We start from the raw sequence: 144,179 nt of genomic DNA, 5'->3' as shown, positions 1-144,179 counted from the left end.
CAATAGATAAGATCTACTGTATTTCATAATTATTGTTGCATAATCATACTAATAGAGCTATCAGGCAGTACCGTATAATCATACCATTCAGTAATAAAGGTTATAAAAACAAATCTTATTACAGATTGTATAAACACCACAACTATAAATGGGAATATTAGATTTCTTCATGTAATGAGATTTCCTTTGTTCAATATTTTGCCCCTTTATACATTTTAATCATAATGAGCAATTATCCTGCTAACAAGGATTGGCAGAGAAACCAGCTAACTGACAATTAACATATCCTCTGTTTAACCACCAGACACACCGACGCTTTTCATCTCAAGGTGATGAGTAAGACCTCTGCCAGAGTTGAAATGCCAGTGTGCCAATAGGGGTTTTCATATACAATGGGGAGTGCAAATTGTTCCGTGTGAAGCCTACAATAACGGCACCATTCCAAGTGAGAGTTGTTTGCTATTTGTGGATGCTTCTTACCTATAACCATCTGGTGGGGACCTCTTTTTCACTGACATTGTGTATAATGCTGTTCGTTTTTATTATGAATTTTGTAATGTGAGTATATTAACTTCCTGCTTCTGAACAGGACAGATGTGTCCTGCCTGCTCTACGTTGGAGCCCAGCTTGGATCTTCTTGGACCCGCATTTCACCTATGGATATTCCTGCTTCTGCTGCTGATACTTGCTGCTAATGGCTTGTGAACTCGGCCACCCCTCATGGGGGTGCTTCCTCCTGCTGACCCAATCCCCAGAGGCTGCCTCTATTTTAGGCCGTGGCTTGGGTCCCCCTCTCCGGTCTCCCCTATTTCTACTGCCAGCCCTGCAGACTCTGGATCCCTTCCTGTTCCCTGTTGTTGGATGCCTGCTGATGTCTGATTCCTGCTCCTGTCGACTGCCTGCTGTTCCATCCCCGACCGCCAGCTACCCCAGACCGCGGCTTGCACACTTTTCACCCTCATGCCTCCTGGTCCTGTCTCCAGCTCCTGGTCCTGCCACCTACTCGCTGACCCAACTCTCAGTCTTTTAAGGCTGCTGCTTGGACTTCCTGCTCCTCTGCCCCAGTGACTCTTGGAACCCCTAAACTCTCCGCTTGTCTTCCCCACCCTGGCCTCCATTACCAGATCCATCGCCTTCTAAGTGCCTCCGGACCCCTGCTTTGCTTCTCGTCGCCTCCTGCTTGACCCCTGTTCTGCTCCTCATTGCCCATGGACCACTGCTCTACACCTCGCTGCCTCTGGACCCCTGCTCTGCACCTTGCTGCCTCTGGACCCCTGTTGTGCCTCTGGACCCCTGCTCTGCACCTCGTTTCCTTCTGCTGTGCCTCTGGACCTCTGCTCTGCACCTCCTTGCCTCCTGTTGTGCCTCTGGACACTTGCTCTGCACCTCCTTGCCTCCTGTTGTGCTTCCAGACCCCTGCTCTGCTGTCCTGACCTCATCTGACCTCAGTTGGTTCAAACTGGTCTATTTGCATTAAACACACAATATCATTCTGATAATTTATTCCCTATAACCCATATCTTGCATACGCAAGGTGCGTTCTTTTAAGCGATTGAACCGGAGGTCTGGGGATTAGAAGGATACTAGACATGATATGTTTCCTGTATCCTAAACCTTAGATCTCACTAAAGTGTATTTAACATTATAATATTTAACTATAAACTCTGCTACATTTCATTATAAATGAGTATGTGTTGGAACTATTTTTAAGGTGAACTAATTACAAGTGAATGTGTAAGTGTATATGTGTGTGTGTGTGTGTGTGTATCTTATTTTTCATGCGATTGCGTCATAACACACGGCGTACTGATCGCAATCGCACGGTAAAATAATATTAGTCAATTTGATTTACTTCATCCAATTATTTGACTTCAACATGCCTCACTAGGAACTTCTCAGACAGCTCCCTCGTTGACCCTCTCCAATCTGGCTTCCATCCCCTCCATTCCACTGAACCCGCCTGGCCAAAGTTACTAATGACCTCATTTCGGCTAAATCTAAGTGCCAATTCTCCCTGCTCATTCTCCTGGACCTAACGGCCTTCGACACTGTCGACCACCCCCTCTTGCTGCAATCCCTTCAATCTCTTGGCTTTTCTGGCTCTGTCCTTGCCTGCTTCACTTCTTATCTCACCAATCGCTCCTTCTCCGTATCCATTTCTGGTTCTTTCCCACCCTGCTCCCACTTCCCACAGCTCTGCTTGAAAAGGGAGAGGTGCGTGTAACTAACAGTAGTGCATGCAGCATTGCCCATGTATATTATGGGATGCGAAGAGTTAGAGAGCAGCCAAGCACTGTATAAAATTATAGCCACGCCGCCATGCATGCTGACCACGCCCACTGGTGGCGCGGTGTGGAAACCCCCCTCTACAAAATCCTGCGTTTGCCCCTGCTTATATGAGTGTTCACAGCAAAGTGATATTAGTTTTAATCCATATTCTGATGAGATTATTAAAGCAGTATTTTTACTTATTATAAATATTAGTAATTTCCAGATTAAATACTGTTACAAGAGCAAAGGTAGCTGCTTTAGTTAGTAGCAATTACTATAAATTGAGATTACATGATCGTATTTTGTGGAAATAAATACTCAATTTAGTTGCCATTCATTCAACCCAACTGTCTCACTCGGCAGCATAATTATAGTTATATCAGTCATTGCTACAAGCCCACAAGAGCACTTGGCTCCTGCCATGTCACATCCCCTAGCAACCAATGGAATAGAACTTAATTGTCATCATTTACAGTAATCAGTTCATCACTGCAATCAGCATAATACCTGAATCACATAGACTCCACTGTGTCAGAAAAGTCCTAGGTGAAAATTAGTTTTCTATTTTGCACATAAGTTAAATACTGACTGTTTTTTCATGTAGCACACAAATACTTGATAGCTTATTTGTGCACTAAAATTTAATGTTGATATTTGTGTGCTACATGAAAAAAACAGACAGTATTTAACTAATGTGCAAAATAGAAAACTAATTTTCACCCCTTACATTTTAACATGGTTTTGTCCAGGAGACTTAAGTAAGAAATGTCTTGCTTAGGTTCCTTAATGAATCAGGCCCGATATGTATATCTATGTATTTTATCATTTTGTATGGCTGACAGGCTGGCGTTGTACCACCCACTCTCCGCCTAGGACCGTGATGGCTAACCTATGACACACGTGTCACTGGGGACACGCTGAGGCAATTGGGCTGACTTGCAGGGCCGGCGCTTCTGGATGTGCTAGATTGGCAGCTCCCGACTTCCTCCTGCCCCCGATGCTTCCGGCTCCTCTCAGCTGTGACTGGCGCTTCCCCTCCCGCCCAGCGCTCCCGGCGCTTCCGATGTGACGTGATGACGTCACGCACATCCGCATAGTCAGCTGCGCAGTCTTTCTTCCTGAGGCGGCAAGCAAATAGCAGGTAAGGAAATACCTGCGGGGGGGTTTCAATGACTAAAAAATTACAAAAAAATACTGGGCAACGACTGCAGGAGAGACAAGGAAATAACTGTGGGGGGACAACTAAAACTGTCTGTGGGGGGGGGGGAAGAAATACCTGCAGGGGGTACAATGACTGTAGAAGGGGGTAATGCAAATATCTGCAGGGGAGAGTAAGGAAAAATGGCTAAATGCAGGGGGGGTAATGAAAATATCAGCAGGGTGAAGTAAGGAAAAATGGCTACAGGGGGGGTGTCAATGGCTACAGGGGAGGTAATGAAAATACATGCAGAGGGGGTAATGAAAATATCTGCAGGGTGAAGTAAGGAAAAATAGCTGCAGGGGGTGGGGGCAATGGCTGTCGGAGGGAGAAATGAAAATGGCCAAAGGTGGGTAATGAAATGAATTTTACTATTAGTTAAGATTTTTTATATATATATACATATATTTTTAGAGATATTATCAATTATTTAAATTTTTATACACTTTACTACCCACAGCGCTGTTTTTCTTATGTTTAGATGCGTGGTTAAGTAAGAGGGAGTGCAATAGTCCCTTTTAACAGCCATCATCTTGACTTTTATCTTTCTCCAGGGTTCTTCTTCTGGAGGCTGTGTTTTTCCTGGAGTCTCTTCTACTGTTCCAAGCCCAGTCTAGTTCCTGCTCCACAGACTTGCTGAGTTCTGCCAAAAGTGCTGCAGGTACGTGCCTGCCTACTGCTAGTTACAGAAGGGAGTACGTAGTGTAGTGCTTTAAATGATTTTGTACAGGAGTCTGTCCAACAACACCGTTACAGAGGTAATAAAGCAGTCAATAGGTTTTTAATTACCTCTGTAACAGTGTTGTTGTACTGACTCCTGGTACAAAATAATATAAGTTAATTTATGAATTAACCTTATAGAAAATGCCCTGATTTTTATTTATGTATTGTTGCAGCCCTGAGATGGAGAATCCAAAACATAAAAAAGCAAGATTGAATGATAAAGAGAGTGGTAGTAGCAGTAGCAGACCCTTTCAAGACATATGGACAGAGATGTATGGCATTATAGACAGAAAAAACAGATCATTGTGCATACTATGTAATGAGACAGTAGTAAGCAGAACGTGGAACATAAATAGACATTTTGAAACTAATCATCGCCAGCTCTTGGAAAAAAGTCTGGATGAAAGGAAGGAATACATTTCTAGGCAGTTACACCTCTATAAGAGCCAATCAAATTACCTTCTTAAATTTGTAAGAGGCTCTACAAATTTAACATCAGCAAGTTTATGCGTTGCTCACTCCATAGCTCAGCATGGAAAAGCCCTCAGTGAAGGAAAATTTATTAAAGAAACTCTTCTAAGGTGTGCACCAATTTTATTTCACAATATGCCAAATAAAAATGCTATTATTAAGCGAATTAAAGACAGAATAATGAGATTGAACACAAACATACAGCATCAATTAAAAAGAGACTTAGATAATTGTAAATATTTTTCAATTTCTCTTGATGAAACTACTGATGTCACATCAAATGCTCGGTTGGCCATTATTGCTAGATATTCAGATGGTCTCACAATGAGAGAAGAGTTGATAAAGTTAGAATCAGTGCCAATAAGTACATCAGGGAAGGAAATATGTAAGGTTGTTATACAAACATTCCGTGACCTAAGCATTGATATGTGTAAAGTTGTGTCAGTGACGACAGATGGGGCACCCAATATGGTGGGAAAAAGTGTAGGATTTGTGAAGTTTTTTATGGAAGCTATTGGACGTCCACTTGTGCCTTTTCATTGTATTATCCATCAGGAGGTGTTGTGTGCCAAGGCAGGATTCACAGAATTAAATGATTTAATGTCAGGTGTAACAAAAATAGTGCATTTCATAGCTGCTCGACCACTTCACAAGCGAGAATTTACTGCACTTTTACAGGAAGTTGATTCAACCTACAGTGGACTGTTGATGTTAAATAATGTGAGGTGGCTAAGCCAACTCATTGATGTTTTTCACAGATATCTCTGTTCATATGAATGAGCTAAACTTACAATTACAAGGTTTTTGAAAAAGTATTGATGTTATGTTTGGATACATCAAAGCCTTTCAAAGTAAACTTCAAATCTTTAAGCGAGACATAGAAAGTAAAACTTATATGTATTTTCCTCGAGTAAAAAAGTATTTTGAGAACAACAGCACAACTGTACAAAATGAAATAGAGCTCATGCACATGAAGTACCAGCATATTGTGAACTCGTTACTTGACCAGTTTGGTGAAAGATTTAATCAATTTCGAAACCTGGAACAGACCATCAAAATAATTAAGTATCCGGATTTAGTAGTCTACAGTACTTTAGAATTAAATAGTTTCGAAGGGATGCAAATTGATGATTTGGAGATGCAACTTGCTGAATTTCAAGCCAGCATCTGGATTCAAGTGTTTGTCGATTTGAGGTCCAGACTTGAGAATCTGGAAAGAAATCGTTTGGAGAATGAAGAAGACTGCTACTACGAACAGGAAATTTGGAGTGCTTGTAACAGATTACCAGACACTTTTAGCACCCTGAAAAATCTAGGAATGGCTTTACTCCCAATTTTTCCCTCAACATACTTTTGTGAGACTTTATTCTCAGCATTAAATAATATTAAAACAAATAAAAGAAACAGACTGACAGATGAAGTTAGCAGCGCTTGCTTGGCCCTGAAGTGCACAAAATACAAACCTGCAATTGAAGATCTATCAAATGCAATTCAGTCACTAAGGTAAATCATTATTTGTTTTTGCTTTTCGAACTAATAAATAGTACAAATATATTAAAAATATAACTCTTGGCATCTTAACGGAGCTCCGCACAGAAAGAGCCAAAAATACATTTTAGCGGCGGATTGTGGTTGCCCCAATCACACAAATCAGCCCTGAGTCCTGTGAGAGGAAAAGCGCCCACCTGCAAAGCGCTCAAGCGCTCCAGCGACTGAGACTGAGACAGGGCAGAGGAGACTACCCAGAGAGGAGGCACGGCTGAGACGGACTGACGGCCAGGGGGGGAAATCTCAGAGGAGAGAGCCTGGTCCCTCATGTAAGGTGCACAGACACAGAGATCCCCGCCTGAAAGCCTTCCCTGTAACTCGTGGTGCTGGTGGAGTGAAACCGGAAGTGGCAGAACGCCATCACTGCCTTCTCTTCCGGTGAATCAGACCCCGTGGTGCCTGCTGGGAGCCATCCTGGGACGTTGTGGAGGAAAAAAAAAAAACATAGAGAGGTATACAGCGGAGGTAAGGAGGAACTAACCCCTTCAATTTCCACCTGAACAGCCCCCACACATTATTGCTGCATAACAAACAGAGACAGTGAACATCAACACTGCTAAATGTTTTACCCAATAATTTTGGGGATGATGCACCAACGCTGATTCAGTGTAGATGATACACACTGTGGATACTGATAATTCCCATGCGTTCAGCTGCACTGTAACGAAGATTCTATCTTACAGCGGTGCAGAATAGTTGTGGAAATACCAATGGATTACCTGCTTGTGATAATAACATTGCAGTTTCAGTCACTTAACAAAGGGGCCAAATGTTATGGATGCATGACAACACTTCAATCCTAACCCAATAAACACAGCAGATCTGTCATACCTCTCTACATGAAAGCTCTACAATACAGCTACTTTCTGTCTGTAGCAGTCTACAACCAACGATTTATGCCACTTAGTGGTCATCTATAGTACTGCTGCAAAGATCATCTTTGATTTCACAACAAATCTGACTCAGTACAAGCTACGTCACTACCACTGAATAAATTATATATAACAGAGTGGTTCTCTCCATGGCTGATAACAACTAAAAGCTTCGAAACTCGCCCTGCCTAAATGACTGATTAAATATCTAACAACAGGAACTTCCGGTGGGCGGTACACCTAATTGACCGCGTTTTAACAAATCTCTTCATTCTCTCCCCGGAGTTCGGTCACGTAAGCGGACCTATAGAACACAGATGACCATTACAACATTCCTGAAATTAGATACGTATAATTACATATGTTGAGTTGCTTACTACTAAATATTGCTTATTAGAGTTGAAATATTGATGTGAACGTCTAAATCAATAGTTCATATAAATATCCTTACGCTGTGGTATAGTATCGACACTACAGGATCAAAAAGTAATTTTGATGCTTTTGTTCTTTAATACTTCTTTTATTTTAATTTTCTTTCATCCACTAATATGTGATTAGCTTAATGTAAAAAGAGAGAGTTTACAACATAACCTTAGTCGCATATTGTTGAATTTCTAATATAACAACCTCTGTCAGAATCTTAGATTAGTGCCTTATAATTGTACTTGGTCTGCTTAGAAATGGAAAAATATTGTAACAAAAATTCATCCAAGCGTGGAAACAGCAAGCTGGATCAGAGTAAAACAGGCAAAAACAAGCCTGGAGCGAGCAAAGATGCTTCCTCTCCTTCCTCGCCCCTCTCAACGAGGGACGTGGAAGAAGGGAACCAAACTCCTCTTACTAAATGCATTGATACTACAAGTACAGACACGGCTCAGACTATTCTAGACATTCTCCTTCCTATTATAGACAAAAAATTCGAAGCTATTCAGGATACCTTTGATGCAGCTGTTGCCAAAATAGCAGAAAATACGGCTAGAATTAACACGCTGGAACAACGTACCAGCGATGTGGAGGATAATGTTCTAGCCTTGCAAAACGGATCTGAACAAGATTCGCGCAGATGGTCACAAATGCAAGAAAAATTTGATGGTCTAGAAAACCGCAGTCGAAGAAATAACCTAAGGTTTATAGGTATTCCAGAATCGGTGAAAGGGCCTGATTTATCCTCTTACCTTAGCCAAGATCTAGTGGTTGCTCTCAATTTACATGACGAACTAGATAATTTACAAATAGAACGAGCCCACCGTCTGGGCTCAATTAGAGAGGGTAACTCTACTAGATCTCGACCTGTTTTGGCTCGGTTCTTAAACTTCAAAGACAAGGAGAAAATATTGATAGCATTCAGGAGGAAGAAACAATTAGAGATTGAGGGTAATAGGATACTGATATTTCAAGACTATTCAGCTATGCTGTCACAGAAGAGAAAAGAGTTTGCACCAGTTTGCAAATTCTTGGCTGGTAATAACAAAAGTTTCGCTCTTCTATACCCAGCTAAGCTCAGAGTAGTGGAGAATGGCCGTACACTAATTTTTGAAAATCCGGAGATGGCAAAGAGTCATTTTCAAGTGCCTACTCCGCACTCAAGGTCACCAGCTGGAGCTCGCTCCCCTTCTAATGCACTGACTTGAATGATATAGCATTCTAGACCTAGATAACATGGCGTTAGAAGGTTGATGAAACACATAGTGACTATATGATACCTGATTATGTTGATAATATGAACTCTCTCTATATGTATACACATGTATGTGCGTATGTATTTAGTTATGTTACAAATGTTCATTGTTGAAGGTTCTGTGATCTCTGGTAATACTTCCAGGGATCACACGCAAAATTTGGTTAGGAAAATGTTAAGAAAAAGTTTGAGGTATAGAAAATGTAATGCATTATATACTTTGCTTTCATATTTCACAAAAAGGTTAAATATCCAATGTCTCATTTTACAAATGTGGGGTGGTGAATCCCATGGTTTGGATCAAGTTTACTTATTGATGGTTTTGGTGGGGTTTGTTTGCAACCTCTCCCTACACACCTTTGGTTTGACTAATTGCCCCATTGTGGGTATTGGTTAGGAATGCAACCTACGCAGCTGGATTCCCAGGATCCTAATACTCTACAGACCCTTAATTTGTCATCTTGGAATGTGGGTGGGCTTAATTCTCCTATTAAACGTAAAAAAGTCCTTACCCACCTCAAAAGAGCTCATATAGATATAGCGTTTCTACAAGAAACACATTGGAGAAAGGATGATGGTTTTATCTTGCGGGGAGGCTGGGTTGGGGATTGTATTTTGGCCTCATATAAAACAAAAACCAGAGGCGTAGCCATAATAATAGCTAGACACCTCCAATATAGTTTTAGATACAGTCAAAGACCCTGAGGGCCGATATCTACTAATTTCTTTACAAATTAATGATGAAAAATATACCTTCTTGAATATTTATGCCCCCAATGGATCACAACGTGACTTCTACCAGTCTCTAATTCAACTTGTCCTACAACGTGACACCCCTAACCTTGTGATAGCAGGTGACTTCAATTCCTTTATTGATCCAAAATATGATAGGTCAAACACATCTTCTACAACTAACCCAAGGGCCTCGGAATGCTTTTTTGGTCTGATGTCCAGGTGTGGCATGGTTGATCCGTGGCGCCTCTCAAACCCAACAGACAGATCCTATTCATTCTATTCTAGTGTACATGGATCTTTTTCGAGGATAGACTATTTATTAGTCACGGACACCCTAATGCCGTGGGTTCATAGGGCAGACATTGCTGATATAGTTATCTCGGACCATGCAATGATCTCTCTTACAATCCAAAATCCGAACTCAAGACGGAGGTCTAGGCACTGGAGATTTCCTACTTACCTATACAATTCAGATCATTTTCAACAATTTCTAAGACACAGATGGGCTGAATATCTAGATGATAACATTGACCAATGGGATGACAAAATTCTATTCTGGGACGCTTCAAAGGCAGTTATGAGGGGACACATAATTGCGTATGTATCTAGGCATCGTAAGAAGGCTAAGGAAATTTATGATAATTTGAGCAAATTATCGGCTGAGGCATATGCCAGGTTTGCTTCCAACCAGTCGGATATGTCATGGTCTACTTATCGTGAGGCGAGACAACTCTTAGAGAGTTTCTTGACTTCCCAAGCAAAACAACAAATTGATTTTTCAAAAAATAAATTTTTCAGATGGGGAAATAAAGCTGGCAAATTACTTGCAAATATAACCAAACCTCAGAAACGTAAAAGTCACATAATTGCTCTTAAAGCCCATAATTCTTCTAAGATTCTTACCAAATCGGAAGATATATTAGAAACCTTCCAGGCTTACTATTCGGCCTTATACAAGGGCTCTACACCAAATCCCCAGCTAATGTCCAAAGTTTTGACTGAGGTCAAATTGCCTTCATTAACGTCAGAACAGAGAGAAGTTATGGCAAAAGATATCACTTCCCGAGATGTAGAGATTGCAATCAAGCATTTGAAACTCAATAAAACACCAGGCCCAGATGGCTTTACGGCAGAGTATTATAAGATCCTTGAAGGAGATCTGGCTCATGTTTTAGCAGATTTCTTTTCAATGATACATAGGGAACGTCCTGTATACCCATTGTTTAATGTAGCCCATACAGTCCTTATCCCTAAACCAGGTAAGGACCCTATAATTGAAGGATCTTATCGCCCTATTACTCTTTTAAACACAGATTACAAACTTTTAGCAAAGATCATGGTGGACCGTTTACAAGGTATCTTTCCTGGGTTGTTAACATCCCATCAGCTGGGATTTGTAGCAGGACGCCACTCGGTCAAAGGTATTAGGACAGCCATATCAGCGATTGTGGCCTCAAGTGTAAGTTCCACCTCAAACATGATCCTTAGTTTAGATGCTCAAAAGGCTTTCGATTCTGTTGCATGGCCTTTTCTAAACGAAATTCTTTCATGCAGGCGCTTTGACACTGATTTTAGAGCACTTGTAGCCTTTCTCTACACCTCCCCTAAAACATCTCTATTGGTCAATGGTATCACGGGTTCCCCACTGGAAATGTATAGAGGCACTCGCCAGGGATGTCCACTCTCTCCATTACTGTTTAATTTGGTATTGGACCCTATGATTAGAGTCTTGCAAAACTGGACGCAACTGGAGGAAATAAGGATTGGAGATCAGGAAATCAAAATTACAGCTTTTGCTGATGATGTAAGGATCTACATATCTAATCCTGAAGTCTCACTTAGATCCCTAATGGACCGAATAGTGGAGTTTGGTTCTGTCTCTGGGTTCTCTGTCAATTTTGAAAAATCTACTGCTATGTATCTGGGAAAGGATGTCATAGTCCCAACATGGGCAAGGGATAATCCCATTACATGGGCAAAGTCGGCCATGCCATACCTGGGCATCCAACTACCAAAAGATATTCACTCTCTATATAACCTTAATATCTCTAGGGTGATAAATGTAGTGGAACATGAGATGAAAGGTTGGAAACATCTATGCCTCTCCTATGGAGGTAGAATAAACATAATTAAAATGATCATATTTCCTAAACTATTGTATCCATTACAAGTTTTACCCTTATTATTGACCAGATCAGATGCAATGAAATTGGATACAGAATTTAGACGTTTTATCTGGAATTCCAAAAAACCACGTATTGGGTTGATCAAATTACAACAGTCAAAAAATAGAGGAGGGCTGAATTTACCAAATGCTACCAAATATAACCAAGCGGCCCAATTGCGACACCTTAAAGACTGGTTGCATAACACGAATACTTATACTAATACTACATTAGATCAGAATTTCATTCCTAACCTTAGCTTATTAGCCTTTATTCATCTACATGAAAAAGAACTTCCAATTCAAACTATAAATAACCCAATCTTGTATACTGTGCGTAAACTTTGGCATAGGCTTTGCCACATATACCATTTAAGCCCTTATATTTCAATGAACCTCCCATTATTAAACAACCCTAACTTTCAGGACGGATCAGCTTCCTTCCCATTTACTAACTGGGCGAAATTAGGAATTACTAAGATAAGATCATTAATTGATGCAAATACGCGAAAACCTATGACCTATACTCAAATAAGCTCTACTTATCCACAACTAGACCCTTATCATCTAGCAATATTTCAATGCCAACATTATATTAATACAGTACTAAGTAAAATCTCTCCGGAGGATTGGGATAATCCCTTGGAGGCTATGCTTTCGAGACCTCCCCTGACCCGTCAAGCCATCTCACAGCATTATTCCCTATTACGTACCCAATTTGACTATAATCATTCTAAAACTGGCCTTTCATTGTGGCAGGAACAATTCCCTCACCTGACACCAGAGGTTCTTTTAAAGGCACTGACCAATTCCATTAAAATATTACCGGCCATGACCTACACAGAAATGTTCCTAAATATCTATCATAGGGCATATCTGTCTCCATCTCGTCGATTTCAGATAGGTCTATCAGAATCACACTGTTGTCCGAAATGTGGGTATCCGAGAGCGGATTTGACACACTGTTTTTGGGAGTGTCCCCCAATTAAACGATTCTGGACCCAGATTTGGAGATTCTCTAATACACACCTGGTAAATTATGCGCCTCTATCTCCGGAATGGGCGATATTCGGAATACTTCCAAATACTTGCAAAGTTAGTAAAGGATGCAATAAACTACTATTAGCAGTTTCTGCTGCGGCCAGGAAGAGCATACTCCAGGTCTGGGCCCAGGATTCCCCTCCTATGTTTTCCCTTTTTAAAGAAAAGCTCTATCACATATTCCAAATGGATTGGATAGAGACGTCTTTGCAGAAAGAGGTTAGAGTAAAGCAGTTCTTTGACGCATGGGAGAGCTTTATAACTATCTTACCCCGTATCATACGTACACAACTTTGGAATAGCTTCCACAATACTGAGTGGTACGGGTTAAGAATGGTCTCAGCGGACCCTCCGATTGACTTATCTCCACCTTCTAATGGTTAAGTCCTAGACAAGATGGATTATTTGAGAATGGGAGATGGGGCATGTTAATGACTTATTAAATTGTTTGAAAAAAATGTGAAAATATGTATTTATTTCATAATGCATTCAATTGTATATGTGATATTGTATACCTCAATAAAAACTGTTTAAAAAAAAATAAAAAAATAACTCTTTCTTTATTAGGGCTGTAAATATCACCAAATTATGAAAATTTCTTGAAGTGACACACGACCCAAGGATGGCAACACTTTTTTCCGATTTTCGACACACCAAGCTGAGAAGGTTAGCTAGCCTAGGAGGACAACGTGGAGATCCCACCACATAACCCAAGGAAGTTGTTAAATTTTGAATTATACTCATTTTTATAGAGGGTAATTTTTAGATACATACTGTGAAGTTATCATTTTTATTAAGTGCATTAAAATTAATGCTGCTCAGTAAGAAGATATATTAAGCTTCCTATTTTTAGTAAGTCTCTCTTCATGTCTCCCCTTCCTCTTTCTAGGGATTTCGTCACCATGCGAGAGGTTGTGAAGAGATTTTTTGGGGGTCACAGTTATGTTTGCTAAGAAAGTGTCTTACGAGAGTATTATAATGATCAATCATTATTATGTACTGTATATCTAAGTGTATACAGTAATATGTCTGAGTCTGTGTGTGTCTATATTAGGGAGTTTAGACTGTAAGCCCCAATGGGGCAGGGACTGATGTGAATGAGTTCTCTGTACAGCGCTGCGGAATTAGTGGCGCTATATAAATAAATGATGATGATGATGATGATGATGATGATGTAAGATATATATCATAGATATATATGAGATATATATCTATAATATACAAAAGGTCTACATAATCTTTTTGTATCATCACAATGTTAGAATTATGCCATCCTCTTCCCACCCAGGGGGGCAGCATGACAATCCTGTCACAAGACCCAGTGGCGCACACATGGGGGGTTTCTGAGTCTCTAGAAACCCCCCCCCCTGCGCTAACTAAGTGGCCACTGTCCTATACAGCAGCCACGGCGCTGTCAAAAAAGCGTCCGCGGCGGTGCTGTAGTGTATACAGCACCGCCGCAGACGCTTCTTAGACAGCGCCGCGGCTGCTGCATAGGACAGAGCTGACAAAACGGAGCTGCTGCGCATGCGCCCGCAGCAGCTCTCTCTCGGGTTGTTTTTTTGTTTTTTTTGGGTCGGGGGAACCCCCCCCCCCCCCCCCCGACAATCCTCCGTGCACCCCTGAGACCCAGGGTAAGCTATTGATTTTAAGTATAGAGGTTTCTATAAGAAGCAATCCCCAGATAAATACTGTAAAGTTATTTTTTTATTTCAGTCCTTTGAGACTACTGGTGTCCAGTAATAGTACATATTTAACTTCTTTTTTTAATAATTCTCATTTCATGCCTCCCTCTCTTCTGCCTAGGGATAGTTTTTTCCAAAACGCTGTAAGGAATTTGTGGTTACAATTATTCTTGTTGAGATTTTATCTTGCGATATTAGTTAGTGGCTTCATTCTGATAACATCTGTTCTTGTGTTTAGGATGTTTTTGGACATGTTCCAACAGTCTCTGTTTAAAAGGTCTGTTGATCATGTCAACATATTTGAGATTACATGTACAAGTTCAGCAATCTATAACACCTGGAGTATTGCAATTCATGAAGGTTCTTATATTATGTTTCCTCAGGTGTCTGTCTCTAAAAGATTTAATTTTGCTAATATATTTGCATGCTTTACATTCTCCGCTTCTTACTAATAAATTTTTGAGATTCTTTGACCTTTTCCAGATAATAGGATTTTATCCCCAATTACATGTTTTAGATCAGGATCTAGTTGCAAAATATGTTTGTGTTTGTGTAAGATTGCATTGTTTGCAATTGGTTAGTAAAGGTACCAATGAATCTAATTTGTCTAACATCCAAGTTTACTTTATGGTTTGAAAAAAGTAATTTATCCCTGTCCACTTTCTTATTTCTATTATACAGTCAAGTCCATAAATATTGGGACATCGACACAATTCTCATATTTTGGGCTCTATACACCACCACAATGGATTTGAAATGAAACTAACAAGATATGCTTTAACTGCAGACTTTCAGCTTTAATTTGAGGGTATTTACATCCAAATCAGGTTAACAGTGTAGGAAGTACAACAGTTTCTATATGTGCCTCACACTTTTTAAGGGACCAAAAGTAATGGGACAATCGACTCAAAAGCTATTTCATGGACATGTGTGGGCTATTTCCTCGTTATTTCATCTTTAATTAAGCAGGTAAAAGTTCTGGAGTTGATTCTAGGTGTGACATTTGCATTTGGAATCTGTTGCTGTCGACTCTCAATATGAGATCCAAAGATCTCATATTGAGAGTCGACAGATCTCATATTGCTGTCACTATCAGTGAAGCGAGCCATCATTGGGCTGAAAATCAAAACAAACCCATCAGAGAGTTAGCAAAAACATTAGGTGTGGCCAAATCAACTGTTTGGAAGATTCTTAAAAAGAAAGAACGCACCGGAGTGCTCGGCAACACCAAAAGACCCGGAAGACCACTGAAAACATCTGTGATGGATGACAGAAGAATTTTTTCCCTGGTGAAGAAAAACCCCTTCACAACAGTTGGCCAAATCAAGAACACTCTCCAGGAGGTAGGTGTATATGTGTCAAAGTCAACAATCAAGAGAAGGCTTCACAAGAGTGAATATTGAGGGTACATCACAAGATGTAAACCATTTGTGAGCCACAAAAACAGGAAGACCAGATTAGAGTTTGCAAACAACATCTAAAAAAGCCATTACAGTTCTGGAACAACATCCTATGGACAGATGAGACAAAGATCAACTTGTACCAGAGTGATGGGAAGCGAAGAGTATGGTGAAGGAAAGGAACTGCTCATGATCCAAAACATATCACCTCATCAGGGAAGCATGGTGGTCGTAGTGTCGTGGCGTAGGCATGTATGGCTGCCAATGGAACTGGTTCCCTTGTATTTATTGATGATGTGACTGTTGACAAAAGCAGCAGGATGAATTCTGAAGTCTTTCGGGCAATATTATCTGCTCATATTCAGTCAAATGCTTCAGAACTCATTGCACGGCGCTTCACAGTGCAGATGGACAATGACCCGCATACTGCAAAAGCAACCAAAGAGTTTTTTAAGGCTAACAAGTGGAATGTTATGCAATGGCAAAGTCAATCACCTGACCTGAATCCGATTGAGCATGCATTTCACTTGATGAAGACAAAACTGAAGGGAAACTGCCCAAAGAACAAGTAGAAACGGAAGACATTTGCAGTAGAGGCCTGGCAGAGCATCGCCAGGTATGAAACCCAGCGTCTGGTGATGTCTATGCTTTCCAGACTTCAGGCTGTAATTGACTGCAAAGGATTTGCAACAAAGTACTAAAAGGTGAAAGTTTGATGTAGGATTATTTAGTTTGTCCCATTATTTTTGGTCCCTTAAAAATTGGGAGGCACATATAGAAACCATTGTACTTCCTACACTGTACACCTGATTTGGATGTAAATACCCTCAAATTAAAGCTGAAAGTCTGCAGTTAAAGTACATGTTGTTAGTTTCATGTCAAATCGATTGTGGTGGTGTATAGAGCCCAAAATATGAAAATTGTGTCGGTGTCCCAATATTTATGGACTTGACTGTAAGTCTGCTTTATCAGTTAATAACTGTAGCCTCTTTTAACTAATCTTGTTTCTAGTTCCTTGGTTGTTTTTTATCCCTGCAGTTTAGTGTGTCTAGTGTAGAGAAACTCTCCCTTTGGCACTCCTCTTATCGTTGAAGGTAAGTGGGAGCTTGTGTGATGTAAGATACTATTTGTTGCCATCATTTTTCAGTGTATATCAGTAGTTAACTGTTCATTATCTGTCATTGATATCACTAGGGCTAGAAATGTTATTTGCTTAGAATCAATTTCTGATGTGTAAATTGATGATGTTACTATTCAATTCTGTTATAAATTCAATGAATACGTTTTTCTACTTTCCCAGATAATTAGGATATCATCTATGAATTTAAGCCAAATGATGACATTCTTGGTATACATTTTATTGCCTGGGGTAAAGACAATTTCGCACTCCAACCACACTAAGTAGATCTTCGCTTATGTAGGGGAACAGTTTGTCCCCATTGCTGTGCCTCTTATTTGTAAATAGAAATGTTCATTAAATGTAAAGTCATTCTTAGTTAACACAAATTTCAGTAGTTCTGGAATGAAGCCTTTATTGTCACTATTAGTTTTCATCTGTAAAAAATCTATAAACTATTTCACCGTATCCAGTCCTATATGATGTTTTATACTGGTATAAAGTGACTCTACATGACATGTACTTAGCCAAACATCTGTATCTATATGGATATTTTGCAATTTGTCCAAAAACGTCCAGTGTATCTCGGATGTAGGGTGGTAATGTTACTACAAATTCTCTTAAACAGTTATCAACATAAATACTTCCTTTATCGGTTAGATATTCAATACCCAACACAATTGGTCCGCTGGGAGTTTTTTTTCTCAGTTTTGTGTATCTTCAGTAATACGTAAAAAGGTCGCAACCTTTGGGTTCTCAACCCTGAGAAATTTGTAATCTCTTATATTTAGCAATCCACTGTCATAGGCATTTTGTATTAAGCTCTGATATGACTGTAAAATATTAACAGATGGATTAAATATAAATTTTTATAGCAAGTTATATCACCTAATTGTTTCGTTCTCTCTGCTAGATAGTCCTTTATATTCACTTTTAATAGATCAACATGACGAGCATGTCTCACATCTCTGAAAGCTTATCATTCTAATCTGGCCTCTACTAATCTCCATTATTATAGCCAGGGCTGGCGGAACACAGTAAGCACAGCAGCTTTTTTAATTTCATTTTTCACACAGAGATGCACAGACTATAGAAATGTAACACTTTATATCATACCTATTCCTTGGTGACCTGTGTTATACTCCAAGCCTTCAACCTTGGCTAATTACCAGAATGCCAACTGGCAAAGTGTTTCTGGTGCTACCTGCTGCTACTTCTCATTGATGCAACACATTTCAGGCTATGTTACAGTCTTTTCCACTTGGATCCAGTAGTGCTATGAGAATAGTTTAAACCTAGGCAACTATCTGTGATAAAAAGGTAAATTAATTGCTAACAACCACCATGAAAGGTTAGAATTATTTTAGTAAATAAAACATTAAAACCAAACTGTGTTCGTGTAGTGATCACCAGGGGAGAAACACATACTGAACATAAAGATCCAACCATGGGGACTTTAGCACAGATGCCACTAATTGTACACGGGGTACCAGATTATCCTGACATACTGCTTTTCAATTGATTGGCTCATATCACAACCAATCTGTCCCTAACACATCCAGCTGTGACAGTCCAGCAGGAACATTAACCCCTAGTCAGTGCCATCCTTGGTCTCTTTTCACCCGCTGGGCATCAGTTCATATACCTCACCCAGTTCCCATACTCCAGTGTTTAGGGCAGTGGTTCCCAAACTTTTGCAGTTTGCTGCACCCATAGAGTCTCCAAAATTTTTCCAAGGCACCCCTCCAAAATAATTACCGAGCAGTCCCGTTTTATAAGTAGTCAAAAAAAAGTAATAAGCATTTAGGTCAGGACAGACATACTTATTTAGTTGTATGCAAAAATAATACACATAAATCCAAGGGAAAAGAATATTTTTATATATTTTTTACAATTATATTTCTGTCAAAGAATAATTTACAGCTAACACACACTGTGCCCCCCCCCCCCGCATCCACACACTCTGTGCCCTCTGCATCCACACACTCTGTGCCCTCTGCATCCACACACTCTGTACCGCCTGCATCCACACACACTGTGCCCCCTGCATCCACACACACTGTGCCCCCTGCATCCACACACACTGTGCCCCCTGCATCCACAAACTCTGTGCCCCCTGCATTCCAGGGCCGGATATACCGCTAGGCAACCTAGGCACCTGCCTAGGGCCTAGCGGCTCTCTGGGGGCCCAGATGGGGGAGACAAGGGAGGGAAAAGAAATTCAGCCCGGGGGGGGGGGGACGACGACACGGGGGAAGGGCTGGTGTTAGAGCTAGGAGTAGAGGCTGTAGGGGCTAAATCCCCTTCAGCTTAGGTACCTTCCCACGTTACAGGGTCACAGGGTCATGTGACCACAACGGTGTCAAAGTCGTTTAATTGGATGAACGAAAGTGTATTGGTTTAATATTGTTTTGCCGTGCAATTGCGATCCGTATGGTAAAATACGCACGCACACACTCGCATTACAACATTTAGTTATTTATATAATTCATATTCATATTGGTTTCGTCACACTGTAATTTATGAGCAGATAATATTTGGTTTATTAGTAGTATATATATAAATATATATATATATATATATATATATATATATATATATAATGATTATACGTACACTTCAGTGATATATATGGTTCAGGTTGTGGGAAAGGTGGCATGTCTGGTATCATACTGAAACCCTGTTCGTCAGCAGCTGTCCGGTGCAGTCGGCGTAGAGATCGCACATTGCATACTTTAGTTATTGATATTAGGGAATAAACCTTCTGTATGATGCTGGCTATGAAAAGAGCAGACCCCCTGGAGAGACGACCCCCACCTTTGGATTCCTTAGATTGAATCAGCCTATGACCTGTTTACCCTGGACCCACCCAACGTTTGGACCTATAGAAACAATCTACGTCATCTCTATTGTTCACTGTGTAACACTGTACTGTATATAATCATAGCTGCACACCCCCTGGCCCTCAGTCAACTCTGACACAGTATTCTAACAGATATACTGTCCACCAGGTCCCGTGGGTGCGCAGCGAGCGCATGCGATAGCATTGGTATGTATTTATCTTTTTGTATTGGCTGTACTGTACTGTATCATAATATAATAATGTATTGAATTGTTGACTATTTACATCTGCTAAAATAAATCACTTTGTGCTTTGGAAACACATACAATTGATTGGGCAATGCTTATTTTAAAACAATAAAATTACTTTAATAACGGTCACATGGTACACAGTGAAGGCGGGCTAATGGAACTGTATGGATGTCAGTGCAAGAGCTGCTGCAATTCTGTCTGTTCCTGGAGTCACTTGTCTAGAAAAAGGTAAGAGGAGGGGTAATGTGTCAGGGAGCTAGTGTGTGTGTGTGTGTGTGTGTGTGAGATGGAAGCTGCAGTTTAAGAGGGGGGCATGTGTGACTCTGCAGGGCAGAGAGGGGGCATGTGTGACACTGCAGGGCAGAGAGGGGGCATGTGTGACACTGCAGGGCTGAGAGGGGGCATGTGTGACACTGCAGGGCAGAGAGGGGGCATGTGTGACACTACAGGGCAGAGAGGTGGCATTTGTGATGCAGCAGGGCAGAGAGGGGTACATGTGTGATGCTGCAGGGCAGAGAGGTGGCATGTGTGATGCTGCAGGGCAGAGAGGGGTACATGTGTGATGCTGCAGGGCAGAGAGGTGGCATGTGTGATGCTACAGGGCAGAGAGGGGGCATGTGTGATGCTGCAGGGCAAAGAGGAGGGCTTGTGTGACGCTGCAGGGCAGAGAGGGAGCATGTGTGATGCTGCAGGGCAGAGAGGGGGGCTTGTGTGATGCTGCAGGGCAGAGAGGGGGGCATGTGTATGTGTGTGTGTGTGTGTGTGTGTGTGCGTGTGTGTGTGTGTGTGTGTGTGTGTGTGAAGCTGCAGGGCACAGGGGGGGCATGTGTGTGTGTGAAGCTGCAGTGAACGGGGGGGCATGTGTGTGTGTGTGTGTGAAGCTGCAGGCCACAGGGATGGCATGTGTGTGTGTGTGAAGCTGCAAGGCACAGGGGGGGCATGTATTATGGAAGCTGCAAGGCATAAGGGGGCATGTGTGGTTAAAGGTGCTGGGCAGAAGGGGCATGTGTGAAGGTGCTGGGCAGAGGGGGGGCATGTAAGTTAGAAGTCTGTTCCCCACACGGCCCCTCCTCAGCCAACAATACCCTTACAGCACTCACTATCTTTTCTTTGATATTCCCCATGATACGTGCTCATTATCTATTCCCTCACATGACCCGCTGCCTCAATCCTGACACCTCTTACCTCAAAATGAAAAGAGGCACCCTTTATATTAATATAATATGTGTGTGTGAGGGGCCAGTGTATGTATAATATGTGTGTGTGAGGGGCCAGTGTATGTATATTATGTGTGTGTGAGGAGCCAGTGTATGTATATTATGTGTGTGTATGAGGGGCTGTTTGTTGGAGGGAAATAGGTTTATTTTGTACCCATTTTTTTTCCAAATAGGGCCTCCAACATTCCAGGATCTAGACAAGCAGCAGATGATCTAAAGACACCAGCAGCCACAAACCGTGAAAGTGACGAGAACAGGTAGGAGAGAGCAGGGCAGTCTGCCAACTATCCTGAATCTGGTGGGATTTATATTATGAGGAGGTCTGACTTGTTTAAATGTTGCACTATGGGATTCATGCAGAAGACTGACATATTAACATAATTATTGCATAGCGCTTTTTCATGTTTCTGGGGGGAGGGGGAGGGCCTGTGGGGGGCTGGGGGGGCAAAACCAATATCTTGCCTAGGGCATCATGAGGTCAAAATTCGACTCTGCTGCATTCACACACTTTGTGCCCCCTGCATCCACACCCTCTGTGCCCCTGCATCCACACATCTGTGCCCCCTCTGCATCTACGCTCTGCCCCCTCGGCATCCGCGCTCTGTCCCCTCTGCCTCCGCGCTCTGCCCCCTCTGCATTCGCGCTCTGCCCCCTCTGCATCCGCGCTCTGCCCCCTTTGCATCCGCGCTGTGCCCCCTCTGCATCCGCGCTGTGCCCTCGCTGCATCTGCGATCTGCCCCCTCTGCATCCGCACTCTGCCCCCTTTGCATCCACGCTGTGTCCCCTCTGCATCTGCGCTGTGCCCCCTCTGCATCCTCGCTCTGCCCCCTCTGCATCTAAGCTGTGCCCCCTCTGTTTCCTGCCGTGGACAGGAAGAAGAAAAAAAAGAAAAAAAAAAGAAAAAAACTTACCAATCCTGTGGCGCCAGGGACCCAGCATCATTTCTCCTGCCGCTTCTCACTGAATATGTTGGGCATGATGATGTCACGTCCGGCATTCAGTGAGAAGCGAGGAGGGAGGAGGATGCTGGGTCCCGGGCACCGCCGGATTGGTAAGTTTTTTGTTTTTTTGTTTCTTCCTTCTTCCTGTCCTCGGCACCCCTGTAACAGCGCCGCGGCACACACTTTGGGAACCTAGGACCTAACCAGACCCAGATTAACGCCGCTGATGCCTGTAGGCATACAACCTTTGATACGCTAAGCCCCACCCTATCCACTAGCCACACCACTTTTACATAGGGCGTTTTTAAGCCTTGCTGGTCCTGCTAGAGAACAGAATATAGTGGTACACTGAATGTTCCCTGGTTAAATCTGCTCCGAACACATTAAGATTAGAAGGAAGCAAACGGGTACTTTCATGTACAATGATTATTTGCATTGCGTTCCATATAAAAAAACATAAAAATCTACTTTGAAGCATTCAGCCACCACATACTCTTCAAAGTTTTTTGCCACGTATGTGGCACGTATTATTTGGTACCAGCATTTACAGAGACAAAAGTATAATTTGCCTCACTGTGCCCCCATCTAGAGGCCCCCACTCTGCAGACAGCAAAGTGGAGGATTTGGAAAGTAGAATGGCACACGCCAGCCCGTTTGTGTCTGAAAATTATATTTTCTTGGCACATTAGAACTGGCAAAGCGCTCCTAAAGTGTGGCGCCACGGCTTAATGAGCTTATCATGTTTAGCCACCCCTACTCCCATGCACAGCATTCTATAAGTTCCTAAGTTACTTACAAGAGAGGAAGTTACTGGTTTGCAGAACAGATGGATGGATGGATCCCCCTGGCCTATCACACTGGCTAAAGCTGCTGGGTAGCGGCAGAGCAGTGGTACTGGAGAGCTGGGTCCAAACCTCAGAAACAGCCGAAGGATGGATTAGGTTTAGGGTCTAATCTATAGGTCATAGGATTACAGCAATATTGTAGAGGTTGTCAAGCAGGGTCTTGAAGCAAAGATTGATGTTTATTTTGCTCAAGTGTCCTGACAAGGACAGATCCACTGATTAAAGGTATCAGTGGTCAAGTCAGAATGATACCTTTCCGTGTAGAAGGCAGTGCTTTTTATACAGATCTGGACACAGCCTTACAGGCTTTTTGTAGTATCAGGGTGCAATTTGTTTGCCCAAACATGGATTTATATGCAATGCAAAGCTAACAATATTTGCACCTCTGTTATGTGCTAAAAATTGCTGTGATTTCCTGCACCTTACAGAGCATAATTATACACTTCTAATATTGCTATATACAAAGGAAAACAGATGAATTTCAATTTCATGATCTATAGTCATTGATGTGGACATGGATGTTTTCGATATTATATTGAGGATATTGCGATATGATCGGATTTTTATTCTACACATGCTTTTCCAGTGACTCAGTTATATTTATATTTTACTTTTACATTTTATTTTTATTGGCCAATCATATGATTTTTTGTCAATACAAATGGTCACATTTCTTCTGAGCTCCATCACCGCTAAGAGCTAGGTGTGTGTGTGTGTGTATATGTACAGTCATATATCCGATCGGAGTTTATTGCAATCATTTTTTTATACTGTTTTGAATTTGTTTATAAAGTCATTTCTATGTGTGTTTTTTGTTTTTATTATGGTATGATGACATTAATAAATGCTAGATTTTATATGGTGATTTGTGACTATCACATTGATTTATTTCTTTTTTATTAGCTGGTTGGGTCTTTAGCGCTGCAGTTTGTTTTAGTTTACTTGAGGAGAGCTGATCTGCTGCACAAGCACAACAGTTCAGCTCTTCTCCAGCTGTCATTTATTCCTTTCCCGACACTGGACTGCTGCGCATGCGCAGCAGTGTCGGGAAAGGAATCCTTGAAATCTGGAATCTTTGAAATCTGGACCCGTCCCACAATGCAGTTTCTCTTTCTAGAATGGGCTGACTAGTGGCATTCATACACAAAGAGGGTCATAGTATGAGAAAGTATCATAGCTACTGTTCTGAGACATGCAAAATACGAGTTCAGAAATTACTTTGGAAATGCAACTTGTTATCTAGAGAGCCAATTAACAGACGTGTGCTGAAAAAAACTGAAACAGCAAGGGAATATGACAGTAAAGCTTTTTACCTGATTTGATACCCCCTAGTTATGCAACAGCATCTGTACACAAGAATCAGACACTCTGATATCTACAGGAAGCAGAGATATAAAATCACCTGATTTTCAGGTGTCTTTTTTCAACCTCATCAACTATGTTACAATTGTAATTTCTCCACTATAGCTGATAGGGATAGTGTTATATTCCCTCTTACCACTCTATCTATCTCTGCTGTTATAACTTGTGTCCAACATGTGGCTATATTGTTACATGCTCTCAATCTTTTTCCATTCACACAGTGTACACACACAACTCTGATTACGTAAGGATTTTGTCTCTTATTTACTCAGAGACTTGTATTATATTTTGTTGGAGAGCTATAAATAATATATAATGAAAGTAGGAGTAAACGGATTCAGCGTGGCTGTACGCCGACACGCGTTTCGCTAATGTGCTTTTTCAGGGCAAACAGTAGAGATGCTCTGATAGGTCTTTTATAGTGAAAGAGCAGTCCCTATTGTGACGTCCGTCACAATCATTGTCATCATACTAGCCCTGTTCAGCCTATCAGATTCAGGTCCATATTGAGAACATCCCTTCTACTACTCCTATTGGTCAGCTGTCAGAGGAGAAGTTTGTATGTAAACAAACTCTCTGATCGTGCATGTCAGATCACAGACAATGTGCAGATAAAGTCCCTCCAGTAAACACAAATTCCTAACAAATAATTAGATGGAACTGAGTATAACTAATAAAAGACCCAAGCATATCTTATGGTGAACATCATTATAATAATGTTACAGTAAAACATTAACGAAGTGTATATATATATATATATATATATATATATATACACTTCGTTAATGTTTTACTGTAACATTATTATAATGATGTTCACCATAAAATATATATATATATATATATATATATATATATATATATATATATATATACTGGCAAAACCATTCTCAACACTAAAACATGAACACGTTAGAACCAAAACCACATCCAAGACAAAAACACGGGGATCAGTGCACATCTCTACTACTAAGATCCACTTTTAGAAATAAGAATAACAATCTGTCAATTGAGCATTTAGGAAAACGATGTCTTATTTAGCGCAATGTGTATATTGGCATTGTGCCTGGTTGATACAGGTAGAAACATATTTGCATTTGCATACTTTTCTCAGGTCACATTGCAGTCAGGGTAACTTAGCTTGATAGCGTGTCGCTATATCAAAGGACAAAAAGCCCTGTTTCTGGGGGAAAATAGGTGTTATCGCTGGAGAAATGGCTTGCTTTTACATTGCCCTGTATATTAAATGGGGTAACGACTGACAATAACACCGGAAGGGGGAACCATTGAGGCCATACATCCTGTTCTGATAAAGCCATCTTCAGATCGTGTTATGCTTTTTTTTAAAAAATAAAAGTTATACTGTACTGTTTTTAAATTATCTTTTTTTTTATTTAAAGAAAAGAAAGCTACTTGTTAATTATATGGGCACTACTCTAGCTCACCAGCTCTGCGCTGCTTCTTTCACTTGAACCACTGTTTTTTAATCCCCAGCTGCCAACCTCATGTCTGTAAATAGGTCAACAATTCAGCCAGGCTGCGGAATATTTAAAAACAATGGCTCAAGAAGATGTAGCGGAGTAGCACTGGCGAGCTTCAGTGGTGTCTGTATAATAAACACGTTACAAAAGGAAAACATAAACGTTATTCATTTAAATAAGTTTAATTTGAGTTAAAAAAAATATTTTATATAATAGAAGTTATATATTATCCATATTTTATGCATTTTAAGCTCTGTTTTGGCTTCACTGTGCTTGCTTTGTAATTTTAATAGGCAGTGGTGGAATTACCACCGTGCCACATATGTGGTGGCTACGGGTTCCCCCTCACCTCTGTTGCCCCATGCACTTACCTAGATCAAAGTTAATGTAATCTCTTCTTTCTTTCCCTCATTCTTCTGTCTTCCCTTTTTTGTTTGCTCCAGTGCGGCGGTGGGCCCGGCCGGGTAGTATTGATTGGCGACGTCATTCGCTATAACAACATTGGTCCTTTGGGACTCCCATATTAATTTGATGCAATTACAAGTTTCGAGGTCCTAACAACGCGTGGGTTAGAGTTACTAAATTGCGGGTTTGAAAAAGTGGAGATGTTGCCTATAGCAACCAATCAGATTCTAGTTATCATTTATATAGTACATTCTACAAAATGACAGCTAGAATATGATTGGTTGCTATAGGCAACTTTCTCAACTTTTTCAAATCCGCAGTTTAATGAATATATGAATAATATCCTTTTTCTTCACACTAATAGCAAACACTCAAGGATCATTAAGAACACCTGGCATTCCTGAGAACAATAACCAGAGGAATTCACCAATGCCACATTGAGCATTTGAGAGTGCAACACCCTTCAACCAATGAATGAAGACTTTACAAATATATCTGTGTGTCACTGTGATGTCATTGCATTGACAACTGTACTGTGTATAAATGTGAGCTCTGCTTTTTGGAGACCAGCGCATTCTGATTTAAACTTGAGTTGGTGCCAACTGTCGCTTGCATATGTATTGGTTATACTTTGTAACATTTTTATTGTAATTTGCTGCGTAGTGCTATTAAATCTCTTTTGTGCTTTGGAACCACACTGATCGTATTGGACAATATTTATTGGTGACATAGTAACAGACACAACAAAAGCATCAACTCTAATATTGCCCATTAACTTGTCAGCATTGCTAGTGCCCACTAATAAAGTGTAGTTACAGTAATGCCCATTAAGAGGCCAGCAGAAATAGCAGTGCCCGGTAATATGACAGACATTTACCAGCAATAACTGCAATGCCCATTGATAATCTACCAATATAAGTAATGCCTAGCAATGTGTCAGCAGTAGGGTACTAGTTTCCAGTAAGGCCAGCAGTAATAGTGCCCTGTAATGTACCAATAGTTGAGTAGTGCACAGTAATGTGCCAACAACAGTACTCAGTAATATGCCAGCAGTAGCAATAGTGCCCAGCAGTGATAGTAGACACAGGACCCAATAATATCCTGGCAGTGGTAGTAGTTCCCAGTTATATGGCAGCAGTACTAGTGCCCAGTAATGTGGCAATCCATACTCTGCAGGCCACTTCTGCCGCTAAAACTACCTCCTTTTTCTCAGGTCCAGTCCAGTGTCTCTTGTAGCCCAGTCTCTGCCCAATGTCTAACATCACTTGGTGTGAAAGATGCACCTCAGGAAACATAGGTAGCACTTCCACCATTTTTCACCCACTCTCCGTCCGCCCACTCATAAATTAGCAGCTCTGTCATTAGACAAAAGAAAAATAAAAATGCAGTGAGTACTAAGAAAAAAACTATATATCTAACGCGACTCCCAGAACACTTTCTGCAGAGGGAAATAAGAGAAATGTATGCTACCCACGGGCCACCAGATAGGCAGCAAAGGGAAAAATGACATGCCTGGTAATGTGCCTCATTGTTCGGGTCCTGTACCTTGTCGCAATATGTCGTTGATGCTCCAAGATCCAATAGTTTTCCATCTTGAGTGTTTGAAAGCCCTGTAATGTTGTGAATATTATGAAGCTGTGTTACGCTGACGGTCTGTTCACAAACTCACAGAACTAGTTGGAGAAGGTCTGCACTTTTAGCAGCCGCCTTTCCCATAGAGATTTATACGCTCACCGGTACTCAGATGCCTCCAGGACTTAACTCCAGACGTAGTGCAAGTTTGTAATACAGAACCGTAGCGGCAGGCCAGGAGACAGAGTAGATGACAGCGGATGGTCAGACATAAGCCGAGGTCAGAGGTCACTAGCAAGCAGAATGGTCAGATAACACGCCAAAGGGTCAGGGTCACAGGCAAGCAGGCAGAGTCTGAGGTACAGGCAGGGGTCAAACGCAGAAGTCAATCCAAAGGCTGTCACCAGACACAGCACAGGAGCAGGTTAGCTAACAGCAAAACTGGACGCTATAACCGTTAGGGAGGCTAAGCCCTCCCTGCCTTAAAGACCAATGTTGGCCAATCAGGGCTTTGCCCTTTAACAACCTCCAGGGGCAGACTAGTGGAAGCATAATTAGTTAATTAGCCCGCAGGCTGACTACTGCACGCATTCGCCCGGCTGCCCTGTATTGCTGGGGCGTGCTTATCTAAGTACTCGACGTTTGGCTGGCAACGGTCGGGCTGAGAACAGGAAGTGGCGTCCCGGTCGTCGAAGAGACGGCCGGGACCAGAGAGCAGTGAGCCTGCGGCGGTGCCCGCGGCCGCCACGACTCCTGACAAGCTGAGGGTGGAACTTGCTATCTGTACCCTCGTTGTTCAGATTGCCCCCATTTCCTCTGGAAACAATCATTAGATACACTCTAATGGAGAGAATATATAACCAACCCAGTAAATCGTTATTTTATTTAACTGACTTAAAGTTATAGGCATATGTGTATTTTTAGGTGTAATTACATGTTAAGGAAGCTATTGTGTTTGGACGTCACATACATGGTGTATTTTCGTTCAATAGTTAATGGGGTTATTGTTGCCTTTGTTAGTGTCATTTTTGAGCAACAACTGAGCCATTGTATTAATATAACAGGTGAGACAGAATCACAATATTTATTGTGAAATAATTAGCGATAATTATACCACAATATTAAAAAGTTTATGTTTTATATAACTGTAGGATGCTTGTTTGAAGTGTTTGTGTGGTAAAGCCAAGCAAGAATTCTATTATGTTCTACAGTATAACGACTTGGACAGGGCCTGATCAACCACTAGGCTGACCAGGCTGCAGCCTGGGGCGCTGGGTCCCGGGGGGCGCTGCACTGTGGGTATTTTTTTTTTTTTTTTAAAAATTATTATTTTTTACATTTTTTTTTTTTTAATTTTTTTTTTTTTCTTCATTCATTTTTTTTTTCGGGGTGGGGGAGGGGGGTGGTCACCGCTGGGGATCGCCGTGGGGGGGGGGATCACCGCAGGGGGGTGGAGGGCTCGACGATCAAAAGCATTGGTGGTCAGTGGTTAGCAACACACAGCCAATCGCCAGGCTGCCTGTTGCTGTGCAGCAGACAGGAAGCAGGACGTCTTCACTTCCTATCTGCTGATCTGAGGAGAGGAGCGATGCTGGCACAACTACAGGTAAGTGAAGGGGGGAACTGCCCTGCATATCTATAGGGAGGGGGGGAACTGCCCTGCATATCTATAGGGAGGGGGGGAACTGCCCTGCATATTTATAGGGAGGGGGAGAACTGCCCTGCATATCTATAGGGAGGGGGAACTGCCCTGCATATCTATAGGAAGGGGGGGGAACTACCCTGCATATCTATAGGGAGGGGGGGAACTACCCTGCATATCTATAGGGAGGGGGGGGAACTACCCTGCATATCTATAGGGAGGGGGGGAACTATCCTGCGTATCTATAGGGAGGGAGAGGGGGGACCGTCATGCATATGTATAGGAAGGGAGAGGGGGACTGTCATACAAATCTATAGGGTGGGAGGGGGGGCTGCCATGAAAATCTATAGGGAGGTAGAGAGGTTGATATGTATGAAGGAGGGCAGAGGAGGGGGGCTGATATATGTGACTGGGGAAGTTTTGATGTGACGGGGGGGGATAGCTAGCTAGCAGAGTGGAGGTAAGGAAAATAGCTGCAAGGGGGATGGATGCAGGGTGGGAGGTAAAGAAAATGGCTGCAGCAGGGGTTAAGGAAAATGGCTGTGCGGGGGGGTTGTGGTTAAGGAAAATGGCTGCAGGGGCTTTTTAAAAAATAGAGCAGCTTTGGGGGGCAGAATCTCATGATTGTGTGGTGGTCACATGGGTGGTCTCAGCAATCACTTAGAATACTAAATATTAGTGAGATGGGGCTGGTAGAGGTTTGTATTTGATTGACAACAAATATTCAGATATTGCTTATATATGCCTGTCCAATGGGGTACTTTTAGCTGGCCATAATGGAGTGTTTTGTTTTAACTAAAGGGCCTAATCATTCAGGGTTTGCATTATAATACATTTTTGCATTTTCAAAAAAGGACGCCAACTTTCCAGAAGCCAACTAGAGGATAACAAAGTTGCAAGAGAGAAGAGCAAGGACAGGTAAGAGACAATGGCACAATCTGTCTAAATTTGAATGCTGGAGAATACACCTCAACATTCATATTGAGGAGTGTTCCTATACACCTATATATTCGGAGGAGGGGGAGGGGGGGGGGGCGCGCTGCGGCCGTATTAGCCTAGGGCGGCCAGAACCCTTAATCAGGCCCTGGACTTGGACACACAGTGACTGATTCATTAGCCGACACAACCTGTATGTAAACTGCGCTTTAAAAAACAGAGCATGGAACTTGTACAGAGTTCCAACCGTATTCAAATCCAAGCGTATCTCTAGATGTGATTCCATTTGAATCTGGGTGTAAGTACGCTCTGCCTAAACATTACTTGCCATATGTAGACAGGCAGACAGACTGCATAATACACACAAGCGTATGTGCAATATAGGGTCACATCTGCCCACATACAAAAAAGTTATATTACAAATGAAATGAATGACTCTTAACAGTATAACCATTAGAGATGTGCACAGACTCCTGTGTTTTTTTTTTGGTTGTGGTTCTAAAACCATCTTTGTGTTTTGGCTTTGCCCAAAAATCCTTATGTGTTTTGGTATGGTTTTGGATCTTGAAAAATAGGTAAAATGATGTTATTTTGAGCTGTTTGTGCTGCCACATTACTATTTTACAGCAGTAGCATTTATTTACAGTCATATACGGTATTTTCTAATGATCTCTTCACAACTGTTAAAATTTTCACCAATTTTGGCCAAAGGCTGCAGCAAGCTGGCTGGTTAAAATTAGCGAAAGAATAGTGGCACAAATGCATAGCAGTTTCAAAAAATATACAATCCCTATGAAACATAGTGGCACAGCAGTGGCTGATAAGATGCTCATTTTAGGCAAGGAGATAGAAGAAGGTGAGCTGCACCCAGAAGAAAAATGGTGACTACACACACTATATTTTTAACGTTAGACAGCATGCATCATGAACGTAAAGAAGCAGCTAACAGAGTTCATTAGACGGACAGTGTCATCAGTAGACATTTAGATAAGTAGATAGACAAAGGTGAAGAAGAAAATGTCCCAGAAGAAAAATGTCGAGAGAAAGACCATGCACACTATATTTTCAACGTTATATTTTTAACATTAGACAACATGTATCATGGAAAGTGAAGAGGCAGTAGATATTTAACAGATGATGATGGACCAAGGCCATAATGTTAAATAGTGCAAGATGGAATTGTCCCAAAATTCAAAGGAACTGTCTGAGATGCTAATTTCTACATTTTCATTAAACTAATCCTCCACAATTCTACTAATACAAGGTGTATCAGATTGAGACATGGTTGAGGTATATTTGGGCAGTTCCTTTAAGTCTGACCAGATGTCATAATAACCGTTCACATTGGTGTGCTGTGTTGAATCAATATCGGTGTGGCTCTTAAAAAAAGGGAAGTTTTTTCTGGCAGTATCATTTGTGGGAGAAGCTGAACCAGAGGATGTGTCATGTGCAACTTGAGCCAACAGCTTGCTCACAAGGAGCTGTATGTATCTGTGAAGATTTGTGTCAGTTAATTAAAAAGAAAGACATTACATATGACTTAAACCTTGGATCAAGCATGGTTGACAAAATGTAGTGATTCAATTTAAAGATGCTGCAAACCCTTGGGTCCTAACGAAGTGAATAAGAACTTGATCTACGCGACTTAGAATCTCTAAGTTTCATCTCCTCCTTCAGCTTCTCTAGCCACTTTTCCATTAATTTGATTAGGGGTATGACTTGCCTGGATGGCAGTGTTTGAATTTACTTCATTTGTTACAATTTCAAATGGTTTCAGTAGCTTGCATAAAACCATAAGGATTCTCCAATGTGCTGGAGTAAGCTTGATGTGTAGGTCTTGATGGCTTTGTTGCTCGTCCTCTAGTCACTGAAACATAAAGACTGTGAGATTCCACCTTGGTATTCTTACCTCTTACGTCAGTTGGTGGCATGGCAGATGATATTTTTTTGCAGCTGCTACAGTGTTCTAAATGTCCCTGAATGTGGAAAATGCCCAGAAATTTTACTGGCCATGAACAGCATCTCCTGCAATGACCTCTCATGTTTTAAGACTTTCCGCACCAACAAGTTTAATGTGTATACACAGTATGGTGGGTGTTGAAATTCACACAGTCATAATGCACACATGATGTTTGCTCCATTGAGGAATCCTTGGGAGAGTCAGTATATGTTGCTTAGTTTTTCCAAAAGATTGACACCGGTATGTTTCTTTGTGAAACCAGCAAAACAAAGAGTAGCTTGTCTGTGAATGGCCAGGCATTGTGTGATAACACTACTATGCTGAAAGATGATGGTGAAGCTACCGGGACTGCTGCCGCCATACTCCCCACTCATATTTGTTCTCTGCATAGAGGCTTTGGTGAGAGCTATCAAAGCCAACAAGGACAACAGTGGAGTGTGAGTTGGGGGGGAAGAGCATAAAATCTCTATGTTTGTAAATTACCTCCTTATTGTAGTAGCTAATCCGGTGGTCTCCCTCCCAAATTTGATGATAGAATTTCAGAAACTCACCTATCTAACTTTAAGATCAACTTTGCCAAGTCAGTCGCATTAAATCTTTCCACTCCATTGGTCTCTGTTAAAGGGCTTCAGTCTGCTTTTCAATGTAAATGGAATCTCACAGATATCCGTTATCTGAGGATCACCTTAACCAGAAATAACTCTAACTTGTTCTCTCTTAACTTCTTGCCTCTTTTGAATAAATTTAAATTGACCTTTCAGAAGTAACTGCCCTGAAACTATCCTGGCTGGGGAGAATGAACACTATTATGATGCACATCTTGCACAAAGTCCTATATTTTTTCAGACAGTCCCCACACACATCTCAAATATCTTCTTCAGTGAGCTTCAGAGATTTGTTGGGGGATTTGTTTGGGGGGCCAGGAGGCTAAGACTTAAGCAAGAGGTTTTGGTGAGGAGCAGAGTAGAAGGTGGTTTCTAGTTACCACATTTTATAAGTTATTACCATGCTGCCCATTTAATACGAGTTTTGGAGCTGTCCCAGGAGAAATCTTTTAAACAACTGATTGAGGGACAGTCTCTACTGACTCAGACCTACGTTCGCTCCGGCTCTCTAAAATAGCCAGGATTCAACATCCCACATTTCAGCCCACATTACAATGCTGAAAAAGATTTAGGTCCTTCTTGTAATTTGCTCCTGGGGTGTCTCCACTCACCCCATTAACACTCAAGCTGGAGTTTCCCTCAGGACTGTCACCCAAACTACTAACAGCATGGTTACCGGGGGGCTTTAAGACTGGGCCAGGTGATAGATTCCAGAGGAGTGGAATCCTTTCTTGATCTTAAAACTGCTCTTAATTTACCAAACCAAGCTCAATTGAGAAGAATTAATCCTTATATGGATATGGAAGATTTAACATCCTTAGCCAGTGACAGATAAACTAAATTCATAGCTGCATGGTATGGTTGGATAGACTATAAATAATCTGATAGCTATAACTTGTAACCAATGTAAACCTATACTGTTGTTTCTGATGACAGTGCTCAAAGCTGCTGTTAGAGCACAGTGCAGCCGCTTTAATAAATGTTAAGGTTGAAGTGAGATTGAGGTGAAGGCGCTGGGTCTGTGTCTACCAGTCTACATTGAACCAGTTTTGCTCACTTTTAATTTTAAGGCTGAAAGAGATTTTCTTCTCTCTTTTTTATTGCAAAAGCTGATATAGATTAGCTGCAGGGAAAATAGATGTTGAGGTGGCAAGGAGAAGAGATTACTGGCTAAAGCAATTGTTTTCAGACTTCTCATTTCCTGCCATTGGCTCTGCACAAACCCTGGGGCAGGAGGTTAAGACCACTCATGAGTGAGGCTGCCCTGTGCCAACAGGGAAGGCATTTGACTTCATTTAATGTGAAGAAACCACACCACTTCATGAGACTAACCAAAGAACACAAGACCGATTTACGGATCTGTAGTAGAGATGAGCGAAACTTAGCAGAAATTGAGTTTTGCGGCACAAAAGTTTCTTTTTGTTTCTGTTTGCTTTGGTATTTCGCACAATGCTATTAACCTCTGTACTTGTAAATAAGAGGTTTTCCCTCACTTTATTATTTTGATGTCTCAGTAAGTATCCATGACAAATGGCAACGGCTTTCATTTGAGCAGATAATATAATATTTTGAACATATTATGCAGTAGTAAAGTAAAAACACAAATGCCAGTGAATTTCAACAAGTCAGTTTTCATTATATCTGGGAAACTGAAAACAACCGGATACAGAACATGATATAAAAACTGCAGACAATGTACATACAAAACATATCAACAACTTTCTAATGTAACAGATACAATTTCCAGATGTTGTCCTGCTGGACTCCTGCGTTCTGGACCATTACTTTTTATCCTTTTTTTTTTTTCCTCCCTGTGAATTATACAGAAAGATGGACAGTTTCAGGAAGACAGCAAATAAAAAAATATTGCTAAAGCATATAATCTGGACAAGCTGGATTAATCCTTGTTGCATCTCTATTGATTTTTGTGTGATAAGATAAAAAGTCTATTGTGATTGATTTGTCTAGATAACCTGCTGCAGCAACATTTAGTGTAATGATCTGATTAACTCATTAGCAACTGGTTGTCTCGCAAAGTATTTATCCAATGAAATCCATTTCACTGAAGCACGGTGCCTAAATTTAAAGTGAGATATACTGTATTTATTCAGTGACCTATGTGTTGTGGTGATTTATGTTTGCATATTGCTGATATTGTTGAACCCAGATTCCTAAAATGTTACTTATTTTGTGACATATTGAAAAACATTGCAGATTGATGGTATCGTGGTATTACTTCCCTACTGTACAGCTACTTATCTGCCACTGTGGCTACCCTATGACACAAGTGAAAAGAATAAACCCACAAATTAATGCAGTTTTAGCCGTGTGTTACTTGTTTTATGCCAATACTACTGGGGAACCCTTTATCTCTCTACCATACCACTGGGACTGTAGAATCCTTCCTTACACTGCTTCTGTAGTGCCAGCCATCCACCCCATCACACCCAAAGCTGCATCTTTTCTCTGGGACTATCCCCCTCACACCACTAAGTGTCCCTTGTTTCTCAACCTTCAAGCGATCTCTCAAAACTCCCCATTTAAAAAAGGCTTTGTTGACTCCCAAAGACACTCAACTGCCTTGGCGATACAGGCCCAGAGCAGTAAGGGTTAACTTACTGCATTGCAGAGCTAGTATCAGAAGATATGCCATTCTGTGACCCAGCTAGCTGGTTGACCCTTTTACAGTGGAACTGAAAACTCAGTTTCGCTATCACTAATAAAAAAGTAATAAAAAATAAAATATTGTGAAAAAATAGATACAATTTAAAAAAACAACAAAAAGCCTTAAAAACCATTACTTAATAATAAAGCATTTTTTCAATAATTTTCCTCTGTTATCGCCATCCTGAGTTGGCGATATAAGAACAATTATTGCTGCGGTAACTGGTATTGTGGCCATAGCTCCTTGATGTATATGATGAAGCCATAGGACTTTTCACCCCTTGATAAATATGTACCTCTGTTTGAATGAGATAGGCATTTTTCCCTTTAAAGGGATGGGTCCTTGACTACTTCCCTGAATGCACCTATTAATATCCACCACTGAATGTAACTTATATATACAGGTATAGCACTCAATGGCTGGGACGCATGGCAAAATTTGGGAGCAAGGGCGGTGCATACTCATTGAAGCCCCATTTGGACTTTTAATTATCTCATCTCTAGTAGTTCCTACATCAGTGAAGTCATCATCATTCACATGTTCCTCTCTCATCACTAGTATTGAAAGGTGAACTAATAAAAAGGATAATTTTTACTTTGTGCTGTAAAATTAAATATACCAAAATTTTCCAATTAAGCAATTAACAATGATATTCTTTGGTTGTGTTTTTGTATTGTCTCCTATTTGCAATGCTAGGATTAGTAATGGCAGCATACAGGCACAGTTGTTATCACAAACTATAATTGAGATGATTACTGAAACTTTTCGACAGATAATAAGCAACACTGGCATCTGCAGGTAACTATACGGTACTACACTCAAACAAAAAACATTTATGACTTTTAAAAAGTCCCTCTCCAATCAGTGATTGCACCTGTTATTTTCAACAGTAATAAGGTCTACAAAATAATTGGTTGAAAATTCTTTAATTAGGACCGTAAATCGTGGATTTTGTTTTGCTGTCTTATGTACACACTATTCAATGGCTCCAAATTGAGTAGAAATGTTTCTTTCTTAAATATACACTATCATCAATACTTAAAAGAAGAGGAGACAAAAAACCACAGACAGATCCAGATGCTCAACCTGAGCTCTGAGCGGCTATGTCCAGCAGATCTGGCCGTTTGGTGCATGGTGAGGTAGCGGTCATCGACCAGCCGCATTTTGCCTCAGTCCAGATCAGCATTTTACAACTCACGATCTGATATTCATGGCCCAGTTTGTGACCCACACAGTGTGCTATTTACACTTAATTGGGTAATAAACTGCCTAATTGGCTATCAAAATTGTAGTGTGTACAAACTCTGAAGGAACAATTGACCTAGATATTAAGTCACGTGCACCCCTGTAGTAATATTTTTAGGAATATGTCCTTGTAACAGACAATGAGGGCCAGAGTAAGGCTACCCACACATGCACATATTTCAAAAAAAAATAAAAATTGTAGTTGGTCCAAACTGACCCTAAATTGTGATTAATATGATCAAATGTTGATTGGAACTGTCTAAAAATCTGGTCAGCAGTTGACCCCTATTTGTCAGTGTGTGCAATCATCAGCTAACTAAACTGGATCCAGTCTCTCTCCCTGAACACTCTATCAATCAGATCCATCCAATTTGCTCACCCACTTGGTTCACAAGGTTCACAGATACAGTTGTTTGGTCTCGTGGCCCATGTAGATGCAGCTTCTGGGTTCTAAAGCTGAACGTTTCTTTGCATGCAGAATGTTGGAGATTGCAGTGTGAATAAATATGCCTTAATGGAGAATAACGTTCCTTCTAAGTTATCAGTCTGGATTTGAAAGAGTTAAAAATGCAATATAAAAATCTAATAAGAATGGGAGTTACATTGAGAATCTGTGGCGTAACACAAGCCTGGACAATGGATTTTATTCTTAACAAGTTTACATTTTAAGACTGTCATTTCCAGACTGCTCAGCGTAAAACAAAAACTGATGGGCCTGTTTGTGTTTCATATCCATGTATAAATGTCTTGGTAAACACTGTTATATCTGACTCATGAGAGGCCCAGTTTAAAGTTCGCCTACTCACATGAACAGCATCAGTGCTACCACCTAATTCACATTAAAATCAAAACCATTAAAACGGACAAGGGGGTAGGTGGAATAATGTTAGCGGCAGATACATTAAACATTATCACTATTTGCAGCGCCCTCTTACATCAGAATCGCTGTCAGAACTGGAACTGCTGTCTGATTTATCGCCTTCCTGTGGAGGAAACATACAAGTAGGTCAGTAGACATATAACTACATACTGAAGAGCAGAACATGATTTTCAGTTTTCCTACTGTTTTTTGGATTTCTGTAACATACTCTAAAAGGTTTTCTTTGGGCAGAGCTTCTATCTTGCATGTCTGAAATGGGGTGGTTAGTACGGAGGAAGTGCACAAATCCTAAAGTGACATTATTTTTACTTAATTCACTTGCAGTCTCCTAAGTAACAGACATGGGGGTAAATGTATCAAGCTGAGAGTTTTCCGGCGGGTTTGAAAAACCAATCAGATTCTAGCTATCATTTATTTAGTACATTCTACAAAATAATAGCTAGAATCTGATTGGTTGCTATAGGCAACATCTCCACTTTTCAAACCCGCCGGAAAACTCTCAGCTTGATACATTTACCCCATGATCTCTTTGGATTGCTGGATTAAAACACAAGGGGCACGAACAATGTTGCTGCACAGATAAAGGAGTTTTGTTGTCCTTGAGTTTCTTCAGCTGTTTAATCATATATTTCAGACCAAGGGGTATATATATAAGGAAAAAAGTGAGCAAGAACAGACAACCATTCAGACCATGGGATATATATGAATTTCTGATATTTTATTGTGATGAAGGGGGAGTAAATAAACCAACTGTCACAACACTGGGCAGTGAAGGTAAGCATGACTGTTATATGTTTAACCCATACTTGCCCACTTTTTTCACCTCCCCTCAGAGTGATCCCTTAGGGAATGTGAAGTGTGAGGACGGAGGGGACAGGAAGCAGCGAATCCCGTCATTTTGGCCCGGCGACACTATGGCGCGAAATCAACATTTTTATACAGGGGGCGAGATTCATCGCAAAACGCATCATGGACGCTCCCATCCTGCCCACTTTACTAGGAAGTGATAGGATCCGGGAGAATGGCGTGCTCTCCCAGGAGTCCAGGAGACCTACATGGAATTTCAGGAGTCTCCCAGAAATTCCGAGAGAGTGGGCAAGTATGGTTTAACCTCACGCCTCAAATATAGAACATTGTACATTGTGCTGTTAGTTGTCTTTGAAGTTCCTAAGTCACAGGTAGTGTACAGCAGACACAGCAATCATGCAGGCAGCTTCCAGGTATCACAGCTTATAGTAAGTCATTGAACTGGTTTGACTGTTATCGGTATTTTCTCATTATTTCTCAATGCTACTCCTTGCTCTCTATGAAGTCAGAGTATAGCCTGGTCAGTGATTTATGGGACTGACTGAGAATGGTGACTTACTGGAGACCACTGTTTGTCTCCCTCTAAGGCTGGACAGGGGAACTGCCTGACAAATTAGAATTAAGACATGTGAGTAGGCTGTTGGAAGGTATATTTATAATGTACAGCCCCATTCAGCTGCTGGAAACATTATGTACATGAATGACACGACAACTTCAGAGGATTGAGAAGCCAAAGGTGGACCCATTATATGACAGTTATAGAAGAATTCATTACAGACCTTTTTCTCTTTCTTATCCTTTTTGTCCTTTTTATTCTTTTTCTCTTTTTTCTCATCTCCTTTCTTATCATCTCCTTTCTTATCCTTGTCCTTATCTTTATCCTTGTCGTCGTCTTTTCCGAAAACTGAAATATTAATCAGAAGCAGAGAGTGATTAATACCTAGGGGTATATTTACTAAACTGTGGGTTTGAAAAGGTGGAGATGTTGCCTATAGCAACCAATCAGATTCTAGCTCTCATTTTGTACAATGCACTAAATAAATGAAAGCCGTAATCTGATTGGTTGCTATAGGCAACATCTCCACTTTTTCAAACCCGCAGTTTAGTAAATATACCCCTCTGTGGGGTTCTAGGCAACATACTGGTTTGGGGCCTCCTTCCAACCCTCCTTTTGTCAAAAAAAAAGAACAAATAAAAAATAGGTTTGAATAATCCGGGTCTTTCCGTACCCACTGGGCCCAAGGCCGAAGCTTGGGTTGCCTAATGTATGCACCGGCTCTGATCAGAGGCTGATTAACATCATTAACATTCATTATGATCAAACGTCTATATATTTTATATAAGGTGATAAGACAGTTCCTGCCCTCATGGCTGCAAACAAGTAGAGGGAAACTGAATCCTAAAAAGTACTTGCACACACTGTAGTACAGAAGGATTGTATTGTCTTGTATGCCACCATTACCGTTTACTTGGAAAAGGTCCATCATGTGTCAGTAATCACTGGGGATAATTTACTAGAACTTTTGCAGTAACCCATAGATATCAGTCAGTCAGTGGTGGAACTACCACCGTTGCACAGGGTATAGTGGCTACAATGCCTGGAGGTGAGGAGGGCCCATAGCCACTGTGACCTATTAAATTTACAGAACTAGTGCAGTGAAGGGGCTCAATTGCGCATGTGCAGGGCAAGTGCATGCTCGGAAGAGGAGAGCGGAGGCTGGAAGAGGACGAACTGCTTCATTGGGCCTCCAGAAAAGTTTTGCTATTGGGGCTGGTGATATAGTGTTCTCCCCTGGAATTGGCTTTTATCGATCTAGTGCAAGGTAGACAAAGAAATCTAACATCTGATTGCCATGTGTGACTGAGGGCTGCCACCAGACTGTCTGGGTTTTTGAGGTCCTGTCTGGTTTCTTGTTCACTGTCTGGATCTCTATGAAGTAGGGAACCAGGTAGTGAACTACTAACAGTCATGCAGCAAGGTCCTACCTATTAGAGTAATGATCTCTACTGTACAGAGTCTTATCTCATTCCTCTGACTGTGGTTAGTGCACTGCACGGCTGTGACATCAGAAGCTACCACGTACTGGGGAACTCGCCATGTACCTGGGACCAGGTAGAGGGTAGCAAGGGGGAAGTTGTATATACGGTTTGCATTGTTCTGGGGGGCAGCCTCTACTGAGGGTGCACAGTAGTCAGCGGAGGGTAGAGGGAATAACCAGAATAAGCTGTGCATTGTAGTGTGTGTGTGGTGGGAGGGGGTCATCATACCATCTGCATTGAAGGAGGATATGGTGGATTCCCCAAAATAAGCTTTGCATGGCATCACTTGAATAGGCTCTGTTTTGTATTGGAGTAAGTAGGACCAGTTCCACATAGCCATTGCAGTCACCAAGCTGGGGTTCTGCAACGTATGGAGGGCACCATATTTTTTGTAATAGTTCTTACACTAGTACTTACATTTTTGGTAAACTGGATTGTACACTAAATATAGCCTTTGTCACACAGCATGACACAATAATTTAAGCTACCATTAATGGATGCTGCTGTATACTTATAAAATATAAAATCATATTTTTATGCAGAACAAGAGCAAACCTATGTATATCCATATACACTATATATATATATATATATATATATATATATATATATATATAATTTCGATAATTATTACAATACATACATATACAATTACATTGTATATGTATGTATACTTTGTAGCTTTGTGACACATTTTAGAATTTTTGCTATGTGCTGTGTAAATGACAATACCGTTTTTATTTGTTGGGGTATCACTGGGAATTTTATATTGCTTTCTTGTGGCAGATAGGGCCTCCTTTTGAATTGTTAATTTCATTTATTTTTTAGAGTAAATTGCTAAATTAGACAAAATAGTAAACACAATACACTTTTCATGATTATGCTAATAATTATTTTCAACCAATTACTGCAGCCTTAAAAATATGTATTTGACTGTTACCCTTATTCTGTTACATTTATTTTGAAACTTATATGTGTAAATGTTTTGTAAATATTATAAGTGCGATAACTTTTAGATAAAGTTATCTCAGCTAGAAATGAGTGTGTGTATTTTTTTTTCTTTTCTTGCAAATTTTTTTATTATTTTTTTTATTTTGGCTAGTTTTTTTTATTAGACTGCCCTTCAGTGGGTCAGAATAATCCATGAAGGGGTGGGGAGGGGCATTAAAAACACCTCCCAACCGTCCAGACTTAGGTGGGACAGTCCCGATTTGAGGGCTCTGTTCCACCTAAATCTGGCAAGTACGTCTCATTCATTGCTGCTCTGCATGGCAATGCAGCAGTGAACAAATGCTACACACACTTATGCACATGGCAGTGGAGGTGTTTGTATGGGAGGGGAAGGGAGTACAGGGCAGTCTAGCACTTCAGAAGCACTGGACACACCCCCAGGGGTGGGCACTCCCCCTTCATGACATGGTCACTCCCCCTTCATGACATGGCCACTCCCACTGTCCTAATGCCAGATATCCACATTTTGAGAGGTAAACTTAAAATATATTTTCATTTTTTTAGCAACTGTTTGCTGTAACTGGAGATGACATGATGACTTCCAGTTAGATCCGAGACAAGCATTTAATTTTGTATTTATTTTTTTACTAAGAGAGCTAAAATGGATTTTCATAGACCCTGTCATTTTCTCCTGCAGGGGAACCCAAGTGATCATGTGATCATGCAAGCATGTGATCAGAACTAAGTCCTGTATACACTGCACAGAATTCTATTGAACCCTGGGCAAGTCCTGGTTTGCTAAAGTTAACCCCTTGTCTACCACATACGTTTTAGGAAGGCCAGGGAGGTTCGGTAAATTCAACTGTGCTAATAAATATGGGATGTTTAAGCCAATGGCAACATTGGTTTGAGTGCAAATAATACAGTGTTTGACTATTTTACTATTAGTTTTATTTAACATGGATAAGTCTACAAACATGTACTTACATTTCATAATACCAGACATTCTGATTTTGTGCTGAAGATTTTAATATGAAAGTCTTGTTCTACACCTGTAAGGAAAAAATGAATTATAGCATATTGTGCTTTACAACAATACAACAACTGTTCTTTCTTCTCGCATGGTTAGGATTCAAGTGGCTTCATCTTAAAAGTCCAAGATTAGACACACTCATGACACTTTTGGATTGGGATGAAATCGGCATGTGAGTGGCCTCCAAAGTGACAATCTGACTCTGATTGGATGGGATTTGATCAGACAAGACAGAAATCTCAATTTGCCAAAGACAGCATCAGCCCAATATGTTGTCAATGACTGTCACAAAACATAACGCAGTTGCAATCCCATGCGCCCAATGACCAGCTCTGTCCACCTTTTCACAGATCTGGGGGTATATTTACTAAACTCTGAGTTTGAAAAAGTGGAGATGTTGCCTGTAGCAACCAATCAGATTCTAGCTGTCATTTTGTAGAATGTACTAAATAAGTGACAGCTAGAATCTGATTGGTTGCTATAGCCAACATCTCCACTTTTTCAAACCCGCGGTTTAGTAAATAACAACCTGATTACAATTTGTGTGGTCATATTTGGACTAGTGTAGTTAAAGTTACAGGTGGGTTCTGGGGTTCCTTTTTCATTCATACTAGTGAACCTATTTAATACTCTCCATCTCCACAGAGTGGGGGTCACACAGCTGAATAACACTGGATAGCACTATACAATGTGCCACACATGTGAATGAAAAGTGGAGTCTCTCCTACAGTACCCGAAACCCATTATAAGTCCCTTACATAGAGACAAAATGTTATTGCTTTCTCCCAAATGAATTTTGGAGGCGCAGTCAAGATCTGGGCACCACTGCCAACATCTGATGAATATGATCCAAAATAATTCCATCAATAATCACAAGGGTATTATAGGAGGGGAGGTGCTGTTTGACTCTGGGTTCTGGTTCTTTAATCTCACAAGTAAACATTCATCCCAGCCAGCTTTAACATCAACCACTAGGAGGCACCCCAATGCTTGGGTTGCCCTGCCTGGAACCTTCAGGCGCCTGCCTGGTTCACCCAGCAGTGCCGAGAAGGGGGGGAGCAGGCACAAAGTACCAGTGCATGGGCCAGCCTGTGCAGTGGGAGGAGTCACCAACGTAGTGTGGCCCCACCCCCTTGGCTGCTTGTGCGCTTTACCTCAAGAAGTCGCTGTACCAGGCCCAAAAATTTCTTTTGGTGGTCCTCGGTTCACCTATGCCTGAGTCTGGCCCTGCTAAGGCCACTCTTAGGTAGTCCATGATAGAACTTGCCTGAGGGCCGTATGCGACCCTGCCCCCCGACCCAGCCCAACTCTGGGCATTACTGTTCTGGAACCTGGCCCCAGATTGTCCGAGTTTGCTTTGTCCTCTGTGTAATAAGCACCAATAACTCCACAGAGAGATTCTTGGGGAAAACAGAAGAGTACAAAAGGAGCTGCTATAGGTGAACAGTAACGTGGTCTCGATTATTGGTGTTTATGAAAGGGTTTGAGAGGCTGACATTACAGGTGCTTTGTGTTTAAATTTTAGGATTGGTTTAAAGGTTTTCAACATTAGATCACTTTAAATAATTACTTTGTACAAGTCCGATGGTGATGCTGATGTTATTACTGTCTATGACACATGCAATCTTCACTGTCCTGATCTGTATCCAGTATAGCAGTTCCCATAGTACATACGTAGGTTCTATGGGTCTAATTAATTAACGCGCGTACATCACATGTCCGTTTTCGACAAGGAGCAGAAGATACATTTGTTAATAAATACTGGTCTATGTCTTCTCTGTTCTAACAGACAATACACTGCAGGATACGTCCGATACATATGTAGAATATAAAGTCCCAAAAGAACGCACATATTCCATACAATACATTTATTTGGATGTTATTGATGTCTACTACACATAAAATGCATTTTTACAGTTGCTTGTGATTGCAAACACATTTTTAGCATGTATACATGAACGTTATCACTAGTTAGCGGCACTCACACCCGACCTGTAACTGATACAAGTGATACAACTGAAAGCCTCGTACCTTTGAGATGTCCAAAGCCTGAGTGTTATTTTATGCAAAATACGGTATCTGGATTAATGTGCCTTAATGAATCAGGCCCTATGTATACATCTAAATGTGCACAAGAGACAACTTCTCCGTTTGTAATTACATTTGTTGGTTAGTCTAGCTGTCTGTGTAACAGAAAATTCCCATCATGTTGAATATCTTTAAACATTCACTTTAAAGTTTATCTAAATAGTCTGGTAAATATTTTCGATATTTATAGAATTATTTATTTGAAATGTATCTAATTTCCCTTACCCAGATCCCTCCCTCACAAACAAAACCCATTTGGCTGTTACCTGTCAGAGGTGTCAGCCACAACGTTCTTGTCTCTTCGCAGTGACTGCAGATGGAACATCAGTGATACTGAATAAGATGGAAGAGGCGGGTGCTGTAGAACAGCCAACACCCAGCAGAACCTGTAATACCTGTAGACCAAGGAGTTTCCCCCGAATGTGTGCATCTGTCTCTGAATCACAATGGGTTATCATGGGTTTGCACACAGAACTTAATTTCTAAGCACATGCAGGTTAAAAAAGGAAACCCCATTCAGTAGAGCTATAAAATGAGATTATTGAGAGATTTTTTTGTGTGGATGCAGAGTACCTTGTATAAACATTGTGTGGCCTCACTATACAATCAGCTGAAATGTTACACACTATACAACATACACTCCAGTCTAAATAAATCAACTGCAAGTCTCTAAATCTCAAGATTCCTAGCGACCCGTGTGGCAAAACGGATGTATTGACGATGAGAGGTGTGACTGCTTTTCATATTCCCATTAGTTTGGTCCTTTAAATATATGAAGAATGTAAAGGACGTGTACTTTACAAATCTATAGTCACAGGCAGGGGCGGATCTAGACTTTTCTTTTGGGTGGATGGGGGGGTGGGGGGCTTTTTATTGAATAATCCTTACTCCTCCCCCTCTCCGGTCCCTACTCCCTGTGCCCTACAACACCATGGGGCAGTTTCAATTTTGTGCGTTAGCTTTTGCATATATTTTCAGTCATTTTTCCTTGCTTCCCATAGAGGTGCGCAGACAAATGAGCGAAGGTTTCTTATCGTAAATGTCGGCAATAAGCATATCTGAAAATCACCCTGTCCCCCTTCATCACACAGTTCCCCTCCTTCATCACACTGTGTCCTCATATCACACTGTGCCCCCTTCATCACACGGTTTCCCTCCATCATCAAACTGTGCCCCCTTCATCACACTGTGCCTCCTTCATCACGCTAGGCCCACATATCACTTTGTCCCCTTTATCACACTGTGCCCCCTTCATCACACGGTTCCCCTTCATCATCACACTGTGCCCCCTTCATCACACAGTTCCCCTCCATCATCACACTGTGGCCCCTTCATCACACGGTTCCCCTCCATCATCACACTGTGCCCCCTTCATCACACGGTTCCCCTCCATCATCACACTGTGCCCCCTTCATCACGCTAGGCCCTCATTTTACTTTGTCCCCTTCATCACACTGTGACCCCTTCATCACACCATTCTTCGCTTACCTGTCAGCTGCTCCTCTCAGCGCATCTCCTTACTGAGATTGTCGGGACATGATGATGACGTCACTCACAACAGTCAGTGAGGAGGGCGCAGGTAGCAAGGCACTGGAGACAGCAGTGTGCCAGGAGGGCACAATCGCCTCCCTCTGGGCCTGCCCCTAGTCATAGGAAAGTCTTCTTCAGAGCTTCCATGTGGAATGTAGCAGGGTATTTGAGGTAGAACTTAAGAGTATAACAAATTTAATTGTCTCGTTATTAGAAAGTCCCCTATGGTTGTTAGTGGCCATCTGCGGTTACCAGAGGCCAAATAAAATATAATTATAGTCTCCAGTATAAGGATAATGGAAATTGGAATCTTACACAGGGTGGGGGGGGGGGGGTTATAGGTTTTTTGTAGATTCTGTTTCATTTATGCTTTCTCACAATCACATTCTTTTTGATGGACAACACTATTTGCAGATGACGGGAATGGCCATGGGTACACACTTTGCCCCGAGCTATGCCAACCCATACGTGGGTAACTTTGAGGAAGACCGCGTGTGGGGAGGCAAGTTTAAGGCAGACTTTGTCCTCTATGGCCATTATATAGATGATTTGTTTATTATATGGAAAGGTGGGGAAGCACTGGAATTTGTTAATTTTTTAAATGACAATGATTATAATTTGAAATTCACTTCTAAGTATCATACTATGCATATTGAGTTTCTGAATGTCTCCCTGGCTGTCACTGGGCAATACCATATCCACTTCAACTTATTTTGAAAAAGTTGATTGCAGTAATTATCTACATTTTTCAAGTGCTCATTATTCTAAGTGGAAGAAAGGGATCCCAAAGGGGCAGTTTATGAGGCTCTGACGGAATTGCTCAAATGAGGATGTATTCTTGGAACAGGCCAAGTTAATGAGAAAAAATGTTCTTGATCGGGGGAACCCAAATAAATTGGTAGATCAAGCACTTAAGGAGCTTAAATTAATGAATAGAAGTACTTTACTGACACCTAAGATAGCGACTATGAATCAGAAGGAGATTGAAAAGAGCATCACTTACAAATCAGCAAATACCACTGAAGAAAACAATGATGTTATTACTAATTCAGAATGGGCTTTTGTTTCAAAATATAGTAAAGCCTCAATGAATGTTAAGAGAATTATTGCCTCTAATTATATCATTTTCAAACAAGGCCTATTGTTAAAAACCTTGTTACCTGAAAAATCAATGGTGATTTTTAAAATTTAATAATTTGTTGTACCTTAGAAGATGCCTTATTATATTTGGAAATAAATGCCCATTCTAACCTTGTGCTGTAATTCTTTTTTCCACCTTTCGTATATTGAGTTTTCTCTTTGTAAGGACAACTGGTGTCCACATTATGTGGATCTAACCTATCTTTATGAGAAGTCAACAGGGTCATTCTGTCTAATTTGGTCACCTCTTCAAGGGCTTAACTAATTAAAGATGGTGGGTAACCACGTTCTAAGAAGTTTTTAGACAAATCACTGGCCTGTTGAAGAAAAATTATATCATCTGAACAATTGCATCGTAAACGTATAAACTGACCCTTGGGTATATTATTCTTCCATTTATTATAGTGAGCACTCGAATAGTGTAGGTAATTGTTACAATCCACTTGCTTAAAATATGTAGAAGTAGATATCCTACCATTGTTAGCCTCCAGGGCCAAATCTAGAAACTCCATCCTAGTTGCATGATACTTATAAGTGAATTTCAAGTTATAATCATTCTGATTTAAATAAACGACAAAAGCCTGTGCCCGTGATAAACCCCCTTTCCAAATAAAAAATAAATCGTCGCTATAACGGCCATAGAGGACGAGGTCCGCCCCGAACTCGCCAGCCCACACGTGGGACTCTTCAAAGTCACCCAAGTACAGGTTGGCGTAGCTCGGGGCGAAGCGCGCCCCCATGGCCGTCCCCATAACCTGTAAATAATGTTTCCCTTCAAATAAAAAGCGATTATGTGACAAAATAAATGTTATGGAATCAGTCAAAAAATCCTGCTGTCCAATAGATAATTCTCTCCTTTCTGCCAATATCTTTCTAATCACCTCAACCCCTTTGGTATGTGGAATATTAGTATATAAGGACTCTACGTCCAGCGTAAGAAAAGCCAAATTCTCATTCCAAGTGATATTATGAAGGAGATTCAAAAGATATGTGGAATCTCTAATATAGGACTTTAACTGCACTACTAAAGGTTGTAAATGGAAGTCCACATAACTTGATAAATTTGCAGTAAGTGATCCTATACCCGAGATAATCGGGCGTCCGGGGGGGGATCTAAATTCTTGTGAATTTTTGGTAGATGTTAGTATACCGGTGTTATTGGATGTGTGCTACTCAAAAAATTAAACTCATCCTTTGAAATAACTCCCTCACTGTAAGCCCCAGTGAGAAGATCTTTAAGCTCTATTTTATATCCTTCACTGGGATTAGTATCAAGTTTAAGATAAAATTCACAATTATTCAGTTGCCTGTATGCCTCTCTTTGGTAATCCCTTAGATCTTGGATCACCACACCCCCACCTTTATCTGCACTTTTAATAATTATAGTGGTATCAAGTTGTAGTGCTTTCATGGCTTCCTTTTCTAAGCGTGTTAAATTCAAATGTCCAGAGCCAGTTTTGTTTTTGTTTTTATTGGCTCTCAAGCATATTTTCCTAAACTGTTCCATTGTAACTTTATAGAAACAATCTATTTGCGCACTCTTCATTTGTACTGGGAAAAATTCAGATTTTATCTTAAAATGTGATCTCATAACAGTATCCTGATGATTGATGTCAAATATCGTAACCGGAGAATCTTCATTATGATTATTTTCTGACCATAATTCTTCTAAATCTGATAGTGCTTGAAGATCCTTATTGGTATCAAGAATAATGGGTTGAACTAATAAATCCGGTTCTTTTTTTCTTATTGTTTTGCTTGCAAAGTATTTCTTACGGCACAATAGTCTTATGTACCTATTCAGCTCTATAAATAATTCAAAAAGATTTGGGTCTGCGGACGGAGCAAATTTTAACCCTTTCTCTAGCAATGTAATCTGTGCCATGGTTAATTTTTTCCTTAGACAGATTAAAAATACCTCTGTTTGACTGGGAATTCAGTTTGGCTTTGGCTGTATTTTCATTTGTATTATGACTCTTGTCTTTATTTGCATCTCTATTATCACTTTTGTTTATATATGTAGTTTCAATCTTATTTTTATATTTATCTTTATGTTTATTATTATTTTTACTTTTATTTTCACTCATATATTTATTAAATTTCTTACACTTACATTGTGGTCTTAATTGGCATGCTAGAACCATATATATTACTACCCGAATGACACTTGAAATTATCTCTGAGGAAGTTGCTTGTTGCAATGAAACACGTAAGGTGTGACTCTGGGTTTTAGTGCCACACATTGTTTTTATACGCTATCACAGGCTCATTCACTCAGCTCTAACTAACTGCAAGATTTCGTCCAGGCTACGTGTCATGAACACGATCGTTGTAGGAGATTCTCATTACACACTGTGAAACCCACAATATCGATAAGGTGTGTGAAGGAGGAATTCTCACTAACCACGCTCCGGAACAATTCAACAGGCAAATCATTCTGGGAGGAAGTTTTTTTCATTAGCACCCTACATCGTGGTGCATACGAGGACGGAGAGGACACATACCGGGTAATTGATCATACATTCCAGGTATCTGGTAAGGAATTTATCTATCTGTTTCAATAACCCGATGAACATTTATAATTTTTGGATATATTTATACCTTTAATAATATCCATACCTCCGTACCATACCTCCAACTTATTGCCTATATCATCATTTTGTGGGACATATATTTATATATACTTAATCATAGTGGTTTTCACACGGAGATTCACAAGGATCAAGAACTGATGTGTGTTTTTTGATCTCCTGTATGAGTATATCTGGCTGGATAACGGATATGAGCCTGATGTAGTTCACACCATTTATATTTCTCTTTGAGGAATTCATTTCAGTTTTATCAGGATTATTATAGATGCACCTATACTGTTGTTAATATCCTCAAGAGATGGTGTTTAAAGATTATGTATTTGTTTTAATAAACTATTTTTAATATTCACATTACAGTGCTAGTGTTTTTATGATCAGAGGGCGTACTGCAATTTGTTTATTTTATATATTTTTCACTTACGGGTTTGCAGATCCCGTGCAGTTGGTCCTTCTAATCATATCCATAATCTTGTGCCAATATATTTGTTGTTGTTTTTGTCTTTTAAATATTGCTTTTTATATATTTTATGGACTTACATATGAATAAATGTTACCGCAGTCTATTTACTTGATTATTGATTGGTACACTTCACACTGTTGCAAACCTTTTGAGTCCCATTTTTGGTGCTAGCAGACCCCCTGTAAATCAATGTGTCGATTGTACTAGCCTATTAAACACCAGAGGGGACCTGCCACTTTCATCTCTCTCTTATTGCCCTCCTCATATCTCTCCTAATGCCACCCTCATTATTAAGCCCTCTTACATACTTACCTTTTAACAAGCATTTTTCTGCCACTCTGCACCCTACTCCATTGCTGCTCAGAAAGGAAACAGACACAATTCCAGTCTGCGCACAGGATTGTGGGGCACGCTGCACCTACAGGATGCACTGTGATGGATATTGGTTTAGACCACACAATGGCTGCCTCTATGAGTATGTTATATATGATAGAGGTAAATTGTGGTGTTCAGGCATAAGTCTGAAGGACACTGGTTAAACCCCCACATTTAAAACCTGCAATATGTAAACAGCCTTCTCATGGTTTCCAAACCAGTTGAATGGCAGGGAAAAGTGATCTATGATTTGACACCCAGTGAGATCACTTTACATATATTACTAGGATGTGACACACCCAGTTCCAATAGCTTTCCCAATTTCAAGTTGCATATATACTGTGAAGTATGAATATAAATTGGAAATGCAACATTTTCCTGGTCTCATATTAGGCTTTAGAACTATTGCTCTTTACTGCAGCCAAGAAGTAGTTAACGTTTAAAAGATTTCACCATTCCACTAGTAATTGAGGGGGAGGTGCAATATTTATGGTTTTATAGGAGTAAAAATGATTTAAAGTAAGTACATTTAAAGATTTTTTTTTTAAAAAAAAATAAAATAAAATACAAGCTTGCGGGGGCAGGCTGGGCTGGGGGGGGCATCTGCCCCCCAGGCTGGTCCCCTAGTGGGCTACTCTGGGTCGGGTCACCTGCATTTTTTAAATATTCCTAAAAGGCTGCTGAGTCGAAATCTTGCCAGCCCTCCCCTGCAAACTTGGCTGTACCAAGCAAAACCTTTGGAACAAAGAATTTATCAACTATTGAAGACAAAACAAAAATATTTTATAAGATCAGATAACTAACATATTAGACTTCTACTCTCCTGAAAGTTACTAAATGCGTGGCGGTCACTTTCTACCTTCCATTTGTGCTTTTCAACCGTTACAGTGAGAGAACAGACCGGCTGGACTTTTGCCGGATAGCTACGGATGGGAGGGGGGTACTATGTACTGCCCACTGGTTCTTCAATGTGGGTCAAAACATTACCCCTGCATTTTAAAGTTCTGGGATCTGAGTCATTAAGGAGAGCAAAGCATAAAAAAGGAGTAACATTTGCACCTGGGCAAAACCATGTTGCATTGGAGGGGAAGGTAAATTTAAAATGTTGGGACAGATTTATACTTGGGGTAGGACCAGGGCCAGATTAACCCTAGGGCTAACTGGGCTACAGCCCAGGGGCCTCGGGCATCCAGGGGGCCCTTGAAAGTGCTCAGCAGCATTATTGATCGGATGGGGGCGGGGGCGCATCCGCGCGATCAATGCTGCTGAGCACTTTCACTGCGGTCCTTCCCCGGCGCACTGTAGTCTCCTTACACACATACACAGTTCTACCAAATGTCCCATCACTCACGTTCACATCTTTTGAAGTACATGCTATTCGCATTTTTAATCCATTCTCCCTACGTGTTGCGGTGATCTATCGTCCCCCTGGAGCACACCAACAATTTATTGAGGATTTCTCTGCATGGCTCCCTCACTTCTTATCTTCAGACATCCCCACCATCATCATGGGTGACTTCAACATCCCCATTGATAACCCACCTTCCAAAGCTGCTTCCAAACTACTCTCTCTAACATCCTCACTTGACCTCTCCCAGTGGATTGAATCATCTACTCATAAGGATGGCCACTGCCTTGATCTTGTTTTCTCTAGACTATGCTCAGTTTCTAATTTTATTAATACACCCTTCCCCCTCTCGGATCATCACCTTATCAGCTACACTCTCACCCCCACTGCTCTAACCTCTCTACTGTCTGACTCAACCAAGCCTCCTCATACTCGTAGAAATCTTAATTCTATTAATCTTCAACAATTTTCCACCTCTCTCCAACACCTTCTCTCCCCTATCTCTACATTCTCATCCCCTGAGATGGCAGTACCTCATTTTCACCTAACCTTAGCAACGGCCCTTGATCAAGTGGCTCCAGCGACACTTCATACTACACGTCGACTTCGATGTCAACCGTGGCACACCAAAGCAACACGAAATCTTCAAAAACTGTCCCGTAAAGCAGAACGTCACTGGCGTAAATCTCGAAGCTCTAATGACTTCTTCACATATACTTCTGTCTACCACTCCTATCGAAATGCTCTGGACACTGCAAAACAAACATACTTTCAATCTCTTATCTATGCTCAGGCTTCTAACCCCAAACGCCTTTTCAATACATTTAATCATCTTCTCAATCCTCCCACCCCGAACCCTCCATCTACTATCAGTGCTCAGGATCTTGCTTCCTACTTCAAGGACAAGATTGACAAGATCAGACTAGAAATGGTATCCTCTTCCTCAACAAGCCATCAGCTCATTTCCTTCCCACTACCCTCTGACACCCTTTCTTCATTTGACCCCACAAATGAAGAGGAAATTTCTACGCTCTTCTTATCTTCCTACTCTACCTCCTGTCCTCTTGATCCTATTCCCTCGCAAATTGGTAGATCCCTGTCTTCTGTGCTCATTTCACCTCTAACTCAAATCTGTAATCTCTCACTCTCTACTGGCATCTTTCCATCACTATACAAGCATGCAGTGATTACTCCTATTCTAAAAAAACAAAACTCCGACCCAAACTCTCTCTCAAATTACCGTCCCATCTCTCAGCTCCCTTGCCCCTCCAAGCTTCTAGAGAGACTTGCCTACACTCGCCTCACACGCTTTCTTTCCGCAAACAACCTGTTGGATCCTCTTCAGTCTGGCTTTCGCTCTCAACACTCCACAGAGACTGCGCTGACCAAGGTTGTTAATGATCTGATCACTGCTAAGACTGAACGCCATTACTCTCTCCTAATTCTCCTTGATCTCTCGGCTGCATTTGACACCGTTGACCACTCTCTTCTCATACAAACACTGCAATCCCTAGGTCTTCAAGACACAGTTCTATCCTGGTTCTCATCTTACCTCTCTAATCGCTCTTTCACTGTTAATTTCTCTGGAGCCACCTCTGCTCCGCTTCCCCTATCAGTTGGAGTACCACAAGGCTCGGTGCTAGGTCCTCTGCTGTTCTCTATCTATACCGCTTCTCTTGGAAATCTAATAAGTTCCTTTGGCTTTCAGTATCATCTCTATGCGGATGATACCCAAATCTATCTATCCTCTCCTGATATCTCGACATCTGTGTTGTCCCGTGTAACTGACTGTCTTTCTGCCATTTCATCTTGGATGGCCTCTCGTCAACTCAAACTTAATCTTTCTAAAACAGAGTTAATAATATTCCCACCCGCCAACAAGAGCATACCTGACATTTCTATCTCTGTTGATAACATGACCATAAATCCCACCCCACAAGCTCGCTGCCTAGGTGTAATCCTTGATTCACGCCTATCCTTTGTTCCCCACATTGACTCTATATCTAAATCATGTTACATACATCTAAAGAACATTTCCAGAATCCGCACATATCTCACACAAGACACTGCTAAAACCTTAATTCATGCACTAATCATCTCCCGCATTGACTATTGCAATTCCCTCCTTACTGGTCTTCCCAAAAACAGACTCAAACCCCTAAAATCTATTTTACATGCTTCGGCAAGACTGATTTTCCTTGCAAATAGCTATTCCTCTGTTGAATCACTCTGTATGTCTCTACACTGGCTGCCTGTCTTCTACCGAATCCAATATAAAATACTTTTACTAACCTACAAGGCCATCAACAAAGCTGCACCAACATACATCTCCTCTCTTGTCTCAAAATATCTCCCAACTCGGCAACTCCGTTCTGCAAAAGATCTGCGTCTCTCATCCACCCTCATTACATCCTCCCATTCCCGGTTACAGGACTTTTTTCGGGCTGCACCCACTCTATGGAACTCTCTCCCTCGCACAATAAGACTCTCCTCTGTTCTACAAACTTTCAAGCGTTCTCTGAAAACCTACCTATTCAGACAAGCTTATAATATTCCTCAACCACCATCTTAACCTCACTACCTTTAGCCTGTTACACAATTTCACACAAGACAACTACCCCCGGAATAACATTGTTGTGTGACAGGATCATTTGCTTATGCGTCACCCTACCTTTGCAGTCTGGCTGGGCCAAGATGCAAAATGTATACTTAACCTCATGTGTCAATCTCCCATTGTCCCATAGATTGTAAGCTTGCGAGCAGGGCCTTCTCACCTCTTTGTCTGTTTTACCCAGTTTGTTTATTAGTTTATTACGTTTGTCCCCAATTGTAAAGCGCTACGGAATATGTTGGCGCTATATAAATAAATGATGATGATGATGATGATGATGAGATCTTGTGAGTCTCACTCTCACGAGATCTCCTCAGTAAAGACCGTACAGCGCGCCGGGGAAGGACTGCAATGTCTCCCCCCTCTACCTATCCCTTCATTGGCTCCCCTTCCCCCTACAGAATCCTCTTCAAGCTCCTCACTCTTACATACAAGGCCCTCGCCAACTCCACTGCACCCTACATCTCCACCCTCCTCTCTATTCATGCTCCATCCCGCCCTCTCCGATCTGCCAATGACCGTCGCCTCTCTTCCCCCCTGATCACCTCCTCCCATGCGCGTATCCAAGACTTCGCCCGCGCTGCCCCCCTCCACTGGAACAAGCACCCTCCTTCTATTAGAACTTCCCCTAATCTTTCCAGTTTCAAACGGGCTCTAAAAACCCACCTTTTTCTTAAAGCCTTCCAGTCTCCCACTTAATTTCCTACCTTTTCTTCTACCTCTTCCCCTTCATTCCCCTTTCCTTATCCTTATCTCTCCCTCTCTCCCCTGTGTCTCTCTGTCTGTCTACCCCACCCCTTAGATTGTACGCTCCTCTGAGCAGGGTCATCTCTCCTCCTGTCCTCACCACTCTTAACTCGGCTCTCCAGCTACCTAGCCCTCCTCCTCGAGGACCCTCTTCTCCCCTCTCGCTCCTTCCTCTCCCCTCTGGGGGTTTCCCTGTCATCCGGGCCCTCCCTCTCGGGCTCACCCGTATGCAGGACCTTCCCCTCTCCCGCCCCTCTAGCTGTGCTTCGAGCTCACCGAGTTACTGTGCTTATTGTTTACTGTACTGTGCTGTCTCACCTTGTATTGTAACTTTGTCTGTCCCTGTACGGCGCTACGGACACCTAGTGGCACCTTATAAATAAAAATTATTAATAATAATAATAATAATAATAATAAAAGGAGGTCAGTGCCTTGGGGGCGGCTCGGATCACAGGGGGGGGGAGGGGGGGGTGGGGGAGGATCCCTCATGGGGGAAAGGAGGCCCCCTTAGCCCAGGGGTCTCCATTCCCTTAATCCGGCCCTGGGTAGGACATGTCCTAGATCAAGTTTAAATTTCAGTGTAATAATAAAGCTAGCAAATATTTGTGTGCTAGATGAAAAAACAGCCAGTATTTAACTTATGTGCAAAATAATAAACTAATTTGCACCCCTTAAATTGCAACATGGTTTGTCCCAGAGAACATTTACTGCTTTTTTGCCTGAATGACTCAGGCCCCTGGGGTTTAACCCACATTAATTGATGCATAACATTGTTTTGGAGTCTGTTTTCAGATAAAAGAGTCGAAAACTCTGGAACAATAGTAAATATCACAATGTCAAACCAGTGTAAAAAGAAATAGCATTAGCTGAATAAGCAGAATTTCAAGTCCAGAATGAATTATTACCCGAGGAAAAGGATTTGCAGCATGTTTGTGTGGCTGCTCCATATTTAAAGCTTGTCTGGAGTTTTGTTCTTTTTTTTTTTTCATTTTAAACAACATATTTTGTCCTATTTTTACACCATTTGCAAATATACCATAGAGAGTCTTACAATGGTAGTTTCCTTATTTTAATGAAGCACGTGCACTGCTAACAGAGGCATCCTAAAGAGGGCTATGTAAGTCTGATGGAAAGACAATGATTGTTTCCCCATGTTATACAGCATAGTACATCTATTCACAAGCAGGAAGCTGCCATTCATCATATATTCATCACATTAGCATTTAGTATTTAAAACTCCAAGACAACTCTTTAAACAAATTTATTAAAGGTTTTGTATCCATACAAGTAACCGATATACATACATAAATATACAGATTTTACTCCTGAGCTATTGATAGGACTAAGTTCCTAGAAAATATGAAAGTAGGATTGAGGTTAGACAGTGCTGTAGTGAGACCCTGTACTGACAACATAGGGAAACTTATACGGTTTCCTTGGTAACACGTTACATGAACATGTAGGGCAGTGACTCGCTTTGTGTGTAAGATTGGCTAGATGATGCTGTAACATGGTTCCGTCATGCAGGCTGCACGCCAGGAGTCCTGCCCACACATGTTTAGTCTGACAAGTTTTGTTGTGGGTGTTGTTCTGTCTGCCAAGCTCAACAACTCATCTTCCCACACTCTCAGTTATTGAGACATCTGAACCTGCAACCAAACCTTGGTCCTGAGTGGTACTAGCTTTTTCCATCCACTATTGCTAGTAGAATGCATGGAAAAAATGGCTAAAAATAAAACCCATCCTTTGTAATGATCCAGTAATGTTAGTCCTAGTATTCAGGTGCATCGCGTTATTTGGAAAGATTCGTGTCCCATTCACTTGTGTTTATCACAAGAAAAACACATTAGGGAAGTCTATGTGATCTAAAAAACACTACTAAACCTGCTAGTAACAAACATATGCAAATGCAATGTCAGTGGGTACAAGGCTTTAAAATAACTAAACTGCTGTCTACTCACAGTGTAAGCAGACAGTGCTCATGCTGAACCAATCAACTCGCTAGGAACTAGTGACATCACAAGCCCTGGTGAATAAATAGGCAGAAATTGAATATTGATGTTACTGGCTCATATTGGACCTACAGGATAAACAGTGATGGATATTGGTTAAGACCACACAATGGCTGCCTCTATGTCCCAGTGATGTTACTGGCTCATATTGGACCTACAGGATGCACTGTGATGGATATTGGTTCAGACCACACAATGGCTGCCTCTGTGTCCCAGTGATGTTACTGGCTCCTAATGGACCTACAGGATGCACTGTGATGGATATTAGTTTAGACCACACAATGGCTGCCTAAGCTCGGTGGACACTTTACTGGCACATAAATGACACCTTATGGTATGAAGTGTTACTTACAACTAACGATAACTTTATTACTTAAACGTCATTTTGTACTATAATCCCTTCATGCTTGAGTCGGCAGCCCCACCTTGTCAGAGTGTTTACCAGATTATGATAAACCATTGTCTAACTGTTTTTATGACTTTGAAGAACAATAATGATGTTTAATGCAGATTATTGCCTTTGTAAAGGTAACATTGACAAAGCAAAAGCTTTACACAAGTTCCCACACAATCCTAATTTGTTTCTCAGCACTTAGAAGCTCATGAGACATTTAGGACTAGACTCATCCACTGTTGTTAGTTACAAAGGAACGTCAATCAAAGGATGGTGAAAGGCTAAATATCACAGTGCTGGAAATACCATTCACTTAAACAACGCATAAAAGGCCAGTAAACAGTAATAAACAGTCAAGAGTAAAAGTATGTTTATGAATCTAAATAACCTATAAATCTAGATATAGCTATGAATAGCCTTTTATAACGTTGGCAATCTCTGTTTTGGATAATGTAAAGTACATAATAGAAACTATTACTGTAATTTGCAACATTTGTTATATTTAGCGAAATAAAATAAATGATTTTAAGGTGCACCCGTCACTTACATACAATGGAGCAGCCTATTTGTGGGCTGAATCAATTCATTTTGATGGTAATGTTAGGGACCAGCGACACTGGCTTGCAGTGAATTGATAGGCTGACGTCTCACCAGTATTGGTCCAGCCCACGCAATGGTTAAAAAGACCAGTATACATACATTTATATTTATTTAAATTTCCCCTTTCCAAAATGACATCCATAGAGAAACAGTTTCTCCACCTCCAGTCTGCCCCATCTTCAGCTCATCCGCATTCACACTTGTAGCAGAGTCTGAGGACCAGAGAGGGTGCTGAGGAGCCGTGGGAGAGTTTAACAGTACTGACTACCCCGACACAGAAGAGGACATGAGGACTCTGAATACGTAGTACAGTGACTTGCAAAAAAAATACTACTTACCAGGATGCAGAGCTGATGGGACGATTCGCTCTGTTGCCGACTCTGCAAAATTACGCCATCAGAAACCGCAATTCCTGTTAAAGGGGTGATGGACGGACCCAACTGTCATTGATGTAATATAAGTATTATTTAAGTGTTAGAATTAGGGTTGACCCTAACCCTAATACCCCTCACCCCTAAAATAATACTTTACATCAATGACAGTAGGTCACTGTACTACGTATTCAGAGTCCTCATGTCGCCCTCTTCTATGTCGGGGTAGTCAGTACCGTTAATAGGTACTACACCCCCGAGGAGCAAGGACTACTCTCATTGTGGGGTATAATAGCAGCCACACGGTTAGTATAATGTATATTATATCACCATAAAGAAGGGGGGACGGGATCCCTGTAAGGCTGAGACCTTCCTCCCAGACACCCACTATCTAGTCTTTAGATGGGCGGAGGTGCAGGTAGTGTAGACTGCTACTGTTTTTATAATCTAACACATAAATACATTTGGTTTTATGAGATATGTGCAATGATTTTGTGAAGCCTAGGACCAACACCTGATTTCACTCTCACAACCTTTGTCTGTTGCCAGTATAAGGTATTGAAGAGATATTGGAAGATATTTACTGATGCAAGACTGTAACCCATCACACCAAACTGCATTTGCTTTAAAAAACTGAAACTTGCAATATAAAATTGGATGCCGTGTATGATATCATCTTTTTTGCAGCTACATGTAGACTATTTTTCTTAACTGTCCCCTGCAAAATCTTTTGATTGGATCCGTTTCTGTTGTCCGGTTTGGTCATGTAATTGTAACATCTGTCTTTTGTACACAATTGTATACCCTTTCTACCGCCTAAGATGAGTATATTAATTCACTCATTTCAATGAAATCACTAAAATTAAATAATGCAGAATAAATGGATATCACCACCCATTAGAAGAATAATTGATCAAATTATTGCTAGATTTGAAATGTTTATATGTTCAGAAATCCCGCCCTGTGTTTCACAATCATCCTTTTACCATTGACCTCCACGTTATATGGAACAAACTGCGTTGATCACCAAGTAAGCAAAGATTTGTCGCATTGGGAGAACGTGGCTCTACAAACATCATCTTTATTGATGTTTTGGCTAGATTGTAATATTTCAATTCACATATGTCATTTTTCCCTGTAGAAATTAACTGGTGGACCAAATCATTACTTTAGACAAAACTGGCAAAGAAAATGCCATATAAATAATTGATATGTACATATAGAAGATATATGGCTGGCATTAGACATGATCGATTATGGCATTTTGTCTGTTAAAATATTATCACTTTCAATTATGTGCATAACCTTTCTCTGACCACAGGGAGATATATCATGATTGATCAAGTATTAAACCCTTTATGTAGGGTAATCTCCACTCACTAGTATGAGGAGTCAGAATGATCAAATCCACAAGAGGCACTATCTGTATAACCGGTGAGTTCCGAGTATTCAGTGGCCATTACACAGGCCTGCGTATAATATGGAATAACTCACCCCTTACTGTAAATTATCACATATATCAGAGGTCACCTTGGAGTTCTATAACTTGTATAAAAGCACTATGTAACCGTGTGTCTTAATATGGCCATGGGACTTCTCAGTGACTTCTAATAGTCTTAATTATTCTCAATTATAAATAATTTAGCAGTTTTTAGTGTATAAGTGGGTGAAACCTCTATCACCTAAAAAAATGACTGTTTGTCCTACACAACTCAAAGCCCAGTTCAGGGGCAATTCAAACCCTATAAAACTGGGTATAAGACCAGAAATATCACCACAAATCTGTTCTATGCCAGTAAAGGAAGAAAGAGCTAAAAAGAAAACACCAAAAAAACACGGCTCTCGGGCAGCCTTGTAGGCAGGTAACGGAGTCAGAGAACAGCTCCCTAGGATCCGGGCATTAGAGGTAGGCAAACTGTGGCTCTCCAAACTACAAGTCCCAGCATGCAGCTCCAGCCTTGGCCAGAATGGTATGCTAGGACTTACAGTTCCACAACACCTGGAGAGCCACTGGATGCCTATGCCTGCTCTAAACGCTATACCAATGGCAGCATTGATTGTAGATTTGGCAACAAAGATCCTGCATCACCCTGGCTGAAGATTTATGTTATAATTTACTCAATAAAAGCAGAGTGCTGAAGAGCGTAACCAAAGATCGGTCAACCCCACCTGACCTTGTACAATACCTATGTATCTTTTCATCCCTTGAAATATCGATACATGACCGTGGCAAATCACCTATGGATGATTTGTTGGGGGTATAAAAAAAAAAAAAAAAAGTCTAAATAAAAATGAGCTGTGACTTTACTCTGGGGTTTGGCTCTTGCACTTTTGTTTTAAAAACTACTTCAGGTCAAAATACGTTTCACAGACCAAAGGGATTCATCTGTTTGGAGCATCAGGGACACTGGGTTAAAGCATGATAACACAGCCGAGAAGGATATGTTGCCCAATATACTACAAGATTACGTCCTGTTCTGGATGTGGGAGATTTCGAGCACTGGAAGCAGAAGCTGGAAGGCGTCTTGTATATAGGAGGCGCTGTTCGATGCCTGGACAGGAGAGAAACACACGAGGAAGGAATGGATCAGAGACGTTCTTTATTAAAAACATTCTACAAGGGTAAGTTATCCTGGCATCTTACACACAGAGGAGGAAGCCATTGTGTGGGCTTGACCAATATTCATGTAGCAGCCCATGACATCACGGAGGAACTTTATGATGAGATCAGTCGCAACCCCTACAGTTTCAAGGATATTGGTTCAGCCCACAAAATGGCTGCCTCCAGTGCTGTCATGATTTACAAGTCTTACACATATACTTCTTACTAAAAAAGATGCCTATCAGTCTCCGTTTATTCAGTATATTTGATACAGAGGTCTATTAAAGTAGTTTGCTCTCCAAATAAGTTATGTCTCTGATTACCAAGCCGATCCCATAGTGGGCTACCTTGGACTGGGTCACCTGCAATTTTTTTCCTTTAAAATGTTCCTAATAGGCTGCTGAGTCGAGTTTTGCCCCCGGGCTAAAATCTGCCAGCCCTCCCCTGCTGCTTATGAAATCCCTTCATAACACATTGCCCCTGATAGCTGCAGTAGTGACAAACAAGTCTGGAATTATTATTCATTCAGAGAAATGAGACTTACCTCTAAAAACACTCCCGTAATCAGAGGGTTCAGGATGTCGGACTTCTCTGATGCCTGTAAACAACACACATATTAGAGAACGGCTATCACCGTCCATAGGTAATTGGCACATGCGGCTGCATTATTCAAACATAACTTTTCACTAGATGACCTTTACCTCGGCCTGTAAATGCCCCTTTTATCCCCCTCAGTGTACACACACATCCTCCTCACCCTTATTATTCATCTCAATATTCATCTCTAAGCAGCCAAACACAACCCCAGGCTTAAACGCCAATCTGTGGGGTAGTACTGCCAGAAAGGAGATGTAATACGTACAGTGGGTAGGAAGCCTTGCTATATCTGTTACAGTTAGCTATTACAAAATTAACTTTAAAGAGCTGTTGTATTATTTTTCCTTACAGACTGCTTCTATCATACTACTGAAGAAAAAAAAACCAAAACAACAGTCCGTAGTATGCATCAAATAAAATAAAGGCAATCCATGACCACGACACAATGACAAAGAGCAGGCAATGTTTAGAGTGTGTATACATAGAGCATAATAAATATGTCTAAAATATGAAATCCCTGGTACTAGCTGGGTATAATTAACAAAGGAACAATATTTTGGGTTCTGATGTTAGAGCGCCTTTAAGCAATGAATAGAATTCATGGCAACACCTCCCGCTACTTACCCCTGTGGTTGTCAGGAGGGTTGTCATCTGCTTTGAAAGATGTGACAGCTCTTTGCACAGTGCAATAGTCATTCTATAGAGAAAGATAGAGAACAATGTACAAATCTTCAGTCAGTGTTATTAAAAGTTAGGACACCATTTTGAGCCTAAATTGTAGTTAAAAACACCCAACCCCTTCCCCACCTACACTACACAGATGCCTCTGTAATGGCTCATTCTGTTAAAACTGGCAGGAGAATTTTGGCCCATCTGCATCCTCGTCACGAGTGCATGTTGTAGAAGCTGTCCAATCTGCATCCTCGTCACGAGTGCATGTTGTAGCAGCTGTCCAATCTGCATCCTCGTCACGAGTGCATGTTGTAGCAGCTGTCCAATCTGCATCCTCGTCACGAGTGCATGTTGTAGCAGCTGTCCAATCTGCATCCTCGTCACGAGTGCATGTTGTAGCAGCTGTCCAATCTGCATCCTCGTCACAAGTGGAGTCTCTTCCAGCACCAGAATTGGCCATTACAGAGATGCTGGTGGAGAGAGTATCTGACAATATGTTGGGGTACTGGACCCCACTACTTGTCCAGGTGTCTGTGTATGGAGGGTGTACTTGTCCAGGTGTCTGTGTATGGAGGGTGTACTTGTCCAGGTGTCTGTGTATGGAGGGTGTACTTGTCCAGGTGTCTGTGTATGGAGGGTGTACTTGACCAGGTGTCTGTGTATGGAGGGTGTACTTGACCAGGTGTCTGTGTATGGAGGGTGTATTTGTCCAGGTGTCTGTGTATGGAGGGTGTACTTGTCCAGGTGTCTGTGTATGGAGGGTGTACTTGTCCAGGTGTCTGTGTATGGAGGGTGTACTTGTCCAGGTGTCTGTGTATGGAGGGTGTACTTGTCCAGGTGTCTGTGTATGGAGGGTGTACTTGTCCAGGTGTATATTCAGGATCAGGGTGGAGTTCTTCTTGACCTACATTTATTACTTTACAGAAATACAGTTATCGTGGCACCAATATCTGAACACACACACTGACAATATAGAATTAGTGGAGCCAGTTTTGTACAGAATGTCTGTAGTTCAGTATCCGTGGTGTAAAACATTTCTGTGCTGCTGACATCAGTATAACAACTAAAGCCCAATAGGTTACAGGTGTATTTTTGCTTGTCACCCATAATGTATTCATCAGGCCACACCCACTTGAGTCACATGTATGGGTTTCATGATGGAAAAACACAACTAGATAGGAGGCTCCACTCATACGTCTAACTAGTGATTTATGTGTGTGTGAGATACAAGCCCAACTGTGTAGTAACTGTCCTTCTCTAGATCTGCCTGTATTTTATTATCTCCCCCCCTGGCCCCTCCACACAAACGGTCTTTACTATTCCTATGACTAGAGGATACACAATGCTCACAACAGGAAGAGAAGCAATGGATCCACTCACTGGGAGGCAAACGTTGCTTTTAGACCATTGTGCAGAAGTAAATGACAGTGAGACATAGAATGCATTGCACTTACTGTGAAAGTGTTTTGCCCCTTGACACAGCCGGCATCTGTGTGTCCCCGTGCAGGATTAACGTGGCCGTTTTGTGGAACACCTCCATAGAACAGGCTGTCAGCTCTGCCAGGCTGCGGATGGCAAACTCGTGGATATCCTGACACCAGAGAAGAAATATAATTGTATATTCTCCATATGAAACATGTATTGTAAAAGAAACACATCATGTAACAAATACACACAGTTTGTGGTGCTGTAATTTACACTTCAGTGAAGGAGCTGCACAAACATATTTAATATATCTGTAATTTGTAGCTGTTTTACAGGACAGAGTTGCCAACATATATTATTTACTGTTTAAAGAACTTTTCAGAACGGAAGGTAGTCACTGCGCACTAATAAGGGAAGTCGTACAAAAGACCTTTACCTTACGTCACTAGTTCCTAGTAAATGTATAAGCTGATTATTGTTTAGCTGACTCCATTGGGTGTAGCAGACACTTTAAATAAAACATAAAACAAAATTATTTTCTCACAACACATTGTAACTAATCACTGTGGTACTAGGAGACAAGGCTTCTACTTGTAATATAACCCTATCAACTAAAATATACCTGCACCAGTCTTGGTTGCAACATTTATTTATATAGTGCCAGCATACTCAGCAGCATTTTCGATTAGGAATAAACACAGTAATAAAACATTAACAGACAGAGAGATAAGAGTGTTCGCTATCTTATAATTGAAAGGGAAATAGGAGTTTGATACAGGACGTTAAATGTCATATATTGCATAATGGTCAAGCCTGATAAGAATGGGAAAAAGAACATAGTAGGGTTATATGAACTAGTCACATAGCAAAGTCGGTTTTGGGGTCCGGGGGTTTTTAAGTATGGAAGGAGAACACGTATAAGTGTATAGGGATGGTAATGGGGTAGAATAGATTATGGAGGTTAAGCAGATGGCTCACAATTTTGGTAAGCTTGCCTGAAGAGGCGAGTTTTCCGGAACTTTTTTTTTCTTTTAAACGAATGTTTATTAATAGTCAGATAACATACACAGCGAGGATCAAAACCATTTCACATCATCTAGAGAGCGAAAGTTGAAGAAATCAGATAATTTTACAGATATGGGAAAAAGGAAGACCGGTAGTTTTCTTGAATTAAGAAAGAGAAAGAGAAAGAGAAAGAGAAAGAGAAAGAGAAAGAGAAAGAGAAAGAGAAAGAGAAAGAGAAAGAGAAAGAGAAAGAGAAAGAGAAAGAGAAAGAGAAAGAGAAAGAGAAAGAGGAGAAAAAAGAGAAAGAGAAAGAGAAAGAGAAAGAAAAAGAGAAAGAAGAGAAAAAAGAGAAAGAGAAAGAGAAAGAAGAAAAAGAGAAAGAAAAAGAGAAGGAAGAAAAAGAGAAAGAAGAAAAAGAGAAAGAAGAAAAAGAAAAAGAAGAAAAAGAGAAAGAAAGAAAAAGAGAAAGAAAGAAAAAGAGAAAGAAAGAAAAAGAGAAAGAAAGAAAAAGAGAAAGAAAAAGAAAGAGAAAGAAAAAGAGAAAGAAAAAGAAAGAGAAAGAAAAAGAGAAAGAAAAAGAGAAAGAAAAAGAAAGAAAAAGAGAAAGAAAAAGAAAAAGAGAAAGAAAAAGAAGAGAAAAAGAAGAGAAAAAGAAAAAGAAGAGAAAAAGAAAAAGAAAGAGAAAAAGAAAAAGAAAGAGAAAAAGAAAGAGAAAGAATAAAAGGAAAAAAAAAAAAAAAAAGATATCAGACCAGAATCCTATGCTAAGAGAAGGGTAAAAAAGAGAGAGAGAGAGAGAGGTGTAAAGAAGTAGGGAATAGAAGAAGATAGGAGGGTGGTCTGGCAGGAACCACCCCAGGGGTAAGAGGGCTAGGAAGTGGGATTGGAAGGGGGGGGGATGAGAGGAGGGTGTGAACTAAGTAAAGGGGGAGGTAGTGGAAATAGAACGCCCAGGGATCCTAGACATCATTAAAGGTTTTGGAGGAGTTACGTATAATTCTGGTCATGTGGTGAGTTTGTCATATCCTGTTGTAGTCACAATGGTGAGAGGGGTCAAATTGGAAATATTGTGAGACAAGAAGTGTATGTTGATGCACCTCTGTTATTGGCTTTGTATACCTGTATTTATTTACTAGATCAACTACTGACAATTACTTTTACCTCCACATTGGACTTCTTCTGCCTGTTCTCATCCTGTGGCTCAGTCTTGTCCTCCTCTCCCGTCACTTTCTCCTCCTCCTCCACTTTGATCATCCAGCCGTAAGCCGCTTTCTGTGCCTGAAACGTCATAAGATTGTGGAAAGTGAAATTAATTAGAAGCAGAAATCAGTCAAGAGGTTACCTCAGGAAACTGGGCTGAGAGTCAGTACTGAAAGACATTAACAATGTACGGCCACCACAAAGCCCCTGTGTGGCTTCTAATTGTGTCTACAGCGCACAAAAAGAAACGCAGTAATGGAAAAAGCACTGAACCCTTCGTTGCAGATTCATCAAAATCTATTGCAAGGTAAAATAGTTGTTTATTTTCTATTGTTTTATCAAAGGGAAGCTACAGTAAATAAGAAAATATTTCTGTTATGGGGGGCGGGAAGGGGGTTCACATTTTTATTTTGCCTTTCCCTGACTGCAAAAAGGGCAGCAGAACCATCTGACAGAACAACAATCAGAGCTCTACCCTCTCACAAAGCTCAACTCCAGACTCTTGCAGCAGATTCTACACTCATGGGGCACAAATACCCAAGAATGTGTGTACATGTCTTAAAATAACCAATCAACACGTCACATAATCTAATGGTAGAACATATAACCTGGTTCATAAACTCATTAGCAAAAAATGCAGCTTTTATTAGTTTTTACCTTTACAAATGAATGAACTATTCCCAAAAGTTTAACTCAATCTGCTATGATGTGACTGACATATTAAAAAATATCTCTTAAAAATCAGACATGATAATGACACCAGAAAACCAGAGGGCAGTATCTGTAAACCCGTCTAATTAAAGACATAATAAAACATGTATGACATTAGGAATAAACATGTGGATGCATGTACATGATACTAGTATACACCAGTCAACATCCACAGAGTATTAAGCTGTGTGCAAAGCTAACTAATTGAAAATCTATTAATACCATGCCAATATACATTGGATGGATATTATCTAATATACATTAATAACGAATGTACAATATTGCTATGTGTAGACATTAAGGAACATCCAGAAATGAATGTTAAGCATGTAAGGAATAAAACATTATTTAGAGCTTTCTTTATATGAATACTTAGACACCTTTTGTGACTTTGGGTTATTTCTCTCCACTTATGGTGTCATATAAACATTTGTGATAATAAAACGATATACAATTGCTTAATTAATTCAAGATTTTAGAAAAATGAACTTTGTCTGACAGGAAGTTCATAGATAGTTCAGTAGCCTGAACACAAGATTCCAGGTAAATAATCATTGGGGACCTGGTATTCAGGTTTGGGTGAAATTTTTCTTTAATTTTGAATTTCAAAATAGTATTTAAAACTCTGTAAAAAGTATAAATGAGTACTGCATTCCTTAATGAAAAATGTTTGTTTTTGGTCTGTGGTTATTTTGATTCTTGTTAATGTAAGAATGGATAACTGCGAAAATCTCAATAAAAACATCTTTCTGATTAATAAAAAAATCCCCAAAAACTGTGTAAAAAATGGTAATTTCCAGTCAGTAAACAGCATGCTATAAATTATTGAACAGTACATTTGTTCTATGAAACCAGAATAAAGCTGTGCTCAGCGAAACGGTCTAATAATCCAATTCCTGTTATACACGTAAAGGGGCAATTACGTCATTTCAGTTACTGGAAACGCCAGCTTGGTGGCGTTAGGCAGGACGCATACTCACATTAGTCAGTTTATCAGGCCTCACAGAGATGTGTAACTCCTGAAACAGAGCAGATACTTCCTGAATGAAATCATCTTCTCCTGTGAAGAAGAAAGGTCAGGGGTAAATCTAGGCCTAGTACCAAATCTCCACAAGGCAAAACATAAACAATTAAACCTACTTCCCAGCTGCCATTATATTTTACCACATCCAGGGAAAGTTACCACACAGTAGTCTAGCAGTATCTATGGGGTAGAGCAGCTTGTAGCAGGAGAGCCGCGTCAATAAGGTCTGGCAGACAATTTGATTTTATGAACCACAGTATAGATTTGATATTCTGAGGAAAAAATGTCAGCTTCTTTATAAAACTGCACTGTTGTTCTCACCCCAACCATGCCCGTAACATGTAAGCCACCCGTTTAGGGTCCACTATACTGTATATCTGTCAAAAAGCTTAGAATTCCCATGGGTGGGATAGGAATGAACACAATGGGGGGCTGTGATTCAATTAGCCGTGAAGTTTCTCCGTAACGTCCATAAAAGACAATTTGACAGAAATCCTCTATGGGGTACGAGGAAAAATGAGTGGAGATTTCTACCGTGATTGGCGGCAATGTGTCGCGTGACACATTGCCGACACTTGAATTCCCCCCAGTGAATTTAGCGGATTAGCACACTGGTATACAAAGATCAATGAGGTGAATAATAGGATAAGCAGTGACAACTGGCAAATGGCCACTAACAGACTGAGTCTTTGGTCTGCGGCTCTGATCCACTGAACCTGAAAATAATCAGATTTTCTATTGGTTGATAATGAACGTCAATGGCCACATTCCAGTCAACCATTCAAACAATGGCTGGTGTACTGCCATTTTTTGGGGCAAACGCATGCTGGATGCTGTTAGGACAGAGAAGAGTGAGGTGGCCTCGATCACACACCAGGGATTTTGTAGGGCCAAATCTAAAACCAAAATGCTGCTGATACCGTAAAGCAGAACGCCTCGACAACCACACAGGCCCAGAAGAAGTGAAAAAAATATGTCTTTACTATAACCCTCCCCATGTGTTGCCAAGTAAGACAAAGGGAAAACCTTTGTTGATCTAGCAGGGCTATAATACAAACTATACAGAATCTTGTAGGTTCTGTATTAATTCATGTGTCATCAACCCGGTTCCCCAGCCACGGCCTGTGACAGACATGTGAATAGTTTCATTTTTCCTTATCGCTTATGGATACATTTACTAATGACAATTGCAGATTTTTGCATAATTTTAGGATCTTTCAGAATTTGGTACAACGTTACTGCTCTCCCCTTGCGCACTTTGTATGAGGAAAATCCTATAATGGAATATAAAGCTGTCACAACACAATCATTACATACTATAGCACCAACAAAGCTGAAATCTATAAAACAGGAGCGGTGGCACTTTAGACGTGCTGGGTTGATGGAATAGATGGATGATAATGAAAACTGAAGCAAGAGGTGGCCACGTCCAACTGAGCAGCTCCTTCTGTGATGTATTAATACACATCTGTAGAAGCCTCACTCAGATATACAGCTACATAAATCCCAGAGCACAGGACGGACGTCTGATCCTTTCAGGCAGTCACCAGGTCATACTCACCAGGGACTAGAGAACACATTTTCCACATCTCTGATGTGTAAAGAGAACTCAGGATAACACAAAATATTTCCTTTTAGATGTAGTGTATGATTTACACCAAACAAGACATTCTACTTTTTATATTCAGTAAAGAACATAACTGTCATTTGCACAATGTTATCAAGAGTGGTATGATCCGTATGCAACCTTTTTCTATGTGTTTTTTAATATTAAATATACTTTACCTATGCAAAAGCACATTTGCCTTGATGATGCTTGGCAAGAATTTTAACAGCATGCAGTCCCCTGTCTTTAGCCTGCAGATGTCACTGTTCCAACTAGCGCCCACAGAGAGAATTTGGTTGCTAACCAAACCTCTATTTGTACCGTAACAGAAACAATGATGTTTGTAGGGAATTATTTTACAATGTATTGATAAAAAATTATATAATGTTACCTTTCTCAACCTCTTCTTCATCATCAAACTCTTCCAACGAGAACACTTCCTTCAGCGCTTCCAAATCGAGCTTGAGTTCTTCCAGTTCTTCTCCTGATACTGCGCTGAGAATGGACTTCACCTGTGGAAGCAGAGCAAAAAGATGGAATCTCATAGGGCATTATACTGAAACATTACTTCTTCTAAACCAGTACGGTTTGTGGAACCCTTCTAGCTAAATAAAAACAAGAATACTCCCATTATGCAGAGATGCTTTAAATCAACAGATGTTAGTCGGTAAAGGCTAAAAGTTAGTGTACAGTTTTCAGCAAGTGTTTATGACTCTATTCCACAGTAGTCTGTCAGTGTTTGTCCACGGCTTAGCGTGACAAGATGGCGGCTATTGCAGGGATATAAGATGCTTCTCCTGATGGAAGGAGCCGGGGTGATTTTGGAGTTCCTTGCTTAGAAGGAAAAAAAAAAAAGACTAGCTATGCTTTCAAATGCAAAAATGAGGTATTATGCTGCAAGACATTTAACCACTTAATAGCAAAGCGTGGGATGTTCTCTACACATTTTAATTTCGCAGATGGCAACCCCAATCAAGAACATAGGGTTCAAAATAAAGGTTATGTGCTGCTTATTCTTTTGAGGGTTTCCTCCAGCAGTAAGCAGTCACTGGGCAGTGTACCCGTATTAGCAATACTGAAATAATGTATGCAGCTCAGCTTCCACTGAACCCCTTAACGCTAGCAAAATGGGGAAGCCCATCAACCAAACCGAGGTCTATAAGTCAAAAAAACTCAAAATAAAAACACATTTTAAAACTATTTGAAAAAATGCAAAAAATAACAAAAATACAGCTGGCAATCTTGCATTTACAGCTCTATTAGTCCTTTGGTATCACTCTGGGAGAAAAAATAATGTTTTGAAAAACTGTATTTTCCCCATAACTTTGCCTATTTTTCCCCACATACAAGGAGAATAAAATTATATTTATTACAACATGCTAACTAAAGAAAGCCCTATCTCTACGAAGAAAAACTAAATAAAATTCCACACTCCAACCAAACCTGAAAACATGATTTGCTCATGAAAGGGGTGGGACGAGCCGTCCAGTCACAGACTGGTTTATGAGCTTTGAGGGGTGGAGACCACACATTTAGGGTGCATCTAGTTTAACGGACGGACAGGAAAAAAAACCCCACTTCCTCCAGCAAAATTGCCTCATTTTTACACATCTTTGGAGGATCCAGCATTAATAGGCTTTATTATCATGAATAACAGTACTGCTCACAAAATGGCTGCCTCCACCGTGTAAAGACAACAGGTCCATGTTCTGTCATGTATTCCTTCCAGATAGAAGGTTTACATGTAATATCTGACAGCAGGATGAACTTACTTTCCCTTCACTCTCTTTGGACAGCAGTTCTAGTGCCTCCAGATGAGCCAGACCTTGGTATTCATCAAACAACAGACCGTAGTGTGCCCGTCGCTCAGTCTCTGGGTTACTCTCACTGCTGACTCGCTGCTCCTCTTTCTCCTTTGCTTCTCGCAAAACCTGTGAAGGAGAAATCAATACTGTTTTCTATCAATCACATCTGCTTACAGATTTTTCTCAAATAATCATTATTCTTAAAAAAATTTAAAAGCTAGTGAGTGGAAACCATTATATTCTGCTAGTTGTAATAACAAACCCTAATAGTGCCATCTAGTGTTTATACTGACTAATGTTGGCTTGTTTCAGTTGTATGGTGCAATAGTAATTTAGCATAAAAACCAAACAGCAAAATCCAGGAAGAAGAAATGGTAAATTCAACTTTCGTTGTGCATGTGTCCATTTGTGCACAAAGCACAGGAACCACTAGGGTAGTATCACTTCCTGTAAACCTAACAAGACATAACATTGTAACTGACAAAACCATAAGATGGCATCTCAGGAGTTAACCGGCCCGATAGAGAAGACATTAGGAATTAATGTTCTGAGTGTAAAACCTCATATTTATACACAGAGACAGATTGGCTCTGCAGGTTAATGGATACTGAACACTGTGTACTATCCCTAAGTGATGTTTCTTTACAAGTGAATTGGAGAAATAGATAATAGTGGAAACTTATCACCAAGTATCTAATATACTATTGTTGTGTATACATGTGATTTTCTCTCCAATATTGGGGTTTGCTTATGAGGTTATGTATTCGAAGTAACATCTGCAAGGTTAGGAGTCATAGGGGTATATTTACTAAACTGCGGGTTTGAGAAAGTGGAGATGTTGCCTATAGCAACCAATCAGATTCTAGCTGTCATTTTGTAGAATGTACTAAATAAATCACAGCCAGCTGCTACCCTGGCTGCAATGAGGAAATAACTCAGCATTATATTACACATGAAACACGTGGTACTAATACGCTTTAAGGTACATTTTCTCATTAAAGAACATAACAGAAATAGTGAAGGGAAATAATTACAGCGGCAAAGCTGCACCACCTACATGTGACAGCGTAGAGTTCCTGTTCATTAGTCCTTTGGTCTTCTTGAAACCCGGGTCTCCCTCTGCAATCACGTCCATGGTCTTCTTCCCAATAAACTCCAAGGCATCCAGACCTCCGGTAAGAACAGTCTTCCCCTAAGGAAGAAATCACAGATCACATTTGTGGGGTAAGTCAATTTCTATCTGTGGTATTTAAAGGGACAATACAAGAAAGAAAACTTTGTAAAATAAGGGTATATTCTGTAGATACCGCTAGGATGAGTAAAACAAGGGTACTCCTAAAGCTGGGTACTCTTATCTATTCATAATAATTTGCCCACTAGGTGGCACTTTTCTGTTGTCCTCTATGGATGATACATAATGTACTACAATAATGTCTCTCTCACGTAGAGATCTTTGTATTCAATGGCAAGAGAAGTAGACAACTCTATCTAATGTTACACTCAAAGGGGGAGAATTCAATTGGGCGCGTTACTTGAAAAAGTAATGCAGCTTGTGCACTATTAGCGTTATTACCGTAATAGTGCGCAGAAATACCGTTATTACGGTAGTTTTAGCGCTGGCTTTTTGCTCGCAGCTCCCTGACCTGCGAGCAGAAAGCCGGGTTAATATTACCATAATAACGGTAATACCTTTAACGCTGCATTACTTTTCAAGTAACGCGGCCAATTGAATTCCCCCCAATGGATGAGCCTAGTCGCTTAACTTCAAGTAAAGTCACTGTATGAAATTAACATATATTAAAAGCTGTGTATAACGAGATAAACATGAAATCACTGGAATGATTATACCTAACTAAAATATGTCTATCATGCTTTCTTTCCCCCCCACTGCAGTAGGTTGACATTTCAACAGCAAAGAGTTCTCTCAAAGCAGACACTGAGTGACTGACAACGTTACAAACTTGGGGTCCTGTAGAATTGCAGTGTATGGACTGGCATACTCAAACACATAGGTAGGGCCAGTGATGTCACAAAAGCGAATATAGTTGCTCATCTGAGCTTTAGTACCCGTTGGATCCCATCGGGCTGGAGCCCGAAACATTTGGAAGGACCTTCACATGTGTGTAATGGAATCTTACTTTTACTGTTTCAGGTTGACAATAAATAATGCATCTTACTTTCTGGCTACTGAGCTATATGTTGAAATAACCATTTTGGAGTTTTGTGTGGCCATTTTGAATTTTACAGAAGTTCTATGGATTGATTTAAACCAGCTATACATCCCGGATCTCTGGTGGTCTGAATGGGCCGTGACCTAATGGGAAAGGGGTGTGGCATCACAATGAATGGGCAAGATTGGCTTGAACCAGGGAGTGGCCTAATTTGGTCTGATTTTTCAATCAGGACTATTGGGGAGCATGCGGCTGTAGTTGCCATGAATATTTGACAAGATATGGGGGGGGCACATCCATAAAATCTTCTTTATAAACTAAGGCTTTTCTCTTCATCTGTGTATTCCCCTCGCGGGTAATTGTTGAAATGTCAAAATAAAATCTTTTAAAAGCTCCACAAAACATATCAAACACTGTCGAATAAGCCATCAGATATTAATTCTCCCCCGATGACCTGTCCGTTTCTTGTAGTATACAATACGGCTGTACTTACTGTACTCTGCACTGCTGTGGAGATACTGGAGAGGAACCCTAGTGCTCCGGTAATCGAGGACGAGCCCTCTCCCTCTCTGGATTCACCACTCTCCCCAGCTCCGGCATCTGACGAGAGAAGTGTGAGACACTAATCTTATTACTGCACAAACAATCACATCCAACGTGTGAGCACTGGAGGCCGCTGGGTGCACCTACAGCTGACACTGTGCAATGTTGCTGCATTACAGATAACAGTAATAGTGTAATTATAATAACAGCCTCAGGGGCAGAAGATCTGCAGAACTCAACAGTGATGATTATTGTTATAGTTTATATTATGCAGAGCTGTACAGAGAATGTGTCATGATTCCCATCAAGGCCCTGCCCCATAGGACAACAGTGATGGTGCATTAACATAACAGACCTGCAGCGTATGCGGCGTGCTAGGACTGCGCTAAGTGCATGAATAGGGCCGACACCGGCATCACTGATCCCGATTTTCATTCACACTAGCACTCAGTGAAACCACAGCCTCTATACAGCGCACTTCAAAAGTGATAGGTGAGTGTGAAGTAAACGATCAGTGTCAATTATGAATGGCCTTTGGGGACATATTGAATGCTATAACTTCTCCACATAGGTAGTGTCCGATGGGTGTTCTGAACGCAAGAGAACACAGTTAGACAAGCCCTACCATTCATGGCACTCAATAATTTTGTGGTGACAGGTTCCAGAGAAAGGGGAATGGTACTGCCCTGTCCCATGGGGGTGATAACAGTCAGCCAATGCTGCCTGCAACGTCTTCAGAGCATAAACGCCCCAGTGTGACAGGAATGGAACATTACCCCTTTGTTCTAATGTGTCAGCACAGGAGCAATTGTGCGCTATCAACTCTGCATTTCTGGTACATTCAAATTCTAATCCTGATCTCTTCAAATTGTGCTTCCTGTGCAACATTATTACAGTACAGGTGAAATGAAGCGTTGTCACATGATCCCCAGAGCCGGATGATGGGCAAGATCTTGGTAAAGTACAATCACTAGTGTGACATAGAGAGAAAGGAAACGCTGCACAATCAGTGGGAGAAAATGAGAAAACACTACTAATAACAACCACTTAAACACAATAAATGGTACTTGCCTTCTGTGGCCTCCGCTCGATCCCTAAATGACAGTTCTACAGGGCTTGGAACTCCCAATGTGCTCTCAGCCTTCTCAATAGCAGAAGAGATTCCGTGCCCTGTGTGAGTAAACGCCTCATTTCATCAGCCAAGTAATTATTATTATTATCGTTTATTTGTAAGGTGCCACAAGGTTTCCGCAGCACCGTACACAGTACAAACAGTAGACTATACAGGGTGAAAGAGTACAGAACAATAAACCAATACTTCAGAAACTCCAGGCTGACTAATGCAATAAACACGGAGCAGAAGAACAGGTAGGGAGACAGGAGGGAAGGGGGCCCTGCTCATGTGAGCTTACATCCTAAGGGAGGGTGAACAGAACAGGCAAAAGGGGAGCCAGCTGAGGCAAGGAGGAGAGAAGGGAGAGCAAGCGGAGGAGATGAGGGGGCTAAGTGGATGGTCATGGAGGCATGGAGTCATCACACTCCAAGCCTTTCAGTATTACTGTGATTAACAAACTTGCTTATTTCTTAGTTATCATTACACATAGGCTCCTTTGCTGGCTGATATATAATCACGTAGGCACCTCATCACCATCATCATCAATATAATTTGTGCGACACTACTGGTATAACATGGGAGAGCACTAAGAGGATTGGATGTGCAGATTTCAAAGCTACCACCCTGTCTTGATCTCTATTTGCTGTTAATGCAACTCTCCTCCTGGGAACAATGTGTTGTGAACTAATTGCCGGGCATGAGATAGGCCCGAGAGATATAATAACTACAATAATTCAAACAGCTAATACACTTATATTTTTCACAGTAAGCCCTGAGATGCAAATGTTTCCCTTACAAAATAAGTAACTTGGAACTTTTGGCTCTGATATTTTGAAGTCATTTAAACCAATTCCCAAAGATCCAGAAACATCACTTGAGCAGAGTTTCTGAGCTTCTGTTGCACAATGTTGTGTCTCAGTGACACAAAGACTGTATTCTGAAATAGGGCTGCCCACACTGTGTATGGGCGAGAGGTCTAATTAGAAAGAATAGCCACAGGCGCCAATGGAACAATTCTTTAATCATCACCACTTATCACAGCCAGCAGCAACTAAAGGACAACTTATAATGTATGACCTAAAGCTGGGGGACAGGAACTTTCAATTGACTATAAATACTCACCGACTGTCGCCACCGTGGCTGAAGCTGTAGAAATCAAGGACTTTCCCCAGCTCCCCCAATAGTCCCATGATGATGGAGATTTGGCCACATTATCCTGTATGAAAAGTACATAAGAGAGAGAACAGGTCACATGGCAGATAAGGTCACACTGGACTTATGTCCTATACATAAATCCTAAGGCATACCATACCCTCTATGAGCAGGATTACTGGTAGAGGCATCTAAAAAGGCTCCTAAATGATAGTTTACATCTGTTATACAATCTTATGCCGCCGATAGTGAACTACCACAGCCAAATCTCGCACACTAATCGATATCGTGTTATATGTAGAGACAGTGGATAAAACTGCATGGCAATGAAAGGGTTTGTACCAACTTTCTACTTTTTATTCATATTAATATCTATTTTAAAGGTCCAATAACAAAAATAAAAATACACGAGACAACAATCCCACTGCAGGGGGATAAACCCCCTAGACTTGTAACAAAGTCGAAAATAAACAGGCGACTTGTGACTTCATCTTAGAGGGACAAAAAAATTAACCACATGTGAATAATTCACACATTTTATATTTCACCTTGTGTGGTTCAATTCATATATTTTTCATGCTTTTGTTAACTGAATTACCCCCTTAATATAAGTAACAGAACATGCAGACATACATCAGAAGATGTGGAAACCTTAAGCTTTTGGTTTCCTACTGATAAATCCAATGGATTACTACGAAACGGCTGTTCTGTCAGAAATGAGCAGAGTCGGACGTTGTAGTGATGTCCACTGGCTTATGGTGAATCCCCCCCTTAGACTACTGTCTACTTGGGTGTAGTACTTATTAACGGTACCGACTACCCCGACAGAAAAGACAATGACATGAGGAGTCTGATTCAACTGTACACCGACCTGCCAAAAAAAGTACTTACCGGAATGCAGATTACTTCATTGCTTCAGAGTACTATTTTAGGGGTTAGGGGTATTAGGGTTAGGAGTTAGGATTAACCCTAATCCTAACCTTAACCCCTAAAATAATACTTACATGACATAAATGACAGCTGGGTCCGTCCATCGCCGCTTTAAACCAAGTTGCGGGTGGTGATGCCGTCATTTTCTCCAACAGAACGAGTCGCGATATGAAGTTATCTGCATTCCGGTAAGTACTATTTTCAGCTGGTCGGTGTACTATTAAATCGGACTCCTCATGTCGTTGCCTTCTCTGACGGGGTAGTCAGTACCGTGAGACCCACTACCACCGGTGTACTTGAGAGTCTTTATTTAATCTATCTTTCGTTCAAATTATATTCACTTAATAAATGCATTTTGCTATTAATTATTGGGGGAAGTCATCGGGGTTTTTAGGAACTGTTTTAAAAATAAACTATATTTGGTTAGATTACATTTTCTGCTGTGGTAAACATTGCAACCCACAGGGCAGTTCACACCCTCAACATAAGTTTGTGACCTTGGACGTGGAACATCGAGCCGTTTTGAAATCCAACAGAAGGATTTAATGTTCCCTCTTCTGCAATATATTTAAAGCAGTTTCCCCTAAGTGCAACAAATGTGATCACTTTTCCAGTAACTAAAAGTGAATATTGTTTATGACATTTATTACTAAGCAATGCTAATCACTAAGGTTCTAGTGACCTTTACTCTGTGCCTCTATGTGACATTTGTACGATTATCAATATCAATAGGCCGGTTACAAAACTCAGCAACTAAAATGGTTTGTCAGCAGAATTCAGGATTTTCTTGAAATTCTACAACAAACAACATTGAATAAAGGTTAAAAAAAAAACATAGACATAAATAGTGATATTTTTTCCTTTATTTTACACATGTTCATGAAAACATGAGCTGAATGATAAGACCATACATGCTGTCATTATGGGGATGTAGACAACCTGTCGACAGCCACACTGTTGACACCAAAATGTCGACAGTCAGCGCTGAGGTCTGGTAGCCGACAGGTTCAGCGTTAACAGATTGTACCCCACTTGTCAGGACATCTTTTACATAATTGCCCACAAATCACAGCATGTCTGACCTCCAATCCTGATCAACATCTGACCTGGATGTATCATATGGCCATCAGACTGAACAGTAAACCCAGTGAGAAGATGATATTTCACCAGGAATCAGGTCATCGTCTGAGTGCGCTAAAGATGTCCTGTCACATCTACTGTATGGTCAGATGTGTATGTGCAAGGTCAAATCTGACAGAGAAGCGGCCTGTATCTGACAGTCATACAAATTGTCTCTGCTATGTGACATCCTCCCCCTCTGCCATCACATGACACGCTGAGCTGTGACAGTCATTCTGCATGAAGTATAGACTTTATTTACTAGAAAATAAAGCTAGAGCTGCCATATTATATTTTATGCTGAGGTATAATAAAGTACATAGATACCAATAGAACTGTAACCATACTGGCTAAGTTTCAGGAATGCATGCCCTTATAAATAAATAGGTGGGAATTGAATTAGCCGCGGAGCGTCTCACAGTCGTTCCAGAAACATTTCTGCGGTGGAGATTTTGACAGAAATCTCCGTTCATTACCCCATAGAGGTGAGGAAAAATGAGCGGAGATTTCTACCGTTATTGCCGGGAATGTGCGCCGGCAATTGAATTCCCCCATAATGTTCTCTTCCTTAGCACTCCACAAGCAGCGTCCTGCTACGGAATACCTAGGAATGGCGACTTTATTTGTGTACTTTAAACAGAAGCAAAGTCTAATTCTCCCTTTCCTTATCCTCACCTGATCTGTCCTGTCCGCTGCCTCATTCTCCTCCCCCTCAGTTGACACGCTGTTTGATTTGGACTCTGGGCGCTTGCGTGTTATGGCCACTGGTTCCGTGACAGCTTGTCTATCCTCTCTGGCGCTGGTCTCCTTAGGACTGGAGTCTTCCTGCTGCTCCTGGGGCTGGCCGGTGTCCCCGGTGTTTACATTACTGTCTTTTTCAGACATGCTTAAAACATCTGGGGGGAAAAACAATAAACTAAAACTAAATAAATAAATTGATGACACATGCATTGATTTTTAAAAGAAGGATTTACAATATATTTGTATTTTTTCAGAATATTTAAATTATTGTAAAGAAATGTTTCATAAAGGCCCCAATATTCCTAGGAATGCTATCAACAAACAAAAGAATCCAAAACAACAGATTCTAGCAGCACAAACAACAACACAAAAGTCATCTACCCACAATGGAGTCAGGCGTTTTGTGATGTAAACCAGAATTCGAGTCTGCAGCCTATTCCATCACTAGGCCTTAATGCCTCCATGATGTCACTGGTTCCCAGCGAAATAAAAGCATTCTCATGAACAGTGTTTCACATGGCTGCCCCCACTATGTAAAACTGACAATGCAATACCTCATCTTTCTTATTCTTATTAGGGGTATCTTTACTAATGTGCGGGTTTGAAAAAGTGGAGATGTTGCCTATTGCAACCAATCAGATTCTAGTTATCATTTATTTACTACATTCTACAAAATAAAAGCTAGAATCTGATTGGTTGCTATAGGCGACATCTCCACTTTTTCAAACCCGCAGTTTGAAATTCCTACTATGTCACAGAGCTGTATACATGATGGTAGGAACTGTACATTCCCTTTTCTCCATCCAAATAAAAAAAAGGGTGAAAAGGGTACACATGTATGTCACAGATATGTAACTTATTTCAACTATATAGAAATAAGACAACTACTTAACTAAACCTTTGCCTTTACTTAGATATCAGGACAGATTGGTTTACTCTTACATTCATTTAGAGATTGCTCACTGAAGGCTGCCATTTATTTGTTAATGTCTGTTCAAATCTCGGTCACTAATCAGATCGATGTAAAATGCCATGTTAGCAGTAATGTATGTTACAAGCTCAGTATTACTTTTATAATTCTTAGCCCTAACAAAATGAATGCTTTCCTTATATAAATGGATTCATTGTTAATTACTGTGTAAATAGCAAGGAAAAATATCCGTAGAATATATCCCTCTCTGTCTCGATATATCTCCTTCATTTACGGTCGTATATAATTCCTTCAAATGTACATGTTACGCTCAAGAGACCAAGCTGATTACATGCTTAGATAAATGAATGGGCCACACTAACTTTGTATTATTTTCCCTATAAAATAGAAGCATAAAGAATATATAAAAAATATATATACCCACCCCCGAATCCGCCACGGTCTTCTAGTTGCACTTTAAATGGGAATGTGCAATTTTAGGTGCACCTCAACCAATGCAATAAAAACATTCAAATGTATAATGACACTTTATCAATAAAAACAGTCCCAATGCCCCCTCACTCCCATGATTAATCAAAGACATTTAATAAAGCAAAAATGAGCAGGTTCTTAAATGGCCACTAACATGTGGAAACTGAAATCCACAGAATGATTAGTAAGGGTGTGTGTGGTACCTTACACTGTATTCATCTTTGTGTTCATTTTGTATTGTTAAAAGTTACTATTAAGTGGGCTAATTACTGATCTGCCTCACTCACACTTTATGTCTGAATTTAACTTAACAAATGCAATAATATGTCCCAATTTAGCTGATTAAAGTTAAATAAACAGCTTTGCCAGCCTCCAGTTAATGATTTATTGATTAACCTTTATTTATATAGCACCAACACACTAACTAGGCAGAGGATTACAGAGGATGCTCATCCTCATCATTTAATTCAGCTTAGTTTATTGCAATTTGAAAGAAGAAAACAAATAAAATAAAATAAGGATTAATCCTCTCTGGAAGAGAGTCTGGACTAGTTATACATTTATAACAATGTTATCTTGTCTATCTCAACTACAATATTTATATTAATATTAACACATTCTGATATCCATCGGGCACTCTTCATACTGCTGCACTCCTACACGTTGTATATCAGGGTGTTATCCTGCACATCACAGTGTAACACACTGCAGGTCAATGAAACAAAATGTTACAATTATATACGTGTTATCTGCATGTAACACATGCCGGCACTGTAGGAGAACTACAAGTCCCAGCATGCCAGCAGCGCTCAGTGTGACGTTACCTGGATGTGCAGCTCGGGGTCCCTCCGTGCTGATGACGGATCTCACCCGCCGCCACGTCACTGACAGCTCCAGTGCACCCGGAAGTGATCTGTCACCCTGCCGAGCACTTCCGGGAGGAGGTCACCGGCCGGGCGGAGAGGGTGGCTGCATATGTCGGTGCAGGCAGAGGAGAGGTGACCTGGGATGGAGAGGTGAGGGCCCGGGTGCCTGTATGTAGGGTGTACCACACATTCCTGATCGGCACTGTGCTGGTCCATGTATATGTATGTATGTATGTATGTATGTATGTATGTATGTATGTATGTATGTATGGTGTCTGTACCACACATCCCTGACCGGCACTGTGCTGGTCCATGTATATGTATGTATGTATGTATGTATGTATGTATGTAACACACATCCCTGATCGGCACTGTGCTGGTCTATGTATGTATGTATGTATGTATGTATGTATGTATGTATGTATGTATGTATGTGGGGTGTCTGTACCACACATCCCTGACCGGCACTGTGCTGGTGTATGTATGTATGTATGTATGTATGTATGTATGTAACACACATCCCTGATCGGCACTGTGCTGGTCCATGTATATGTATGTATGTATGTATGTATGTATGTATGTATGTATGGTGTCTGTATGTATGGTGTCTGTACCACACATCCCTGATTGGCACTGTGCTGGTCCATGTGTATGTATGTATGTATGTATGTATGGTGTCTGTACCACACATCCCTGACCGGCACTGTGCTGGTGTATGTATGTATGTAACACACATCCCTGATCGGCACTGTGCTGGTCCATGTATATGTATGTATGTATGTATGTATGTATGGTGTCTGTATGTATGGTGTCTGTACCACACATCCCTGATTGGCACTGTGCTGGTCCATGTGTATGTATGTATGTATGTATGTATGTATGTATGGTGTCTGTACCACACATCCCTGACCGGCACTGTGCTGGTGTATGTATGTATGTAACACACATCCCTGATCGGCACTGTGCTGGTCCATGTATATGTATGTATGTATGTATGTATGTATGTATGTATGGTGTCTGTATGTATGGTGTCTGTACCACACATCCCTGATTGGCACTGTGCTGGTCCATGTGTATGTATGTATGTATGTATGTATGGTGTCTGTACCACACATCCCTGACCGGCACTGTGCTGGTCCATGTATGTATGTATGTAACACACATCCCTGATCGGCACTGTGCTGGTCTATGTATGTATGTATGTATGTATGTATGTATGTATGTGGGGTGTCTGTACCACACATCCCTGACCGGCACTGTGCTGGTCCATGTATGTATGTGGGGTGTCTGTACCACACATCCCTGACCGGCACTGTGCTGGTGTATGTATGTATGTATGTATGTATGTAACACACATCCCTGATCGGCACTGTGCTGGTCTATGTATGTATGTATGTATGTACCACACATCCCTGACCGGCACTGTGCTGGTCCATGTATGTAACACACATCCCTGATCGGCACTGTGCTGGTCTATGTATGTATGTATGTACCACACATCCCTGACCGGCACTGTGCTGGTCCATGTATGTATGTATGGTGTCTGTACCACACATCCCTGACTCAGCTGTCAGTAGGGATATAAGTGCTGTTATCTGCTCAGCTTCTAGGTGCAGGGGAAGGGGCACTTATCTGCCAAGCCACTGGCTGTGGGGTGGGCTTTTATCTACCCAGCCACTGGCTGCGGGAAGGATGGGGCTCTTATCTACCTGGCCACTTGCTGCGGGAAGGATGGGGCTCTTATCTACCTGGCCACTTGCTGCGGGAAGGATGGAGCTCTTATCTACCTGGCCACTTGCTGCGGGAAGGATGGGGCTCTTATCTACCTGGCCACTTGCTGTGGGAAGGATGGGGCTCTTATCTACCTGGACACTTGCTGCGGGAAGGATGGGGCTCTTATCTACCTGGCCACTTGCTGCGGGAAGGATGGGGCTCTTATCTACCTGGCCACTTGCTGCGGGAAGGATGGGGCTCTTATCAACCTGGCCACTTGCTGCGGGAAGGATGGGGCTCTTATCTACCTGGCCACTTGCTGCGGGAAGGATGGGGCTCTTATCAACCTGGCCACTTGCTGCGGGAAGGATGGGGCTCTTATCTACCTGGCCACTTGCTGCGGGAAGGGTGGGGCTCTTATCTACACAGCCACTGCCTGCAGGGAGGGTAGGGGCTTTTATCTGCTTAGCTAATATGGGTAACTTCACCTGTACAGAACAGATAAGAGCTCCTTCACATGTGCTGAGTCAGTAAAACACTGTCACCTTGATGGACAGGAAACTAAAAAAAAAAAAAAAAAAAGAGCAGAGTGTGCTGAATCATTACTGTTAAATCAGTATAACAATATTTATTAAAACCTATATGATAAAATCACACAATAAACCAATTATCCCTATATTAAGGCAACTAACTTTCAGGTGTTCTAATGTGTTAGCCATGATAAGTATTCTGTTCAATCTGGAATGAAGTGCATAGAAATCAATATCAAAATAGATGAAAGTCCATATGAGAGAGAGCAAACACAAACTAGTCCAGGAAAGAAAACGTGATCCAAGACAATTCTAGTGATAGTTTGGATCTTGGTTACTCCTGCTTGTAGTGCAATGTCCAGGCAGCAGGTGTAAGAGCCTTCCTTTTTTTTTTTCAATAATGGTTTTTATTAAGGCTTTTAATTACATGGTACATACAATTTTTTTTTACATTTTTTTTTTGTCATTTCTTTAGTTATTGCAAAGGTTTAGGTACAAATTCTGAACCCCTCTTACTTTCTAGTAATATCCTCCATCGTTGTGAATGAGACAGATACAAGTTACTCTAATGTTTGTTTACATAGATAATAAATGTTGCTATTCAGATCATTCCTATTATATTTATCACCATCATTTATTACTCAGTTGGAGACTGAGAGTAACTGTGATACCAAAATACCGAACTAGTTAACATTTAGTTAATCTGCATCAAACTTCATTTTCATTGCGTTGACTCGCATATGTGTGTCTTTAATTCATTCCCTGAAGTATTGGCACCCCAATGAATCAGTCACGTGGTATACTCGTTAAACCATTGGTGGGATCTGTAATCATACAAGTGGTTTATTCACATGTTTAAATGATACATGGGTATGTGTTTGCACATTGTGTGTTAATAACTTTATTAGGGACGTGTATTTAAAGCGGTAGTTAATTCCTTAAAAATGACAGCACCCCAATGACTTTACTGCATTGTGTGCTCGCTGACCCGGCTGTGTCTGCATGCAAACCAGTCATTCAGTTCACCTGACAATGCTACAGAGCCAGTGCCTCAGTTTATTGCAATGTTCGTGCACAGAATCATTCCAAGTGATTGATTGGCTGTATTCTTATGAATATTGGTTCTGTCCACAAAATATCTGCCTTTCACATGTATTGACATTAAACTATATTATTATTAACATTTATTTATATCGTGCAAAGAATCATTACTTAGTAACAACCGTAGTAACAAGTGACATCACTAATACATAACATGCCTTAGTGATGTCTGTCATTGGTTATATCCAAATATTGCTTTGGCCAACAAGATGGCTGCCTCCATTTGTGCTTCGTTTATATGGCTGTGCCATGGGAGTTGATAGGCTTCTCTGCAATATTGGCTCCGGTGTGTAAGGTTAGTTGTTAGTGCAGTTTGGGAAATTGTGTAGGATGGAGCTGAGCAGGTCGTAATCATAAAGAGACTATTTGTTTTATCCTCCATGGGTCAGGTGAAAAATGTTGTCCAATGTTGGTGGCACATGCTGACATCTGCAGCAATATCGAGAAACTGACCAGCTGTCAAATTGTGTGTGATCCCAAAGAGACCCCCTTTCCCCCCAGGGCTGATAATAAGCTAGTTGAAATCTATTAGATCTTTATTGGGCATGTTGAGATATGTGGTGACTTGATGACTTTGGTCTTGTTGCCGCACTTCCAGACTCCACTGATGCCATAAGATATTCTGTTTGGTTTGATCTAGAGATGCTCGGGCTGGGTTTTCTGAAAACCGAGCCCACCCGATCTTAGGGGATCCGAGTAGGCTCGTGAGCCGGCTCAGTACTTTCGTTCGTCCTCAGATCTGAATCGAGGCAAAGCATCATCGTTGCGTTGACGGACCTCGCGGGTTTTGGATTCCATAAGTACCTCCCTCCCCAGGAGATCCAGCGCCATTGCTCACACAGAAACAGGGGTAGCAGTGTTCTTGTCACTCTCCAGTCTCCAGTGCCATTGCTCACACAGAAACAGGAGGGGTAGCAGGGTTCTTGTCACTTGACAAAAATAGACTGTAAATTAAAGTTATTGAGGTTAATAATAATGTAGGAACAAAAAAAGAGCCACATTATGTGATTTTAGCAAAGAAAATAGTGATTTAAAAAAAAAAAAAATAGGGGTCTAAAACCAAAACACGCGAGGGCAGTTTTACCAAAACACAAAGTTGATCCAGATCCAAAACCAAAACACGGGGGTCAGTGAACATCTCTAGTTTGATCTTGTCCAAATGACCACCAAATGCTACTCTAAACTTGTGTCTCGGCACTTAGAACTGTACCATGTGGCTTATTTTACAGCCTGTGGGCCAGATATAAGGTTTTTATTGGTGACCCATTATCAATTTGTGATTGTCCAGAGACCCCACGAACATAACTTATGCACCATTTCCCACTAATACTATAAATGTAACGTTTTACCTGCAAGATAACATTGGTTTGTCTAACACCCATTTAATTGCATTAATCTACAGTGGATGAAAGTTCATTTCTGTTCATTATTTCCAGAGGTGTGAGAGCAGATTGCATGCGGTAACTAGACAATTGCAATAAAACTGCTGATATGTAATCTAGTGGCATCTGGCAGGATCTAGTTTTAGCTGTAACCTCTGTGTAACTTGTTTTTCACAGTGCATATTGCCTTCTTAAAATATTCATGACCTTTTAAGGTAGTTATTGTTAGTTGCTTGACTTAAAACAAGATAGTTGTCTTTGTTTAAATCTGTTTTGTTTTTTCTCTGTTTTCATTCTGGTCAGGAAAGAAGCTACAGGAAGATGTTGGAGAAGAGTAGGCATCAGTATATTGGCAGAGAATAAGATATCTTTCTAGGGATTCTGACATTTAATGTTTTTGGCTTGGAATATTTCTCTCTATTTTTATGATCAAATGGAGAGGTGGTGTCCTCGCCTCTCTTCCCTGCCTCTTGTCGTCCTGCTATGGACTGGTATAGGTGGAGTCCCTTCCAATGCACAGATCTTTCAGCAAGAAAATAAGACGCATTTACTCCACCTGCACAATGCTTCCTTTTACGCTCCGTTGCGGCTCAACGCCAACACTCCTGCGCACCGAGACCAGATCGCCAAAGAGGGGAGCAGTACGGTGATAGAGTGCAACCTTACTGCCACTCAAAATGGGGATGTTGTGTGGTTTAATTCCAAAGGACGCCCACTTGGCCAGGTGGAAGGAGGTAAGCTTATGCATTGTTTTAGTACCTTAACTGTAACTTAATACCTTTATTTTAACTACAGATACACTAGTTCCTTAAAGGGAGTTTTTTTGTACTTACATATACCCTCCTGCAGCTTTTACTAAGCACATTGCCTTTTGTGCTTTTCTACTCTGTCATTATGTGAGCTCTTTGTATTGAGAGACCAGCTTTGTGCCAGAGCTCAGGTGAACGAAATACAAAACTTTGATGTTACATACAAGGTTAATTGGCTTATGAGAAAGCTAGTAAGAAAAATCAATGAAATAGAAATTGGTGTAAGTTAAAGCAAATACATACAAGTAATCTGAAGGTGGACAGCCCCTTTAATTCAGGAAGGTTAAATTGATAACTATTATAATTGTTCCTGCCACAAAAGCAGAGCTGCATGTCCAAAGAGGCAAAGTAAGAATCTCTTCGCAGGCACCACAGTTGTAGAGACGAGGTTCATGCCTCCCAACCCCAAAGCCAACTCCTGTGGCCTTCCGTTGTTACTTTCCTCCTGAATCACTGATTGGAGGACCAGTCACTTGTGCATCCCCATTTCCTCGCAGTAAGCGCAGTAGTAGGGCAGTGACTGAGAGGGTGAGTCAGCCAATCAGTGCTTCAGCATGACCGTGTCTGATAGACAGAAGGGGGAGAAAGGGTCGGGCTGTGAACGTCACACCCAGCTTCAGAAGAGATGCATAGAAGTCAGGATGCGTTGGTTTGATTTTTTTGTTTTGTTTTTTTCTTTCACTGCAGCATTTTATAACGGGCCACTTATTAACCCCTGTATAAAGGGGTTACATTAATATTGGGCTGCAAATGTGCAATAACCCCCAGCAACCCAACCCCTTGGTAGAGCAAGTGCAAACATTTCAATTGTAATAATTTAATAGCAGTTTTGTACTCCGATTAGGGGGTTCTTAGTATAAACACACTTTATAGGGGGTACTTGGAAAAGATTTCCAACAATATTTCCAAGACTTTTTATAACACAATAATATTTGACTTCGTAGCATTGGCGGATCCAGGGGGGGCTTGCGGCTGCACACGATGTGCAGGTCCATTCGAAAGAGACAGGCAGGGAGAGTGTGCTGCCCGGCTGCTCTGATTGTGAGCATAGTGTGCAGCCGCCGGCAGCCTTAGCTGTCAAAATCGCCCCCCTGTAAAATAAACTTCTAGATCCGCCCATGCTTCAAAGATGATATAATTGTATTTCTTCGAATACATTATTGATTTGAGTACTGGAATGGTCACCTTTTCATTAAGTCTCTCTTATTTTTCCTTTAAATAATACAGGAGGGAAATGGCAGATCTCTTCCAGTGGAGCCCTTAACATTACCAGTGTGACCTTCGCTGATCGGGGAAGGTACACGTGTATGTGTCCAACTGGGAACGACACCTCCTTCTACACAGTTACTCTACGGGTGACTTTCACTTCTGGAGACATGGGCATTTACTACGTGATTGTCTGCCTGGTGACCTTCACTATCACCCTAATTATGAATATCACCCGGCTCTGCATGATGAGCAGCCACCTGCGGAAGACTGAGAAAGCCATTAACGATTTCTTCCGCACAGAAGGGGCCGAGAAGCTCCAAAAAGCTTTCGAGATCGCCAAACGCATCCCAATCATCACCTCTGCCAAGACTCTGGAGCTGGCCAAGGTGACTCAGTTTAAGACCATGGAGTTTGCTCGTTACATAGAAGAGCTGGCCAGAAGTATTCCCCTGCCCCCACTTATCTTTAACTGCAGAGCGTTTATGGAAGAAATGTTTGAGGCTGTGAGGTTAGATGACCCGGACCAGGTGGAGAAGGATCACGCCGCGGGAATCTACACGATCAGCCCAAATATGACTCGAAGTGGATCTCCTGCTGGTGACTCTGAAGATAGCTCAGTCCACGGGCAGGAGATAGCGGTCAATGTGTCTGTCCATCCTCATTTTGAGACTCAGAGCATCCACACCAACAATTCTCAGGAGTGTGGTCACATAGCGTACCTGGAGGAGGTTATTTCCACAGTGGATCAGGACAGGGCACCAGAACCCACCGCGTGACTACCCGAACTCTGCTGTGAACCCTAAACTTGTTACAAAAGTGTGATTCATTTCCTTATTTTCAATCAAACTCCTCATTGATTCAATCTTGTGCCATGTCACTTTGTTGTAGATTTCTCTATTTTATTACAGTATGATCTAGGAGGTCATTCTTTGTAGCATCTCGGATATGGTAAATGGTACATAAACTAGTATATCAGGTTTTCTATTTATAGAAAGGTTTTGCTCTCCAGTTAGTGTTAAAAGTTTTTGCACCTTCGGCTGACTAATTTATTGTCTGTGTCCAATTGGAATCTTTTACTTTGCATTTTATACATTTTTTTTTTCTTCCTTCAGTGCTTTTTATTAATGATTTATGGCATTAGTTGTTCATCAGTTGCCCTTGGATATGGCACAAAGCTGCTCTCTTGAGCAACTGTACCCAATGAAGGGATCCCTGTAGAGCTGTGTCCTATTTAAGAGCAACACCTATAAAATAAAAATGAATCCCTGTATGATTATTTAGAACTCATCGCTGAAAAGCTCAGAATGAAAGCAGATAAATAAGACAGAAATTAAAGCAATTTGAAGGTAGACAACACAGCAGCACCAGTTTTCACAAATGTTCCCTAAACTATCGGCAGAAGTAAAAGAATGTGGTTTGTATGGACCAATTTTTATAAAAATTGCAGCGCATACCTCTGACATTTTGCGTCATGCAGCTATTATCAGTCTGATCAGACTTTTTGTGTTTGCGTGGGTTTCCTCCGGGTGGTCCGGTTTCCTCCCACACTCCAAAAACATACTGGTAGGTTAATTGGCTGCTATCTAGTTTCTCTCTCTCTCTCTCTCTGTCTGTGTATGTTAGGGAATTTAGACTGTAAGCTCCAATGGGCAGGGACTGATGTAAGTGAGTTCTCTGTACAGCGCTGCGGAATCAGTGGCGCTATATAAATTGATGATGATAACTTTCCCTTCAAAATAATGAGCAAGCATTACAATATAATGTAACATACTCTTCGGTCCATGTGCGACAATGTCCTTTCCCCTGGGATTTAATGCTCACATCACCCTAGACACCACTGCTTCAGGTAAAAGTTGCATTGAATTGAAAAACTTGTAGCTTAGTTTCTAGCACAGATGGATATGCAAATAAGGACTCGCAGAATGCATGCTGTTAGTTTGAGGTTACAGAAGTAATTTTGTTAGCGGTTTATTCGTATTGTGTATCTGACACCTGTGAACGCTGTATTTGTCAGAACAAGACACCATTACATTCCTATCTGTGAGACCAGAATTTATCTATATTCCGTTTATTTATTCCAGTATGACAGAAGAAGGGGGGGGGACACTTTGTAACTGCAGCAACTGTTTATGGCTGGTGATGGTTATCCAGACCTCCTCCCTGTCTTTCCAGTGTATGTGTGTCTGCTCTGAACATTTGAAATGATCATGTCCTGTAGTTCTCATTTCCATCAGTACCAGCATGCTACTGGCAAGTTTGTGCTCTGACTGCTTAAGTCATGCAGACACCCAGCAGTGTGCAAATGAAAAATACAATGTGAGCAACGGTCTGTCCTGTCTGTCTGTACCTTTATACATTCCAATGTATCTAATCTATTTAAAACCCCAATTCCCAAGCAATCTGTGTGCTCCCCAGCACCTATTTCCCGGGTGCTTCACCCGGCTGTTTTTACTTACCACCCGGCTCTTGGAGCCCAACAGAGTCCTATTATAATCGAATAAACCATTGTTTCTCCTACTAGAACAGACACTATGTGAGCACTACAGCCAGCAGTGTGTGTTAGACCGCTGACCACCAGTCTGACCAGTCCTGGCAGGTGTGGGCAATAACCGCCAACACTTTTCAATCCTATTGCACAGTATTACAACTGCCCCGACCCGGCTGCTTCTTAATGCCACCTGGCTGGCAACATTTTCTGGGGAGAACACTGAATCTGGATAAACTATCTCATACGTGTACTTTAAAATTAATTTAAAATAAATAGGAACTCAAGATTCCCCTGTGGATGAAATAAAAAGCAGGGCAAGAGAAGGTTCAGTATAAAATATATATATATATAAAAATTTCTAGTGTTCTCTACTAACGCCTTCCTGCACTATTGTCAGATTTGTTTGTTATAGCTTGTAATACTTGTTTGAAATAGATTGGTGTCTCTTTAAAAGAAAATTGTTTAACTTATTACCGAGATTAAAGGTAATGTGCGACCCTTTTGATGGCCACAGGGGGCACCCATACAGCATCAGAAGTTTATGGGGTTTCCCATCAGTAGTCCAGTGCCACCTGTAGTGCAATGCAAAAAGCACCTTCACATTATGTAAGTAATAATGCTGTGTAGGTCATTGGTACGGCCTCATCTAGAATACCGTGTTCAGTTCTGGAGGCCATATCCCCAGAAGGCTATAAATACAGACTGTACAAAGAAGGGCAACTAAAATGGTGCATGGCCTACAGCACAAAACTTACCTGGAAAGACTCAAAGATCTTAATATATATAGTTTTGAGCAGAGAAGGGAACGGGGGACATGATAGAAACTTTCAAATATATCAAGGTATTAAGAAGGTACAAGAGGGAAACATTCTACAAAGGAAGAGAAGTATTAGGACATCACTGACACTGGGGAGAAGTAGGTTCAGAGGAAATCTGAGGGAAAACTACTTCACAGAAAGGGTAGTGGATAAGTGGAATAACCTCCCATCAGAGGTGGTAGAGGCTAATACAGTAGAGCAATTTAAACATACGTGGGATAGATATAAGGATGTCCTTATAAAGAATAAAGGATCAAATAGGGTTTGAGGTTACTATAGGTTATAAAATGGGCAGACTCGATGGGCCAAGCGGTTCTTATCTGCCATCAGACTCTAAGTTTCTATTATTTGTTCATCCATAATTGGAATTGCTATTTTAATACATCGGCTGGCATGATTACATTTTGCTATAAAGGTCATCTTGCCATGTAAAACATTTCTACCTGGCAGTATGAAGGAACCATTATTACAGTATTACATTGTATTTTCTCCATTAATTCGCATTATGTTTTTGTTGTACGTCAAGACAATCATGTACTGCATTCATAATGAATCCTGTATTATCTTGGTTGGGTAGATTTGTTCTTGTGTTTTTATTGGTTCATGTGGAAAATGTTTGGACTTTAATGAAGTGATTTATTAGAGCTGAATAAAAAAAACAATTCATTGGATCCTTTCATTCAATGTTGCATAAGAAGTCAATACAAATTTTTAAAGGTAAATATCTAACTTTCATTTTTTTTTTTAACTAGAACCATTAAATATCAGCCATATATTCCAACTGGACCCCTCCCTTCCTGTTGATGGCCAAATAAACATGAAATATAGCAGAATAGCAAAAACAACCACAGCAACTTGCCTAAAAAGTAGCCCCAAAGCAGCTGATTGGTACCTAGCTCTTCACCGGCCAGTCTTGGGTCCAGTCTTGGCTAGCTTGTTTGGACTTGAACTTTCAGTTCCACTTACGGGAAAAATATTATTTAACAAATGATAACATTAGATGAATAATAGTTTAGATATAGCAGACTGTTTGGCTTTGTTCAGAGAAAAGTCGCACATTAAACATATATTTATAGATTTTGAGAAAAGAATCATGATGATCATTTACAACATATGTAATAAATTGACAAAGACAGCTGTCTGGTCCATATAATAACAATAATTACCTCAAAAATATTTGTACACTAAAAATAATCTAGCATAATATTTGTCTAAACCGTAAGCATAGCATAATAATTTTAACCTCAACAAATAAAAAACACACCATAACAAAACATATTAAGATGCCAAACTGCAGTACTGAAAATGAAATGCTAATAAACACAGTGCTGACATTTAAAGTCCGTGATAAACGTCCCAAAATGTAATATCTCCTGCATGTATGATGAAAGTAATGAACAAATATCCCAGCCTTGTGCAATTATAATGAAATCAGCTACTGAATCTGAAATATTAGAAGACTTAATAAACTAATGCTTGATGTTGAATTAACTCAGTCCACAATCTTATTATTTTAAGTCAGCCACTGATGTTTATAATCCTATTACAGCCCTAATAGTCACATGGAGAATCGTTGCACCAAGCGGTTGTTCACGCATTCCGTCGCTATGGTAACGACTAATTCAGAAGAATTTCATCCACATATAAGCACTGAAACTATAGATCTCCACAGATTTAACAATGGTGTCTTTATAGTTAGCGACTTTTGTAACCATATTTTATGCAATCAGATATTTTAACATTATTGAGTAATTTATCTTATTTTCATAATACGCTACAGCATTCAAGTACAATAAATCCTTTAAACAACATGTAAAATTATTTATTCCATATTGATAGGAGCCAGCAACTTTGTATTATAAAATGAGCAAGTTGAGTACAGTTAGGGTGAAGCTAGGCATATTACAGGTATGATTCTGGAATATACATCCATAATCTCCCATATAACAGGGATCTGTCCTGACCGTCGGCCACCTTGTCTCAACTGCCTCAATGGGGCAGCACGGTGGCTTAATGGTTAGCACTTCTGCCTCACAGCACTGGGGTCATGAGTTCAATTCCCGACCATGGCCTTATCTGTGAGGAGTTTGTCTGTTCTCCCTCTGTTTGCGTGGGTTTCCTCCGGGTGCTCCTGTTTCCTCCCACACTCCAAAAACATACTAATAGGTTAATTGTCTGCTATCAAATTGACCCTAGTCTGTGTCTGTGTGTGTATGTATGTGTATGTTAGGAAATTTAGACTGTAAGCTACAATGGGGCAGGGACTGATGTGAATGAATTTTCTGTTCAGCACTGCGGAATTAGTGGCACTATATAAATAAATGGTAATGATGATGATGATGAACTGTCCAAATGTTGGGCGGTATGACCCGTTCGCCGCAGCTCTGCCACTGGTACGCACAGAAGTGCATGTGAGTTTTTAGGGTGTATTGCCTCTGTGCCCAACCTCCCACTTAACCAAAAAGTTAAACATTTATGAAGGTAGTGGGATATTACCTGGCAGTTCTGAGTAGGGTCATCACACCAAGGACAGGATTGTTCAGAAGATCTACTGAATACAATCTCTGCTGGGCCCAGTGCGTTTAGCTATCATTGTTGTTCCAATTTTGGCGGTCTCCACCTCCCCTTGGTTGCAGCATCTGCCATCGAACACGTGAAGAAGTTTCCTGATTCTGTATCCAGCTGTGAACATGACGATAAACATAAACATTGGGTTAAACACAACTACTCTGAGTTATTTTATAGCACAAGACTGTCTATGCAACGCAAGTGGCCCCTTTACCATCCTGGCCTCTGCGTTTTTCAGATCTCCGCACCAGAGTGGTCCCTAGTCCATCCGCTCTGCTTGTCAGAACCACCCCACTGCGCAATATTGAGCTTCTGTTGGATGTTTGCCCATATGACCCATATGTACTATGTTATGGAACTGGCAAGAAGCTGAGGGAATCTATATAGTTTAATTGAAAAGAACTTACCACTCAACATCAGCACTATAAGATTTATACAGAAACAGAAGCGACAGAGATTGGCGCTAATGTGACGAACCATACAGTAGCCCTAGAAACATAAAAGGTAATTGAAAAGACTGATTGTAATTGGAGATGCAACAATACACTCCAGATGAGATGAGACGGATTCATCAATAAAAACTATAGTTCCGGGTAGTTTTAATACGGATTTTGAATTTAAAGGGTTCCTATAATTTTTGTTTTACTGGGTTACAGTAGAGTTATTGATTTTATGCGGTTTACACCTCATTTCTGTTTTTTTACGCTCATGTATAGTCATTTGTTTGCATGTGGCTGATCATTTTATATTTTGTATTCATTTTATGTCATCGGTGGACTTCATTATATTTACTCTGGATTGATACATGCTATGATGTGGAGTCTATTTGGTTCCATTCTCTTATGCACCCAGTCTCCATCTGTTTGGACTGCACATGCATAATGAAGTGCGATACAAGCCTCATTGTCAATGGAGATTATCGCCATCGGATCATCTCACGCATGCGCTGTGACTTGCGCTACAAGCCTCCTTTTCAACATGGAGTACATAGCTAATTACTTACAGAACCCTTTATATATAGACTTTCACCTTTCGATACCCGCTACCTTGATAAAGATTCCAGTCAGGAATCGAAACGCGTTGGTTTAGAGGGAATTTGTGTTTGCTATCTTGCATCGGTTTGCAGCAGCAGCAGGAGGTGTATTCACCCGGGACTACCATCTATACCCTTCGGTTACGCGCTGTTACAGAAACTTTTCTATGGTTGCTGTGAATGATGGAGCATTTGGAGAACAAGAAAGTCTTCAACATGATCCAGCTCTCTTGTTTGATGTGCCATATAACTTCAGTGGTCTTGTAAGCAGATTCCCTCTGTGTGAAAACTACACTTGAGAACAGGGTCTATACACTTTTCTGCACTCGGGAAGGAGGGTTACTTTCCCCTTTTGGACTTGCATGTTCTTCATGTATATAGATATATATGGTCAGACTTTATTACCCTATGTCTTGCAATTTTGAGTTTACTCCTAGTGCCAAATGATATGAAAGATCTTATCATACATGTTCTGAGGCATCACCTTGGTTCCACTGCCATTGGGGAGAATTAGCGCTGAAGGTACACCCCTTTCTTTACATACTGTAAGATTTATAGCTGCGGAATTGGTTTGCGAAGTGCAATTCCGCCACTCAATAGGTATTATACATTAGGACCTAATACTGGACAACATACAGCTTACACAGGAGGGACACATCAAGATTACCGATTTTGGACTTGCGGTAACTAATGTGTTTGGAAGAACAACAAGCAGCTGTGCTGGGACATCTGGCTCTGCTGCCCCAGATATGACACAGGAACAGCCATATGGAGCAGCAGTGAACTGGTTTGCAGTTCTAGTCTTTCTGTATATCATGACTACAGGATTGATGCCTTTTCCTGGAAAGACAGACTCAGAAACGGACAAAGCTGTCATTACACAGGTACCATACTACCCAAGATTCCTGGCTCCCAACACATTGGACCTCATATAAATACTGCTATGTAATGTAAGGCACAGATACTACAGCTGCGTGTGGTTGCAAATATTAGAAAATACCCCTTGTTCTCCAATGTTCATTGGAAGATATGGAGGCTGGGCGAATAGCACCCCCAATAGAACTGAAGACAGCTGCAGCCAATCTATATGTGAGCCAAAACATTTCTGTGCCTTATAGTAATGAGCTCGAGGATCCAATGGACACCAATTATCAAACTCTTTTCAACATTTTTTCTTTTGTTTGTCCTGTGTGGTCCTAAAATTATCATGCTGAATGTTACCAAGCACTTCTGCCAACAGCTCCAATATACTGACAGCTTTCCATCAACAGTGCTCCATTATGTTATCAGTCAGTTCTGCCACTGGTCCATCATGCTCAATCTTACCAGTCAGCTCTCTGCATTACTCCACCATACTGGGAGTTGTAAGTCAACTCTGCCTACCTCTCTATTATGTGGGTGTCATGATCAAGCTCTACCCATTGGTCTATCCTCCTTGGTCTCATCAGTCAGCTCTCTCCCCCGCTCCATTATGCTGGATTGCATCAGTAAGCTCCGCCTACTGCATAATCATATGGAATTTCATCAACCAGCTTTGTGCCATCTATCATACTATTTGTACTGAATACAACCTCTAAGCTTTTGCTATTGATCCTGATGCATTAATTAAATTGAATCTTGTGAATGGAAATCCGCAAAGTTGCGGTAACGCAGAGTGCCTTCGGATCCGTTCTGGAGGTACTTCACGATTAATTGAATATGCCACATCATGTCTTTCTTTCCAACTGATACATATCTTCACAGGTGTCAGCTAAAGTCGCACGTGACACATCCCCTGCTTCAGCTTCTCCTAAAAATGCTACTGCCAGAATAAAGCTTACCTTTTCTTAGGGTCACACTGATGATGAGACAACACCGCGCACCAATGTAAATAATTATGACATTTGGTCAGGCTTAAAAGAAATTCCCAAATATATGGACACCTCTACCACGTTACTAGAATATTGGAGGAGTACTTTAATGATAAAGTACACATTAACTAACAACTCTGACAGTCCCTCTGAATTCTGGGAACACAAAATGCAATTTGGAGCCCCCTGGAGGAACATTGTAAAGGAAAAAATTACAGAGGCTCAGCCCAAGGCAACCCCCTATGGGACCGGCCACACTGCCCCCAGCACAGCCAGTGCCTGCTTACTACTGCCTATGACTTGAAGGGCGGAACAGGGGAGGGTAGGGGATGATGAACGTTCATGAAGTTCAGCTTCACTTCATTGAACATGACCAGTAGTGGTAATGCCCATTGAAAGCTACTCAGTAAAGGGGTGTGGTAAAGCTTATCAAGGGTTAATACGCAGCAATTTTCAAGAAACGAGTGTTTAGGAAGATTCTAGTGAATGAGGGTGAAAAAGGAATTACACCACTGAGTGCGTTCCTCTGTCACGCAGGAGTAATAAGGTAATATGTAGTGCTATAAAGAGCCTGAGCTCGTCAATCACACAGAAGAGAAATACAAACGCAATATGTGCGTTCGATTTTACGCCAATTCAGTGAGTTACTATCATATCGCCTGTATACGTTTAACCTTACATAAGGACGTGTGTCCGAATTACGTTTTTTTTTTAAAAAAGCACAATACATTAGTTTTGCATGTCTTAATAAATCAGACTCAGACTGCCTAGTCCACTACATAATTTTGTTGATAACTCAACATTTCTTCAATGTACTAAATTATCTTTAGGTAGGATGTGTATATATAGAAGTCACTGGAAGTGAGTTCCGGCACATTTTTTTCGACGGATTTTTCAAGTTTTAAAAGTAAATTTTGAACATTTGATGTTTGGTCCACGTGGACTTGTATCGCCCTGTCAAGAGTAGCAGGTCGGCGGCAAAATCATTAAAAAGGTGCATGCGAGCTGCTTGTGTGTCGAGTCCGATGCATGTGCACTTCGCCCGCGCTGGTTGTGATGGCCCCGCTCGGCTTGTGGCGCTGCTGAGCTTGTGATTGGTTGTCTGGTCACGCACTGAGAGCTTACTGCGGGCTGCGACCGTTATGTTACGTTATACAACTGACGCGTGGAAGTGTGTGTACAGTGATTGACTATGTGATGTGAGTTCCGGTCAGTGGCGGATCGGGGGGGGGGGGGGTGGGCGATCGCCCCTAGCAGGGGCTTGCTGGCCCCTGGCTGCTCTGATTGTGTTTTAAACACAATCAGAGCAGCCGGGCAGCACACTGTCACTGCCGAGCGGACCTGCACATAATGTGCAGCCGCCGACAGCCTTAGATGTCGGAAAGGGGGCGGGGCCTATATCGCCCCCCCCCCCCCTAAATCGCCCCGGGTATAGCAATTTCCTAGATCCGCCCCTGGTTACGGCATCTTTTTTCTTACAAATAAAGCACTGTGTATATATGTTTGTTTATATATATATATATATATATATATATATATATATAAATATAAATAAAATAAAGCTGTCCCATGCAATAACATACAGCCTAAATAGATAGACAGCTCCCATATAACACTAACCAAGCACTAAAAAACTATCCCACTCTACCTCCAAGCTGCTTATGACCGGCTGTGTTATGATACTATGCATGTAATCATATCTCTGCTTAGCTATAACCACACAGACCACCCCTGGGTAACTATCCATCCTCTCCCCCTCCTCTATATGGGATCATTATGAAACACAGACTCCTGGCTGTTTCACAACACGGGCGGGGAGTCCTGCTGCAGCCAATGGGAGGCCGCTCTGCAGCACACGTGATCGCTCACTTTATGTAATGTTAGTGCACATGTTATATCATGGTTTTGTTCTTTGTGTTTATTCCTCCTCGCCCAGTAGAGCACTGGATAGTGTTGTGCTCTTTGTGTTATAGAGAAATAGGTCTCTAATAGCCCTGCTTATATAACTGTGTAGCTAATGGTAAGCAGTGCCTGTGCAGACTGGTGTTTTTTTTTTTTTTTATTATGATTAATCCTGCCCACATCAGGATGGCATCAGCTGTTGTATGTGCTGGATGCCAGGACTGAGGAGGACCCCTCCAGCTGGTTGCACCCTTGCTAGTTGTGCATTACTGCCTACCCTATTTTGCAGGGTTGGCTGCTGCCTGCTGCCTGCTGGACTGGGTCTGTTCAGGGTATTTTAGCCTGCACCCTCTGGCTACTCTTGGGGTCCCCTCCCATGGAGCTTTTCGATTGCCTTTGCTGCCAACAGCCCCTCTGGGACCCCGTGACTGTGCCCTGTGGGCACACTTTCTGCAGGAGATGCCTGAAAGGATCATCTCTACGCAGGTGTCATGTCTGCAAGCAAAGGGTAAAGATCAGGGATGCCCAGGACTTGAGGTGTAACACCCTTTTATCCAACCTGCTGGAGAAGTGCCTGAGCACGGAAACCAAACTTACCAGGATCACAAGGGACGTGGAGGACCTGATCTCCTTGCAGCAGTATGAAGAGGCTGGGAAGATAGCCTGCAAAGGGGTCGTGATGGGTAAGGTGCACGAAAGAGTTAAGAGGGGCACATCTTGCAGTTGGTGGGGTGGTGGCTGATCTGTTTTTATTTTAGCACATGTAGAAAGGATGTGGCCACCATACAATAAAATTTGCTGTTGCAGCTGTTATAAAGATTAGAATTGTCAGCAATAATTGTGTTACAGACTGGCACCAGGGTTATAAATATTTTAACTAATAATTGTTAGAGAAAATATTTTTGTATATTTTTTAGTGGAAAGGGTGGGGGGGGGGGGGACAGCAAAGATCTGTACATGCAGTCTGGGGTTAATTAATGTAACCGGGGACCCAATACACTCAATAAGTGAGTGAAGACATTAATATAGAAGAGAGCCATGTACAAGTATATGTTTTACTAACTGACTGTATGTGGTTGGCCAGGGATTCAGTTAAAAAAATGTCATGACACAATTAATGGTATTTAGGGTATCCGGAAAACCACCAGAAAAGATATAGAAAGCCCATTTTGACCTGTGGACTACCAGTTATGAATAAGCCTTATACTGTGAATTTATTTGTAAGGTTCCCTGTATAAGTTGGTTAAAAGTTTAACCATACCTAATATCTTGCCATTGATATGCTTGCTGTGGAGTTTAGTGACAGCTCTATTTCCTAAAATAAGTTCACTAACAACTATAGTATTACAAGTTCCAAAAGATTTCATAAATGTCTGGGCAGTATTAGTTCCAGAATAAATAATTGTCTGGCTCAGTAAAAGTTATCAGGTATTATGTAGATTTTGGATATCTAGAGGTGCACCTGTTAATATAATTAGCATATTAGTTTATGAAACTCCCTGCAAGTCTGCACACACCAGTCAGAGATCACAGTGATCTTTAGTCTGAAAAGTGTTTATTGCATTGCGTGCTGCTGTGTTTGTTATGCAACAAACCCAATACACTAACATAACAAAATGCATTTACTGCCTTGTAAGAGCAAGCCTTATAGGCTCCATAATAAAATACATAGACTGCCTTGTGCATGCAGCTTTTAGAAATGTAAGGATTGTTATTAGTTTTAAGGTCAAGAACAGCTGATGTGTCCCTACAGACAGCACACACAGTGTTTATACTGTTATACAAGTGCTTTGCTCATAAGGATATTTCCTATCATACAATAGAACCGGATTGCTGCTTCGTGATGTCATTGTGCAGTGATCTTGTAATATTTTAGAATGTGAACTCCCTTTATGTCCTGTGGGTCTATAGCCGTTGGGGGCAGGGGGTGACTAGGTGCAGGCAACTGGGGGCTCAGATCAATAGGTACGTCTCTAATGAAGGTGGTAATGCAGGAGTTATTATCCATGCAGGATGGCCTGAAACCTACATGCATGGTACCTTTAATTGCTTTTAGCTATATCACTTAGTACAGTGTTTCCCAAACTGTGCGTTGAAGCTCCCTGGGGTGCGTGGTGATCACACACAGGTGCCACGTCCAGGGCTGGTGGTAATCAGGATGGGGACTACTTGTTAATTATTTTGGCTTAGGGGTGCCTTGAAAAAATGATGGAGACCGTAACGGTGCCTCGAATTGATAAAAGTTTGAGATCCACTGACTTAGTACATATAAGCACGCGAGCACCACAAAGGAGGCACAATGTGCATACATGAATACGTAAACCAATTTATTTAATAAACTAAATTAGCATTATTGACACTTATTATAAAGGCAGCCCGATGTCTGGAATTATATAAAAAATGAGGGTCAACAAGCATTATATTGTGATAAAAAGAGAAATGTTAGTAATACTGGCAGGGCTCAATGTGATAGTTGTCCTAACTTTGTAATGATGCTTATAATTGTACAATACATGTGATGTGGAGTTCCATTTTCCAGACTGCAATCTGCATCCACAAGTAGAACCATAGTTGGACCTTTCGTATGCTCAGTATAGGGTTGCACTTATGTATGTGCTGACCTCTTATAGTTAAGTGGCATTGTGCACACAGTATATACCAGTGTATGGTTTACTTTTTATCTGTCACTCAATCTTTCTTTCTAAGGGGTCTACTTAACAAGCTCCTAACCGCAGGCTTTCGAGGGACCTCCACAAATTTATAACTAAAAGATCCATTGATTTAGAATGCAAAAGCAGTCCCCATAGGTTTCTATGGGGACAGTCATTTTACGTGCTTTAACAAGTTCCGAAAATCAAAGATTCTCACAAATTGTGCCCGATGGCTAACCCCAGCTTCAGATGACTATAGAGGACATAGGAGATGGATATTCGTTGTTTATAGTGACCAGTGGCGAATCCAGGGCGGGAGCGATCGGGGCTATTGCCCCCCCCTAGCAGGGGCTTGCAGCCTTAACAATCAAAAAGGGGGCAGAGACTAAATCGCCCCCGCTAAATCGCTCCCTGTGAAATACAATTCTAGATCCACCCCTGATCGTGACTGCTGTCACGACACAACACTTTTAATAAATGGTCACGATCTTTCATTCCTTATCATTGTGATAAGGAATGAAAATGATTGTGCCATAAAAACGGTTATTTTTAAATATGCCCCTAAAGACTGCGCGGGGCATATTCAATTAGGATTCTGGTCCGCGGTAACGCGGTGCACAGTATTGCCGGTAATACGGTACCGTAATAACGCAGATTTTCGGACGCAACCCTATGGGGTCCGAACGAAAATCCACGTTTCTGCGGTACCGTGGATTAACTTCGCGGCCCGTTCCGGCGCGATCCCGTGGACCGGAAACGTCATTGAATATGCCCCTTTATGTCATCCCTGGGTGTTCCATCACCAATGTTATATCACCTTCAATATGTTTGATTTTAGTCATTCTGTTTTCCATTAGTTATGACTGATAATAGCCTAAAGTCCTAGTCAGGTGTTTAATCACCGCCAGCAGTGAATCCTAGTGAACGCTAGTGCTAGATAGAACGTGAAACAGTAACAAGCTGGTTTCTTGCAAGAATATGCTCAGCTACACTCTGGGCCTGATGCAGTAAAAAACGAAAAACAAACGTATTGTGCATTTGTTTTTAAAAACTTATGTACTTGTGACATACGCACGTCCGTATACAACTACAAGCGGATCTGAAGAAACGTCCCTTGCTGAACAAGGGTGTAGGGACACTCTGCATATAAGGCACTCTCTGTATTGAGACGGAGACTACACACTGCCGGATGCTTACAGTACATATGTGGAATATAAAGTCCCATCAGAACGCATAGAGAGAAAAAAATATTCAATGACTGTCACCTCAATATCACTTGTATATTATATATATATATATATATATATATATATATATATATATATATATACAAGGATTTAAGTAACTGACTGTAAGGTCTTTATAGAGCTGTTATTACCAAGTAAATTGACGTTGTGTCCATTTTGTTCTAAGGTTATTGTCTTTTAATGGAAAGCAGACAATCTGCCATATTTCAGTATATAGTGGCTGTTGAGACGCTCATTTAAGTCTTAGTCACTAAGACTTATTGAAATCATATTTAATGTTTTGTACACATCAAACATCGGCAGCTGCCCCTAACATGAGCAATTTCTATTAAGATCTAACTACGTCAGCTAACTTCCAAGTGATCATTATGGTGTGGTTTTACTATTGGTTAAATCCTAGCTCCACTGAAACAATGAAAAGGGATAAGGAGAAGATTGTTATATTTCCAAGGGACAATATCCCAATAGGCAGCTCCTGTTCAGGAGAATTTACACCTAGGAAAGTCTGTTTACATGACAGCCCTTTGTTAATTCAACATAGTTCTATGTAATTGTCATTTCCCCATAGTGACTTCTCCTGAATAGTTGTTGGTTATTGAATGCCTCAATTTATGCTTTAAGCATTATAGCACTTATTGTACTAATCAGTTTCTTTTTTAAAGTTGTTGTAGCTCAATTTATGGGCATTTGCAAATCTCTTACAGTGCAGTTTAATACGGAAATATATCTTTACAGCTCCCGAGGACGTTCCCTTGAGGGTACTGCGCTCCCAGGTGTATCTGTCATTAAAGCAATTCCCCGAATCTCTGCGGGAAGCGGAGGTGATCTGTAACCTGCAGCCACAGAACCCAGAGGTAAGTGCACATCAGCTTTACTGTCGCTGAGCGAGACAATGTGAGAACATTAACTGATAGTATTGTGATCAATCATCACAGGCCAGAATGTGATTCCTGTAGAACTAGAATGATCACTCTGAGGCTGTTGCAGCACATGGTCTGCTGCAGAGTGTGAAACAGGTCCTACAAGTATAAAACTGTTTGTCCTTTAAATGTTAGTTCTGAGCTATATGTTCTAGCAGAGGAGCTACATGGCTCAAAATTATATATATATATATATATATATATATATATATATATATATATATATATATTGTGAGGATGGTTAAACAGCTCCAATGCTGGTACAGCAAACATATCCAGTAATAGTACACGAAATTCCCCATCACCTACATCTGGCTAGACATTACTTCCCTGTCTACTCACCGGCCACTTACTGGCATCGGTGGTCCCACCCACACATACAGACAGTGGGCCTGATTCATTAAGGATCTTACATCGAGAAGTTTCTTATTTCAGTCTCCTGGACAAAACCATGTTACAATGAAAGGGGTGCAAATGAGTTTTCTGTTTTGTACATAAGTTAAATACTGTCTGTTTTTTCATGTAGCACACATATATCAACTTTAAATTTCAGTGTACAAATAAGCTATCAAGTATTTGTGTGCTACATGAAAAAACAGTCAGTATTTAACTTATGTGCAAAACATAAAACTAATTTGCACCCCTTGAATTGTAACATGGTTTTGTCTAGGAGACTGAAATAAGAAACTTCTCAAGTTAAGATCCTTAATGAATCAGGCCCAGTGTGTTTATCCTCCACCCCAAGCACTATAAAACAAATCACAGCAAACCAATCACACCCATGTGGAACCCAGAGGTAAGTGCACACCAGCTTTACTGTCGCTGAGCGAGACAATGTGAGAACATTAACAGATAGTATTGTGATCAATCATCACAGGCCAGAATGTGATTCCTGCAGAACTAGAATGATCACTCTGAGGCTGTTGCAGCACATGGTTTGCTGCAGAGTGTAAAACAGGTCCTACAAGTATAAAACTGTTTGTCCTTTAAATGTTAGTTCTGAGCTATATGTTCTAGCAGAGGAGCTACATGGCTCAAAAAAAAATTATATATATATATATATATATATATATATATATATATATATATATATATATATATATATATATATATATATATATTGTGAGGGTGGTTAAACAGCTCCAATGCTGGTACAGCAAACATATCCAGTAATAGTACACGAAATTCCCCATCACCTACATCTGGCTAGACATTACTTCCCTGTCTACTCACCGGCCACTTACTGGCATCGGTGGTCCCACCCACACATACAGACAGTGGGCCTGATTCATTAAGGATCTTACATTGAGAAGTTAATTATTTCAGTCTCCTGGACAAAACCATGTTACAATGAAAGGGGTGCAAATGAGTTTTCTGTTTTGTACATAAGTTAAATACTGTCTGTTTTTTCATGTAGCACACATATATCAACTTTAAATTTCAGTGTACAAATAAGCTATCAAATATTTGTGTGCTACATGAAAAAAACAGTCAGTATTTAACTTATGTGCAAAACTTAAAACTCATTTGCACCCCTTGCATTGTAACATGGTTTTGTCTAGGAGACTGAAATAAGAAACTTCTCAAGTTAAGATCCTTAATGAATCAGGCCCAGTGTGTTTATCCTCCACCCCAAGCACTATTAAACAAATCACAGCAAACCAATCACACCTGTGTGTGTGTGTGCTAAGAGAGGAACCTAGGGAAAACTTAACCTTGTCTGTGGCAAATATCCCTCTTTGCCACTATATATATATATATATATATATATATATATATATACATATATACATATACTCCGGTCTTATTAACAAGTTGCTGTTTTATTTAGTCTCTGTAGGAGACTGAAATAAGAAACTTCTCAAGTTAAGATCCTTAATGAATCAGGCCCAGTGTGTTTATCCTCCACCCCAAGCACTATAAAACAAATCACAGCAAACCAATCACACCCATGTGGAACCCAGAGGTAAGTGCACACCAGCTTTACTGTCGCTGAGCGAGACAATGTGAGAACATTAACAGATAGTATTGTGATCAATCATCACAGGCCAGAATGTGATTCCTGCAGAACTAGAATGATCACTCTGAGGCTGTTGCAGCACATGGTTTGCTGCAGAGTGTAAAACAGGTCCTACAAGTATAAAACTGTTTGTCCTTTAAATGTTAGTTCTGAGCTATATGTTCTAGCAGAGGAGCTACATGGCTCAAAAAAAAATTATATATATATATATATATATATATATATATATATATATATATATATATATATATTGTGAGGATGGTTAAACAGCTCCAATGCTGGTACAGCAAACATATCCAGTAATAGTACACGAAATTCCCCATCACCTACATCTGGCTAGACATTACTTCCCTGTCTACTCACCGGCCACTTACTGGCATCGGTGGTCCCACCCACACATACAGACAGTGGGCCTGATTCATTAAGGATCTTACATTGAGAAGTTAATTATTTCAGTCTCCTGGACAAAACCATGTTACAATGAAAGGGGTGCAAATGAGTTTTCTGTTTTGTACATAAGTTAAATACTGTCTGTTTTTTCATGTAGCACACATATATCAACTTTAAATTTCAGTGTACAAATAAGCTATCAAATATTTGTGTGCTACATGAAAAAAACAGTCAGTATTTAACTTATGTGCAAAACTTAAAACTCATTTGCACCCCTTGCATTGTAACATGGTTTTGTCTAGGAGACTGAAATAAGAAACTTCTCAAGTTAAGATCCTTAATGAATCAGGCCCAGTGTGTTTATCCTCCACCCCAAGCACTATTAAACAAATCACAGCAAACCAATCACACCTGTGTGTGTGTGTGTGTGTGTGTGCTAAGAGAGGAACCTAGGGAAAACTTAACCTTGTCTGTGGCAAATATCCCTCTTTGCCACAATATATATATATATATATATATATATATATATATATATACACATATACTCCGGTCTTATTAACAAGTTGCTGTTTTATTTAGTCTCTGTAGAAAAAATCATCAAATATTCTACGGCTTCCTGATAGTAGTTAAGCCCACCAGCCCCAGCTATTGTCTGGCTGCTATTCAGCGTCGTAAGCCCCGCCCACCAGATCCCACAATTCTTTTTATTTACAACAAACACACCACAGCAATGACACCCATGTTGTGCACCTGTGTGCTGTAGAAAAGACTGAGTAGGATTTTAACCCCGTCTGCAGCCTTGAACCTGGGATTTTACTTGTCCCTATGTAGGAGAGGTGTGCCAAACAGCACTCTTTGTCACAATATATAAATATATGTAGTTGTCCATTGTATCTTTGCAGTGTTATTCAAAAAATGTGAAAGTTACATTTACCATATATAAAATATGATTTAAAACAAATTATGACATTAAATGCAAACATCTGTTGTTTTCCCCTTTAAATATCAAATCTTTTTTCCTGAGGCAGTCCAGATTAACTAATATGAATGGATGGACGAAACTTCATATAATATAGAAGTCACACTAATGAATGAAGTGCTACTAGATTACTATTGGTGTAATCAGCCAATCAGAAGCAGCTAGCTAGTGCTGCAAATCTTCATCATTGCCTCTCCCATACTGTATTGTCTTACTCTTGTCTGTGCCTTTCTTCCCCCATTCCGCCTCTCCAGGCGTAAGGAGATGCACATGCATTGTTATTGCAAATGTGCACTGTGGAAATGTGCATTTTGCGTGGAAATAAAAGATGTACACAATAAGTAAATATATGGCATTTATCCGGATTACAATGGTACCAGGCTTAGAGGAGCATGTTACTCTCCTCTATTTGTCTCTTAATGATACAATTTGTAGTTGTGGCTGTATAAAATTAAACTTCATGTTCAGTTACTAATTGATGTATGATCATGAACGTATCATAGTGATCCGTTGCTCTATGGACGCCGACATTCTTATTTCCTCTATGCATGTTTTACTGCACAGTCAGCTCTCTCTATACAGTTACATTGCTCATAGTATTCAGGGTGTCGATCCCTGGAGAACTGATATTAAACGGTGGATTCAGGGATTGCACAGCGGGAACTGCAGACGTCCCAGACAGTAGAACATACATAGCAACTTTCAAAACTTCTCACCCGAGAGATCCTGGGGGAAAAGTCATGTGACAAGGGGTAGGAGGGGGCGTGGTGACGTCGTTGGGTCACCATAACCCCGCCCCCACTATAAAATGACTAAATTCACAGCATTAAACAGCAGGGGTGGGGTTTAATGTCACGATTAAGCCCCGCCCCTGCCATTCAATGGCGTGAATTTCGGCAAATCTGGAAGTGTTGCCAACTCTTCCGGGAGTCCGGGACGACTCCCCGAAATTCGGGAGCCTCCCGGGAATTTCGGGAGAGTAGGCGAGTATGCAGTAGAACCCTGTGATTGTTACAGTCGGTGGAGGGGAGGTTGTTTTGTTGAGAAAAAAATATTTAAGCAGAGTTCTTGAAATAAATTGAAAGTAAACAAATATACATTTTAATTTCTTAAAAGTATTTTTGCACATCTGTAAAAAAAAAGTTATATAAACAGTCAGTAAATGCATTAAAACAATACAACAAGCAACATTGCATACATACATTCTACATAGATACAGCAAGAGGTCTGGGGATAAATGAATAGTAGACTATAACAGAGGGCAATTGCCCCATGGGAAAGTGACATTCCAGGGGCTCAAGGGCTACTTGGCATAGAATGGGCTACCAGATTCTTGGGTCACTTATCTGGGATTGCCAGCTGGACTGCAAGTTTTTCACTCTTTCCCGTGTCGCTTACTTTCAGTGTAAGTAGTTTAACGGTTCCACGTTTTCAGAGCTACAGAATTTTTAGCAGCTGAGAATCAGGCTTTAAAGCCTTAGTTTAAGATTCAGTTTCAGATTGTGGCAGCTCTTTCCAAGCTGAAGCCAAAGGCATGTTGACCTCATTGTTAAATAAATGATCCATACGTTTGTGGCTTTGCATGAAGACAAGCGGCTCTGCTGTGTGAACTGATTTGCTTGTGAACACCATTGTGAATAAACGTATAACTATCGTAGCAAACAGTACTGTCGGCCTGCAGACACAAATGGCTATCCAAACATCCGTTGGGATATTGACCCATTGGCGAGGTTTGGGATGAACTGACAGTTAAAGATAGACATGAAGTTCCGGCTGTAGCTCTAAAACAACTACACACATACAAGTTAAAGATGAAAAATAACTTAAGTGAAAGTTGACCCAGTATAATTATGTTTTGCTTTATGATAAAAAAATATCTTTAGGTTCTACATGCTCTGACAATGTCTTGAATTATCTGCTGCTAACAGATTTATTTGTAGCTATTTGTACTGGTAGAAGGTCCTGTCTCATAGGATGTGGTTTCTTACTGACCAACTCCCTCAACAGTATTTAGTTTGAATTTTTCTGCATATCTGTATTTAGTTTAGGTTCTTACTTATCTATCTGGTGCAACTGTTTAAAGAGAGCACTGATGGATTACAGAGTAAATTGGAATAAAGACTACCCAAACCCTTTCCTGTATTCCATGGTCATAGCCTGGCCTATCTGAAGGGGAGGGAATAGATTATACTTGTTTACTTACCCAAATTTTGGATAGTTCTCCTGGTCCCCCCGGTAGTGCCTGTTCCCTTGTACTTGCCACTCGACCTCCTCTCCAGGATATCCCGGAGGGGGGCGGAGAGTTCTTTAAAGTTGACAAGCATGGGTTCAGATATTTGTATTCTTATTGCACTGGGTTCTAAGATTCGGAATACCCAAGTAGGAAGGAACTGTCATCAGGTTCAATGATAGATTAATATAATAATTAATTTATATTATAGGTAAAAGCCTCCCCTGGCTCATTTGCAGACTAGCTCCTATGTTAGTCTGACTAATTCCTCAGATCCTCATTATTTTGTCCATTACTGATAAGTTTATACTTAAGTAAATTTCTTCATCATGGATCTTGCCCCGTTTTGTGTTCTACAGCAGACAAGTCTAAAGCTGGGCCTACACAACTTGCTACATGGAGGATAAGAGGGTGTAAATGATTGGTTTGCAGTCTACTTGGTAATAGAAAATATTTGAACAAATTGGTGGATTCACACAAAAGGGTGTGAGCATAGCGATTGTGCAGAATGTGATAGGGACGGTCTAACCATCATCTCTGCTGTTTCAGGTTTATGACCCGTTACTAAAGCATTTAATCATTGAATAGGATGTGAGTTTGGTCTTTTAGCTGTTTGCAATTAAGTTGCAGGAAAAACAAGATGCACAATTTCATGAAATAAATTATTATTGAATATTTATATATGTGTTTTTTTTTTCTTCTTCTGTGGTTATAAAGAGGCACTGATCAGACCTATACCCGATTTGGCCTAACATATATAGGACCATAACTCTCTGTTATAGTCATCTAATAATGATTAAAATTACAATATATTTTTGTTTCAGCTTAAACCATACTAATACAAATGTTTGTTAGTTTGTGTCAGGTATAACAATAATGAAGTTTCAGGTGCTTCCTCAGGTTGTTGGACGCACTAATGGGTAAAGCTAAAACCTACAATTTAATTACTCCCCAAAAACTGAAATTTAACTTTGAATAGAGTTCACTAAAATATGTTAAAATATAGTTTTACTTAATTTCGGGTTCGCCTATTTGTCGAGTCACCTGAAGGCTTCAGTGGTTCAGCGTTGCACTCCTCTCTGCCACTGAACCACTTTGCAGCGGTTTCGGACGTACACTGGTGTTGTCAATGCTCTTTCCCCTGTATACTTACCATTCACATGAATATAAAGGGTCACATAAGAGGAATTTTGACTACAGTGCTCCCTGTTTGTATTGGGTAAGTGGTAGTAGGACAGAAGGAGAGAGCAGTGCCTGCAGTGGACCTACCGGATATGAGGAAGATGGCACAGCAGTTACAGTTTCATATCTTAGAGAACTTTATTCAGAAGTAAAATGTATGTTTTGGGTAGAATTCTTTGGGGTATATTTACAAAACTGCAGGTTTGAAAAAGTGGAGATGTTGCCTATAGCAACCAATCAGATTCTAGCTGTCATTTTGTAGAATGTACTAAATAAATGAGCTAGATTCTGATTGGTTGCTATAGGCAACATATCCACTTGTTCAAACCCGCAGTTTTGTGTTTTTGTATATGACTGTACAGTATTTCTCATTGTGGTTTCCCCCTGCAGGGATTCTACAGAAAGGGATTGGCACTAATCCATTTGGAGAAAAAGGAAGAAGCCCTAGTTCATTTCCAGCATTGCCTAGCACTGAATCCACAGTTATCTACAGCCCGTCATGAGATTGAGCAGGTGACTTGTTTACACTTGTTACGTGTTGTTGTATATTAAGTTCACCTTGTGACATTTGGGGGCCTGATTTCAGGTAAAAATAGTCGCACTGAGCATACACACAACTAGTGCAGGATTTTGAGTTGCAGTTATCTGATCTTTGTACTTAAAGAGGTGGATCAGGGGCAATCATGTGCACGTGGAGAGCAGTGGGGGCAGGCAGATGCCCCTTTCAGATCTGTCTTATTTTGAGTTTTGTGTATATTTTAAATACGTTGCTTACCAAGTGTAAATTCTTTATATGTCTACACAAGGTCGTTATAATTTTTGAATTGATGATAATGATAGCAGTATATTGACCCCGGGGACATATATACGCTAGATTTAAAGCTGCACGTATCTTACGTTGTGTGTTACTCAAAATACAGGTATGAAAACGTAAGTATGCCCTTACATGTTTGCGCATTGTGTAAAACAGGCTTCTTTACACTCGACTCCAAAGCTGCCCCTCCGTGTTCAAAGAAATAATAGATAAAGCAGCGCCTCTCACATCTAAAACTAACATTCTTCTACTTATCCACAGAAAGAAACTTTGGCGCTATCTATTTTATACTCTTCCTAATACACAGCACATTGGACCATTTTAATTTTCAAAATATATGCTTAAAGTGGTTCTGTCACAAGGGGATTTTTTAATTTATTGAAAAACATAGCCCTTAGTAGAGTGTTCATCCAGAAAATGGGCCACTCTGTACGTCACCCAGTATGGGCAGGGCCGGATTAAGGGAATGGAGGCCCCTGGGCTAAGAGGGCCTCCATTCCCCCGTGAGGCCCCCCCTGTGAGCCACTCACCCCCCTGTGAGCCACCCGCCACCCCCCTCCCCCCAAGTGCTTACCTCCTTCTCCTGTCACTGTAGTCCTTCTGCGGCACGCTGTAAGCTCCTTACTGAGGAGATCTCATGAGAGTGAGACTCATATCTCACTCTAACGAGATCTCCTTAGTAAGGAGATTACTGAGCGCCGGGGAAGGACTACAGTGACAGGCTGAGCACTTTCAAGAGCCCCCTGGATGCCCGAGGCCCCTGGGCTGCAGCCCAGTTAGACCACGGGTTAATCCGGCCCTGGTTATAGGGCTTTCTTCACCCTCAAAGCTCTAGATTGCTTAGATATTGCTTAACATTGGTAATTATCAATGCAAATTGTACTTTTCTTAGTTGCTGAAGGATTCTGGTTGTCCTGTGCCTTCTTCTCTGGAGGATCTACTGGATGAGGTGTCTCGTTACTTGAAGTTGTCCAGCGTAGACACTGCCCTTCTCCAAGTACAGACCATCAAGCCCCAAGGAACCAGCACCAACGGGAAGGTAATCTAAGATTTGAGTGCTGTGATTTTATGGTATGACAAGACTGCGGTGACTGATTGGACATTCTCAGTAGAGCACTGCATAATATCATCATCATCGTTTATTTATATATCACCAGCTAATTCCATGGCGCTTTACAATTGGGAACAAACACAGTAATAAAACAATACTAGGTAGTACATATATACGTAGAGGTAACTTACAATCTATGGGAAACTTACTGGAGTCACAATAGTTTTCTAGGGGCAGTCCTAGTTTTTCCTTCAATAAAAACCTTCCCTTTGCTCCTTCAGCGAGCTAGAAAATGTACAGGTAATGCTGATTACCACCACTAGGGGCAGACACAAACATAAAGATGTGCAATGTGTTGGTTAATAATACAATAAAAGTTAGTAATAATTATAAAATACTTTATCTTCATCAGCTGTAAAAGAGTAGCAAAGTAGGGGGATTTGTAACGGTAAAATAAGAGGGCTGGTGATGTTAAAAGAATTAAAGAAATTGATGGCTGATGAAATAATTACTTTTCCTGTTGGAAATTCACAGAGGTCTGTTAGTGGGAGGAAAACATCCACCACTGATCTGCAGACAGAAGTATATTTAATGCAGAGTGAATGTTTGGAAATTTAGTACATAAGCCAATAGGTCCAGATGTATAAATAGCTATAAGCCAAACCTTCAAGCGATTGTTGTCGACAGGTGTATTTTACAAAGTATTCTAAAGGGGCAAGAGGGGAAAATGGATATCACGTACCTAGATTAAGGAATTTGATACTGTATCTAATTATAAATAATTCAGAGCCTGCAGGGCTTAGGCCAAGAAAGAGAGAGGTCATTTATGAACTGGATGGATGCGACCTTGCAGCATTAAGCATAAATGCACATATTCTGTGGCTAGCAATACAAGCACTATAACCCAAAGTTATTGTCTTTTTGTATGTGTCTAAAATAAATATTAAGGGATAAAATATACTTGTTATAGGACCTCTGGTGGCAGGGGCAGACCTAGACTTAGGGGGGGGGGGGTTACATAGCCACGCCTATCCTTCATTCTAGTTGGTCCCGGTCGGCCCTGCCCGCTTTCCCCGACGATCGGACCTCTCCACCGCAATTTAATGGGATGAAGATTGCTGCTTGGGGGGAGGACTGCCCGAATCACCCTCCTCTGGATCCGCCAGTGTCTTGTGGTGCTATTTAGTCTGCGTTTAGACCTCACCATGTGGTACAGTTGCCATTTTGTCTTCTCCTCCCCACAAGGCCTTTATCGTATTGCAGACCACTCCTGTCTGTCTGATTGATGTGTGATAATCCTATACCTCCTAACCTTTTGATTTTGGGAATCTGGACACCGTGCACGCTGCAGCTTTGTGTGCGTTGGAACAGGGCATGGTCACACTACACAGGATTGGGGGTGTTTGCCATGTTCCCCAGGCGCTTATGCACTGCTGTACTGCCCCCAACCCCCTCCCCTGAAAACATCCCTTCAGTGCCACGTGCAACTGCCTCTTGTATGAAGGGTGTCAGCGAATGGGACATAACTACCAACTGTTCTGGAACTGAAGGTGAGACAGTCTCCTCAAATTATGACTGTCCTATCTACGGGACAGTTGGGGATATGCAATACAATAGCTTTGGAGCATAGCCTAGTGGGTAGGGATACGGGTGACAGTCGAGCAGTGTCGGACTGGGGCATGAAGGCCCCACAGGGGGAATACAATCGTAGAGGCCCACCAGAGGGGGTGTGGCCAACTACAAGAGAGGCGTAACCAAACTACTAGAGGCGGTGTGGCAAGCCCACGAAAGACATCTAGCACCATAGTATAGTATATAAAGAATGCAGTGTGTATATGAAGAGTACACAGTCTTAACCTGCACCAAAAATAGGGATTGTTCCACTAGAATCAGAACATTTGACAGACCCTCCTGCTCTCTCCTATCTGTTCTTGTCACTTTCACCACATGTGGCTGCTGGTTAATTTAGTTGCGGCTTGTCTGGATCCTGGAATGTTGGGGACCCTATTTAGAGAAAAAATGGATACATTTAGTAAATGCCAACCAGCCTTGGAGTTAAATCAATGGCACCCATGATTAATAATTAGGCCTTCCTCCAGCCCCACACACACACACCTTACATTACATTGCCACAAGCCCCCTGCCCTCACACAGACCCACCACACATTACATTGACACAAGCCTCCTGCGTTACCACACACACACACTCACTACTTTGCCACAAGCCCCCTGTGCCATCACACATACTACATTGCCACAAGACCGCTGTGCCATCACACACGCACACACTACATTGCCACAAGACCGCTGTGCCATCACACACACACATTACTGTTCCCCTTCATTATCACCACACTGTGCCCCCTTATGATCACCACACTGTGCCCGTTTATGATTACACTGCGCCTCCTTGCTGCTTCCCTCTCCCTTCACCAGGCCCCCCTTCATCACACTGTGCCATGCTGCTTTCCCCCCCTTCATCACTCTGCCATGCAGCTCCCCCCCTTCATCACTCTGTGCCATGCTGCTCTCCTCACCCCCTTCATCATTCTGTGCCATGCTGCTCACTTCCCCTTCCTCATCACTGTACCATGCTGCTTCCCCGCCCCCCTTCATCACTCTGTGCCATGCTGCTCTCCTTCACCCCCTTCATCACTCTGTGCCATGCTGCTTCCCCCCTGGTGAAATCCCATTTTTGCATATGGCAGAATGATGCATATTGTGCTCCGAGCTTGTTTTCAGCAAAGAACACTCTGGTACGACAAATACATAATATTGCAGTTCTTAAAATCATTCAATTGACAGAACCTCCATTGTGTGACTGTGATATACATGTTTTAGTTGCAATTACATTGTGGACTTTTGTTTTACAATAAACTAGGCATGAGAGGCCCAGTTTTTACAGCTGGTTAGATACACTTTCTAGCAGAGTGCATCTAGCATTGCTTTTATCTGCAGTCTCTTCATTTCAGTGTGGTGGGATCACATGCAGCCCTTGCACTCACTGCACATCCCTTCACGTCATCAGAGAGTTTGAAATCACTAATGGGGAAAGCTTTTCTAGTTAACAATTTTAAATTCACTGCGTTAATAAATCTACCTTTGTAGACTACTTTTTTTTATTTGTTATGTGAATTTGGATGTGTAACAAAATAAGGGCGTCAATGCAAATGTCAAACCTCAGTGCAAATGTATCCCTGTTTCATAATACAGTTTCCAATGAACCAATCTTGTGGTGCCCTCTAGTGTATACAATATATTATTTATTCATAGAATACCTAATATATTTTCAGTAGCTGTCCTTTATCTAAGATTCGTTATGTATGTATTTATGTGAATGGTTGGGAGAGTGCGGTAGACTTCGTTCGACTCGCCTCACTCTCGCCAACACGGTTTTCTGACTTTGAAAGTTGTTGAGCTACGGTATTAGCAGAGAGCAAGCTAATATTACAGACCCTCTAACGTGTAAACATGAACCAGGAGGAGCCCTCCATTTTTTTTTCCTTTTTGCTCTTAAATATAAATAAATGCCCAAGGAACTATATAATAAAGAAACAGAAAGCCATTTAAGAAAATTATTCTTCAACATAATCCTGGCACATAGTTTAACATCAGTGATTTATGTTCATACATCGTAAAACTGTTATTTTGAGAATGTGACTTTCTCTAGGAAGACACAGATGCAGTGTACGCTTGTGTCTATCCACAGGCCCATGTTAAATTGAAGGTGACTGGTCGGAATTGAGACCATTCTTGATGCACAATTACAGACTCTGCATCTAAGAAGTGTTACGCGTTTTATGTCTCTGGTTCAAGCTAGTTCCTCATTCCTGCAAATTCTGTTTCATTTGATCATTTTCAATTAACAAATAATTTTACCTTCCACCTTGAGCACTGACGTTCAACCTTGTGATGCAAATTGATTTAAAATATTTATTAATAAGTGTAAATAATCTGCATATTCCTTTTTCTTTTCCATAAAGATATATGACCTATTGAAAATACAGCATTCAACCTCTAGGTGTATCAGGAAAATATATATATTATACAAAACTTGTAGATCACTGTATTTAAAATATTTTACAAATGGAACATATCTTTTATAAAAACACCTTCTGTCATAAAATATACAGAAAGCTCTATATACTCGTAAAGAATTACTCCTTATATCACAGTTAATGTTTCACAGATATTTAGCCTTAAAAGTCAATCCCTTCTTTTGAAATAATAGTAACAATGCAATTCTTGAGTAGTTCCAAAATAGTTGAGTGTAAAGTCTTCCTTGAAATCCAACAACATATAGGTGAATGATGTTAAATGCCAGTGTGATTTTCACCAAAGTTACATGGATCAAAGATCAAAAGCATATACTTGATGAATTCCTTAATATATTTTGGATCAACACCCCAAGTCCGAAAGTAGTGTAAAAATGTGACTGTCAATCAAACAACATCACAGGCAGGTGATTAGTAAAATACTGGCAGTATGAAGATCAGATCCACACCTCCACCTGTGTAAGTTACTCATCAGAGGGTTATTTTTCCAGTCCACTCCTCTACCTGTACAGGTTCTTTATCAAGGAGTTAAATATTTCACTAATGGCACCCATATTTAATTGGAGGGAATGACCATAGTGCCGAATGAAGATAAGCTCTAACGCGTTTTGACCACACACATACACATATTCCCTATAATTAATACGGTATAACTGACAGCTGTGGGATCAGGGATCAACAAGTGAAATAATTACATAAATGAAAAATATCTTAAAAGGAGGTAGTCAACGTTAATATAAATATAAGATATAATAAATTGTAATATATGTTACTTAGTACCTTAGTTTCCAGAAAATGTTCAAGTGAACATCATCAGCTGACCTAGATCACATGAACATCTGGTAACCAATGCTTTATGTCCTACCGATAGTAGCTAAGCAGCCTCTATTTAAATTTGGATAAGTAATGTATGTTCATATGGGGAACATTGTCCCTAAAATCAATGTGCCGCTATAAACATAAGCAGTTAGCGGCAAACAGAGAACAACATCCTTATTAATTATATTCGTGAGGATTGATTACCCCACATCTTTATTAATATAATGTGCGCACACTTGTGGGCTACTCCCGATCATGTGACTATCAGGCCTATGAGCTAGGTCTAATTACTAATGTCGCTCCTCTACTAGAATATATTTGTGTTAGTTTAACCATGAAATGTCTCTTTTGTTACTGTTCCACAGCTTGATGCAGACAAGAAGACTTGTCCTTTGGTGGATCCTTCTGATGGGATAGTAAATTACACTGCCTTAAACCAAGTCCAAATGAAAAAGGAGGAAACCTATGGATCAGCCCCTCTAGACAAGGACATATTAAGTAAGCATTTAAAAGTCAAAGGTCAGTAGTAGGACATGAAAGTCGGGTCAGTCATGTTCTGTAATGTATAATGTATGACAATAGAAGCAGTGACACCCAGCACATATATTGTGACGATAGCAGTGACCCCCAGCACATATATTGTGATGATAGCAGTGACCCCCAGCACATATATTATGACAATAGAAGCAGTGACCCCTAGCACATATATAGTGACAATAGAAGCAGTGGCCCCCAGCACATATATTGTGACAATAGAAGCAGTGACTCCCAGCACATATATTATGACAATAGAAGCAGTGACCCCCAGCACATATATTGTGACAATAGAAGCAGTGACCCCCAGCACATATATTGTGACAATAGAAGCAGTGACCCCCAGCACATATATTGTGACAATAGAAGCAGTGACCCCCAGCACATATATTATGACAATAGAAGCAGTGACCCCCAGCACATATATTATGACAATAGAAGCAGTGACCCCCAGCACATATATTGTGACAATAGAAGCAGTGACCCCCAGCACATATATTGTGACAATAGAAGCAGTGACCCCCAGCACATATATTATGACAATAGAAGCAGTGACCCCCAGCGCATATATTGTGACAATAGAAGCAGTGACCCCCAGTGCATATATTGTGACAATAGAAGCAGTGACCCCCAGTGCATATATTGTGACAATAGAAGCAGTGACCCCCAGTGCATATATAGTGACAATAGAAGCAGTGACCCCCAGTGCATATATAGTGACAATAGAAGCAGTGACCCCCAGTGCATATATAGTGACAATAGAAGCAGTGACCCCCAGTGCATATATAGTGACAATAGAAGCAGTGACCCCCAGTGCATATATTGTGACAATAGAAGCAGTGACCCCCAGCACATATATTATGACAATAGAAGTAGTGACCCCCCAGCACATATATTGTGACAATAGAAGCAGTGACCCCCAGCACATATATTGTGACAATAGAAGCAGTGACCCCCAGCACATATATTGTGACAATAGAAGCAGTGACCCCCAGCACATATATTGTGACAATAGAAGCAGTGACCCCCAGCACATATATTGTGACAATAGAAGCAGTGACCCCCAGCACATATATAGTGACAATAGAAGCAGTGACCCCCAGCACATATATTGTGACAATAGAAGCAGTGACCCCAGCACATATATTGTGACAATAGAAGCAGTGACCCCCAGCACATATATTGTGACAATAGAAGCAGTGACCCCCAGCACATATATTGTGACAATAGAAGCAGTGACTCCCAGGACATATATTGTGACAATAGAAGCAGTGACCCCCAGCACATATATAGTGACAATAGAAGCAGTGACCCCCCAGCACATATATTGTGACAATAGAAGCAGTGACCCCCAGCACATATATAGTGACAATGGAAGCAGTGACCCCCAGCACATATATTGTGACAATGGAAGCAGTGTCCCCCAGCACATATATTGTGACAATAGAAGCAGTGACCCCCCCAGCACATATATTGTGACAATAGAAGCAGTGACCCCCCAGCGCATATATTGTGACAATAGAAGCAGTGACCCCCAGCGCATATATTGTGACAATAGAAGCAGTGACCCCCAGGACATATATTGTGACAATAGAAGCAGTGACCCCCAGCACATATATTGTGACAATAGAAGCAGTGACCCCCCCAGCGCATATATTGTGACAATAGAAGCAGTGACCCCCAGCGCATATATTGTGACAATGGAAGCAGTGACCCCCAGCACATATATTGTGACAATAGAAGCAGTGACCCCCAGCACATATATTGTGACAATAGAAGCAGTGACCCCCCCAGCACATATATTGTGACAATAGAAGCAGTGACCCCCCAGCGCATATATTGTGACAATAGAAGCAGTGACCCCCAGGACATATATTGTGACAATAGAAGCAGTAACCCCCCATCACATATATTGTGACAATAGAAGCAGTGACCCCCAGCACATATATTGTGACAATAGAAGCAGTGACCCCCAGCACATATATTGTGACAATAGAAGCAGTGACCCCCAGCACATATATTGTGACAATAGAAGCAGTGACCCCCAGCACATATATTGTGACAATAGAAGCAGTGACCCCCAGCACATATATTGTGACAATAGAAGCAGTGACCCCCAGCGCATATATTGTGACAATAGAAGCAGTGACCCCCAGCGCATATATTGTGACAATAGAAGCAGTGACCCCCAGTGCATACATTGTGACAATAGAAGCAGTGACCCCCAGTGCATATATTGTGACAATAGAAGCAGTGACCCCCAGTGCATATATTGTGACAATAGAAGCAGTGACCCCCAGCGCATATATTGTGACAATAGAAGCAGTGACCCCCAGCGCATATATTGTGACAATAGAAGCAGTGACCCCCAGCGCATATATTGTGACAATAGAAGCAGTGACCCCCAGCGCATATATTGTGACAATAGAAGCAGTGACCCCCAGCGCATATATTGTGACAATAGAAGCAGTGACCCCCAGCGCATATATTGTGACAATAGAAGCAGTGACCCCCAGTGCATATATTGTGACAATAGAAGCAGTGACCCCCAGTGCATATATTGTGACAATAGAAGCAGTGACCCCCAGTGCATATATTGTGACAATAGAAGCAGTGACTCCTAGCACATATATTGTGACAATAGAAGCAGTGACCCTCAGCACATATATTGTGACAATAGAAGCAGTGACCCCCAGCACATATATTGTGACAATAGAAGCAGTGACCCCCCAGCACATATATTGTGACAATAGAAGCAGTGACCCCCAGCGCATATATTGTGACAGTAGAAGTAGTGACCCCCAGCGCATATATTGTGACAATAGAAGCAGTGACCCCCCAGCACATATATTGTGACAATAGAAGCAGTGACCCCCCAGCACATATATTGTGACAATAGAAGCAGTGACCCCCAGCACATATATTGTGACAATAGAAGCAGTGACCCCCAGCGCATATATTGTGACAATAGAAGCAGTGACCCCCCAGCGCATATATTGTGACAATAGAAGCAGTGACCCCCCAGCACATATATTGTGACAGTATATTCTAACAATATTATCAATGACTCACACCACATATACAACTACAATAATAGAACTTATACTACTTATATTGAGACAATACTAGTAATGACCCTCAGCACTTGCAGATGTAGCATGCGTCTAATTGTTTCCTGAAGATTTGTGTGCTGACACTTTAAGGAAACAAATATTATAGTGACAAGTGTATTTCCCAAAGTGTAATATTACAATTCTCTGCAATACAGTTTTCTGTCACTAGATGGCATCTTGACAGTTTTGTACTACGCATGTTAGATGAATGAAAGGTATGCAGTGCTTTCTGTGCTTTGTGAAACAAATGACTATGTTCGTGTTCCGGCTTAAATGAATGAATCGTAGCATCTGTAGTCTAAGCAGGAGGTAACTGTCAGTCACACACGTAGCTGAACAGCAGAGAATTGCAAGTGATTGACAGCTACACCGGCTGACACCACAGATGCATTGTGTATTAGAAAATGTAATAATAATGAAAAATAAGCCGTGTTCTCCCTCCTCAAATCCACTATAACTGGGACAACAGGCGTAGTGAAAACCAGACCCGGGATGGTCCGTTCTCCACGCTGAAATGTTATTTGGTTTTTCCCATCACCTTTGGGCTGTGGGGGCAGGTTAATTAAGAAGTTTGGGACCCCTGGAGTGGCAGAAGGAATGTCGAGAGTGTTTGATAAGCATAAGTAGCCCTTTATTTAGCTCAGTGCTGCAAACACCCTAATAATACCTTTCATGTAGTGTCGTAAAATATTATACATTAAATGTATCCTGTGTAAACCCAGCCGCTATACTAGGGGGCTGAGGGACAGTGGGGAATGAATACCTCTTGAACCACCGGGGTCCTATGCATTGTCTTTCGAGACGAAAACTAATTAAAATGTTCAGGAGATGTTATCAAAGATATCTCACAAAATAATATGCATTGTTTCTATCCCCACCTACCAGGAAACATGCACCATGACCGCTTTCAATGAAATTGCAAAAGGTTTCTGCTTGGGTGGTAAATAAATTCAAATTCGGCCACCCAAATTGTAGAAAATATATAACTCAGACTGGAAAATATATGGCGGCTACATTTGTGTGTAAATGTGTATTTTGTTATTGGCCAGTTTTGAATAAAACGATCAGAATGTCTGGTTGGTTTTCCAGATGCAAATTATAGTAAGAATGGGATGACTGTTAAATTCTGGGTATATAATTTCAATACTGAATGATTGGATCATCCCATCGTCGTCCCATATTGGTGGCCAATCCGTTTGTTCAGAGATCATATCTCGACCAGAAACAGGAAAACCAAAGCACGTGTGGTCAACAAGAAACCACAGTGGGAAATATATGCATCTGTATTGTGTAATACAAGTATAGTCAATTTTTATTATATTGTAATGTTCTGTTAGGATCTGGACCTCTTACATATATATTTGTCATTTTTTTATATTACTTTTATTATTACATGAAGTTGTATTTTTGGTTTAGAGGTTTACTTACTTGGTCTGAACTTTTGTGCCATTGGAATTGTTTTCCTCTGATTCTCAGCTAGATCTCTGTACATTAGTGACTCAGGAAATGTAGAACATGTCACCACCTCTAATTTCTTTTGCAGCCTCTCAGGAAGAAGATGAGAATCACACGGGCTGCCTCCCACTCAATCTGTCCCCGAAAGACCTCCTGAGTCTCTCTGATGTAGAATGTTCACTGTGCATTCGGTGAGTTATAAAGAGATATAAGTAATAAAAAAAAGTATATAATTTTTGTCTGTGTAGAGCAAAGCACTGCAAAACCGACATTGCATTTTGCTGTGTGAGATAAAGGGGTGGAGATTGCGATTTTTATAGGACTGTTTCTTGCTTTGCGTTAATATATACAGCCCTTTCCATTTAAAAATGATTTGAATTTTGAAATTGTGTCTTATCCTATAGTTATAATGGGGCACATTTTGCATGTTCCACTTGCACTCTTCCTGCTTTTCTGTACACCGAGGCACACCTCTAGTCTGTGGAAGCGTGTCCAGTGGGTGGAGAGCAGGTGTACACCGAGGCACACCTCTAGTCTGTGGAAGCGTGTCCACTGGCTGAAGAGCAGGTGTACACCGAGGCACACCCCTAGTCTATGGAAGTGTGTCCACTGGCTGGAGAGCAGGTGTACACCAAGGCACACCTCTAGTCTGTGTAAGCGTGTCCAGTGGCTGGAGAGCAGGTGTACACCGAGGCACACCTCTAGTCTGTGATAGCGTGTCCAGTGGCTGGAGAGCAGGTGTACACCGAGGCACACCTCTAGTTTGTGGAAGTGTGTCCAGTGGCTGGAGAGCAGGTGTACACTGAGGCACACCTCTAGTCTGCGAAAGCGTGTCCAGTGGCTGGAGTGCAGGTGTACACTGAGGCACACCTCTAGTCTATGGAAGAGTGTCCACTGACTGAAGAGCAGGTGTACACTGAGGCACACCTCTAGTCTGTGGAAGCGTGTCCAGTGGCTGGAGAACAGTTGTACACCGAGGCACACCTCTAGTCTGTGGAAGCGTGTCCAGTGGCTGGAGAGCAGGTGTACACCGAGGCACACCTCTAGTCTGTGGAAGGGTGTCCACTGGCTGAAGAGCAGGTGTACACCAAGGCACACCTCTAGTCTGTGGAAGTGTGTCCACTGGCTGGAGAGCAGGTGTACACCAAGGCACACCTCTAGTCTGTGATAGCGTGTCCAGTGGCTGGAGAGCAGGTGTACACCGAGGCACACCTCTAGTTTGTGGAAGCGTGTCCAGTGGCTGGAGTGCAGGTGTACACTGAGGCACACCTCTAGTCTATGGAAGAGTGTCCACTGACTGAAGAGCAGGTGTACACTGAGGCACACCTCTAGTCTGTGGAAGCGTGTCCAGTGGCTGGAGAACAGTTGTACACCGAGGCACACCTCTAGTCTGTGGAAGCGTGTCCAGTGGCTGGAGAGCAGGTGTACACTGAGGCACACCTGTAGTCTGTGGAAGTGTGTCCAGTGGCTGGAGAGCAGGTGTACACCAAGGCACACCTCTAGTCTGTGGAAGAGTGTCCACTGGCTGGAGAGCAGGTGTACACCAAGGCACACCCCTAGTCTGTGGAAGTGTGTCCAGTGGCTGGAGAGTAGGGGTACACCAAGGCACACCTCTAGTCTGTGGAATCGTGTCCAGTGGCTGGAGAGCAGGTGTACACCGAGGCACACCTCTAGTTTGTGGAAGCGTGTCCAGTGGCTGGAGAGCAGGTGTACACTGAGGCACACCCCTAGTCTGCGGTAGTGTGTCCAGTGGCTGGAGAGCAGGTGTACACCAAGGCACACCTCTAGTCTGCGGTAGTGTGTCCAGTGGCTGGAGAGCAGGTGTACACCAAGGCACACCTCTAGTCTGCGGTAGTGTGTCCAGTGGCTGGAGAGTAGGGGTACACTGAGGCACACCTCTAGTCTGTGGAAGTGTGTCCAGTGGCTGGAGAACAGGTGTACACCAAGGCACACCTCTAGTCCGTGGAAGCATGTCCAGTGGCTGGAGAACAGGTGTACACCGAGGCACACCCCTAGTCTGCGGTAGTGTGTCCAGTGGCTGGAGAGCAGGTGTACACCTTAAAGTGCGCAGGACAGTCCAGATATGTGCTTAGTGCGGATACTAAACCATTTAGTCTAGGAGCAGATGAATTTTTGCCTCATTGATGCCCAAGTCTATATTGTTTATATAAATGGAAAATAAGAATGGCACCAGGAGGCATCACTGGGGGCGCATCATTAGAACAGTTTTGAGGAAGAAAGTTCACATTCAGCTTTGACCTGTTGTATCCGTGGGAGAGGTCGTTGTAGAACCAATGCTAGGTGGTAGAATCTAGGCCAATTGTTTTTAATGTGAAAAGGAAAAGGCAGTGGATGACGGTGTCAGAAGCCTTACTTAGGTCTAGAAAATACCACAGACAAAGGATGTTTGCCTCTAGCTCGTGCTGACAGTCATTTGTCACCTTGGCTAGGGCTGTAATTGTTCTGAAGCCAGATAGCATTGGATTTAGCAGGTCAATGGCATCTATGACTGACACATGTCAAACCCATGATATGCGCAGGTTACTTTTACATTGACTATGAATGTCACTTCACTGCTTGCAAATATACCATGTATGTTATATTTGTTTAAAAGTTTCAATGACTTGTCACTCGTTACGTGTATCCTACCGACTGTCTTTTACCCGAATAATACAGATGTATTTAATTTTTTTTATTTACCCTGTCTATTGTAGGTCTACTTGTTCTATTCTATCTACTGTCTATTTGTCTGTCTATAAATGTGTTGTTACATAACTTAGTAAAGGTTCAAACAAACTATTGTAGGCGCTGAGAGAGTCACTGATTGCTTCAATAGTTTTCGATTGCAAGAGAAATCAAGACAGCCAAAGCTGCCGTCAAGGGGTATTGCCAGTCAACCCCAACAAAATTCAAATGAATAGAAAAACAATATTAAACTTCACTGATGGGTCTTAAATCTAATCAGAAACCCTTCTAATAATATGTCCCTGTCTATGTGGGATCAAATGCTGACTCCTGTGAAAACTTTCGCTGCTGTAGACACATTGGGGCAAACAGATAGTAGAGGTGGTCATCAAAATCTTTACTCCTGGGACACTGGATCCATAAACTTTTCACTTTGGAACGAAAAACTTTGATACTTGATCTCGGCCATGGTCCTGAGCAGTGACGGAACTACCCTTGGTGCACCGGGGCCCATGAAGATAATGTGGCCCGCTGCACAGGGTATTATTGAGTTGTGGGCCCCGGTTCCCTCCTCTCCACTTCTCTGCCCCAGGGCCCACAGCTCGCTAGTTCCGCCACAGGTCCTGAGGACTAACTTTCGCGCTGACGCGTTTCGTTCATGCAAAATACCTTTTACATACTCTGTCCAAGGCTGCAACAGCAGGGGCCAGCTTTCTTTTTTAACTTGACTTAATCTTAATATCTCTGCTTTACATTGGAGGCAATACTGCAGTACTGTCCCAGGTTACACGGAAAAGTGGCTTGGTCTAGCAGTTAGCGTGCTGTTGGTTGATTAGGGCATCCCCAGGGCTATTCAGTTTAGTGGGTAGGGGGTGGTTTACAGTGCCCTGATTTTGAAACTAGGAATGTTTTGAACATTATTTATGGATTACTTACCAGCAAAAGCAAGGGAGATAAATGCAAATGGTAATAATGACATGTCTATCATCATCCCCTGTTATTTCATATAATCTGTGCATCCTAGCAGTCAGAAAAGTATGCGGGGCCAGGCCTAATCCAGTGGAACGGCCACATGTTCCCAGAATTGCAGGTGCGACATGCTACCCGTTAAATCCCAGGTGGAATTTGGAGTTCAGTCCGTTAGTTTTATTGTCTATGTATCTGTTTTTCTGCCGGATGTGTGGGAGTGGGTATGTTAATGGTTTTTATTGGTTAGTAGAATAAATGTATTTATTGTATACAGTCTGGATACTGCTGAGGGCATAGAACTTGCCAGCAATGTCTTGGGTAGAGTGGGAGCACGTCCGAAACAGGGGGCATAGAACCGCTGGCAATTAGCGGTGGAGAAATTGTGTATTTAATTCCACTTAAAGCAGCTGCCTCTTCTACCTTCCCATAGTCCTGAACCTGACAGATTCCCATTCTCACTAATTACTTTGCTGGAAGTGCCTCAGTGGAGCATAGAGGCTCTGTTTACAAGAGGTGTTATTGGCAAAACGAGAAAAAAGTTATTATTAAATTAGCTGGGCTAATGTCCAAGCCAGTAAACACCACTCCAGGTTTCAAAATGATTAAAAGTGTAAATTTCAATATTGACATTTCACAGATAATGAGTTGATTCGGCTGAATTTAGCATTTACCATGTTACTAGTTCTCTAGTTCTGGTCTTTCGCCCATCATTTTTACACGGTGTGCTCTGCAGTCACTGCCGTCTGCAAAGAGCAGCATGACGGTCCTTCAATCTATTTAGAGACACGTTTAGTGGGATTCGGAGAGGTTTGGCATGTTTCCCTGGAAACAAAAAAGCAGGATGGAGTTTCACTGTTGCAAGAAACACAGCCGGGATCTATGCAAAGAGCCAAAACTGCAGAGACTGTGTCCTTGTAGAATGAACGAATTTGTGATTATTTTTCATACATAGTAAAACCCGCTGAACACCTTCTCTAATGCTCCATTGAGCTGTCTGTCACCTCTGGCAGGACGTAAATAGGGCTACTTTGTGTGCTTTCCTGTGTTCTGTGTAAGTATATTCTTATTCCAGATTTAAAAGATGGCTGACAGCCGAGGCAAACTACTCCAGTCACAAATATCCAGCATATCAGAATGAAAGTTTCATTAGCTAAACTAGAACTAAATATATCTTACATTTGCGATAAGACTGTGATCATGAGGAACACCATTTCTGGATGCACTCCAGACTTCCTGTTAGGGTAAGCTCTAATGAGTCCTGCGCTAGCGTCTAGTACCCTGACAGGAAGTCTGGAGTGCATACAGAAAAGGTGTTCCTTTGATCACTGGTGTTGCATTACAAAATGCAAGTGCATATCGAACCAAATGCATTTGTATGCGTTTGTTACTAGCCCCTTGTTGAGGTCATTGGAAAAAACGCCAGTGGGGATGGAGTCATTAAAAACAATGGGTTTTACTTTTAGACCCGTTAACATGGGTTGTACTAGTGTTAAAAACACTAATGGAATGCACATAATTAACTGCAGTTAATTATGTGCAGTTTATGTTTAGTAAAGTTAGTGATCCCCCTCGCCGCCCACACAGTGGGTTGAACCTTTTTGAGACGCTGCCTGTGAATTGACATCACTAAGTTGTGAGGCTAAGAATTGCCTCATACCTCACTCATGTCACTAGTTGCTAGTGAATTCAAAGGCGGACTATTGGTTTAGCTCACAAAATGACTGTCTTCACTCTGTATAGGCGACAGGTACGCTTTAATATGGTTGTATGCTATTTGTCACCTTCAAAGCCTGAGGGTGGTTATACAACCAGTGCCTGGCCGAGCATTACAGTAGTTGCGGTCCAATAAGAGATAGATGGCGAAGTTATGTCATGTAGTACCATAGCTTGGCCACTAGGTCAGTTATCACACCTAGGAATGCTAATATGAAGTCTTCTTATCATATCAATCTTAAAATATAAAAGGATATTTTATTTATTATGTCCTACACTTAGAACTGAGAGCATTCTTGAGTTGCCTGCTTAAAAAAATTCTCACACAAATTAATTAAACAGAAAAGTTCTTTTGGGATCAGTATGATAACCGCCAAGATGGAGGCTGTAACATCTGCCAGTAAATGTAAAACATAGATGAAGTGACACTGACGGTGGAAAGTCAGTAACAAACATGGAGTAAGAGACTCCTGAGATTTCGGCCATAAGCCCTGCAATGTACATAAAACCCCTGAGTCTCAGGGTCACATTCTAAGTTAATTTGTATGGAGAGTTTGCTGCCAGCTGCTGTGAAAGGACAAATGGTTCCTTGGATGTTTTCCAGGAAGCGACAAACATGAAAGTAGAGTAAATAGGCAGAATTTCTGGGCAGGACAGTTCCAACCAAATTGCATTATATTTTTTTTTCTAATTTTTGTAACTTTATTCGTTGTGTAGGATGCTCCATGTTGTTGTGGTTGGGCATAAAGCATAAAAATGGTTGTGAGTTAATTTGTGACGAGTATGTCTGGTAATCTTAATATTTGAGTTTCATTGCCCAGTCAATACTAGAAAGTATAAGGAAAAAGAAATAGATTATTGAAAGGCTTTTACTGTACTGCTCTCACCCATCACTTACACAAAGTGGAGGCGGCCATTTTGTGTTCTGAACCAATATTCATTATATTTGCAGTCTGCCCAGGGCTATTCCTCTCATGAAATGAAATGACAGTCTTGTCTTAGACAATACCTTTCTAGGGTCAGCAAAGACAAATTTCTAACCTCACCTCATGGCCCTTTACCTGTTCCTCCTTCAGTCATCGTGTTCACTGATTGCACTAGGGAGGAAGCAGGGGGATTGCTATCATACTGGGCTTCCTCCTGCAGTCATTGCACTAGCAACTAGCCACCATGCTTCTAATGCAGTGACTGCAGAAGAGCGCAGTTACACTGTCACACTGCACTCCTCTTCTGCTCCCAAACAATGGATAATAGTAAGAGAATGGGGGAGACAACATAAATGCAGCCTTGGATAACTTGAATGAATGTCCCCAAGCCTATGGATTCACTAGGGACTAGTAATTAGTGATGTCACTATTTCCTAGTAAATTTATAGATGAATATTGATGCAGCCCACATAATGACTGCGACACAGTGGGAAGCCATTGGTACACTTTAGTTTATCTCCAATACACTCAAAACAGTCATTATTATATTAGTTTTCATTATTGCGGAGGAAACCCTTCGTGTTGTTTGAGGAATATGCGTGTTCTGACAAAGCATCCTCTCTCCTTTCATTTAGGCTTGTTGGCTTTCTTCCAAGTTTGTATTCATGAGCAAAATTCAGCTGTTATTTTATTTATTTTCCGTACAGGAAAACCTTCCATAAGCAATACATTTTATTGACTATTATTTTTCATGGTTCGTTTATGTTGTGGACTTCTGAGTTGCTTGTGATATTGCAAACTTCTTAGTTGAAGTCCAAAAAAAGCGACGAAAATGCACCTGACCATGGACATTGATCAATTGGGTAACTGCTGATTTTTCTTGCTCATCAGTTACCCACCTATCATTTTGACCTTATTGTTCTTCTAAATCCAATGGCAGGATGTTTCTGGAACCGGTAACTACCCCTTGTGGCCACACCTTCTGCAGGGAGTGCTTGGAGCGCTGCATGGACCACCAGCCATATTGTCCACTCTGCAAGCAGAGTTTAAGAGAGGTAACGCTAATGATTTCTAATTTTTTTGTCTCAACTGCACTGTAAGAGGAATTAATGATTCTAACCTTTGTTGCAGTACCTGAGGGTGGGGTGTTACTCAGTCACTGTCCTGTTGCAGAACCTCATGACAGCCATATTTCCTTTGGAGTTGGCTGAGAGAAAGCAGGTTCATCTGTCTGAGATTGCTGAACTGTCCAAGTAAGTTATTAGTTGTACTATGTTTATCTTGAATTGGTTCCTCTAAATAGTCTAAGGATTGTACTTGAAATATTTATTTACATATTCGCTAAGCAAACGTTTCACAGTATGTGTGACTAGTGGGCAGCATTGTGGCTAAGTGGTTAGCACTTCTGCCTTACAGCACTGGGGCCATGAGTTCAATTCCCGACCATGGCCTTATCTGTGAGGAGCTTGTATGTACGGTTTCCTCCCACACTCCAAAAAAACATACTGGTAGGTTAATTGGCTGCTAACAAATTGACCCTAGTCTGTGTGTGTGTTAGGGAATTTAGACTGTAAGCCCCAATGGGGCAGGGACTGATGTGAGTGAGTTCTCTGTACAGTGCTGCGGAATCAGTGGCGCTATATAAATAAATGGTGATGATGATGACTAGTGTTGAAGTACCTGTTGTATTCTTTCTGGTCAAAAACAGGAGTGCATGAGATTAATACATGCTGTGTCAAATCAGAACATTAGAATTTTAACTGCAGCCCTGAATATGTCAACTTAACCACCTCTGTGTCCATATATAGATAAGATAAGAGGCACTATGCAAACATCGAGACTAACAACACATATAAGCATCAAAAACAGCACAGAGAATTTATGCCAAACTGCTGCAAGAAGTTTGTGCTTTGAAATGCACTTCTCTATGAAATGAAGTCCGAGCACAATACATAACCATCTTACTAACATGTACCTTTTATGTTTGCATTGTAAAAATGTGAAAGAGTTTACAAAACACTAATTCAAATGCTTAAATAATAGTCTCGCCAATTACAAATGTTCAAGTGCATGTATACTACAGCCGACGTCACAGACCGCATGCTCAAAGCCCAGACACCTGGTCATTAGAGACTTTAGCGATAATATCATTCCCCTTAACTTCTCCAACCTGTTTCATACAAGCGTGCTTTGTCAGGCCCTCTGAGTTGGTGTGCCCAGTGGGATTTTACTGAGAAATACAGTTGAATGTTTCTAGGGCTCATTCTCTTTATGGTGGGTGTCCAGATTTTATTACATATGTAACATTATTGTTAACTGAGATGCTTAAAACTAATCTATGTTCGTTTTATGATGAAGTAAAGTCACTAAAAATTCAAATCTTATAATATATAGAATAGATATTTCACTTACAGCTTGCAGATACATTTACCATGTTTTGTACTATGTTTCTTTCATGTTGAGCATGCTCTACATCTGCGTAAGTTTTTCTATTCATAAGTGTATGAATCTAGTAGTAGATAAAAAAATAATAATATATTCTAGCTGCCTGTTCATATATATATATATATATATATATATATATAATATATTATATATATATATATATATATATATATATATATATATATATATATATATATATATATATATACACCTCTAATGTTAACAGTGCAGTTAGGTTCGGTTATACATTACATTGCTTATTTTGTTATGTTCTGTTTCTAAAGTACTGATCTGGTTTGTTTTGTAATTACTTGTAGTCTGGTCAGCAATGTGCCTATCTTTGTCTGCACTATTGCCTTCCCCGAAGTTCCCTGCCCCCTCCATGTTTTTGAACCACGCTATCGCCTCATGATGAGACGCTGCCTTGAAACTGGGACCAAGAGTTTTGGGATGTGCCTGTATGAGAGTGGTAAGAGGTACTGATCAGGTTTTACTTCTATTACTCTTTCATTCTAGGTTCCTCTCTTGCTCACAAAGTGCTCTCGTCACCTAAACACAACAAAAGCAGCCATTATTCATGACAATACAGCCTATCAATCCACTTGTGCTATTCCAACAAGTACAAGTATTACTGTAATAATATTGCAGTATAATATCCCTTTAACATATTTATCAATATACTGGCCTTTTAAATGTATTCACCTTTAAACAACCTTTTCAGCAAGGTCCTTCATATCACCCGGGGAAAAATGTTATGATATTGCATAGACCTTTGCTGTGGATAGAGTTGTTCCATTGCGCAGAGTATAGCTGATATGTATTGAATCCAAGGACCCCTAAATGCCCTTGATTCAAACATCTTCTCAGCCTCACTTGTACCACTCCCCTCTCTCCGATTGCTACCTTGTCCTGTCTCGATGTGGATCTCTTTTTCTACACTCATTTCTGCCACTACACTGGAGCTGCCTCATTTTAGAGCACTCCGGCAATCCAAACCCCAAGCCTGGAGCTCCATGAATCTTCTCTTGCCAGATCCAGCACTCCACACCCACATTCTCTCTTCCCTACCCACTCACAGTTCTTTCTCTTACTGAGGAAAAGGTCTTTCAGTCCTCTCTTCCCCCTCAAACTGTCCCCTCGAACATGTACCCTCTCAGCGTCTCCATTCCTACTGCCCAATGCTTGCCTAAACACAGCTCACTTATTCACCCTGCTCATATCCACGGGAACTTACCCTAACACCTTAAAACATGGGGTTAATTCTCCTATCCTAAAGAAGCCGTCTGTTGACCCTACTTCTCTCTCCTGCTGCAGCCGCATCTCTTAACACCCCTTCACAAACTACTTGAGCGGCTCATGTACAACCGCCTTACCCACTTTCTCTCCACTCACTATCTCCTTGACACTCTGCAATCAGGCTTTCGCCCTTTACAATGTGAGACAGCCCTCACGAAAGTTACCAACATTTTACTCACGGCCAAGTCGATGGGTCACTTCTCTATACTCATCCTCCTTACTTTCAACCACCCTCTTCTCCTTGACACACTTCACTCCCTTGGGCTTCACGGCACTATTTTTTCTGGTTCACCTTCTACTCCTAACGCTTTTTCAAAGTCTCTACTTCTGACACACCCTCCTCTCGACTCCATCTGTTGAGATCTCTCAAGACTCTGTTGTCGCCTCTCTGCTTTTCTGTCTTTATGCCTCTTCTCTCCTGCTGCTCCCCACTTATGTTGCTCCGTACACCGCTTGACCTGACTCTCCACCAACCTTCAATCTCTTAAAACCCAACTCATCACTTCACTTTTTTCTATCCCCACATGATACTACTACTCTGGGTGTACTACCAGTTGCAGTCCCAGTCTCCATCTACATGGAGTCCCACTAGATTATATTGTCTCCGTATTGCCCTCTTCCTCTAGACTGTAAGCTCTCAGGAGCAGTGCCTGCACTACCCTCTATCTCCAATCTGCACACCTTTTTGTCAACTTTTATATGAATTTTGTATGATATTTTTTGTACCATCTGCCCAGAACTGAAGAGTTTTGTGGTGCCTTACAAATAAAATATGATAACAATGACATAACAAAAAAAAAAAAAAATGCCTGGATGCTATAAAGATTTTGGGGAAAACATAGGAGGATAAAAAAAAATAAAATTGATGTTTGAAGGCGAACAACTCTTATAGTTACCTTTACGCTCTATTGATTTACATATTTAATATTTTAACTGTCATGCATGAACCTCATTACTTATCTAATTGTCTTTCTTAATAACTCATTGACAATTAATGATCATTTTTCTCTATACAGTTTTTCAGACTATGGCTGTATGTTAGAGATCTTGCACTTGGACTTCTTGCCAGACGGACGATCACTGGTGGAGACGATTGGTAGAAGACGTTTCCGAGTATTGCAGAGGGGTCAGTTAGATGGATACCACAAAGCAGAGATAGAATACCTGGTTGACAAGAAGCTGGAGGGTGAGGAGCTACAAGAGGTCCAAAGATTACATGATCTGTTGTATCAGGAGCTAGAGGAATGCTTCTCGCAGCACAGAGGGAGCCTTACTCGACGTATCTTCATACATCATACCAGCCCACCTCCGAAGGAGGACAACATACAGGTCAGTGCCGGAGAGAAGCCGGCTGCTACGAGAAGTCTCAGGTGCCTAACTTGAAACTATGATGACTTTTCAGATCCGAAGCAGAAAAAAATAAGTAGTAGAACAAACCCAACAGACAATTATATCAGTGAGAGGCAGCTTGATAAACGTCAAGGGGCCGCATGGGTGGGCCCTTTAACCTCCAAAAGGGCCACACGTGACCCTTAATCTCAGTAATATATGAAAACAATACATACATTCAACAAAAGAGACACCTATCTGTAATAACATATCATCAGGCATTGTAACCAAGTGTTACAAGTTGTAACAGATCATTAAAGCAGGAACGAGCTGGGGGCCGCAGGTGAATGCTCGGAGGGCCCCCTGTTACCCATCACTTGAGTTATATGCATTGGCAGATCCTTTATGTATACTGAGCAGTATCCTTTATATACATATATGCAGGTTGTAGGCCTTTGGTACGCTGCACCTCTGTTCAGTAATGTTATGGGACAGGCTATGTTATGTTTTGAGCCTCAGGTCACTTATACGATGCCTCCGAACGCTGCTTCTTTCTTTTAATGGGAACTCGGAAGGAACAACACTTCCAGTGCGCACATGAACAGTAGCGTCATGCGGACGACCACATGACTGCTCCACTTCCTCTCCCACTAGTCCACCCGGGAAACAGGAGACGGAACGTAGCGCTCCATACTACCAATATGCACCAGAGGCCATCTTTAGCAGTTTATATGAATAGGCATATAATACATGTACTGTGGGAATCCATGGATAAACCTCTGCAAAACTGAGCCTTATCATTTTTGCAACCTCTGACATTGCTTGTCATCAAAGATAATATATTTCACTATGGTGGCCATGTTAGGATGTCCATCATCCAATGCAGAGAGTACCAAAAATAATATTCTCTCCACTTTTTCACATAGGGCTAGATTTACTTAACTGCGGATTGGAAAAAGTGGAGATGTTGCCTATAGCAACCAATCAGATTCTAGCTGTCATTTATTTAGTACAATCTACAAAATGACAGCTAGAATCTAATTGGTTGCTATAGGCAACATCTCCACTTTTTCAAACCCGCAGTTTAGTAAATATACCCCATAATGTGCTTGTACAATCATCACATCTTCTCTACAGTATTGCTATCGAGGTAGTTTGATCTGATTGGTTGCTGTTGGCAACACCACCTTGTCCCTTTGTACCAGTCTTCACAAATATCAAGCTCCTAGTCTACCACACGGGGCCAGTGTATACTTTCACAAGTATAAAAGATATCGGGATTAGCGGAATTCATGCTTCATCTCTTCACCTAGACATTTGTGTTCCTGCACCCAGCTCTCTATCACTCTCTGTTAACCACACACTGTTCTGACACCGTATTATATTAATGTCCCACATGTGCTCTTCAGGTATAGTGACGATCGTTAGGCCGTACACAGCGTTGGCACTGCACATTAATCTTGTCCTGCTGTATTAGTTGTTATCCCTGTCTCATGCAAAATATTCCTGCTGTTTCAACCACAAATACAAGCCTCATTTATTCAAAAAGAAAAAAAAATTAGTTGCCTAAAAGCAGAAAACGTGAAGCTGTTTTAAATAATGTAAATATTGTTACAAAATGTTTCTTTTTAATTAAATGACACTGATAATGAGCAGACGTGTTAATTTGATTGCTGAGAATGAAACTGCAGTTGTAATGCGATAAGAACACAGTAAGATGCTTTAAACTACGATCTACCTTGTTCACTGCCAAACCGAGATGTTACTGTGCGTTGCTTGTATCCATAGGGGAAGCTGCTTCCTGCTATATAGATTCACATTATTTAGTAGTGGATCAATAAACCTTTCCTGTCTGCCAGCACTATTGGATTAATGTACATTGGATATAACAGAAACGGCTCTACTAGTCCCAGTTCACACTGCAGGAGATCCATGAAACAAGTCAATGTCAGCCCAAAGTAAAACTCATTTTTTATTTTTTTAAAAAAAAGAGTAAAATAAAAATAAACAGCTTACACTTAAAACTACTTTAAACTTAGAGTAAACTGCACATCATTATACTCAGGAGACCTAGCTGAGCACATTTCTAGGCAAATGCATGAGCTTGTTGTAACTGTTAAGCTGTAAGTTACACAAAGCAGAACCTTGAAAAGATAAAGAAAAGCACAAAAGGAGATTTTGGACTAAACAGACGCACCCCAAATGTTCATGAAGTGGATATTATGGTCCTCATTTGGAGGGTTTAAACTTTAAGATAATTGCTGTTTTAAATATCAACGGCAAATTGCAGAAAAACTGCGGTTTTAGAGTAGCGCCGATTTGATACATTTACCCCTTACAGTTGGAGCAAATCCAGTTTAAGGGTGGAATTTTGCACCTGGGCAAACCGTTTTGAGAGGTAAAGGGTGCAAATGCAATTTTCTTTTTGCACTTAGGGAGAATACTACCTGCTTTAAATAAAATCCTTAAGGGGACAATTCAATTCTGCGCAATGTGTCTCCGGAACATCCGCAAAGACAACTCTCAAAGATGTTGTGGGCGGAATCTGCGCTCATTTTCCCTCGCACCTCATAGAGATGCATGGAAAAATGAGCGAAGATTCGACCCATAATTGCCAGCAATGGGCGCAGCCGGACATCGCGATGATGTCCGCACCCCACAATCGCCAGCATTTGAATTCCCCCTATATGTTAGAATTTTGTTTATTTGGTAGCTCTCTGTATTTGCGTTGCAGTTATTTTGCCCTTTTTCAATCTTGGCCTATTTAAGTACTCAGAATGAGAACTGTTATGTTATGGTTTCCTAGTGAATTGTTGGTCATGAATATTGGTTTGGACCACAAAATGGCTGCCTCGTCTGTGTATAGCTGAAGGGCACGCGTTATACACGCCATGTGCACTACATGTACGCAGTGGTTGGGTTTATGCCTTCAGGAAATCTAAATGCCTGCAGGCAGTCTCAGAGAGGTAAAAATACAAACCATTATGTGAAGTTGTTACAATAGACCTGTTTGATTCATCGTCCTATAGTATTGTTTATTTCAGTGTGTTGCTGGGCGTGCAGGGGTTAACGCCATCCGTTAGCCAACTCACTGCACCGTGTAGAGCTGTTCTCCTTACACGCACCCCGCGGTGCTGCTCCTTGCCCACACAGTCGAGTTTTGAAAGCGAGATTGATGCTGCTGTCCATTAAAAGCCGCCAGGTGCTTGCAAGCAAATGACTGGAAAATGTTCTCAAAACCAAAATAGCATACTTAAAGACTCCGAGGGGACGCTTCCACCCAAACAGGAGATTATAAGGTACTGTTTTAGTATCTTATTTTTATTTCTGTTTCTTTAATAATCTAGGAAGCAAAGAATAGACATGTAAAAGTAGAACAGATCACAAGATAAGTGTTGCTGCGGCCAGAACACACGTCTGCAGAAATGACTTATGTTCTACCATAGTGCCGTACTTTGGTGACGCCTTACAACAAGACAATCAGTTGTGTAGCAAAGCCGCCGACCCTTTAAAATATTTTTTATTGTCAATTTTAGAAAAACCTACTGACCATTAGTATTCTTTACTGACACATTATTTTGTTTTATCAACATTTGTGCATAACTGAGAGTAAAAGATGCACCTACAACGAAAGGAGCTCAGATTATAAATAAGGTATTCACAAAAGCTCCTGGTTATTGGTGTAATCATTCTATTCATCTATTTTTGTAGTGTCAAAATTCTGTTTTGTTTTTTTACTGACGTTTACGGTTTTCTTACTGACATTTAGTGGCAGCCCCACTGTATAGCCGAACTTGCAGAAAAATGCAAAACAGGTATCGCTAAGGAGCTGGCACTCAAGTAGTATTATTATAAAACAATATTTTATTTTATTTTAAATATATGTTTGTGATGATTTAATTGCTGAATGAACAAGAATATAGTCTTATCTGAGAGTTGCTACGTTCTAAATTGGTAATGCCTATCAATTATTCTATCGTTTTACTTGACCGTTTCACCACTAGAGGGCATGGTTCGTTGCCTTCTCTGGTTGATATTTAATTTGATCTTGGCTAAGACTGTATGGCAGGTTTCACCCTTGTTAAAAATATAGCAAGTATAGCAGAGAAATTGTGTGACTAATGTTGGTGCTTTCTCCTGAACATTTCAAGATGAATAAAGAAAAGAATCTTAGCTATGCTCCCTATCATTTAATACTTAGTTGACCAGACTGGCTAAGGCATATATATTCTTAAGGGCCTTATACACGCATGAATCTGTTCATCGCTCTTTTACTTTTTCCCATTATTAGACTAAATCATCCTTTACCTTGGATTCTTATGTTCTCTATGTTTTGAAAAATGCAACAAAACAATATGATTTAAAAGGAAACTCATTTAGAGAAGGGCCAAAACATTTAGTTTTGTCTTTACGTAAGTGATTGATACATAAAAAAAAACATTAGTTGCACAAAGTTTAAGTTGTGTATTTCTTAAATTAATGCATATGTCAAAGTGTTGAGCTCGGGTATTTAAAGTTATATCCTTTACAGCTGCTGATTAGTGACCATCTTGCTACTCCACTCAGAGGGTGTGTTAACGTACTTATATATAGATCTATGAAGTAACTGTAGGCACAATATAATCTTACTACTCTCTGCATCAATGAATGTACTATAATAGAGTTAAGTACATTAACTGCATAAGCTTGTCATGCTGCCTATCTGTTGCAGTCAGTATCAACTGTGAGTAACTGTATATGTATATAGCATCTGTTACATCAAGGTCTAAAATAAAGTCCGAAAGCTTCTTGTGGTTTAAAATCTACCACCAACGCCGCTGACACTTATTAAATACAACTAAACAAGTGCCCTGATAATAGGTTTCTGCCAATAGTTTTGAAGTTCAGAAGTTACTGCTATGTTCTGCTAACTTGTTTTGCTGCAAGACAATCCCTCGAGTAATGAATTGCTTTTTCTATCATCATTTTGTATTTCTCCTTGCAGGAATCCCCAGATGGTCCGTCTTGGTGTTGGTGGCTACTGTCGGTGTTGCCACTGGATCCAACGTACCAGATGCTTATTCTCTCCATGACATCATTAAAGGAAAGGCTTTTCCATCTGAAACATATTCTGTCTGTGTTCCTCCAGAACAGGTCTTAGGAGGAATCGTACAACCTAATTATTATCTTCTAAGAAAATACAAAAAAAGCACAAATTCTAAAACCTCTGCACCATCCGTCCATTGAAGCATTAGAGATTAACATGCTGATTGGGCTGCTGTCCTTTACCATTTAATGCACAACTATTACCAATTACTGGAAAGCTTGATATTGAAGTCAAATCAGGAGCAATATAAACTATTGTCACTGGAACAAGTGCTTTTCAGTTATCCACTGGAAACATAATGCCGTCTCATAAACTTTCCATAAACCAAAATCCTCACCAACCCATCATTATCAAAATCACCCAATCTCTGGATAACTGTTCGATACCTTTAGAAAATGGAATTTAATGTTTTTCACTGGGTTCTTGAAACACTCTTGTTAGAAATAGTAAATTAGTTTTTTTCTTCGTGAACCATCAACAATTTTGAACTGAATTTAAAGACGTAAACTCTGGCTCACGACGGCCATTTTGTTCACACTAGCAGTGGACTCTTACCGCCTACAAGTCAGTGGCCAAACTCCTGCAAAAGGATTGTAAAATGCTTCAGCTGCTATTTTGTTGTTATATATTTATTTCTGTTTTTTAGATAAAACTCATTAGCATATGTAGTTCCTGACCAGGGTAAAACGTCCATATAATAGAAGGGAACGTTTGGCACTACTAAGAAAGTAAAACAACTCAGGTGGATAACCATTTTCCTGTAGTAGTGCCTACCTGTCACTCTTGCACTTAATGAAACTATTTTGTTATAAATAGCCATCGCTTTTCTTTCAGTGCAGCAACAAGTTCACTTTCTCCTGTTTAGTACTCACTTTAAAAGCAAAAATTTATAGCAGGGGTCCCATAATTGTGAAGCAAAAAAAAATGGGGGACCCTTGTAGCCAGACGCTTGCTCAGGCCACAAAATCCGCCCTATTCTTCGTTTTAGGTCCTGACTCAGGTAAAAGATATAGGAACCTATTTATGTAAAATACAGGCAATATTAGTAGAAGTTAAAGGTTTTGGGTAGAAAAAGGGTAATAATCTTTATAGGATATAATCATTATACGTTAAAATGTTTTGGGTAGAAAAAAAGGGGAGATAATCATGGGAAGTTATTATTATAAGTAATTATTAGATAAGTAATTGTTATAAATAAGATTTTAGGTGGAAGAAAACAGGATGGCCTGGGACAGAGGCAGAACTAGTGAGCTGTGGGCGGGGAGGAGGGAACCGGGGCCCACGGCTCACTGGTTCCCCATGCAGCGGGCCCCATTATCTCCATTTGCCCCGCTGCACCAATGGTAGTTCCGCCACTAGCCTGGGAAACAAAATCACCCGGGAGCCTTGTAGCATACCACTTGAAATGTAATGGCTAAATGGGTAAATATATAAGTATATCATGTAGCATTCTTTAGTGATAGAATTTTTGAACATTGCTTGTATTGAAATGAGTTCTAAATCCTAATCCTCTTCCATGTGATGCTGTTTCCATTATGTCCATTGAACCACCCAGCACTGCCCAGTAATTGAATGGCATGGTAATCACCTTGACTCTTGCCAATAATAGAATTGACTTACACTTTGTCAGGAAGAACTCATGACAACCACAAAGGGATGTTATTTAATTGAGGGATGGTTAGAGATAGCGTGGTAGGTTCTAGCTGCAGAAGGAAGTTAGGGATAGGCTGTGGGCACAAGTCCTATGTAATAACTGCACATACTAAGACTTACCCACTGTTTGTCCCGATCAACCAGCATATGTCTCTGTTTTAGACATAGGTTATTTTGTTAGGACCTTAAACACATTTTGTTTAGAAATTGGCTTTGTATGTGCACGCTTTATAAAAGAATCCTATGTTTATTGATGTCAGATAAATATGTTGTTTTGTGTTATATGCCTTCAAATTCAGGTTTATTAGTGTTCTGTTAGTGTTCTGTTAAGCCTTTTTGCGTTGTTCATTCGGAAGACTTTGCAGCAAAGAAGTAAAACATGCAAATCTTTCCTATTAGACTACAGGTAGTTGTTTCTTATGTTGTTCCTTCATGTCCTGCTGTCTTCTGTAATATAATAGACCTATATAAGGTTGGATTGTGGTTACCAGTTGTATGGGCACCACATAGAGTGGGAAATAATATTTTATGTAGAAAACACGTTTTGGGACTCTTCACATCTGCATTTTTTAAGCATCCTTGCCAAACCCATAGTAAGCTCTTTTGCAAAAAGCAATAATTAGCTGTAACCCATAGAAACCAATCAGATAAGAGCTTTTAGTTGGCTAGTACAGATAGACTAATGCAAGCAAATTTGTGATTGGTCGCTGTGGGTTAAAGCTTGGGTTGTGTTTTCTGAGGGAAACTATACAGACCTTCCTACCCATTGTGTATGATTTTCTTATTAATAAATAGTAATGACACCATTTTTACTAGTCTGGGTGGCAACCCTAGTTTCAGAACATGTGTTCTGCCTGCCTAGAGGCAGAAACATTATTGCAAACATTATTAATGTATATTTGATTTGGGGTCTGAGCGCCTCGTTGTATTCAATATTCGTCCCTCCATTTGTCAGTGTGTACCCTGTTGATTAGCCAATCGGATCACGGTATTTCAGTTAGTGAGCTGATCACATGGGAGGCAGTGATCTATCCACTCTGATTATGTTGGTGAGGACAGGGCTACATGTGACAGGGACGATGTCATGAGGGAAATAGAGGAAAAGAGAAGCCACAGACTAACAGATAGTGGAAGGAGCAGGGTCCCCAATAACACAGTAGTTTCTGGATCTTGTCAAACTGGTACCTGAAGATGGCGCTGTCAAATGCACCATCTTCTTCATTTTGTTTTTATGCATTTTGGGTGCAAAGAAACCAGAGATAAAGCTCAGATGTGTGTACAGATGGTGAATGGTGGTTTACTTCCCCCCATAATATGAAATACCAGCATTATATATTCAGGTATAAGCACCACTTGCATGACTCTCAACATTCCTGATTAAAACATCCCTTCTGTCTCGTGTCTCCTCCTGCCTCTCGGCCAAATCATCTTGGATGTCCCACCGCTTCCTTAAACTCAATATTTCCAAGACCGAGCTTATAGTCTTCCCCCCTTCCAGGACTCTCCCACCTTCCCCCCCCCCCCCCTCTCTATTTCTGTTAATAACACTACCTTCGTTTCTGTCCCCCAAGTCCGATGCCTTGGGGTCATCTTTGATTCCTCTCTCTCATTCAAGCCTCACGTTCTGTCCCTCTCAAAATCCTGCTACTTCCACCTTCGGAATATATCTAAGATACGTCCCTTTCTCACCACGGAAGCTGCGAAAACCCTTGTTCACTCGCTTGTTATCTCTTGCCTTGACTACTGTAACCTCCTTCTCTCTGGCCTACCTGATTCTCGCCTTGACCCTCTTAAGTTTATCCTCAATGCTGCTGCCCGCCTCATTTTTCTCTCCCGCCGCTCTATCTCTGCGGTCTCCCTCCAGCAGTCACTACATTGGCTCCCCATACCCTACAGAATTTAAACTCCTCACCCTCACCTTTAAAGCTCTTAGTCAATCTTCCCTTCCCTACATCTCCAATCTCATCTCTACCTACACTCCTACCCGCCCCCTCCGCTCTGCCTGTGACCACAGCCTTACTACTTCACTGATCACCTCTTCTCACTTGTCTTCGGGATTTTGCCCGGGCTGCTCCCCTGCTGTGGAACGATCGTCCACGTTCCATCAGGTTAGCATCTACTTTCAAAGGCTTCAAGCGTGCCCTTAAGACTTATTTCTTTATTCAAGTCTATCTGTCCTCCTCCTAACTTCCCTATCCTGGCTCTCTCCCCCAGTTAGTACCACCCTATTTGTGTCTCCCCCTTCCCTTTAGGATGTAAGCTCTCATGAGCAGGGCCCGTTTTCTTAAGCTTCGGCCTTCTCACTGATTTCTACCTTCCCTTTCACTATCTGTCCCAGAAATAATCTGATTTGCTTTACCCTGCCACCTGTGTTTGTATGTATTTTTGTATCATGTTGTGTCTTGGTTCTCTGTTTTATGTATATGTAATGTACGGCGCTGCGGACCCTTTGTGGCGCCTTATAAGTCAAAGATAATAATAATAAAAACATCAAGACAAATAAGGACACACACCTAAACCATGCCCCAGGTCACCCAGGGCACGTGCATTTTTCACAAGGACAACCCTCTTTCTGGTAGGCCCCACCCCCTTTCCTCTATTTATTCTCTGTGTTGCATTCAATATAAATACCTGTGTGTACTGTAGGCACATTCTGCCTGTGGTTACAAACCCAAATACACATTTAGTTCTATCAATACTCTCCTGGAATGTCAGGGAGGCTCCCGAATTTGGTCAGATCATAGGCGGAGGCATGGCTTAATGGCGCGATCCACGTAATTAAGCCCCGCCTCAAAAATGCCACAAGTAGCAAGATTGAATGACAGGGTGGAGCTACAGTTACGCAATCACACAACAACGTCCACTCGCCATATCACCTCCACGCCGGGGTCCACCAGAAGGAATGCTGAAAAAGTTTGCAAGTATGGTTTTACTCATGTGAAAGTGATCCAAGGACAAGAGTGGTAGACATTAGACACCAGTGGATGCCCTATTAACATTAATGTCTAGTCTGAGCCTATACCCTCTAACTGTCCTGATTTATGGACATCAAAGGGGGTGGAACTTACACATAAATGGGCAAAGTTTCACCCAAACATGGGTGTTCTTGGGCAGATTGAGGGTGGACCTAATTTTGTCCTGATTTAGCATGTATAAATGTTGGGAATTATGTGAGCCTTGTGTAGTTAATAATTGAGATAGGATTGTTTAATAGATGAGTAAAGGCAAGGGCTATGGTTTTTGTTTAATTCCCTCTGCTGAGGCAAGCCTGCTTCTCTTCCTTGCACCTACAAGTTGTACCCATATGTCAGTTTAGTAGCAGCACCTATAGATGACACATTTTTATATTACTCACCTGTGCATAGGCAAACCGAGGGGGGGGGGGAAAGGTTCCTAGTGCCTGGAAAACCCCCCTCCAAGCCTGGGGCACAGTAAAATTGAGGTGGCTGGACCCTACCCCCGCTTCACACGACTCTGCTTGAAAAGGGAGAGCTGTGTGCACCTAACAGTAGTCCACGCAGCATTGCCCGTGTATATTATGGGGATAGGAAGAGTTGGAGAGCAGCCAAGCACTGTCTAAAATTATAGCTACTCCCTCATGCAGGGGCGGACTGACCATCTGGCAGTTCTGGCAAATGCCAGAAGGGCCACTGGCTAGATGGGCCTGTGCAGAGAACTG

At 41.1% G+C, this 144,179-nt stretch overlaps 3 protein-coding genes and 2 long non-coding RNA genes across 7 annotated transcripts in view; 3 read left to right on the top strand and 2 right to left on the bottom strand.

Annotated features, from left to right (window-relative positions):
• LOC142150185 (uncharacterized) overlaps positions 1–1,623 on the top strand; it is a 16,966-nt gene extending 15,343 nt beyond the window's left edge. The window contains exon 3 of the long non-coding RNA XR_012691063.1: positions 590–1,623. This is a non-coding gene — a long non-coding RNA (uncharacterized LOC142150185). The remainder of the gene's footprint in view (positions 1–589) is intronic.
• Positions 1,624–34,573: 32,950 nt separating this feature from the next.
• Positions 34,574–45,038, bottom strand: LOC142152955 (uncharacterized). The gene is made up of 5 exons (XR_012691417.1): positions 44,938–45,038; positions 42,538–42,602; positions 39,339–39,463; positions 37,808–37,855; positions 34,574–34,773 (listed from the first exon to the last, which is right to left on the bottom strand). It is a non-coding gene; the product is annotated as an uncharacterized LOC142152955 (long non-coding RNA).
• An 11,680-nt stretch (positions 45,039–56,718) lies between these two features.
• On the bottom strand, positions 56,719–81,590 carry FAM114A2 (family with sequence similarity 114 member A2). Its single transcript, XM_075210111.1, has 14 exons — positions 81,494–81,590; positions 79,202–79,422; positions 76,448–76,541; positions 75,283–75,381; positions 74,162–74,268; positions 72,555–72,689; positions 71,465–71,623; positions 70,084–70,204; positions 68,043–68,122; positions 66,313–66,429; positions 64,176–64,312; positions 62,674–62,746; positions 61,997–62,050; positions 56,719–61,402 (listed from the first exon to the last, which is right to left on the bottom strand). Exons 2-14 carry the CDS (start codon positions 79,409–79,411, stop codon positions 61,316–61,318), a joined length of 1,473 nt encoding a protein of 490 aa, XP_075066212.1. The 5' UTR covers positions 79,412–79,422; positions 81,494–81,590; the 3' UTR covers positions 56,719–61,315.
• Positions 81,583–89,665, top strand: MFAP3 (microfibril associated protein 3). 2 transcript variants are annotated; one of them, XM_075210113.1, is made up of 3 exons: positions 81,583–81,685; positions 86,570–86,995; positions 88,298–89,665. In XM_075210113.1, exons 2-3 carry the CDS (start codon positions 86,653–86,655, stop codon positions 89,053–89,055), a joined length of 1,101 nt encoding a protein of 366 aa, XP_075066214.1. In that variant the 5' UTR covers positions 81,583–81,685; positions 86,570–86,652; the 3' UTR covers positions 89,056–89,665. The 2 variants fall into 2 exon arrangements, with proteins under 2 accessions (XP_075066214.1, XP_075066213.1); XM_075210112.1 differs by having other exon boundaries at positions 81,585–81,685; positions 86,565–86,995.
• A 9,257-nt stretch (positions 89,666–98,922) lies between these two features.
• Positions 98,923–141,779, top strand: LOC142152951 (LON peptidase N-terminal domain and RING finger protein 1-like). Of its 2 annotated transcripts, none has more exons than XM_075210109.1 (11): positions 98,923–99,621; positions 103,572–103,690; positions 110,948–111,070; positions 112,264–112,410; positions 117,662–117,815; positions 122,487–122,589; positions 129,632–129,746; positions 129,823–129,944; positions 131,454–131,612; positions 133,449–133,761; positions 138,746–141,779. In XM_075210109.1, the coding sequence occupies exons 1-11, from the start codon at positions 99,315–99,317 to the stop codon at positions 138,899–138,901; spliced, it is 1,818 nt and encodes a 605-aa protein (XP_075066210.1). In that variant the 5' UTR covers positions 98,923–99,314; the 3' UTR covers positions 138,902–141,779. The 2 variants fall into 2 exon arrangements, with proteins under 2 accessions (XP_075066210.1, XP_075066211.1); XM_075210110.1 differs by having other exon boundaries at positions 98,924–99,621; positions 117,662–117,794.
• The last annotated feature ends 2,400 nt before the right edge of the window (positions 141,780–144,179 follow it).

The sequence above is a fragment of the Mixophyes fleayi genome, chromosome 4 (assembly GCF_038048845.1).
Source record: "Mixophyes fleayi isolate aMixFle1 chromosome 4, aMixFle1.hap1, whole genome shotgun sequence".
Taxonomy (NCBI): Eukaryota; Metazoa; Chordata; class Amphibia; order Anura; family Limnodynastidae; genus Mixophyes; species Mixophyes fleayi.
The sequence above is the reverse complement of the archived record's forward strand: the minus strand, read 5'-3'. Positions and strand labels throughout refer to the sequence as shown.

Coding starts and splice junctions, on each gene's coding strand:
- FAM114A2 (XM_075210111.1), bottom strand. CDS start 79,411: ATGTCTGAAAAAGACAGTAATGTAAACACCGGGGACACCGGCCAGCCC. Junction 71,624..72,554: donor GGAACTCTACGCTGTCACAT/GTAGGTGGTGCA, acceptor TCTCCTTCACAG/GTTTTGCGAGAAGCAAAGGA. Junction 62,051..62,673: donor CCCTCCTGACAACCACAGGG/GTAAGTAGCGGG, acceptor TGTTGTTTACAG/GCATCAGAGAAGTCCGACAT.
- MFAP3 (XM_075210113.1), top strand. CDS start 86,653: ATGTTTTTGGCTTGGAATATTTCTCTCTATTTTTATGATCAAATGGAG. Junction 86,996..88,297: donor ACTTGGCCAGGTGGAAGGAG/GTAAGCTTATGC, acceptor TAAATAATACAG/GAGGGAAATGGCAGATCTCT.
- LOC142152951 (XM_075210109.1), top strand. CDS start 99,315: ATGGAGCTTTTCGATTGCCTTTGCTGCCAACAGCCCCTCTGGGACCCC. Junction 129,747..129,822: donor GCAAGCAGAGTTTAAGAGAG/GTAACGCTAATG, acceptor CCTTTGTTGCAG/TACCTGAGGGTGGGGTGTTA. Junction 129,945..131,453: donor GAGATTGCTGAACTGTCCAA/GTAAGTTATTAG, acceptor AATTACTTGTAG/TCTGGTCAGCAATGTGCCTA.